Source organism: Rhodamnia argentea, chromosome 3 (assembly GCF_020921035.1).
Source record: "Rhodamnia argentea isolate NSW1041297 chromosome 3, ASM2092103v1, whole genome shotgun sequence".
NCBI lineage: Eukaryota > Viridiplantae > Streptophyta > Magnoliopsida > Myrtales > Myrtaceae > Rhodamnia > Rhodamnia argentea.
In genome coordinates, this window is record NC_063152.1 from 9,223,155 (window position 1) to 9,367,159 (window position 144,005).

The 144,005-nt window shown below is 39.4% G+C and overlaps 5 protein-coding genes and 3 long non-coding RNA genes across 9 annotated transcripts; 4 read left to right on the forward strand and 4 right to left on the reverse strand.

Moving 5' to 3' along the window:
* Window positions 1-23,430: 23,430 nt before the first annotated feature.
* LOC125314080 (putative adenylate cyclase regulatory protein) lies at window positions 23,431-24,966 on the forward strand. Its single transcript, XM_048275531.1, has one exon. It carries the CDS (start codon window positions 23,431-23,433, stop codon window positions 24,964-24,966), a length of 1,536 nt encoding a protein of 511 aa, XP_048131488.1.
* A 5,120-nt stretch (window positions 24,967-30,086) lies between these two features.
* On the forward strand, window positions 30,087-53,460 carry LOC115729912 (anaphase-promoting complex subunit 4-like). Its single transcript, XM_048276532.1, has 19 exons — window positions 30,087-30,459; window positions 30,555-30,666; window positions 32,445-32,536; window positions 34,227-34,310; window positions 34,654-34,893; window positions 36,384-36,464; window positions 37,744-37,895; window positions 39,545-39,705; window positions 39,784-39,884; window positions 40,575-40,649; window positions 47,036-47,215; window positions 47,903-47,985; window positions 48,058-48,156; window positions 49,239-49,343; window positions 50,155-50,290; window positions 50,392-50,616; window positions 50,688-50,840; window positions 52,279-52,360; window positions 53,127-53,460. Exons 1-19 carry the CDS (start codon window positions 30,388-30,390, stop codon window positions 53,219-53,221), a joined length of 2,328 nt encoding a protein of 775 aa, XP_048132489.1. The 5' UTR covers window positions 30,087-30,387; the 3' UTR covers window positions 53,222-53,460.
* Window positions 53,461-54,734: 1,274 nt separating this feature from the next.
* Window positions 54,735-112,024, reverse strand: LOC115726559 (calmodulin-binding protein 60 D-like). The gene is made up of 11 exons (XM_048276465.1): window positions 111,926-112,024; window positions 111,399-111,471; window positions 102,927-102,979; window positions 102,431-102,491; window positions 101,027-101,073; window positions 100,173-100,666; window positions 99,722-99,882; window positions 99,437-99,640; window positions 98,366-98,501; window positions 56,588-56,689; window positions 54,735-55,555 (listed from the first exon to the last, which is right to left on the reverse strand). The coding sequence occupies exons 1-11, from the start codon at window positions 112,000-112,002 to the stop codon at window positions 54,939-54,941; spliced, it is 2,025 nt and encodes a 674-aa protein (XP_048132422.1). The 5' UTR covers window positions 112,003-112,024; the 3' UTR covers window positions 54,735-54,938.
* LOC125314393 lies at window positions 71,695-88,077 on the forward strand. Its single transcript, XR_007197889.1, has 3 exons — window positions 71,695-71,855; window positions 74,953-74,957; window positions 88,066-88,077. It is a non-coding gene; the product is annotated as an uncharacterized LOC125314393 (long non-coding RNA).
* On the forward strand, window positions 103,210-107,090 carry LOC125314404. Its single transcript, XR_007197903.1, has 2 exons — window positions 103,210-103,848; window positions 106,679-107,090. It is a non-coding gene; the product is annotated as an uncharacterized LOC125314404 (long non-coding RNA).
* LOC125314388 lies at window positions 107,317-108,098 on the reverse strand. The gene is made up of 2 exons (XR_007197882.1): window positions 107,840-108,098; window positions 107,317-107,702 (listed from the first exon to the last, which is right to left on the reverse strand). It is a non-coding gene; the product is annotated as an uncharacterized LOC125314388 (long non-coding RNA).
* LOC115726562 lies at window positions 109,061-110,108 on the reverse strand. Of its 2 annotated transcripts, none has more exons than XM_048276501.1 (2): window positions 109,274-110,108; window positions 109,061-109,193 (listed from the first exon to the last, which is right to left on the reverse strand). In XM_048276501.1, the coding sequence occupies exons 1-2, from the start codon at window positions 110,064-110,066 to the stop codon at window positions 109,099-109,101; spliced, it is 888 nt and encodes a 295-aa protein (XP_048132458.1). In that variant the 5' UTR covers window positions 110,067-110,108; the 3' UTR covers window positions 109,061-109,098. The 2 variants fall into 2 exon arrangements, with proteins under 2 accessions (XP_048132458.1, XP_048132459.1); XM_048276502.1 differs by having other exon boundaries at window positions 109,080-109,196; window positions 109,352-110,108.
* An 18,503-nt stretch (window positions 112,025-130,527) lies between the features above and the next one.
* LOC125314369 (calmodulin-binding protein 60 D-like) lies at window positions 130,528-132,101 on the reverse strand. Its single transcript, XM_048276499.1, has 3 exons — window positions 131,307-132,101; window positions 130,830-130,990; window positions 130,528-130,749 (listed from the first exon to the last, which is right to left on the reverse strand). The coding sequence occupies exons 1-3, from the start codon at window positions 132,013-132,015 to the stop codon at window positions 130,537-130,539; spliced, it is 1,083 nt and encodes a 360-aa protein (XP_048132456.1). The 5' UTR covers window positions 132,016-132,101; the 3' UTR covers window positions 130,528-130,536.
* Between the last annotated feature and the right edge of the window lie 11,904 nt (window positions 132,102-144,005).

Here is a 144,005-nt window from a genome sequence, read left to right on the forward strand (position 1 = left end):
ACCGAGCTGAAATTGGATCAGGTGACCCTCTATACGTCTCGTTGCCTGCGTAGTTGTCTCTCTGTCCGTGGCCGATGTGATGTTCTCATGTCGATATCCAACAATTCTTGGCCGTTGTGATGATATTGCTGAAAGTTGTCCGCACGACTGTCGGTGGAATTTGCGAGGCGTTCATCCGGACGCACCGCGAGGCGCGAGCCTTGTGAAAGGAATTAGATTGATGGGATGAATGATGTCAAGTCACTCGCTGTTCGGTTGGGGCGAATGGATCAAAATGAAAGTCCGGAACAGCGTAAACATAGAGATGCGCATCTTGTTGCTCGGGGATTGTCAAAGCTTCAGATGGTTTCAGAGCCGATACATAGTCTTGGGAGATTGGTTTCTCTGTAGAAAAAGTGAACTTCATTCATCGGGATGCTGAACACACACACATATACGTACAAAATCCCAGTTCATGGGTTTGAGACAAGTCGGGCATAACTCGCCTCTACTAATGTCATAACCGACCGTTGGCAGCCATTGTAGCAAAGTTCTCGCATGTTCGTTAGCTCTCTTGCATCATCTTGTTATCTTTGAAATTGATTGGATTGTTACCTTTTGTTTATAACATCACTTGTTATTTATTTTATCTTATAGACGTGAAAGCTGTTACGTGAGATATCTTTCGATGATAGTGCATTTCACGTCGGATGATGAGTTTAGAGTTTGATTTAGATTGTAGTCATGTATGCACTCGGACTACTAGATTCTAAGATCCCGGTGTCGTCAATATGCAATTAGTCTCATGTCAATTTGCTGTTGGTTTAAATCTTAAACCGTAGACGTTGGGCGTTATATGGTCGACACTTTATTGAGTGGTTAATCTCAACGTTGGAAGGCTTTCTGGCTGTAAAGTTCCTCCGGGGTCAAAAGGATTGGCAGTCGTATCCTTATGTATAGTTAAAATATTAAGCTTAGTGAATTGATTGATGTTGCGAATTTTAGTCAGGACTGGTTGTGGTTCATGTATGCATGTTTGCAAAAGCAGGAAATATTGATTGCTGTGACTAGATCAAATTCACATTCAAGCAACCCTCGCTCATCGTAATATCATGTATCTCATCTCATAATAACACATATCCTGTGTTGTCTTCACAAGGCCCCATTTGATACTGTATGAGTTGTGACTTCTCTGGTCAATAGACAAAGCTGTTTATTTTTGGTTTCTCAATAACATCGGAGTAGTATGAAGTTGCTGGAGACAGGAGTTAATGAATGATTCTGATGATGGTTCTTTCCGTTTTCAGATTCACAAAGCGGAGCAAGAGATATCCATATGACACAAAAATGTCATTGATCAAGCGCATAACTCCATTTTTTGCTGCTCGGATTCGAGAGAACCATAGGCTTTTGAGCTCTTCTACTTCTGCACTTCATGAAGCTTCTTCCTCTCCATTGACATCTCCTGATGACATACACCTGACCGACAGTTGCATTCAGGTATTTTTATCTCAATATTGTACCGATGGGCTCCAAAAGAGGGATTATGTAAAGCTTAGATGTGGTTGATCCCTATGCTTTCTGAATTCTGTAGTTCCAACTGGGTGCGGAGGTAAATGGATTTCTCAGTAACACTTCAAAGAATTCACCAACTACGTGTTGTAGCAATAGGATAGTCCTCATATCAAATCGGCACCAGAAGCTCCTCATAGTATTCATATCGGGAAAAGCGATGGTATCCCAGAATTATAGTATTCCTTTTACTCCCTCCATGTTAGATCTCATATCATCTCTCTCATGGGATTTGCTTGAAGAGAGTTGGTGAAGTTTAGTAGTTGTTTTTCTTTTTAAGATTTTCGGACATCGGAAAGTGAAGCAAGGCACAAGTTAACTTTAAAAGTTAATTTTTAAAAGTGGGGCCACTTGATTATGTTTTATAACGGGTGGAGCGATTTGATGAACTTGCCATTTCGTAAAGAAAAATTTACGAAAGCTTCATAGAATGAAAGACTTAAGGAAAACTCTATACATAATTGCGGCATATGGCTTATATGGTGTAATTTGGTTTCCTGATCCAATGACTGAAGACCGGCCTACACTTTTTAGAATCTAATTGTAGATGTCATGCTAGTAATACTCGCTATCTTTGTTCTCTTAGCTTTTGTTTGGTAAGCTGCTGTATGTTATCGAGAAAAGATCTTTAATACTTTCTTAGGCATAATTTATGTGAAAAAAAGGTTGAAATTTACCCTAAAAGCAGTCCAATCTTGGAAGAACTGAAAATCATTTCTGTCTACACAGTTTGGTCCAGATATTCAGATGAGCCGACTTATTTTTGTAGTGTTGATGACTGTTTACTGCAGATGAGCTTGCTCAATTTCAGGTTGGAGTCACCATGGAAATCTCCCGATTAGATGCCTGGCATTCGTTTAAAGATGGTTCTTTGGAAGCCCCGGCAGCATACATTGTCCAGGGCCTGTGTCGTAGGTGTTGTCTACCAGAAGTCATTCTGCGATGCATGCAGGTGGTGTTTTCTCCCAAAGAAGAAATCCCCCTCTCTTTTCTTTTTGACATTTTCAGCGTACACGCCAAAACGGATGTACGTAGCATCTCATCTGTCTTTCAATTTATTGAACCGTTCTCTATGCGACACAGGTCTTGGTATCTGTAGTGGAGTCCAGTGGCCCTCCTGAAAGCGCATGATGATCTGATTGAATAGATCACTTCGCCTGAAACAAGCCTACTTCATCTGTTTAGTCAGCAACACTTGCAGGTAATTTAAGTACTTGATACATGGGTCTTCATGTATCATGGGATACCAGGGATAGTCATTGCTAGAGTACTACTCTCCTGCAAGTCCTGACTGTATTGCACGTGAATTTTGTTGGCATAACAATGATTCATTATAGTCCTCTGGGTCCTCTTTGGTTTAAATTGTCTTTGATACTTTTAATTCTGCACCCTGTGAACAAAGGACATCTCGATCGTACACCTTTATCGTGTCTAAAATGGATCGTGTTTTACTCTTTCATACTCTTCTTACAAAGAGTAGTGTCCGACTTTTATGCATTTCACCAACTCTTGTGGGATTATGCTAGTTACTTAAAGTTGCTGATGGTGTCTTGGTTTTTTCCAGGAATTTGTGTTCTTACAGAGGGAATGCTCCATATGCTGCATGGAGCAACAAGAAGTTGATAACTGGCTTCATAACAAGTCACCTGATTTTCTTTTCCCTCTCCCGCCCCCCACGCCGCCCCCCCCGCCCCCTCTCCCGGGGGTGCCCGCCCTTTTTTTAACTTCGCAAAGCACGAGATGAGAAGCCACCCCCCCGCCCCCTCTCCCGGGGTGCCCGCCCTTTTTTTAACTTCGCAAAGCACGAGATGAGAAGCCACAAAAAAAGAGAATCAAAATCGTTTTGGAAGTTAGGACACATATGGTAATACTTCTGAAATAGAAATTTTTGTAATAGAAATTCATTTGGTAAAGCAATTTTTGAAGCAAAAATTTGTTTAGTTCGCAATTATATATTTCTATTTTTGAAATAACTTTTTACTTCAAAAATTATTTTTGGGGAAGTTTTGAGAAGTTAAAAAAAAAAAACAGTTACTTCTCGATGAGAAATCATTCATTAGGCCTTCCTTTTCCTCTGTTACGCGCGGCTGTCCTCTGTCTCTCTCTTCGCTCGTGGGTTCGCTCGTCTGTCTTCTGTGCGAAGGTCGACTGCAAAGGGTTCGCTCGTCTGTCTTCTTCGCTCAGAGGGTTCGCTTCTCACTCTTCGCTCGTAGGGTTCACTTCTCTCTCTTCGCTCGTTCGCTCGTCTGTGAAGGTCGCCTCTTCGCTCGTCATCAAAAAGTTTCGAGAGCACCTCTCTCTCTTTGCTCGCTCTCTGTGCAAGTGACCCACCGCGAAGCTGAATCTCCCAACCGCAAAGCTCGACTTCAATCTTCGGGGAGAGATTCCCAACTCAGATCTGCTGGAGGTTAGGGTTTTCTCCAATGTTATTTTTTACCCTGCCTTGGGATATAAATCTGTCATTATCCCAATTTTTGCCATTGCCATGAGCATTTTTGTGAGTTTCGGTTTTGCTGCCATGTATGGAATTGCTGTGGCTGCCCTTGGTATGCCTAGTACCATTGCCACTAGATTGGCCATAGATCCATGCGACAATGCTGGAGGTATTGCTGAGATGGCTGGCATGAGTCACAGAATTCGTGAGAGAACTGATGCCCTTGACGCTGCTGGCAATACAACTGCTGCCATTGGAAATGTACAGGCAATCCTCGTATATGAATATAGTAACAGACACTGTCCTGTTGTCCTTTTAGTAGCTTGTCTTGAAAAAATCCGTAACATAGCAGAGGAAACGTCAGTCTCTGTGTAGAAATTTTTTTGTGAGACCACGTTCATTTCATCCAGAGTGTGCGCACATTGGCCAATAATTTTTTTTACTAACATTCATGACTAAATATATAGGTGAATTATGCAAGTCCTTTTGGATTCTTGCTGGTGTGGCATGACGTTTGTCTAAAATCACATTTTTTTTCCTTGATGTGCTGCCTTTAATCTATCATTATTAATATTAGCCCTGTTGTCAAATTCTACTTACCTGTTATTTGAATCTTATATTTGATAAGCTTTTCACTTTCTCCTGGTAGTAGGGATTCGCCATTGGATCAGCTGCCCTGGTGTCTCTCGCTTTGTTTGGTGCATTTGTGAGTCATGCAGCAATTTCTACCGTTGATGTCCTGACACCAAAGGTCTTCATCGGTTTGCTTGTGGGTGCCATGCTTCCTTACCAGTTCTCTGCTATGACCATGGAAAGTGTGGGAAGGGCAGCATTGAAGATGGTTGAGGAGGTCCGCAGGCAGTTTAACAGCATTCCAAGGCTCATGGAGGGTCATGCAAAGGCTAACTATGCTAGATGCATCAAAATTTCAACTGATGCATCTCTCAAGGAGATGATTCCACCTGGTGCTCTTGTTTCTGGTGTTCAGTTAATTCTTATGGAAATAAGATGCGTGTCTGTTTTGATAGTTTACGTTGCTCAAGTTATAGCTCTTCATAGACTGCTTGTTCAGAAGATGTAGTTTCTTCGTCGTTGAACAAAATCTGTAGGTAAACTAGGTTTGCTGATTAATGCTCTTATCATGATCTCTATGACAATGTTGGAGCTTCACATCGGTTTGTATCGTTTGATTGTGGTTTTTTCCTTGATGAAAATTATTCATTGGCCTTGGTTCTAAACAGATTGCAATTTCGACATCCCACACTGGGGGAGCATGGTGCTCCATTTTATTTTCCCATTGAGGCCGAACCAGGAGCCTTGCCATACTCTCTCTTTATTCTAGGGTCAGCTTGAAGATACGCTAAACAAGCCCTAAGCAGCGGTCGGTCCTTGAGATACTTCAAAATGCTGATCGGACAATGCAAAGAATTACATTGAGATATGCAATTGCTCCAACTGTTTGAAAGTTAGCATATATTTGTCTGTGGTTATTCAGTGACCTGCTAAGCAAAGTTGTGTGACTGCATAGATCTTTTTCCTTAATATCTTGAAATTTGCTTTCAGGCTGGTGCTTCGGAGCATGCGAGGACCCTTGGCCCTAAAGGATCGGAGCCTCACAAGACTACTCTTATTGGAGATACCATTGGCGATCCTCTGAAGGACACTTCAGGCCCATCGCTCAACATCCTCATCAAGCTAATGGCAGTGGAGTCGTTCGTGTTTGCTCCCTTCTTTGCTACTCACGGTGGTCTGCTCTTCAAGATTTTCTGAGGGAAGGAAATGGATGACTTCCCTTTTGTACCAGCAGCATCGTCATCAACTCAATTTGGCCTTGGCATATATTTCCTTGTTGGTTTTCTATAGCTTTAGTGATTCTGATATCTAAGGATGATGATGACGATTATGAAGGTTACAAGTTTATGTTATTATGGGAATGCCTACTTGAGTTTTAAGGCTGAACCTGGCAATTTTTGAATTATGGACTGGCGGATTCTTCACTTTTAGTGTATTCATCATGTTTTCCTCATAGGAAAGAATAATTATCGACCATGAAATGTGGAGTTTCATTTTTCAGCTGATGTTCGTGTTGGTATTCTTTAAATTTTGCTATTGATATTCTTGGAATGTTTTGAGTCTATGTTCATACATCATCCTGTACTGAGATCACCCCACACCAGAGGAAAGATTAAGTGGAATTCTCTGTCCAAATGTCTTCACTGGGGGACACGCTTCTCTTGAGTATTTCATGAGCATGCAAAATCCTTATTTTTCTGGATGTTACTAAAAATTTGCATCGTCAAAAGGGAGCAACCACAACCACCCTTTGTCTTTTTCTCTGAGAAACACAAGACTGATCCTCAGACATGATGAATGTCGATGCTACTGCTTTGATGGAGCTTCTGCATCTTTCCTTTGATCTGTGTCGACAGAGAGCTGAAAGTTTTACCCAATCAGGCATGCTCCAAGAACAATGCAGGTACTAGGAAATTGAGGTAGCCCCCACATACCGACTCCTTCTGCTTCAACGAAGTAAAAGAAGCATGAGCAAGACCCATAATTTGGTCCGCATTGACATAAATAATTAAATGATGAATTATACTTAAATTAGTCAATATTTGAATTTATTTTTTCTTGAATAACATGCATTTTGGGTTAGAATCAATCATTTTTCATAGAATATTTTATGTTAATAATATTCCGGAAGTAGAAATTTTCAACCGTTATCAATCGAATTTCTATTTGATAAGCAGAAATTTTATCCTATTATCAAAGGTGTTTCTCTGATCAAAAATCAATTTCTAAAGCAGAAGTTGATTTTTTAACTTTCGCTTCTTAAGCGTAAATAGAAAAAACGCTCGAATCCTTAATCTTCCCCAATGTCTCCCGCCACAGTATTGTTTCATGACATGACAGGCTTCCTTGAAGCTCCACTACGAACCGCCATTAACAATGCCTCGCGTCGACAAGCTGTCCCTCATTGCCATTGTACCTCGCGATCGTGTCTTCAAGCGGTTGCTCGCCGTCCATTGTTGTTTATCGAGTCCTTGTTGAACCTCGTGTCTCCATCCTCTAGAGCTGTGCTGATGTGGCCACTGCTACTACCAACAGCATCATGGGTCGCTTGCACCAAATCTGGGTCGCCCAAGGCAAGCAACACCAGATATGGGCTTGCCGACTTTGGAATTGACGTCTAGAACTCGTCCAAAAAGATTGATACAGAGAGAGTTGGGGGTTAGGGCTCTGGTCAATGACTCAAGGTGATGTTTGGGGTTCCGAGATTGGTCGATGGCAAGCGGCAAAGACACTACATTTTAAATTATACTTGTACCAATTCAGTACTAAACATAAAGGGTGACGTTTTTCGGTTCCGTCTAACCCTATACATGAAATGTGAATCCGGAATCCAGGCGATCTAATGGAACCTATAGAGTTCAAAGGAGAATGACCAGAAGGCAATGCCTCCAAACTATCACGGACGACAGCGTTTTAAACTCCAACGCAGTAAAAAAAAATGATCCAGCACCAAATAGAGCCCTACTTTTAGTTCTTCCTCGATCGGAAGAACCATGAGGAGATTTTGGGAATCGCTCATCGTTCATCGATTTTTTCACCTTTCGGTGAAGAAGCACTAGAGAGAGACACAATGAGGGATAGAATGTGCGTGGCAGAGAGACAAAAATGGTCGGCGGGTGGAGTGTGCGATGTAGTTTATATGGGTTTGGGGGCTTATGCCGGCAAGGTGCAGGGAAAAAATCCTAGGAGAAATAGTAAGGCAATGAGGTGAGGACATGACGGCGAGGTACAACGAACCCGACAGATGAGAATGGACCACATGTGATTGCTTGAGGACATTGAGGGGGTCACAGCACTCAACCCGCCCTCGGTATGGCTCGCAAGGGCCTAGATAAGGGTCGCGGCCCCGAGCAGAGCAAGGGCCCCGATCCTCGCCTAGGGGCCATCGGCTTTGCTAGCGTTGTGAAGAAAAATAAAATAATAAATAATAAAAAGTTCTAAAAATATATAAAAATAAAAAATATTATTTAAGTCGGTGTTAATCATGTCATGTAGGACAGTCAGCCTTAATTGGGTTGTCACGTTAGGATTTTCGGCCAAAATTAACCAAAAGGACTAAATTGGCGATTCATTAAAAGGTTTAGGATTAAATTGACACAATTGAAATGTTTAGGACTAAATTGGTAAATTGTTAAAAGGTTTAGGACTAAATTTACCAAATTGAAAGGATTATGGCTGAAATTTGTACCAGTGCAATAAATTTTGGACTTCTTAAATAATTTTCACGCGCATGGTGAAGCTCAGAGTAGTTCCTTTGATTGAGTTCGTGAGAGAGCAAAATGGGGAAAATAAGGAAAAGGAGAAGTGGATAGCCAAATTAAGTACGTTAATGACAAGTGGACTCCATTGTGCAAACTAAAATCCAACAGGACAGAGTGCATAAGTTAAAATGATCAAAACTATAATTGTTCCCGCAAAAACAAAGATGAGGTGTACCAACAAAATAGCGATTGGATGAAAGACTTGACCATCCAAATGAAACGTACTTCAGGCAACATTAGGTTCAATACCCGAATGGTGGGAAAGCTTGTCACGTTATGCTATATTATCTCCTCTTTTATTCTACTACCGCTATTCTAATTCTCCATCCCGAATTTGAATTTCTATGCATTATTTCACTAGGGAGATTAGAATAGTTCTTTATACGGATATCCAGTAGTAATTGGAAACTAATAGCTATCCTAATTCACAACGTTTAGTCTCTACACAATGCTAAATTCTACCGAAACGGCATGTCAATAATAGTTAGATTTTATACTTATGATCAACACAAAAGGCAAGGCGCTGTCAATGAACAGATGAAACTAAAAAGGGCACCGAAGTATCCAAATTCACAGCAGAAAAATGTGTCATTGTTGAATTATTAGAATGCAGAAATCTATTGAACTTACTCATATCAACAAGAACTCGGGGGAGAGATTATTGAGAAAAATGAACGTAAATTTGGGTTAGACATGAATTACTTCCTCATAACTGAACAAATTGGGTATATTCTTAGATGAAATACTTAACCATTTGAATTTCCTTCTTCGCTTGAAGCCACATTTCTCATAGATTGATTTATTCTCATTGCTGCAGTCAAGAATCACCTTATAGCAACCCACAAACCTGGCATGATCAGCGAGGAAAGAAAGAACCTTCTTATTGGACATTAGGCGAGTAGAAATTCTAACTTGTCGATTGTCGGATTGTCTACCTCTCTTTGCATATTACTTTTGATGGTTTGATTGACATCATTGAGAGTGGGATTCATGGACTTAATGGTCGGATCGTTGAACTTGGACGTTGATTAGTGGTGGCCGAGAGAGCTGAGCTTCGGCTTAGGCATGCCTCTTTCGAATTGGTTTTGCACGTCGTATCTAACTGCTTGATTGGGGCTCTTGAGGGTTGAATTCGTGATAATGGTGGGTTGCTAGTCAAGGTGGACGGTGATTGGTGGTTGGTCGTGCGAAGTTCTTGTCATCAACGATTTGGACGGGTGAAGGACTCCCGAATTGATTCGCATGTGGTTATTTTGAGTTGTACAAGGTATTATAGGTGCTGGATTAGAGGAATTCAAGGCCGGTTGGGCAAGACGACCGATGTATTCATGTGAGAAAGTCGGCGATGGCGTTACATGGGTGAGCAGATGATCTTGATGCTTTTGCTTATCGTGGTTGTTACCAGATTGATCTTGCCCTATTGTTGCGGTTGACGTCTTATTTGCTGGGTGATTGACATTTCTAATGGTTGGCTAGCTAGAGCTATACTCGCTGAGCTTTTAGCTTACTCTCATTGTTGAACTCTTTTTCATATACCTTGGTTCCTGTGTCTTCAGGTGATAGTGGCGATGCTGGAGCATGCCGATGGTGACTGTGGATAGTATTCTGGAGTAGATTTTTCTTTTGGTCCTCCCAATGTAACCTTTTGATTTAAAAGGATGATATACATAAAGGTTTTATAATCGGATGACTTTGTTACGTGTCGTTGAATGTTTGTTTATAATAGGTGTCGATAGTGAAACCCCGTGAGGCCATACACTTTAGGCACTTGTATGTTGGCCTCACTTGTTTAGATAGTCTTCCGCATGCGCCATATACTTTATATGTAATAACAGATTAAAGCAGAGTGCGTACTTGTAAGTGGCGGGCCTAGGACGTCACACTTGGTTAGGCCCTTCTCTTAAATAATAAGGACACTTCAAGTTTTTATTTGAAACAAGATTCACTTCAGGCACTTATTTGAGAAAATGAAGGCACTTTAGGTAATTATTTGAGAAAATAAGGACACTTCATGATCTTATTTAGAAAATATAGTTATAGTCACTAAAAACCCTCAAATTTAAGTAATTTTACCCTGAATTTTTTTTTAATTCAAAAAAATCATCAAACTTTAGACCTAGTGTTAAATCTACCCGCAATTCCTTGTCTAAAAAAGTTTCACATTTTATGTCCTGTCTCAAATTTGCCCAGAATAACGGCAAGAACCTTGAGGACAAGGCCAAGACTCCAGAGAGTGCAGTTTCCATGTTGACAAGGGAGCAATCTCAGCATTCGGACCGAAACTCACGGTCAAGTGGGGCGGCAGACTTTTCAACATATGATCATTGCAACGAGAGCTCGAAAAAAGAAAAGGGGGGAGCTTTTCTTCGTCGCCAAGAACGAGAAATAAAGGGAGAGCGTAATGGTCGGCAAAAGAGATAAAATTTTAATAAAAAATAAAAATAAAAAAATTGAGAAGTGGTCGTCAAAAGAAAGAAAGAAAGAAAAAAAGAACAGAGGAGAGAGATTATCGTGGAAGAGGTAAAAAGGAAAAATTGAAAAGACACAAAGACAGAAATTGTTGGGGCACACGTGAGAAAGCCACATAGAGCAAACGATCGGGTATCAAATCAAAGAAAAGAGAGTTGATTATTGTGACATGGTTTGAGAATTACCAAGGGGATTGTAAAAAGGTTATTCGTATTGATTTGTGTATCTGATTAACAGAAGTTATTATATTGTAAAAGGATATATGTTTAGTATAGTGAAAACGATCTATGAAATGTCTAACCCTTCTTATTGAAGAGATAACACTATTCAGCTAAGAATGCCTCAACAACATAGTTATTCGAGCAGACCACCTCGTAAGCATGTTAATTAAAAGAGAATCAAAATCAAAATCAAGTAGTATACTACCGCGATTCCGAATTGGCTAAAACGAAGCTTAATCGCTAATAAAAGGATCGCCAGGCAATAACAAATTGCTCGCACAAAGCGATTATTCAAAACTATACGCAACGTGGAGCTCACACGCAAAGTTCGAAAATTTTGCTCCAACTAAAACAATACTTCAAATCAACTCTCAATGAAATCTCATAACTTCACAACGTCATAATTCATGATTTTCATGTAATTCCATGACTTCATAATTCTAATTGGATTTCACAGTTCAAATTTCACATAATTTTGAATTTGTGTCATAATTTCAAAAATTACTTCTATTTGACGAGCACATGGCTTAATCCTCACCGGATATTGCGGATCGAAAATGCTCCTTTTTCCTTTCCCCTCCTTTCCTCTTCTTTCTCTCTTAGTGTGAGCTCTCCCTTTTGGCTTTATATCTCTTCTTTCGCTTTTTTTCTTTTTCTAAAGCCCACTTTTTGACCGAATCATGTGGAAAATATGGAATGCGGGCTCCCGCTGGACACATGTCGGTCAATTAATATAGTGTTATTTTGTTGACTTAGAATATTTCATGTAACCCAATATTTCCTCGTGACTCTAAGCATGTGGTTGCTATTTCCAGGGAATGAATTACTAATTTATTATGTAGCTTGACAAGTTTGACTTTTTAGTGCAATTCTCATTGCCAACCGGTTCCATTGTATAAAGGATAAATACCAAGAAAAATTCTAAATTGATACACATGTAGCATGTAGAGGGTTACGTGTACACACGACAATTTTCATATGTCATCAAACTCAACATTTGACAGTAAAATTTAACGAAAACTAACGGATGGTAAATTTTTTACAGCTGTACTAGTTTGGGTAGGTATATCGGTTTGGGGTTTTTTGTAGTAAAAAAATAATCTGGGCTAAATTTATCATAGGTGTACCAATGTAGGATTTTTGGTGATATTGACCCTTGTATAAATTGGATCACAAGAGAATGGTCAACAATCGGTCATTTTCTATCTCCTAAGAGGCATTCCGATTCTTTTCTCCGTGAGACTTGAACTCAAAAATCAAGGGTAGGGTCAGAGCAAAGACGAAATGCACGGTCTCAATTTTGGATATTCTTTTGCCGAGCTCGTCGCATTGATCCTTCTCCCGGGGCTTGCATTCTATTTTCCCCAGTAAAGTTTTTGCCAAGTGATGCGCTCATGTTGGAAAAGTTGGTCCTCAAAGCTTAAAAGACATGAAAGGCACATATCGAAAGAGAAGCTAGTTGATTCGGGCAAATTGTGACTGAAGGCATTTAAACTCTATTCTAGAGTTTGCTGAATGGAGTCTAGAAGGCGTTCAGCTTTGAGTTTGAGTGGAAATGGAGCAGTTTATTCGTCATCATCAAATTTTTTTTTTTTTGGACATAATATATCGTAAGGGACCATGCCCATGGCAAACGTGACGCGTGGGCCTTCTTCTATTGCTTCCTTCCCCGCTCACTTCCTCATAGAGTGGAAAGACCCGACTAAACAAGTTGTCTATTTTGGGGCACTTAACCTGTTCCGGTATGTGCTTCAAGTTCCTTATCATAAGAGAGAAAAGTTGACTAGAATATGTGCTGCTTGTTGTCAAAATGAGATCATCAAGCGAACTTTTTTAGAGAGACAAGAGGTAGTGATATGTGCAATCTATTTTCTTCTCTTATCGGGAGAAGGTCCAGTCTAACTGTAAATTTGACTGATTACTACTACATTGAAGCTTTCCGGAAAAAAAAAGGTAATTCTACATCCTCACCGGTCCCCTTGATTGCATTTGGGATTGACCTTGTATGTTTGACCGACTCTACTTGTGTTCAACCAAAGTGAGGCAAAAACAAGGAGGATATCCATATCGTGGATTTCGGGAAAAAAATACAACATATCAATTTAGAGTTTCAATGCGAGAGGGGTAAATTCCCAAGTGGGATCAAGAGCTTTAAATATATTAACAAAATGCAGTCGACTCATAGCTATATACCAAGCAACTAGATCAAACACGATGTTCCACTCGTTAGTTCATTGAAGGGCAAGTTGTCTCTTTATTTTGCCTCCGAAGATACTTTCTTTTTGTTCCTTCCCGAGTTTTAATGGCCATGGATGGTTATTAGGTGCTAATTAGCTTAATTGATTATATTTAGATCTGCAATTGTGTTTGAGAAATCTTCACCGGAATTTTGTCGGTGGCCACATGAGAAAGTGCGTGGACACATGACGTGTTGATCCACAATCAATGACCATAAATAATTGTTTCTGTTAAGATATATGTCTCCAAAAAGGAAACTTCACTAATCAAACATGGAGCTTGCTTGTTAATCTTTCAGAAATCAAAATCATCTCCGTTAAATCCGTCGATTTTCCACTTTTCCTTCTTTCGTTATGTTTCAACTCAGCCAAACCTAATTTTGATACCAATTATTGCATAAACAAGCAATCGAACAAAAAAATAAAATAGACAGAATAAGAAAATAAGTCGGATAATAGGTTTACATGCTTCGGTCGGGTGAGATTCATCGTTGCTCTCTCTCTTGATTGAATCAGATAAATTAGGTATCTCGTATATTTTATTATTCTATCCATTTTCTTGTTTGGTCGGTTGCTTGCGCAACTGTTTTAGTAATTGCTCATTGAACACACATAAGGCCATAAGTGTAAAATCTCAAATGTCCAGAGCACTAGGATCAATTTGATGATTCAACATCAATTGATTAGGAATTTAGGGTGGACCAAAAGAAAGGAAATTCTATGTGAGATGTCTTGGGTATCGAACTCATGCCACGAGCCTCGTCTGCGCACACTTCCGTGACTTAATCGATGATCCAATATATTTAGTTGCTTGTACCAAGCAAAAGCGGGCCCCTCTCGTCCTATCCCCCTCGTCTCGTCCCTCTCATACTCGCATTCATTCAATTCGTTTACTCAATTTGACTCCGGTTCAATACGCCGATTCGGAAATGTCCGAAACAAAAGTTCACCATTTTAGAAAAACATCCATATAAGTGATACCGACTAAATTCCGCAACGAATCTAGCAAAGAGGCACGTAAATTAAAAAGACAGTCATGTCGCGAGGCTCGAGCTCGGCTACGCGCACCCGAAAGAGATTATTTATTTGGTTCGATTAATTACAAGTTCTAATTATCAATTTCTTTTTTGGTTTTTTTTTTTGTTAGGAAATCTAATTGATTATTGGAAGCAGTGAAGAGAGAGAGAGAGAGGGGGGGGGGGAGAGACCGGAGAAGACTCTTTTGCAATTACTAAGCTACGGCTCACGAGCTACTACGGCTACTAATACTACACATGAAGGCAACGACTAGGGGTGGCCGGTTCGATGGAACCGCCGGTTCGACGGAACCGCGGTTCGGTTCGTCAGAACCGGCCCTTGAAGATCCGGTTCCGAACCACCGGTTCCAAAGCCCAATTGCTCTTTTCACCCAACTTACTCCCTCTTTTTTTTTTTTTATAAAACCGGGTTGGAATTGGCCCGGAACCGGCGGTTCCGGGCCGGTTCCGGTTCCGGGTTGGAACCGTGGGCCCGGTCAACGGGCCGGTTCCGGGTCTACGGGTCCATTTGGCCACCTCTAGCAACGACTACGAACACGTGGTTGACTTATAGGTACAAGATTCTCTTTGCCAACTGGTTCCCATTATACAAATCAACCCACAGGGAGTGAGAATTGGCATCAACGTGTTCCTTGTTCGGATGCGTTGCAAGTGGTCGTTCATTTCCTATTATATATTTAGATTTGTCAATTGTATTTGTTTACGGGCAAAAAAAAGCCAATGTATATAAAAATTTATGTATTATCGAAAGTTATTTCAGTATATTCCATTATAGACTATACTAATTTAATAGACAAAAAGGCGCACCGAAAGTGTTAAAAGTATAATATAAACCGTAGGAATCGAGATATCAAGCCACTAGGGTTTAATATACGCTGTCCATTTCCTATTATTTATTTTTCAGCAAAAGGATTTTTTTTTAAAATTTTTAAAATTTTTTATTTTTATTTTTATTTTATTTTTGTTGGTTTTTCAACCTTGTCCGATGAGGGACATCGGCAACCCTCGCCGGCCACGATCGGTTGGCCCAAGGGCGAAGGCCGCCTCGCCCTAGGCCGGCGGGGCCGCGACGGCCCCGGGAGATGGCTGTCGCGACCTAAGCAATGGCGGGCGAGGGTGCGAAGGCCCTTGCTAGATGTGGGTGAGGACCTTCGTAGGCCATGGGTGAGAGCCGTCGCACCCTTAGCCGTGGTCGGGGACAGCTCTCTCTATGGCCGGCGGGGCTATGAGGGCCCTCACCCATATCTGATGAGGGACTTTGCGCCCTCGCCCCCCACCATTGAGGCCGTGACACCCCGGGTGTGGGTCATTGCAGGCCCCGGTCCAAGGCGAGGCGGCCCTCACCCCTAGGAGTCACCAATAGTGGGCGACGAGGGTTGCCGGTGACCCTCACCAACTAAGGAAGCAAAATATTAAAATAAAAAAATTACAAAATAAATAAAAAAAATTAAGGAAAAAATTTATGTGTACATTAAAATATTCAATAGAGTCATTTTGAAAGTACCACGTTAGCTTTTCTCGCGTCCACATCATCGATAGCACTTAAATAGTCGATTTTTCAAAATTATGACACTCAAGTGAGCGCCGTCCAAAAATTATGGCACTGATAGTATACTTATCCCGGAATATGCTCTCCATTGTTTAGATATCTTTTGGGAAGTCTCCATAGATAAAAAAGGATGAGGGTGCATCTCATCTTCTAATTAGTACTTAAGCAAGATGTGGTTTATCTACTTTTAATTTGATGACTTCAACTATTCACTCTATTACTAACCATCACACGATGAGTGAATAAGACGCTTTAGGAAATATTTTTTACATCAATATTGTGTGCTATAATTACTTTAATTTATTATGTGTCAATGTGTTGAACATTGTCCAAGAAGATGCTCATAAAATCTATACGAGAGACCAGTCCACCTTATGAACCCAAAAAAAGGGAACACTAATATATGCTTGATCCGGTTTAATATGCCGTTCGAAAATGTCTGAAACGAAAGTCCACCATTTTAGAAAAATATCCATATAAGTGATACCTACTAAATTCCGCAACGAATCTAGCAAAAAGGCACGTAAATTAAAAAGACGGTCACGTCGTGAGGCTCAGGCTCGGCTACGCGCACCTGAAAGAGATTTTTTATTGGTTCAGTTAATTACAAGTTCTAATTATTAATTTGTTTTTTGGTTTTTTTTTTTAGGAAATCTAATTGATTATTGGAATCAGTGGAGAGAGAGAGGGGGAGGGGGACCGGAGAAGACTCTCTTGCAATTACTGAGCTACAGCTACAGAGCTACTACAGCTACTAGTACTGCACATGAAGGCAACGACCCTAAACGCGTGGTTGACTTGTGGGTACAAGATTCTCTTTGCCAACTGGTTCCCATTATACAAATCAACCCACAGGAGAGAGAACTGGCAACAAGAAGGCCATTTCCTGTTTCCTCTGAGAGAAGCATTCTGAGCTTTTTCTCGGTCAGATTTGAAAGCGAAAATCACGGGCAGAGTCCGAGCAAAGCCGAAATGCTTCATCTCAGTTTTGGGCATTCTTTCGCCGAGCTCGTGGCACTGATCCTTCTCCCCGGGCTTGCGTTGTATTTTCTCAATAAGAAGAAAGCTAGTGCGCGTAAAAACGAAGCAGATGCTGCTGATACTGGCGCACCTGGTTCGTTGACTGCACCGGCAGAAGCTAATTCTGATGGATCTAGTTCGTTGCCGGCAGAAACTAATAACGGTGCATCTGGTCCGTCTCCAACAGAAACTAATTCTGGTGCATATACTTCGTCTCCAACAGAAACTAATAATTCCCCTCCGACGGCAACTAATTCCGGTGGATTTAGTCCGTCTCCTGTGGAAACTAAATCTGGTGGATCTAGTTCATCTCCGGCAGAAATAAACAAAGGCGCATCTAGTTCGTCTCAGACAGAAACTAACGGTGGTACATCAAATTCGTTAAACGCGTCTCCTGGAAACTGCTATGAGGTGTTCTTGAGCTTCAGAGGCCCGGATACTCGGCATGGCTTCGCCGATCACCTCTACCATGGGCTCCGTCGTGTCGATATTTGTGCTTTCAGAGATGACGACGAGCTCTGTCAAGGCGAGGACATCAGACCAAAGCTTACAGCAGCCATCACGAACAGTAAGATCTTGATCCCCATTTTCTCCGAGAGTTATGGTACAAGCAGCTGGTGCCTGAATGAACTGGATCAAATAATGAAGTGCAAGAATGATAATGGGCAAATGGTGTTGCCTGTATTCTACAAAGTGAAACCAGCTGAGGTGAGATATCAGAGCGGAAGTTTTGGAAAAGCATTTCATGAGTATGAGGAGCGTTTGCTTAAGAGGCCTTCTTTCGACCCAACGAGCTTGGAGAAATGGAAGAAAGCACTCGGTGAAGTCAGTACCTTGTACGGATACGATGCCGATGGGTAAAATTTTTCACCAAAGCATTCTCTACTTTCTTATAATATGTGTGAGTGTTTACTGGTTGTTCTCATTCTCACCTGCTTCATTTTCGTTTTTTTTTATTTGTATATAAAAGAACTGTAAGATCCTGCAATGCATGAGTTCTATAATTTTTTTTTTGTTTTTTAGGTTTTTTGCTTTAAGGATGACCGACTTAATTATAGATTTTGTTATTATAATCCCATTTGCTTGAACAATAAGATTTTCTGAATGAATTTTTACTCTTATATCCAAAGATTTTTAAACATTGCGCCATTTTCATATCATGTCTATAGCGTACGCGACATTAATCTTCATCTCAAACTTTTCTAATTGCATATTTATTTGAGATTAATAGTACAACTTATTGGTGTTTTTTTATTTAAAGCTCGCAACATCATATACCGTGCATGGTGATTGTCAAAGCTATATTTCTTTTCCGACCAAACAAAAAAAAGCTGTATTTCTTTATCTTCCCAAGTTACATTCATTGAGTCATTATTATCGTTGATTAGTTGCTATTAAGATTATTTTTCACAAAAGAAATGTTTCTTTGGTTGCATATGATGATGCAAAATATAAAGAAGGGAAAAAGGGATTATTTTTTTGTTATATGTTTGTTCAAATAATTTCCAATTCATTTTCCTTACCAAAAAAAAAAAAAAATTTCCAATTCATTTCCTATCTTCAACAAGTAATTTTTATCTCATGCACCTGCATGTATTGAAGCAGTGTTCTTATTTTGGGTAAAAATTATTCTTCTACTTTCGTGTATAATCAATAATAGACCAGTTAAAATCATAGAACATAGATACTCAAAAGGAAAATAAAGTACAATCTGTTATCATCCTTGGAGGCAATGACAAATGATAAGAACACAAATCTGGAATGATACTAAATTCACAGCACGAGTAGAAACTCGCAAGCGTGTGGAAGTGAGCAAACAAGGAGAAATCCTCTCAACCGCAATTCGGGTAGTTCACAATATCACACTTTGAGCAACTTTTCCGATTGGTATCGCAAAACCCGAAATCATCTTGTATCAAAAGTTATAACTTGTCTTTGCTTATTCAAATGCTCTACAAATTTTCAAAGTCACGTCCACGTCATCCCTCATATCTTTAACAAACAACAGTTTAAAATTTGACTCCAATCCATAATAGATAAGAGTATTTAATATTCATAACTCATACCCTCAAATTTTTTCTGGCTTAATAAATTATTTAGGAGTAACAGTGGAATTGGGCACGCCATGTGAAGCAACCACCAATATCTTGAGGTGTGACAAAAATGAGTTTTAAAGTTTTTCAATCAATCCGCAGATTTATTTATTATTGTGTTCTCATTTGATAAACAACATAAAATTATTGTTGCCACATAACTGAACTATTCTCACATTTGACGGGTATGAAGCGGACTTGGTAGAATCGATTGTCCGGAAAGTGTTGAGGGAGTTGAAGAAAAATTTTGAGCTGGTTCTCTCCGAGAATTTGGTCGGAATTGATCGTCATGTGAAGGAGGTCATGGAAGTTATGGATACTAAAAAATCTGATGCCACCCTATTTCTTGGCATCCATGGAATGGGAGGCATTGGTAAGACTACTCTTGCTAAAGCCATCTACAACAAGATTTCCAATCAATTCGAGCACCGTAGCTACATTGCCGATATAAGGGAATCATGGAAGCGTAATGGCGCACATAACTTACGTAATCGGTTAATCTATGATATATCGAAGTGCGAAAATGAAGTCCGTAATGAGGATGAAGGGGCTAATTACATCTCCAAGTTTCAAGGTAAAAAGGTCCTCCTTCTTCTTGACGACGTGGATGATGACGTTCAATTGAAGCATTTGGTTGGTAAGCGTGATTGGTTTTCTTCGGGAAGTATGATCATTATTACCACAGTAAACGAGCATATTCTTCAAAATTTTGGGGTGGACCATACCTATGACCACAAGGAATTGGATTACAATCAATCTGTGATTTTGTTTTGTAAACATGCATTTAGAAAGGACTCTCCTCCAAGTGAATTTGAGGGCCTCACTCATGAAGTAGTATCCACCACGGGAGGGCTTCCTTTGTCCCTTGAGGTTGTAGGCTCATTATTGTGCGGACAAAAGCTAGCATTCTGGAGAGATAAAATAGACAAGTTAAAAAAAGTGCCTCCTCGTAAAGTGCAAGAAAAGTTGCGGATTAGTTATGAAGTATTAGAAGATGGACAAAAGCAAATTTTCTTGGATATTGCTTGTTTTTTCATTGGCACTAACGGAAGAATCGCATCCTACATGTGGAATGCGTGTGGCTTTTTCCCCGAGGAGGGAATTGAAGTATTGAGATTCATGTCGTTGATAAAAATTGGGGATTATCATGAGCTCCGAATGCATGACCAACCGAGAGATCTCGGTAGGGAAATAGTCCGCGAAGAAAACCGGCGGGAGCCTCGTAACCGTAGCAGGTTATGGGACTTTGAGGAAGTCAAAAAAGTGCTAAAAAAAAATAAGGTAACCGTTTCGTTTCTTTTTCATACTTAGTCCATGTTCTACTGTTAGAGTAATGTTGGTCCACCGCTTAGTGCTTGCTCTACTATTATTGCAACTTGAATGTTTCATTGACGAGATTAGAAAGTAGGGAGGTTGCTCTCTTTGAGTAAGTATTGTAGTGTTAAGATCATGAATTCTACATTTGCTTCACTTACGTCTTTGACAAATTCAGTAAATAACTTGACTAACGATAAATCATAGAATCATAAACTCAAGCGGAAAAAGAAAAAAAAAAGTTTAGGTCCGAATTAGCACAATTGAAATAGATTTAAGACTATTTTGGTAATTTTAGAATACTTTAATTGGATATAGTATTAATGGACATTGAATCTTTGGATATAGGGAACAGGAAAAATTGAGGCCATTGATTTGAGTGAAGGCGGCTCAAAAGGCTTCGGCAAAATAGTTGAGCGAGATGACAACATTTACACAGGAGAACAATTCCAGAATTTGACAAGTCTAAGATTCCTTCGCATGGAGGAAGGGGCACATCTCACCGGTGACTTTAAGGACTCGGTTGAGGAGTTAAAATGGCTTCGATGGGAAAGCTGCCCCATGAATTTTGAAGTGAACAATTTTCACGCAACGGAATTAGTTGTGCTGGAATTGCGACGTGGCATGATAAATGATGGATGGGAAGGATGGAGTTCTTTCAAGGTGAGAACGTGTCTTTTATTTTTTTTATTTTTTTATTTTTCTTTCTTGTGTATCATAATCACTCTAGACTAACCCCTTAAAAGCATAAAATTATTTGTTTCACCGGATGGCAGACAAGCTCAAAGTTCTCAACCTTACGGGTTGTCAATACTTGGAAAATACGGACTTCCTCTCGGCTTTTAAGAATTTAGAGGTTTTGATCCTCGGTCGTTGTTCGAGACTGCAGCAAGTTGACTCTTCGATTGGAGACATGAAGGACCTCGTTCGCTTGGAGTTGTGGGACCGCCGGAGCCTCACGAAGCTTCCGGAAGAAATAGGTAAATTAAAAAAAGTGCAGCAACTCCTCCTACCAAGAACTCCAAAACTTTCTGCATTACCGTAAAGCATAGGACATTTGGAGAATCTAGAAATTCTAAATATTGCATACAGTGGTATAGAAGAATTGCCCAGAGGTATTGGGAGGCCGAGAAATCTTCGAGAATTACATGCTGGTGGATGCAAAAAATTGGGAGGAAAACTTCCGTAAAGCATAGGGTCTTTGCAGAATCTAAAAATTCTAAATATTGCGAAAAGTGGTATAGAAGAATTACCCGACGGTATTGGAAGGCCGAGAAATCTCCAAGAATTATGTGTTGGTGGATGCAAAAACTTAGGAGGAAAACTTCCAGAAAGCATAGGGTCTTTGCGGAATCTAAAAATTCTAAATATTGCGAAAAGTGGTATAGAAGAATTACCCGACGGTATTGGAAGGCTGAGAAATCTCCAAGAATTATGTGTTGTTGGATGCGAAAACTTGCGAGGAAAACTTCCGGAAAGCATAGGGTCTTTGCGGAATCTAAAAATTCTAAATATTTCTTGGAGTGGTATAGAAGAATTACTTGATGGTATTGGGAAGGCGACAAAGCTCCGAGAATTACGTGCTTATGGTTGCAAAAAATTGGGAGGAAAACTACCGTAAAGCATGGGGTCTTTGCCGAATCTAGAAATTCTAAATATTGGGGAAAGTGGTGTAGAAGGATTACCCCATGGTATTGGGTGGCTGAGAAATCTTCGAGTATTACATGCTAATGGATGCAAAAAATTGGGAGGAAAACTTCCGTAAAGCATGGGGTCTTTGCAGAATCTAGAAGAGGTACATTTTTTCATATAGTTACTTGAGTATTTTTGCATGAATCCATTTCACTCTTCATCCATAGTATCATAAAAAAAAGAAGCACAGCCTTTTGCATATGGGCCGAAAATAACATTACCTTTCAAACACATGTTTTCGTTCATGGGATAAAAGTGACATCCGCCGTCAGTTTTTCCTATTCTCGATTTAAATTGCTTGGCATCATCCTTGCCGTTGCTAGGGGAGCTTGGCCTCGCCGCCGACCCTCGCGTCTCACCGGTTGCCGTTCTCGTGCCCAGCAAGAGGAAGAAGAAGAAGGGAAAAAGAGAGAGAGAAAAGAAAAATAATAAAAAAAAAACAAAAAGAAAATTGATATAATAGCAATCATTACTATAAATTGCCACATTAGAGCCGGCCGGTCAAAGTTGGCGAGATTGATTGAATTGGCATAAACGTAAAAAAGTTTAGGACTCGACTAACAAAGAAAAAAATTTAGATTTGAACCGGCACAATTGCAATAGGCTCAAGACTTTTTTGGTAATTTTAGATTACTTTAGTTGGATATAATATTAATGGAAATTGAATCGTTGCATATATGGAACGGGGAAAGATCGAGGCCGTTGATCCGAGTGAAGGCCGCTCAGAAGGCTTTGGCAAAATAGCCGAGCCGGATGACAACTTCTACACGAAAAAACAATTAAAAATTTGACTAGTCTAAAATTTCTTCGGATGGAGCGGCCTCATCTCACCGGCGATTTTGTGGACTCAATGCGGGAGTTAAGACGGCTTACACGGGAAGAATGTCCCGTGAGTTTTCACCCAACTGAATTAGTTAAACTGGATTTGTCAAGTAGCATGATAAATGAGAGATGGCAAGGGTGGAGTTCTTTCGTGGTGTTCTTCTCCCTTTTATGTTTTTTTTTTATTTTTAATTTTAATCATAATCACCCTTGACAACCATTTCTTTTTACCGGATGGCAAAGAAGCTCAAATATCTCGACCTTTCCTATTGTGAATCCTTGGAGACTACGGAATTCCTCTCGGCTTTTAAGAATTTGGAGGTTTTGAAGCTCAATGGTTGTTCGGGACTGCAGCAAATCGACTCTTCAATTGGAGGCATGAAGGCCCTCCTTTGCTTGGAGTTGTGCAGCTGTCGGAGCCTCACGAGGCTTGCTGAAGAAATAGGTGAATTGAAGGCGCTGCAGCGACTCCTTCTAGAAGACACTCCAAAACTTTCTGCATTACCGGAAAGCATAGGATCTTTGCAGAATCTAAAAATTCTAAATATTGCGGGCGGTGGTATAGAAGAATTACCCGATGGTATTGGGAGGCCGAGAAAGCTCCAAGAGTTGCGTGCTTCGAGATGCGAGAATCTGAAAGGGGAAAGGAGAGAAAGCATGTGCAATCTTTCATCCCTAGAACGCCTTGATTTTCATAGTTGCAAGAAGCTCCAACGTCTGCCGGACCTTCCTTCCCGCTTAACATACTTGGGAGTCACCTGTCGAAGTCGCAAATTGCCTTCACTCTCCCACCTAACCCGTCTCAAGGAGCTAAAAGTCATTTGCTGTGAATTCATCGAGTGCATCCAGGAGCTTCCATCAACACCACTAAAGAATTCAGAATGCTCCCAACCGAGAGGTGTTGAAGAATCAGAATTACCACAATCCCTAAACACTCCCTTCAAGTTGGAAATCTTGATGGTCGGTGGATGTAAATCTATTGAAATACTGGACGTTTCACGGTTTATCCGTCTAAGGATATTACATGTCTTTAATTGCGAGAATTTACTTGAAGTTCGAGGTCTTGATAAATTGAAATATTTGGGATTCTTGATTGTTGGGTCCTGCGATTCGGTTGAACGGTTGGAGCTTCCAAAGTTGGAGGATCTGAAGGTAGTGACGATTCAAGATTGCGAAAACCTCGTCGAAATTCAAGGTCTCGATTGCTTGAAAAACCCGAATATCGATCGGTGCGCTTCAATTGAAAGGCTGGACCTTCCAAAATCCGGGAGTATGAAGATATTACGTGCTGCAGAATGCGCAAAATTAGCCGAAATTCAAGGCGTCGATAGCTTGGAGTCCTTGAGTATCTCTAACTGCGCTACAATTGAAAGGCTGGACCTTCCAAAATACGGGAGTATGAAGGAGTTACATGCTAAGGGCTGCGTAAACTTAGCCGAAATTCAAGGCCTCGATAGGTTAGAGTTCTTGGAAGAGTTGAATATCTCTAAGTGTGCTTCAATTGAAACGTTGAACCTTTCAAAATCCAATAGTCCGAAGAAATTAAATGCTGGATATTGCGAAAGCTTAGTCGAAATTCAAGGCCTTGGTAGGTTGGAGTTCTTGGAAAAGCTGGATCTCTCTGGGTGCACTTCGTTTGAAAGGCTACCAAACTTATGTTGCTTTGACTACTTGGAAAGTTTGACTATCAACGGCTGTGACAAGCTTCAAGACATACAGAGCCTAGAGAGATTCCCATCCCGCAAAACTTTATGGATTGAAGGTTGCAAGTCCTTAGCAAAATTACCGAACTTGTCAAGCTTTCATGATTTACGAGAATTGTTCCTGTCAAACTGTCATGAACTTCGAGAGATCCCGGGGCTTGAGGAGTCAATATCTCTAACATGTATTGCTATCTCGGGATGTTCCTCGATCGAGCTCTTACCGGATTTGTCGTCATGTACCCGCTTGAAAAGTCCGATTGTGCAAGATTGCGAGAAATTGACCGAGCTTCGAGGCCTCGAGAAACCGGAGCAACTAGCGGAATTGGATATTTCTGGATGCAAGTCACTCAAAACAATTCCAGAATTGTCTGGAACGCTAGTTTATCAAAATTACGTGAAAAAGCTATTTGCATGTGGCAGAAGCATAGAATTTGCATCCGGCAAAAGCATAGAATTTGCATCAGACTTTTTGGACTACTTAGATGAGTAAAGATAAGGGAGATGATCCACATTTTCTAACAAAGGTACATAAAGTAGGTAAGTTACCTTTGCTCTTTTGAGATGTACTACCCAATTGTCATTTGCAATTTCTTTCAAGATTTATAATCTTCTCATTATCATTTCCTGGTTGATAGTGTCATCATTATTTTTGTTACATGAATTCAAGGAATCTGGGGGGGATGTACATGGAAGTTAATGTGTGCTTTGGCCGAATGATTCTTCTTATCATGCCGAGAACGGAAATAGATGAAAAGGCTTTCTAAGCACATCATATGTTTTGGGTAAGATCCTTCATCCTATGCAAAAAAACAATTATTCGTGGCGTTTGATTGTTTCTGGATTTCTGGAAAAATCTTAGAAAAACTGATGTATACATGCATTTGATACCATGCCAAATGTCATTGTATAGGTTGAGAAATCCTAAATGGAGGACCCTACACAGCGATTCTTGTTTGAATCCATGTTCATTTGTTTCGGATCCAGGATATACCTAAAAGTCCAAGGCGACTACGCAAAGAATGCATCTTGATGTCTGTAGAGTTGGTATAGCCATCTGTGAGATGCCCGAACATTTGAGCCAAGCAAGACATTAACTAGAATGTGGTTTGACATTATTGACTCTACTGTGAAATAATCCCTTATATTGTGCATAAGCACTTGTTATTTCATTTACTTGCTGAAAAGAAAAACACGGGAAGCATTTCCATAAGTTTCCCGAGGAAACTTTATCCTATATGCCGTTTGAAAACTGTCTTGCATTATTTCTAATGCATGAATGGCAAATGATGACAAGGAAAGAATCAAACTATATACCACAAGAGCAAGCAATTTGAGTTGAATTCACTGTACTAACTTGCTCAAAGCTTCTGTGGTTGATTATGTTAGATACCCCATTAGTCGGATCCTTAGAGTTCAAAAACAATATTAAGTTTTACAAACAGGGATCCCTAAACTTCGAGAGTGTTATTAGGAGTGCGTTGATGTTAGTTGCTGGATTGATTTCATCTGGCTCACTGGCGGGATTCGGTTATCATTCCACCGGTTGATGTAGATGCTGAAATATGCAAGGGAGCTTTGGCAAGGCCTTTCTAAAGGGAAACAAAATCATCAAAGAATGAGGAGCTCGATGTTTCTTGAACTTCTCCAAAGTCCGACAATGCAGCCTTGGAATAGAAAAGGATGTTTGCATGTTGTCATCTCACATTGCCCCGCTTATATTTAGCAGAAGCTTTGCAGAGCTGGAGATGTCCGCCTCTTCTGCCGTAATCAAGTCTCTCTCTTCCTTACTTTCTCTCCCACCTGTTCCTCTTTCGTAGTTTTATTCATGCTACTCTCGGACTCGAGGGAAGTCTAGCCTCAAGCTTTCCTCGGGGTTTTCCAGCACCGAGGAAGGACCGTAGCACGTGCTTCCATTCCGGCTTCGGTTCGATGAACTGCTGGCTTCTCGGGTTCGGCTCCCATTCGGCGTTCTTTTGTGACCTAATGGGCGGTTGTCTCATTTATTCTGACTCCGTTTTGTGAAGTTTGCTCGATTTCTAGTTGGCAGGTGAAGATCGCGGGGTGGAATCTGGAGAAGGATTTCTTGGTGATGGTCATGCGGGACCCAAAGGTGGTGCTTCATGGCTTCAATTGGCAGAGGCCGTAGACAATCTCTCCTGGTAATTTCTTCGAAACGAGAAAGTCTCGCCCGGTGCTTGCTTCGACTAGAGGAAGTTCTCTTTTTAATTCGGCGTGTTCGTTCCTTCAACAATGGCTTGGTGTGCCCTTTGAGTCATTGGCCTTATCTCGTTTTACTACTTTCGCTCTTCCTAAGCGTGCTACGCTTCCTTCTCTCGGGAGACACCGCCGTAATTGTCAATCTAGCTCGATTTGCGTCCGATGGAGAATTGGACAAATATAAAGGTGAAGTGCTTGAAATTCTAAATGAGAACATGGTGTCGAACTAAGGAGTTCCCTAACTTAATTGATAGTCACCTAGACCAACGGGAAGTGTACCATGCTGCTGTATTGCCATCTTGTTTCCTTCTGTGTACACCAGTTAAAGTGTCCATGAAAATAAAAAACTTGAATTGGAGGGGATGTCATGTATTCTAGATAGCCTAGCTATGTCGGTTGCAGAAATGCTTGATGCCCACTTGGAGTTGGTAGGTTTAGGCCCCCGAGAATAACATCTCGACGCTTTCGGGCATCGATATAGTTTTCTTGGATTTCTAATGCCGACTCTCGGAATGTAATGCTACTTGTGGCTCCTCTTCTTCCTCTTTTTACCGATTGAGAGTTCCCAACAAGGAGATATTTAATAAATACCAGATTGCAGAGTATAGTCTGGAAAGTTTCTCGCATTTTGAACTACTTGAAGTTAATTTATCTTCTTCTGATTACAGAGGGGAATTGCGTCGCATCATTTTGATTAATCAAATATACTGGTGGGAGTTTTAACTTACTTGTTAATAGGATATCTCAAGCCATGATGCATACTTGTATGAAAATCGGGTCAAGAGGGAAGGAGTGAGGGATTGGAGAAAGCGCGGAAACTAGGAGTGTAGAGGGAGCTGCATCCAAGTATGTCAAGTACTTATATGATTGTATCTCTTGGTAATTCAAAGTCGCAAGGACTTAGGATTAGATGCCTAGCTTTGTGAGTTCTTGATATCTATTCTCACTGGATAAATTTAGAGGGGGGGCATCTTTTCTCCGGAAACATCCGAATGCTTCATGCACCATGTGGTCTTCTGGATTTGGAGAACATGTTGAGTGCACTATAATTCTTGAGCCAACCTTTGAATGGTTTCTGTTGAGATCCTAAGTTGTTGGTACTAGTACACTTGTGAACCTTGCCTGAATCTACTCCACCTTGAGGTTCCAAAGCGGAACAAGAAGATTCATTTTGGGGATTGTGATAATGGATTGGAGGCTGCCATAAAGATGTAGATTCCCGCCACTTTACGCGACCTTCTAGCCAAATAAATCCCATATCAAGTGACCGATATCCCTCTCAATTGTCTTGTCTTATCAAATTTTGATTGACATTTTCTTGTTGCGGTGCCTTCTCTATCTTCCCCCGATAGTAATTTTGTGGTGAAGAAATCATTCATTCTCTCTCTGTTGTTTTCTTTGCACATTCATTGTGTCGTCAATACTGGTTTCTCATAATTATTCTAATCTACTCCGGGTAAATGTACGAGATCATTATGCTTGCTCATCCTGGTGGCAAGATATGTTGTCTTGGGATTTGAAGATGGTACGGTTTCACTGGATGATGTAGAAGTAAGTTTTTCGTGCTATTGCAGCAATGTCACCCTCATTACTTCTCAACAAGAAATTCACCCCGCAAGATGTTTCTGAGATTCTTGAAATGTAGCCAACTCGTCCGATATAATGACCGGCTAATCGGACAGTTGTATCTTAAGTTGGTATCGTAGTTGACGCTTGTATCGAGGGTCCATTGGAGTCTTTTTTTATTCAAAGAGAGTTGTTTGTGATTCGGGTTTGAATCTTCATGTTAAAGTGGAAGCAATTCGGTCGGAGGTAGAGATCATATTGGTGTTGATTTTGCCGTTAGAATGATGGAGGTCTGTTGGCTGGTTCCGCCTCTTTGTGGGGTTCAGCTAACATAACACAAAAGAAAACGAAAAAACAGGTCAAAAAGTCAAAAGCAAAAGAAAGAGAGAGGCTGATCATGGAGTGAAAGAATGGAGAGAGAAAGCGTTCCCGTAGAAGAACGCACGAGAAGAAGAAAAAGGGGCGGCGGCTTTCCGGCCCAGATCCGAAGGCCGAACATTGTCGTGACTCAAATTTCAGCTTGTTGTTACCGAGATTTACAAGTTGATCGGTTTTGTTCGTTGAAAATGTTGTCCAAATTATTTCTCGTTTTCTCCGATCGGATTTAGAGTTTCTTGCTCCATTTATATTAATCCACTTTCGTGATGATGAAATGTTATTGTATTATTGACGCTGAACCTCCGGTGTGCAACCAGAGAAGAACTTTTGCGTATCTACTGTTCTTGATGATTATTGAAAGTTTTTGAACAGGCCGTGATTTTTTTTTTGCATTGTGTTTTCCACATAAAAATCTTGGCATGGTTGCCTCCTTGTATCTTAACATTTCAGCATTATATTGCACTTATTTTGAGGTTGTATTTGCTGGAATATAATGCTGGTTGTTGCTGAGATTAAGTCGATTTTGGTCGGTTTAGTTTTGGAGAAGAAATTGGCTCTGAATTGGATGAGTTTCAAGGAGAAGTGGAAAAATGATACAAATGGTTCAAGAATTTTAGCTCAAACAATGTCGTTCTATCGGTAGATGTTCAATATAGTCCTTTGGTTATATGAAAATGTTAAGTATCATCATTTCTTTAATTCAAAATTTAATGAAATTTGTTGACGTGGCTTCCAATCCGTTAAATTTGAGCGGTGGATAAAAAATAGATTGCACGTGGATTATTCACTTGAGTTTTCATCTTTGTATATGATAATCGGCCTCATAATATGACAATCTCCATTATAGAACATACGTCATCAAATAGTGTCTAAATATTTCAAAATGATTGTTGTCTCCAAATAAACTCTATCTTATTGTTTTTACACGTTCGGCTTGACATTTAATAATCGACATCATTAAATGATGTCTAATTAGTCGTTTGAGCATATGGAAGAATTAAAATTGAACATTCAACAATAGCGACTATTTACATCATTTTCTCATGATGAAAATGCGTTATTAGAATCCAACTGCCAACTTCATTTTCGAAAACAAATGCCTGATAATTTATCTCGTTTCTTGTCATTAACTAGAGCAGTCCTCGTGAAAATCGATGGTCGCATTCGATAATCAATTGAATTTTAGAAAGATTCATATACTCTTTTAACGCCATTTCTTGCCATATTATTTCTCCCACCATGCGCAAGGGATTGCCTAACTGGAAAATCCATTTTGATCAATTTGACAACCGATGCACGCGAATGTGACTACTGCAAGTAAAACACACCACTTCGGTAACCCGACCCGTTCCGAAACGAAATCACATGTGTTTCTTGATGATGAAAGCGAGCCCGGACGACAAGTTCGGTCCGGCATGTAGCCCGATCCGGCCCTGTTCGGCTCGCCCATTAGTCTCTCCCTCTTCCTCATTTTCCCTCCCGCCTGTTCCGCTTCTGCAATTCTCTCTACAAATTCTGTTGACTCCAGTGGAATTCGTCACTCTCTAGCTCTTCCATCCTTCGTCTAGCTCTTCCATCGTGCCTCAGTTCCCTCGGTAGCAATTTGCATTGAGCTTTCTTCTAGGGTTTTCGAGCTCTACCCTTCACTCAGTTCGCATTGGCCACCGGCGCTTGTGTGCGGTCCTCGCGGTTTGCTCCAGCAGCTGGTGCTGCGTTTTTCGGCTGCCTATCGAAGCATTTTTTCTTAGCTATGGAGACCGACGAAGGGTCGCGGCGTGTTCTTCCGTTTCAGCTTCAGTTCGACAAACCGCTGGCTTCTCAGGTTCGGGTCCTGGCCTTCTTTTGCGACCTAATGGGCAGGTTGATTCGATTGTTCCGACTCGGTTTTGTAAGGTTTGCTCGATTTTCGATTGGCAGGTGAAGATGGCGGAGTGGAACCCGGAGAAGGATTTGCTGGCCATGGTCACAGAGGACTCGAAGGTGGTGCTTCATCGCTTCAATTGGCAGAGGCTGTGGACAATCTCTCCTGGTAATTGCTTTGAATCGAGAAAGTTCTCTCTCTCCCTTTTCTTTTTCTTCTTTTTTATCAGTGTGTTCGTTTCTTCAACGATGGCTCGCTGTGCCCTTGGAGTCATTGGCCTTATATCGTTTAGAAATTTTGCTTTTCCTAAACGTGCTACGCTTCCTTTTTTCCCATAGGAACACCGTGACTGCTAATGTAGTTCAAATTGCATTCGATGGAGAATTGGACGAATATAGGAGTGCTTGAAAGTCTACATGAGAAACCACGTTGAACTAGATGAGGGGACGGAGCTGAACCAAGGAAATGGTGTTTTCCAGAAAAATGAAGAGTCAATGATGGTGATACAAGTGGAAATCTAGAGATGACTTAGTTTCCAGTAAAGAATTCCAAGCTGATATCGGTTAAATGGAGGGACTTTTAATTTTAGCAGCCATACATTCCTATCAACTTCTAGACAAGGTTGGTGCCTTAGGGGAGTTTATCCATAACTTAACCGCCAGTCATGTAGACCAACCGGAAGTGTACCATACTCTTGCTTTTCTGTCTTGTTGCCCTTTTTGGTATACCAGTTAAAGTGTCCATGAAAATAAAGAAGGTATGTCATTAATGCTGGATAGACTAGCTATGTCAGATGCAGAAATGCTTGATGCCTTCATGGAGTTGGCAGATTTAGCCCCTGCAGAATTCCATCTCAATGTCGTCAGGCATCTATATAGTTTTCCTTCGATATGTGATGGTGACTCTCACAATGTAGTATTAATTATGGCTTCTCTTCTTCCTCTTCTTGTGCTGATTGAGCATTCCCTACTAGGAGAGATCTAGTATAGGCTGGAAAGTTCCTCAGATTTTTTATTGCTAAAATGTAGAGTGTAGTCTGAAAAGTTCCTCACATTTTGTATTTACTTCAAGTTACTTTGTCTTCTTCTGATTACAGAGGGGCATTTCGTCACATCATTTTGATTATGCAAATCCGCTGTTGGAAATTTAACTTACTTGCGAATAGGATATATCTCAAGCTATGCTGCATACTGGTATCACAATCTGGTCAGGGATGGAGGGGTGAATTGTAGAAAACAAAGAGACTAGGAGGGTAGGGGGACCTGCATCCAAGTATCTAAAGTTCTCATACGACTTGGTAATTCAAATTCATAAGAGCTTAGGATTAGATGCCTAGCCTTGGTAGTTTTGCTATCTATTCTCACTGGAAAATTTTGACGAGGAGGTATTTTTTCTCTAGAACCATCTGAATGCTTCGCATGTCATATTGTTTTCTGGATATGGAAAACATGTTGTCGAGTGCACTGTACTACTTTAACCGATCCTTGAATAGTTTCTGTTGAGATCCTAAGTTGTAGATGCTAGTACACTTGTGATCCTTGCCTGAAGTATACTTTCGTGGATCCACTCCCCCTCGAGCTTCTAAAGATGAACAACAAGATTCGTTTTTGGATTGAGATAATGGATTGGAGGCTGCCAAAAACGTATAGATGGCCTGGCTTTAGATGACCTACTAGCACCAAGAAATCCCATATCAAGCGACCAATAGCACTCTCACTTACATTGTAATGTTGCAACGCTTTGCTCACTTCAAAAATTGTGATTATCATTTTCTTGGTGTATGTGTGTTCTCTATATTTCCTCTTCGTCTATTAATTTTATTGTGAACAAATTATTCATTCTTTCTTTCTGGTTTTTTTTTCCCTCTGTATGAACTGACTTTTCTTTGCACATTTCATTGTGTGTTGTCAATACTGGCTTCTCTTAACTATTCTAATTTACTCCAGGTAAGTGTATAACATCATTATGCTGGCGTCCCGATGGCAAGGTTGTTGTCTTGGGACTTGAAGATGGTACAGTTTCACTGCATGATGTTGAAGTAAGTTTTCTATGTAATTACTTTACCATTACCCTCACTACTTGTCAACTAGAAATTCCTCCTGCAACAATCTTTTATCATCAGAATATATTCTTCTCTAATCTCTCTTGGGTAAGATTCTGAATTGCTTAAAAGTTGCATGATGCAATGCAAACAGCAAGCTTGCTCAACGAACATTTAGCAGCTAATTGAGATGGCAATCCATGTTTATGGATCTTGTCTGCCGTTGTCAAGTTAACATTGGACTGCTATATGGGTCAATCCGAGCAGGATAAGCCTAACAAAAGCTTATTAGAACACTATTGTGCATAACCCAGCTTAACAAATCTTATTAGAACACTCTATTCTACATGACCCATTTGTAAATAGGTCAACCAAATGACGAGAGATGAATAACCCATTTGACTAATTAGATTGAATGGTTCATTCCAATGCATTTGACTAATTAGATTGAATGGTTCATTCCAATCCAAACATGACCGATTGCTTAGTTAGATAGATTACGTGAGTTAATTAGTATTACGTGGTTTGAACTTTGAACCCAAATGGTATTAGTTTATTAGTTGTGTCAACTGTTTAGCAGGTAGCCACAACTTTGATATGACGTGATTACCACTTAGGGTCACCCATAGCTGTCACATGAAAATATATTTAATGAATCGACATGGTAAATCTATGGATTGTGGATCGTGAATTAAATCCAAAAGAATCAAAGTTTGATATAGTGTTGACGATTGGTGGTCCATTGCAGATGTTAATTAATTATAAAATATGATGTTTCCTTAATGTTAAGTAGTTCCATAGCTAATTGAAAAGATATATTAAATTTAACTAAGTTTTGGATGTGATGCCTAAAGATCTATTCTTAATTGTTGGACTCGTCATCCTACATCAAAGCCATGAAAAGTTTTTGACCGCAACATCATATTAAATGACGAATCTTGTTGATTAACTTATATCTAATTTGTGAAATCAGTGGTGAATTGTTTGATAGAGTCCTAGTAGAGTCATACTATAGATTTATACACTTAAGACTTGAATCTGGATGTGCTCAATCGCATTCTCATGTAAGACAAAAAATTGTCACCTTGTTGTAGATGTTGTCATCGATGACTGAAAATTTTCCAAATTTAAAGGATGGATTACAGCAGTGTTTACTGGTATTGAGCTCATTGTGAGGATCTACGGTCTAAGTGGATGGTGTCATATAGAAGCAGTCATCTGTGACACGCTCGTTTTCATCAAATTTACAGTTATTTTCTATCTTTCTATTATTTAAACCGACATATGTCCAGTTCAGTCAAATTAGTAAGGTAATAGTTCAAGTGACTCTTAAATGATAGGACTTGCATGTGCCTCAACTATGCTTGTGGGTAGAAAAGTTCGTAGATAACCGGTTATGTCATTAAGCTATTGCTGTTTGGTCAAGGGTACAATTGCTCAGGACTTGGTTGATGCTACTGAATTTCTTTTTCTTTGAGGTTTTTACGAATTTATTAATCATTGTCCTCTTCATGGATTACGTTTCTCTCTCAAGAGTTTACTTTTACATGTGAATGTTATCTTATCAATCTAGCTGTCTTTATGGATCTATGGATATGCGGTGTACTACTTTTTATATATGATAGTGCTTGCAGCAGTTATACATACTGAGGTATATTTTTTCTTGCACGGTATATATTTTAAGCAGAATGGAAAACTGTTAAGAAGCTTGAAGTCCCATGCGGCAGCTGTGGTGTGTCTCAATTGGGAGGAGGATGCCCAAGTGAATAGAGTATGCATCTTTCAACTTACAAAAATTCATACGACTTCTTGATCTTGATTCTTGACTGACAATATTTCATACCTTTCATATTGTTTCTAATGTTTTGTTTGCAGTTAAGTAGTTATTGTAGTCTGGTTTACTTAAATTTTTTTTTTTCAAACTTAGAATCTAATTTCACAGTCCAACAGCTTCAATGTGGGTTTATGGAAGGTTTTGTTTTGAAAAACTTGTGTTTGGAGTCATATATTAGTTTTTGATTTGCTGACTGTTGACTCCTTAGCTTTAATCTCTTGCTACGTTGTTTCTTATTTATTTTTGCAATTGGAAAGGTAATTATCCATTTTTTTCATAGGACACTTCTGGTAACCCTTTGGCATTTGAAGATCGCACCACTCGTTTCTTCCCTCCAGCTCCAAGAGTTCCTCGCATGCCTAGACTAGTACCTGGAGAAACTGGTTTAACTGAAGATGGTCAAGATTCATTCGAAGAGCTCTCAAATTCTTCAAAGCAATGTTTCAATATTCTCTGCAGTGGAGATAAAGATGGGTTTTTGTGCTTCAGTGTATTTGGTGTCTTTCCAATTGGAAATGTTGTAAGCTTCCTCTCCGTTCAAATCAAATGTTTAGCAGTACAGTCTATCCAATTCTGTCAATGAGTACTTCTTTCCTTTCTTGCCTCTCACACAGCAGTCTTTCTTAATAAATGGATTTGATGGCTGTAAATCAGTATTGCCTGGAAAGTGAAAGTAATGAGCTGGTTAAGTAAGCAACTATACTTGGTGAAGTTATGCTTGTAAAATTTCTAGATGTTTATGCCATATTTTCAGGCTAGATTTCACTTCTGTTGGTCACTTCAGAGATGACACGTCCGACTTGGATACAGAACAATTATCCGAAGATTTTGTTGGTTTCCCCGAGTGCTCCTTCTACCTATACTGCAGTTGAAGTACCTAAAGGAGAATTTGGTGTCTTTCTGGCTTAGCCTATGCAACCATTGGTTGGGAAAAGTGTTATGTGAGCATGTTCACCTGTGTAGATGGTTCTCTCTGTGGGTGTGCAACCATTAGAAGATTTAGAATTTTAGGTACTCTGAACGATGCATGGCCAGGTTTGGTACTGTTTCAACATGAAAATAAAACAAGCATTATGAACTTCTCCACAAACATTTGATTAGTCTAGAATATGCATGCAGGAGAATTGTTTTAATCAGTACCATTTAGGTTCTGTCAGTAGTCTCTTTAGTTACATGGAGTCAAGTCCTTATGGTTATAATTCCTTGTTGGAACTCTCCCAAATGGACTTCATAGGGCCCATTGCTCTATCACTACATCTATAAGTGTGGACTATTGTTTCCTAATGGGGGTTTTTTTAGATCTATGTACTAGTTCGTGAATTGTCGCTGACTATTTCATCAAAATATCTTGACTCGGTGAACTGCCTTAAGTCAATTCCAGATTCTATGTCCTTTACCTGGAACAGGTAATTTGCACTTTTTGGTGAGCTATTTTAGATGGAAACTCAAAACATGATTGATGAGAAATTGCTTGTTATGTTGATGTAGCTCATTTAGCTCAATATTGAGCCTCTGGGTTGGTTCTTCTTTTCCTTTTAAAAACATGCCACTGACAGGAATACTAAGTTTCTGTGGAACCACAATGTATAACCGCTAAATTAAGGCCTTCCGAGTTCCAATGAAGTAAATATTCTGTAGTCTGGCATTGAGTTAAGTCATTTAAAGGCCTTAAGAATAGTTAAACCAGTGCCTATACTGCACTTGTGCTGTTGCCCATGAAGTTCACATTTTTCGTTTAAATTGTTGCTTCTCTCTGTTTCTGTCATTGACCTGACCTAAAAAGGAATGTTACTTAAATATTGTGCTTGGTTGATCTCCAAGTTTACCTTGTAGAGTAGCACTGTTTCGCGCTCCACTAGTTATTTCAGTTTAGAAGCTTATTTAGCTCTCTGTTTCCATTTTGTTTGTATGGTTGCTTTGTTATATTGAGCTTGCTATTTTCAGTTTGATAATGAGTCACTTGTTGCTTCTTGCTGTGTGATTTCTATAACACATGGCAATATGCCCCAGAATATACATGAATGTGATATTCCTACGACAACGAAGGACAGAAATATCGTTGGCCGACTTCTGAATGCTTCCATCAGGAAGGTACACTCGCTACGACAGTTACCTCTCGATAGCCTCCATGTTCCTTCAACTAATGGGATAATAACAGTTCCTCTTTTTGCTTGTGTGATCGATTTAATTTCCTTCCTAGTTAGTCTTCTAATGTATGTGAACTTTAGGATATGATAAATTGTCTTTTCCTTAGTTCTTCCCACGCATTAGAAGAAGATAAAATACAAATAAACATTAACAAACACTTTTGGAAGTATTGGTGATCCAAGTTAAAGTAACACAAAAGAACCCAGACTAAATGAAGCAAAAAATCAGTGGGCCCACCTTGATAATTTTGGCCCATGTCATATTTAGATTCTCATGGTTTAGCTATTTTAGATTGCATGCTCTTATGGACTTAAAGCATCGGTGTGACATTTCATTTTTACGGGATTGGAAAAAAAGTGTGTTGGAGAAAAAATGTGATTGTTACTCAAGGATGAGAAAACAGAGACTTCTTAAGGAAGTTGGAGCATAAGAATGTTTTCTACATTACAAATAAGTAGAAGGAATTCCTAAGACTCTGTTGGAATGCTTTTAAAGGGGATGATTGAATGGATATTAGGGCTAGTTATCGGTATGGCCTTATGGGCAGAAAGATGAGGGTTTTTATCAATCACTTATGAAATTGTTTTATTTAGAAACGAGTATATGTATTTACTAAAAATGTTTTTGAAAGTAACTGTGTAACTTCTCCTTAAAACTAGAGCACATTTAGTGTACACTTGCAAGACTCACATAGATGACAGTTCCACTACTCATGTGTCGCATGGATCTTAGACAGTAATCTGATGAAAATTGTCTTTCCTAGAGAACTGAGCTGTGGATAGATGTTTGTTTATTTGTATATGCGGGGCATGCTTATCATCATTTTCTTATATATATCATGTGTTTTAAATGAGTCTGTGATTGTTCAAAGATAATTCCTCAAAATGCTTCAGTGGCCAACAAAGAATTTCATTCACTTTGTGACATAAGTTGTAGTCATCAGATTCATTGTCTTTTCATGGACACATTATTGTAATTTGATAGAGCAACTATTGAATAAAAGCTTAGTGGTCACTAAACATGTTTCTACAAAAATGTCATACAGCCAGATATAGTAAATGTCAAACAGCATGTATATTGGTTTGATCGACATAAAATGCTGTCTGTTTGCTAAACTTCAGTATACCTGCTGTAAAATTAATTCCTGTCATTGGATTGTTCCAGATATCATGTTAGATGTTTCACCAGAGCAAGCTAACTGGCATGTAATTGTTGTCATTAGGTGGTCTTATCCAAGGATCTTTGTCATTTGATGGTTGCATGCTCAGGAGAACTTGTTGAAGACATTGTTGAATCAAGAGGGGGTCAAATGGTTGGAGATAGCATGCATGGCTTCCATTGCTTAGTGCTTGATACCTCAATATTCCAAAAGAGGTAAACTTGCACATGCATTTAGTGTTGTTCAAATTTTAGGTGAAACTTATGTTCTCATTTTTTTTTTTTTGGGGTCTAGACTTCTGTTGGATGAAATGGCGCGGTGCTTCGGGGTTATTGTATGATCGCAAAATCCCTCTTAGGTTAAAAGGAAAATTTTATGGAATAATAGTAAGACCTGCAGTGCTATATGGAGCTGAATGTTGGCCAGCACATGGGCAACACGAGCATAAAATGGGAGTAGCGGAAATGAGGATATTAAGGTGGATGTGTGGTCATACAAGGATGGATAGGATAAGATAAGAAATGAAGATATTCGAAGAAAAGTTGGAGTAATACCGGTGGTAGATAAGATGAGAGAACATAGATTGAGATGGTTTGGGCATTTTCTTCAAAGACCCCTGGATGCTCCGGTAAGAATAGAAATCTGTTACCGAGAGCATGACATGAAGAAAGGAAGAGGTCGGTCGAAACTTACCTGGGGGAAAGTAGTAAAACTAGATTTAACGGAGTGGGAAATACATTGGCGTACGGTTTGCCTTAGGACGGAGTGGAGGAAAGCAATTAGAATTGTGGAGGGGCAGAATTCCTATGTTCCGCACTGTCCTTTCTAATCTTTTTTCCCTATATGTTTTTATTTTTATATATTTATTTTTAGATAACTATTTCTTTCCCTCAATTGATCTTGCTTTTATTTTATTTATTTTTGGGTTCATCGACCGCCGACCTCAACTAGTTGGGGATAAAGGTGTTGTTGATGTTGCCTAGACTTCTGTTCCCGTTTACGTACTAGTGATTGTACTCGTTATCATGATTACATGACGATTGTTTGTGTGCACTGATATTTGTTTCAAAGGTATCATCTTTGTTTGGTTTTACAGAAAGTGTAACTCATATTAACTCTGGATATTATCATCCTCCTTAAAACAAAACCAATAGTTGACATAGAGCAATTTTGAAGCATTTTTCTTAGAAATAAATCTAAATTTGCATGATAGAAGAACTATCCTTCCGATAATTTTAAATGGCCAAGTTGACTTTCAAGAGTCACCTTAAGCTGAACAACATGATGCCTCATACTTCGAAGCCTGAATAATTATGTTCATGCTTAAGGTTTCACTCGACCCTTTAAGTATCATACCATCTTTCAATAGATACCTCTAGTAATTGATGACGTTTAGATGTTGACAGTGATGGGACAAAAATGCGGTAGTTACCGTTGCGAAATTTTAAACATTGTCGCGTGATTCACACGTCATTTTTGTTCTCGAAAATTAGAGGCCTGCTTAGTTTTATGTAACATTTTTAGTATTCATCTTCATAGAAACTGTGTTCAATGTTTTTTTGACAGACAACTTGTTGAGTACAAATGATATATGCTGTAAGGGATGAAAATTGTGAGAACATGCTCGTGTTCCATCACAATAAAATAATGCTCAGTCTCCATGTTTGCATGTGAAACGAGAAAACAGTCATCTTCAGTTTTAAATCTTGATTCTACGATTAGTTTTCCTTTCATCAACTGCTTTTGACGTGTTACCAAACACACTTTCTGGTCTGTTTTATTCCCAAATAGAATGAGAACAGATTTCTGAGAATCTTTATCAGCTGAATGCCTCCTTAGATTCTCAATCTCTTCCTGTCTGCAGTGAAAATGAACTTCATCAAGTTGCTCAACAGGCTTCCAACATCGAAGATTTACTTCATGTCATCCGGACATCATTATCAGTCATGAATAAGCAGTGGGCTGATGCCATGAATATATTTCATGAGAAGTTTGATTTGTTATCAAACCTTATTAATGACCATGGTAAGTGGTACTGTTAGTACAGAGCAGTAGATGGCTTTTCGTTTTTCTTCATTTAACTGTTTCTGTTTGCTTATGTAGGTCTTGACTCTTCTCCTCAGGAGGAATTTTTGAGTCTTCTAGGTGGTGCTAGGACGAGTCAGGCAGTCCATCAGTTTCTTCTTAGTTCTCTGGGTGAAGTGGTACGGCTGGTTTCTTAAGCTCTGGACTTGCTATAGGACTTTGGTTTTTTTTTTTTTAATCTTAGTCTGCTAGTTTGTTCATTGATAGGGTATGAAGCGTGTATCAAAAGTTGTTTGTGGTGGTGCTAGGGGGTGCCAAATGGACCCGTGGGCCCGGAACCGGCCCGGAACCGGCCCGTTGACCGGCCCGGAACCGGCCCGTTGACCGGGCCCACGGTTCCAACCCGGAACCGGAACCGGCCCTCAAGGGCCGGTTCCGGTTCGTAAATTGTTGGAACCGGCCCGGAACCGCCGGTTCCGGGCCGGTTCCAACCCGGTTTAAAAAAAAAAAAAAAAAAGAGGAGTAGGTTTGATAAAAAGAGTAAATGGGCTTTGGAACCGGCGGTTCCGAACCGGAACCGGAACCGGCCCGGAACCGGCGGTTCCAAACCCGGAACCGGAACCGGCTCTTCAAGGGCCGGTTCCGGTTCCACCTTTTTTTGGAACCGGAACCACCGGTTCCTGAACCGGAACCGGCGGTTCCGTTGAACCGGCCCCCTCTAGGTGGTGCTAGGACGAGTCAGGCAGTCCATCAGTTTCTTCTTAGTTCTCTGGGTGAAGTGGTACGGCTGGTTTCTTAAGCTCTGGACTTGCTATAGGACTTTGGTTTTTTTTTTTTTAATCTTAGTCTGCTAGTTTGTTCATTGATAGGGTATGAAGCGTGTATCAAAAGTTGTTTGTGGTGCTGGAAAAGAACTTCAGCTGGTTGTCCTCAATCATCTGCAGGTGCACATTATTACCTTTACATCTAGCCTTCCTCTCTGATAAATTATTGTGTTTTAAGCATCTCAGAGACAGTCTTGGAGGGTGATTAGATAGATATAGAAATTTGTTACAGTAAGTTATGCTCACATGTCTTGAGATATGGCATATCTTTCAGAACATCCTGATGTTGAATTCTTATATGAACGTATCATATTCAGTGATATGGATTACTAACATTAAGTGGATGGAAAGTGTGAAGTAAAATCGGACTTGATTCTGATTTAATAGTTGGCAATCTGTAGTATAAGTGTATAATAGAATTTATAGGTCGTTAATCATTGGTTTGAATTTGAACTTGATCTAAGTTTGAGCTTTCAGAGAACTGGACATGGAGGTGTGGATAGACAATGTTTATGCATTTACATTGTAATTAGTAGGTGTAGAGATATGTTCTCAGTTTTAAAAGGAAAAAGTTTATTGCTCGCTTTGATTTTGGCATGTTCCCTCATAATTGCATGCGTCAGTCTTTGTATCAATCAATCATATTCTAACTCTTGACCTGCCAATAGCATTATTAGAGCCTAAGAGAAGTTTGGGACTTATTTAGACCACCAAATTCCACTCCTTGGATTCAATGTGGAAAGCAAAACTCTACTTTCCTATGGTACTTTTACTGCTGACAAGCTAAGGATGAGGATGAAAACTCAGTTATCAGAAAAAAATGCACAGATAAACCGACTAGCGGGAGATCAGATGATAGTGAATTGAGCCTACGTTGATATCATCTTTGATGCTTAACCGTGGTTATGAGAGCCTCTGTTCACAACGATTGGTTTACATACTCGGATGTGGGAATTCATTATTATATTTTTTTTACCCAACTATTATTGCATTTGGATCACCATTTTTGGTAGCTAACCGCCTTTTTTTTTTTTTTGTAGAGTAATGCTAAACATTTGTGTTTGGTGTTTGAGATCTACTCACTTAAATACTTAAATTTAACCACTTCAAACTAGTTTTGTATCCGAAAGATTTTATGGGACCACGACTAACCGCTCTAAAAGTTTTAAGTTGTTAGAAGAAGGTGCGGTTTAATATTTATTTATTCCAACACTCTCCCTCACGCTTAGTTTGGTTTTTTGCATAGTACTAAGCGTGGACATATTCATTGGGGAGGCAAATAGGGGCCTGGAAAGGTTTGAACTTAGGACCTCCGGCTCTGATACCATAAAAGATTTTATGGGACCACAACCAATCTCAAAGATAGAGACATTACGGGCACCAACACCTCCATCACGGCCTCCACGACCTCCACTCGGAGTAAAACCACGACCACAACCCTAGAAACCACGATTGCGTGCTCTACATGCATTAGTGCCGTGAGAAATCACAGCACTTGTCTCCACAGTCGGGGTGATCTTTTCAGCAAGGGTGGAAAGAAGAGCTCAGGAGAAAGTGTCATCTACAGTAGGAAAGGAGCTCTGAGAGGTAATCTGCTGGCGAAATGAGGAATATTCAGGCCCTAGGGTCTTGAGATATAGTATAACTCGAAGATCCTCTTGTCGTTTGACGAGAACAACCGAATCGTTCGAAGCTGGAAGATAAGTGTCTAATTGCCTGCAAAGTGTCGTGAAACGAGCATAATGCTTAGATAAGAATTGATTTCCATGTTGAAGATCAAACAGGGCTTCCCACGTGTCACACACTCGTGTCATGTCATTCTTGCCAGAATAAAGTAAAGCACATTTTTCCCAGACTTCCTTAGCAAATTTGCACTGAATGAAGTAAGGACTAATGTTAGGATCCATACTATTCCATGACAGAGTACGGATCATTGCATCTCCAGCAAACCAATCAGGCACTTTACTCTCATCTGAAGGGACCATAGATTTAAGATAACCACTTTGTTTAGTGGCAGTGAGGTAAACTTCAACAGCTGTAGACCATGATGCATAATTAGTTCCATCTAACTTGACAGAGGTCATTTGCAATTGTGGCAAACCAGTAGACGACCCCGAAGCAGCCATCAGCAAGCAAGGAATGTCAAGCTAATCAAATGTTTAACTCCAGTATCAGAATCAGCCACAAATAATTACCACAAGCCACTCAATTTCATTTCTCCCCTCCAAAACGAAGAAAAAAAATCAATCCTAAAAAAAAAAAAAATCAGCAGCCCTTCAGAATAACCATATTCAGTAACACGTCAGAATAATCACAAACAGCAACATCAATCAAACCAACTAATTGTTTGCAAAGCGTTGAGAAAGAAACAAGGACCTGACTGATTAGAAGCTTCTGTGAACTCCATTCCATGAAACAGAACCTGAATGACTCAGTGAAAAATGAGGAGCAAGTGCCTGAACTCTAAATTCATGATCGTAGGAAACTCCAATGCTGCAACTCGACTGAAAAAGAAATCTGTGAGTAGAGGAGGGGCGTGAATGGGTTGCCGAGAGGTGGGGAAGTCGCAAATAGATCTGCGATGAAGGAGAGGGGATTATGATGGGATCTGCAGTGTTGTGGGGGGTCGCGTGGCTCTCTGTTGTGATGCGGGAGGGTCGTGGGGGTGGGTGTCGGGCTGTGGGGGTTCACAAGTGTATTAGGTAAAGGAAAAAAAAATGGCGTGAGAGAGTACCGATGAATGAATCTGTGGTGGAGGAGGATGGCAATGGCAGTGGGTGTCGTGATTACGCCAATGGCAGGAGCGACGGTGGTTTCTCTGGCTCTGATACCATGTTTAAGGAGAAGATGATTTTGATCATTAACCAAAAAGAGATTACAAGGTTATAAGCAAACCCTATAGACATAAGAAGACTATTCTGCCCTCACTTGAATATTTCCTAACAGTATCTTAATCTCAGTATCCGTAGTATTGTTCTTTTAGGGGAGTGTGTTGCTAGCTCTTGAAATCCGAAGTTTCTCTTGAACTGTATAGATCTTAACTCTAGGTTGTGGAGGCACCTTTTTGTCGTGATGAACTTACTCATAAAAGGAGTGGCGACTGTGAGTTATTGGGGTGTTTTTGCGCTTGATAAAAACATGCTGTGTGGATGATGGTTATACTGATTAGCGCCAAATCATGCATGAGATGTTAATATTTGCACTTGGAACTACATGATTAGATAACGAATGTTGGGATCCCGACTACCATCCATATCCTACCTGCTATCGACGGTCCTTCCACCTGTTACTCACTCTCCAGCAGTACACATCGACCTATGAGTCCCCAAGGAGTCTATAGAGACTTCCTCAATGCAATCAACCCAATCCAGGGATCTACTCGAATAGTTCGCCTTACCCTAGATTCTTCAAGCTTGGAAGCTATGTAGTGTAGTGTCGGTAGCACATTCAACATAGCGTTCGGACTCATGTGCCTTCCAATTCATCCGGCAAGTAAAATGAAAGGAGGCTATTTCTTTTCGAATGATAAAAAGCAAAATAGGGTAAACAAGTGAGCATCTGCGCAAACGACTTACTTCTTACGACTTGACTTTCCTGTCGAACAAGGATATCTCCTCTGCGCGTCGTGTCAAAAACATGCCTGGGTTATTGGAATATCTTAAAAATCGTCAGAAAAGTGTAATTTTCTTTTTGTATAAATAGTTCAACTCTAGGGCACCAAGGGGGTGCAAACCCATATAAAAAAAGAGCCCAAAACGTAAAGCTGTATACAAAACAACTCACACGACGAAAAGTAAGTTTAAAAACAAGATAGGCGAGCTCAAATACAAGATATGTCATCGACTATGTTCACCAAAGCAGTAGCCTCCGTATGCAATTTCCAATATACCAAAAGTGTGACTTTAGCCAAACTTCAATAGACAAAAGATTTCTCTCCATCGAAAGCTCTCTTGTTCAGCTCCTTCCAAATCAGCCAAAACACAGAGAGGAATTGAGTTAATCCTTCTTTTCTTGTGCCACTGTAAATGAATGCCCTGCTGAGCCCAGGTCTCTAACTCCATAGAAGCACCAATAACCCAAGAAAATTCGGTGCAAGCATAGGAAACTGTCCAAACTATTCTTGTTCATGGACAATGAAGGAGGAGATGATGCACGGATTCTGCCTCCTTTTTGCAGAGGAGATACCTGCTAACAAGTATTTTGCCTCGTTGTTTTAGGTTATCTTAAAGTGAGGATATGTCCCGAGTTGCTTCCCAATCAAAAGAGAAGCTCTAATTGAAACCCTCACTTTCCAAATTGCTTTCCGCCATTCTACCACCAACATCGTCCCTATGGAGCTGCTTGTAGTAAGACTTTACTGGAAAGATTCCATCTCTTTCATTGTTCCACACTAAGCATCCTCAGAAGCAACCTAATTCTTGGAATTATGTAAGACATAAAAAAGAAGCAAAAACTCCCAATCTTGGGCTTGTCTCATGAACTCAATATCCCAAATGATCATTCCCTTGTTCAACTGGGAACAATCCGCTGCCAAAGCTGCCTTGTTCCTTGCAATGTCAAAGAGATTTAGGAGGTGATCGACGTTTCACCCAAATGCTTACACTTACGATGCCAATCTGTGAGAATCAAATTCCGTTTTCTGAGATTCTCAATTGTAAGAACCTTATACCAATTTGGTGCACATTTACTAGGAAACTTACAGCCTCAGGAGACAGATTTGACTCTCACAGATTGGTGTTGTATGCATAAGCATTAGGGTGAAAATGTTAATCATCTCTTTCTTCAGTTCGCTCCCAAGCTTTCGCATAAAATTTCAGCTTGTCTAAGTTGGTTTGGTTCGGTTCTTGCCAAGACATGCCATCCAACCTTTTAGTTGGTGGAATGCTTATTTCGGAGGATCAATTCCTAAGAAGTCTTGTGGCGCTGCATCTTTGTCTCATGTAGTGCCTTTTGAAAGAAAGCAACATAATAGTAGGGTTTGGAATATTTGTTGATACTGTGTTGTACCTTTTAACTGGCTTTTGGCTTCATATTGTGATTCCATATAGCCTTCTGATGTTTTCTTATTGTTTGTTTTTCTTTTGTTATGTCCTTGTATATACTGATGTAGTAGAATTATTTTCTTTTTAACAAAATTCTTTATTATCTATATAAAAGATATTGCCAGTAACTCTCCACCAGATCTCTCTCCATGTATGTGGACATTTTGTGTGTGTTGTGAACATGTACATTACATGTTCACTTGCATGCGATCATGTGCTTGCTCAGGTGTTTGTACATGTGCATGCACACTAGAGGGCTGTCGTTAATTAGATGAGATCCTTCCTTCTCCTGGGTTCCAGGACTCTCACTTACATGCTACACATTCTTGTTGATTGCTAATATATTGAGAAATGATGTTTCTAATTAGATTCTTTAAGGTTATGTACTCTTTTTGTGTTTTTTGATAAGTAAGTCTATTAAAGAGCATCAAGGGGATGCCTCTTATTTACAAATTACCACCTCTGAGCTCATATTTGTTTGAGAAATTCAGAAAAGACTTACTGTCTAAAGAACTGCCATCAAAATGCCAAAAAGAACATGGTGGAAAGCCAAATACGCTATACAGCACCTATATAACTTTCCTAATTATCTGGAGCTTGCCTTTTCCTTCTTAGCAAAGTTTATGAACTCTCTTTAACTCCATGGTACTGTCAATCAATGCTTTGGGCCTCCTTTCTCCTATTGTTATTCAAAATGTGCATTCACGTTGGTGTAAAATTTTGTGGAATAACTGCCAAGTGATCTAAAAGATTAACCTATCAGATAAAGATGTGGTTTACTAATTAAATGTCCTAACACTCGCCCTCTCATGTAGACTAAGACTTGGCCTTAGATTGAAGTATAAAAGTTTGATAATTAGGGGTTTAAATAGGTGGCAATGTGAGTTTTGAATCTAGTTACTCCTACACTAATTACACGTTAATTTTTATGGGACTAGAGCTAACTAATCAAAGAGCATAAGCTATTGGATAGAGATGTAGTTTGATATTCGAATGTCTTAAAGAAGTTACCCTTGCCCAAGCTAACAGCACAAGGGCTAGCGCCCCCCTGCCCCTTCCTTTGCCCGGGACGCGCGCGCGCCCAGCCACTTTGGGATAGGACTTGATTGTTTCACACAAACATTCCAACTTCCAGCCAGCTTGCATGAATTGGATGGCAGTCTAAGCTCCATTTTGTGAATGATTTTTCCTGGATAACTTTGATTTGTCACAGACTCTAGCACATGTTATGTAGTTCAAACACAGTATGCACTTGAAAGATAAAGATGGCTTGTAATGGCCATTTGAGGTGTGAAACATTTTCTTTTGTAGAATTTTAACATCGATAAATCTTCTTGCTGTTGCTTGTTACTTATATGTTCAATGCTACCTTTATCCCACCTGAGTGTCTGTCAGTTTCCTTAATTAGACATGATATTTGATTTGTGGGGCTAACTAATTGGAGTGTTGTTATCTACTTAGTAGCCTGCTGTAGAAATTATTGGCTTTAGAATGGGTGAGCTCAGGGGTCTTTCGAGATGGCGTTCTCGTTATCTGGGTATTGGTTTGTATGAGACACTGGTGGACAATGCAGTAGAAAGGGCTGGAATGCTGCTTGTACAGGTTGAGCGATTCATAAGGGTGCTCTCATCTGTTTTGCAGCAGGTATGCCTGTTACAATCTTTACTATGATTTCTTAACCTTTCTCGATATCTTCTGTTTGCAACTATTTTCTAAAATCTTGCGTGTCTCTCATCATGCTTGTCTTTAGTGACACTAAATTCCTGAATTTTTGACATGGAATTGAACTATTTGTGGATATAAGACACAATATATTGTGTGTTCAGAATGATATAGAATTGTAAGTGAAATAGCATTTTGTGTTTTGCAAAATGAGCTTGTTTTTGGGATTTTAAAGAAGATAATGTTATTGGCGGGCCTTTGCACATGACTTGAACCTGTTTAAAAAAGGTCCTTTTTGTGCCTGTTAAGATCATGATGAAGTACTGACCATACAAAATTGTTGTTTTGTTGATATTGTCATGCTTTTGAAGGAGCAAAGAGAAATTGCATGACTTCTTTATCTTTGCTTCTATGCCTCGCACAACATGGGGTTTGTTGATACCTTTTCAATTCTCGCATGCTACACTCAAGAAATGCATTTTTTCTTGTTTCAAATGAAAATATGCTAGTGTGAACGCTGAAATCTAGAGCAAGCTCTGAATATTGATAGGATCCTATGAAATTCTCAAGCCTTCGGTGTGCTTGTGAAATTTATCTAGGGTCGAAAGCATTTTGTATTGGTTAATAATGTGCATGTTGCTGAAGCTTTTCCTTTCGTCTCTCTTTCAGTTTGCAAATTTCTTCAGCTGGCTTCTGAAATGTATAAAGCAACTGATGTCAGAGCCAAGTGATCAACTTTTAACATACAATAGGTTTGTCTAACTTTTGTCCATCAGGGTCTTTCCTCGTGGTGAATCCCCATTTAATCTTGTCAATTTCAACAGTGAACTTGTTGTCGTGTTCTTGAAGTTTCTGTATGATCAAGATCCTGTTATGCAGCTTCTGGATCTCCCTAAGGCTGATGAAGAAATTGACATTGATTCGTAAGTGATTTCATCTAACTCGTCCAGTTCCTAATTTTACGTCCTTTACAATATGGCACCTGGAACCTTCGGATGTTTAGTTAATGATTGTTCATAACTGATGAAGGCACCAAGTGGAATGGTTGGCATCACCATTTTTGGAAAGCTTCCAGTAGAAATTGCTTGTATTCTCCTTGAAAGTAATTTTTTTCCTGTAATTTCAGTCAACATTGACTTTTAGTTGGGCTTAGATGTGACATGTCATTCTTGTCGATAGTATGGCTCTCAAATGAATTGACAAATTTCTTCTGTTGTTGAATTATCTGTAAGTTTTGCTCGTCCTTGGTGTTCATAATGAGTTCCATTCATCTAAAAAGAAAGTGTTATTGCCTGGCCCTAGTTACGGAATCATATGTAACATTCAGACATGATGTGAGACTGGATTCATAATTTGACATACAATGACCTATAATTCCAAGGGTGTGTCATCTCTTCATTCTTTGTACCTGAAATTTGGTGAGGCAATAGCTTGGATGCTGCAAAGTGCGGTCAGCTTAGTATTGCCCTCATGTACTCTAGTGCCGAATTTTGGTAGCCATTCGCTAGGTTATGCTATACATTTGTGTGCCAGAGGATTAGATTATCATGGTGTAATGGGACTTGTTCATGCTTTGAATGTCACAATGATATGCTGTCAACCTAGCATTGTTTTCATGCACTCTAGTGGCTCACTCATGCTTTAATGCAATGTGACACAAATTAGTTACTAAACTGAGGATATGAAATTGTAAATGGCTCCTGGTTTGTGGATTAGTTCTTCTTTTCAGGTCATCTTTGCACCGTCTTCATAAATACTTAAGAGCACAACTAGATGAGGTTGACTAAGTTAGGGTAGTTTGCTGGGCTTCAAATGTGGTTATTGTTGGTCCAGCACTATTTAATTTGCCACAGGGAAACAAGGATTGAAATTGACGGATTGATTGTCATTTCACATTGGATTGGAAAGTCTCACTTTTCGAAGTTCAAATGTAATTTCTTGTGCTTTTCTGCCCTGATGTATCTTGTCAGGTGAGTGAGATGTCTTACATGCATTATTGTCTCAGAGAAACAATGCAGAGAGTCAGAGAGTTAGTGCAATTTGGAGGATTTGGAGACAGCGAATATTTGCAGAGGACACTTGCGGAGGAGTTTCAACAGATGGAACATAGGTATTAGCAAAAGAAATGGAAATGTGAAATGTAATAGAATCTTGTTCGTGCATAGAAGGTCTTACTTGAATGTCTTGCTTATTGCTATTTTATTGTAGATTCTTCGTATGAATGCTTTATCTAGATTTTCCATTCATAAGTGTTCGTACATGCTTCCTCACTGGGAGAATTATGAACTTGGGGATAAATAGTTGCTATTTTCTGTTGTTTGAAGTGATTGCTTTTTTCCCTCCTTCAAGTCTGGTTCTCATTGCTGACAAGTGTACCAAATGTGAAATTCTTGATCCCTTTGTATGCATGACAGGAGTTTGAGTATGATGGGCCAGATTCAAAATTAGGTTTTGTAAACATTGCAATCCTTCACTTAAAACCTTGTGCCTTTGGTTTCACTCAACTCATCATTTAAGTGAGCTGAAATATTCATTTCTCATTTGGTTGATCCAGGAATCTTGTTAACGTGGTTTGCCTGTAGATCTTTCTATCCATATTCCTATTACCATGATAATGTACCTATGTTTTTCATTTCCTTGCTTGAGTTGCCAGATTCCTGAGACTATAATTAGAGAAGGAGAAAAAGAAAAGGAAACCTTCAGTGGTGGGGGTTGTCTTCTGGAGGTTGTACTCAGCAATGGGTTTTCCCTCTGCCTAATAATCTAGTGTTTCATATTCAATCTCAGGTTGACAACTTGATAATGTATATGGAAACTTAAGTTGGGTGCTTATTGGATTGGGCTTTCTGTTTTTATAATCATTAGGTATGGAAATACTGAATCTCAGGTTTCCTGATTAGAAATTAATTTAATCACCGCAGTTTCAGGGAAGCTGCCCAGATGCCTTTTTCTACTATTTCAAAAAAGATACTTTGTAAGAATTTATTGCCGCTATTCCCTCTTACGTCTGTTTCAGCGTCCACCAGATACATTCCCATCTCACTGTCCTTCTATGAGGTATGTAACTTTAATTTGAATCTACAATTTTATCAGGAGATCTGCATGTGCAGAGTACAACTTCCTTTACATGCTAATTATTTCTCTGTATGGCTCTGCAGGATGCCTCTGAATTTACTTCATCTAACCAGACTCATGAAGTTGGGTTTACAGATTATATTTCCTTCCAAATACCCGACGAGTCCTTTTTGGATGTTACAAACTGTATAGCTGTAGTGAGGGGATTTATGAATTATTTAAGCAATGTGAAGCAGGGAAGATCTTTGGAAGGGATCTTGTTGTGCATTCCTCCTGGTTACTATTGTGTGGATTTGGCTCTATATAAGGTAAGACCTTGGTCCATAATATTTTAATGACCGAATTTGTAGAGGTGGCTAATTTATTCTGTTTTGAACAGGAACATCAAATTGTTATGTTGCTAAATAAGATGAATGATACTCGAGAAAACTTGGGAGATGCCTGGTTGATGATCTTGCAGGCCAGTGACCTTCCATTTGTGCATATTTCAGGAATCACTTGGGAAAATAACTGGGAGTTGTACCAATTGAAGGTAACTTGTTGATCTAGCGCTTGCATTTTGGTTTCGTACTCATGATACATATGGGATGCTCCTGAGTTCTCTTTGTTCCGACACACGTCAATTCACTATTTAAGACATTAATGCCGAAAAGAAAAAACTGGGGATATTGTGCTTTCCCTTCGACTCCCGTTCTTTTCAGTGTTTAAGAATCGGCTCCAATTTGACCGGGAACCAGACCTGTCCAGTCTGGTTTCACTGCAGAATCAGTAGTGGTCAAGAACTGGTGGTATTGTTTGACCCTATTCAATTGGTAATCAGGCGTAACTGTAAACTTGTAACCTGGCAATCCTGTCAACTCGCCTGGACCAGGGCATTCAAAAAATTTAGAGATAAGTGAAGTGAAAGTCCTAAAACTGGCCACGAAAGCGCAATTGTGTTTTAAAACTTTCAAAAACTGCTATCTAGTCTTAAAATTTGTCGTGAAAGTGCAATTGAGTCTTAAAACTTTCAAAAAGTGCAATCAAAGTCTTAAAACTTGTCAATTTGGTGCAATCAAGTCCTTCCATTAACTCCGTGGAACTTGACAAATGAAAAATGCTAACAAGTTTAAGCGTTTGAGTGCACCAACTTAACAAGTTTTAGGATTTGATTACACTTTTTGAAAATTTTAGGACTTAATTGCACTTTATGACAAGTTTTAGGACTTGATTGCACTTTTTGAAAGTTGTAGGACTAAATTGTATTTTCGTGACAAGCTTTTAGGACTTCCAATAAACTTACCTCAAAAATTTAAAGGAAGAGTGTTGGAGTTGGGTTGGGGTTTGGAACTCTAACCTCTTGTAACTAATGCGTGCCAACCAATTGTTCCAATGTCTTCTCTCTTCAATTCGTGGTGGATTGTTTATTTATTGGCTTAATTTATAGGAAAATTGAACGATTCTCCTGAGAACTCGAATCCTGTTTTTGTGCTCAAGCGGCTCTTCTGACTCAGCCGGGCATCTATTGTTCTGAACAAGTGTAGTCTAATAGATGCAGAGTATTCTATCAGATGATATCACGTGCAATCGGTTCAACCAGTTAAAATGGTAGAGCACAGTTCTACCAGTTTGACCGGTTGAACCACTGGTCCAGTTTATAAATCTGTTTTTCTTTTATTCTTCATATCTATAATTTATATGCTCTCCTCATCAGCACGAGGAGCTGCAGCTTAGTTTTTCCTCCTATTTGCATACACGTGCTATTTCACGCTTGGAATTTTAAAGGATGTTTTACTCTCTGCCTTACTGGAACTGCAAAAGTTCCAACATATCTTGACAGTGGGAGCCTCGTATGTATGTTAAGAAATGGGCATGTGATGGCCCTAATGAGTAAGTAGTGCCGTTTTCTCTTCTATTTTGTGAGATCATTTTTTGCTTTATTATCTTATTCTCACTCCTGAAACACTAACCCAGTGAAACTATGCATCTAGGACTCTATCTTACACCTAGAGATGGAGAATGAGAAGATTCGCAGCATTCCCCATGCTGTAGTTCCTCCCTTGTCAGTTAGTGGTATGAATTTTTTATGCTGTCACACTATCAAGTTAAGGATTAATTCATTGTCATGCCATCAATTGTATAGTTCTGAAGCTTTTTTCCTTGAGCTTCTTACCTTGTCCATTTGCATCTTTGGATGTTTGGAAACTTATTGTTCCCCATGCTCTTCCCTTTGTGTATCAATGTTTGATAAACTTGCTAGTGTCGGTAACAGATTTATGTTGTTGACTGGGTAGTGGAACTGAATTAATCCCGTCCACCTGCTCTTATTTAAATATGACTGACCTAGGTACATTGTGTCTCTTTATTGGACCACTTCATGTTTGTTCCCACAGTTTGAAGAAGTGCAAACATGCTCCAAAAAAGTAGTGTCTTTTTTTTTTTTCAGTCGAAGAAGTAAACTAAAGTATCAGGTTTTCCCCTATATTTTGAGTCAATTGAGAGGTCAAAGTGCGAAAAAGATGGATCTCTAATGGCCAGACAAATAGGGAGAATAATTATCTTGTTATGCTAGGTACATTGCAGTCTGAGTTACTGACTGAGAACCTGTACATAGATCCTATCATAGTATTTAGTATAGCAAGATACTGTAGAGCATTCATAGTTTACATGCATGCCATAGCCTCTTTAGGCCCACAAGGTTTGCTTTCCGCCTGTGTTTCAGTATAATGCAAGTGTTGTACTTTTACTTTTACCCAACAATGGCATCTAAACATCAGGTTAGTTATGGCCATATATTCAAGGAACGACGGACTGAAATCGAGATTTTTTTTGGCAACAGCAAGTAGAGGTGTGGCTTGTGTTTTGGCTGCAAGAAAGCGGGCCCTGGTCTACATACTGGACGAGGATGAAGATGAAATCTCTGATTCAGAATGACTGTCTGTTCAAAAATTTGTGGTGGTTATGCCGATGTCACTCCTGCAGGTGGATCTCTAATACTTAAAGCTGCAGACTTCGGTGTGAGAACAAATGCATGTGGGCTTTCTGACTGAAGCTTTTCAGCTCCACATTTCTTGGAGTCTTAATCTATACCTGCCATGTGCCTTTTCTGCTAGGCAGGCATTTGTCGAGGAGAAAAGTGGAGTAAGGTAACTATGTATCTATTGAGTCAGAATCAACCCTGAGATGCTGACCAATGGCTTCTATCTGGTGGTAACTGTCTTCATGGTATTGCTGTAAGCCCTGATAGGACCTTGATAGCGCCAAGCTTTTGCTTCTTCTGTATATGTTTATTATTTTCTTATGTTTGGATTGTTTATACTTTGGGTTGAATGGTTCACGCAGTGTACTCGACCGACGAACTTTGCATTTGAATGTGGAAATCTCTCACTGGAGACCTACTCCCTTCTGCACATGTCATTGTCAAGTGATGCATTGATCCGATCCGATGCACAATATACATTCTTGTGTGGAGTAGCCAGATATATGGTTTCCAGGGGGCATTAAAGTGCATGGGCAATATTCTAATCTCATTGATTTGGAATCCTCAAATAAATGTTAGGTAAGATCATGAGATTATGTCTACCATATCTTTTATGGACTAAGTACCCTTGATGGAGTATCGTGTAGCCTTTTAACCTAATGATGTATAGACATTCAGGAATCTAACAATTGTTTAATAATATTTTTCCCTCGCTTGGAATTATTGCCAATCTCGAGGAGAAAGAATATATAAATGTTGAATGTAACATGTGCATATGTTGTACGTTTCTTATGTTTATTGTTCATCGTGGTAGTAGTTTTTTGTGAACTTTAGCTGATTTTTCTCTCAAATTAAATCCCCCTATATTCGTTGCCCTTCCAAATCTTCACGTCTTCAATGTATTCGTCCCTGGTGCAAGTGCAGAAATAGTGACATCGAACATTAATTATAAGACGGGTGGTTGTTATTAGGTCCACTGCCAGCGCAAACCCCATACTAAATTCAATGTTCCACGAGCTGTTATACGCAAGCCCGTTTTGGAGAAATTACAGTTAAATGTTTTGAGGACCGAAAAAACAAGAACTAAACGCTAAGTCGTCATAGAAAACGATGTGTCTTTCATACTAAACGCCTCTGGCTAAGCCCTCTATTTCTAGTTGTTGTATAGTCTCGCTAAATTTACTTCTGCTACTTTTCCAGTGATAATACAACTAATTATCATTTGAAATGTATTATTAAACTGTCAGTCTGAATGAATGGGGAATATCGAGGGAACTTAGCATCATAATCTAACAGACCATAAACAGCTTTTTTGCCAGTGGACAGCAGCCAATGGGCAATGACTTAATACATAGGACTCGATGGATGGGGTCGCACTTCCAGATGCATTATAGGCGCTGAATCGAAGTACACTCTTTGAATCATATGCCTTGCATTCCTTGCATTTGAAATATCATATATCTTATAAAGAAAGATGTTAAAAGAACTGAAGTAGAGAGACACTTCCTGATGAAAAAACTTATTCGCTTAAGAAGGCGTTCAAACAAAGCTGTTCTATACACAAATGAATAAACAGAATACAGATGAGCAACTAATATGCCCTCATCTAAGAAAAGAATGCCATGGATTCTATCAGACAATAAATGGAGAATCATCTCGCGTAATGCGACATCAAGATCTAATCAATCGAGCCTGGACTTCATTCGGCGATTCGTCTAAGGGCACAATTCTGACACCTCTCCTGTAGAAGAAACCCCACTGCAGCACTGCCTTTATCTTGAGCCAGCCATTAACACCTTTGCTGGTACCTCTAACTGAACCACCATCACGTAATGAGGTCTCAAGGAACATTTCATCATGTGGTGGGTCATCAGCCAACAAGTTCCTCAAAATATCATCTAAATCAATTGATTGGAAATCTTCCATCATGTGATTGCCTTCAGTATGAGAAAGTGTGCTACCAGATTGGAAGCTTGATATTGAAGCACAGGGTGGTTCATAGGGGAGGACATTCTCAGTTGCTGTATAGTCCATGTGGCTTAAAGAACCCATCATTTGGCTTTGCCTGGCATATTGTGAAATGATATCATGGGACGGCGATCCAACAGGAGTAATACCATTATCTCCTGAAGACATTATAACATTCCAGCGGTCTCCAGGTATGTGCTGATGTGCAACAAGATGAACACTTTTATCAACTGAAACCTCCATGGCATTTCCAAAATTGGGATCCTGTGACCGTACTGGTAATGCCGAAGCAATTACACCATTATGTACTGGAGAAAGAACTAGAGCATTAATGTAGTTAGCGAACATAGGCCAACATTTTGCAACAAAAAAAAAAAAGAAGGCCAACGTTAGCACAGGTCTACGATCTTATAAAAGAATTCTGGAATGAAAGGTTTTGAGCTTTTAGTGTTTGGTATCATACAAAGTTTTACCGATTTTTTTCCCTTATCCTGCACCTCTCTTTAATTTTTCTCTCGCTGGTCTTTCTATTCTTTAAGTGCTTCGATTTCTCACATATAAGTTTAACCAACCAACCTTCTTCTCTAATATGATCTTCCAGTCACCAGTGTATAAAAATGCACATATAAACATGTTGCCGTGTGCTTTTCACTACCTAGTGATTAGCATCACCTAAGTTAAGGTGCTCATGAGTAGTAGCTATTCAAAGTGTGGAAACAGTTGACATACTTTCAAGCCAAATGAGAAACTATTGGAGGTTTGACACACGACCTTAGTGCAGGGACTAGCCATTGAAAGAGGAAAACACATGCATATATATGGCCAGATGGATAGAGTGTATTAAATGAGGCTCATTTTGCAACAGTCACAGCTTACAAATATATATTTTCGTGTAGAATTAGTGTTAAATATTGATTATTTTAGGTCACTTTGATCCTTCAACTCATAAATCTTTCTTGTCCAAATTGAAGTTGCATCTCCTAAATTGAACCTTGATAAGATGAAGTACTCGACTATTGCCCTTTTGCCTTTGTAATGATAATCTATTAGATTACTGCTTTTCGTAGTGACCAGCAATAACCTACTGTTGTTTGTTCGCCATCAGTAAATACTATATCTAAGCACTTCAGTTGCATCTAAGACACTTAAAGCCTAACATGCAAATGGGAATCCTCTACATACACGTCTTCATATTATGTGGATCCCTAATCGTAATGATCTGGAACGCATTGGTTTTATATAATAAAGCTTAACAATCAAGTGGAAAGTCCTATTTTTTCATCGTTATTTCACTGGCCACATCTTTGTATGTAATTAAAGGGACAGAGAGCTTTGTGTTTTGGATCAGATACCTTCAACATTGGATATCCCACTTGCTAAAGGAGGTTTTGGACCAACTGGAGTGACACAGAATGGTGGAGCCAAATCACGTTGAACAGGGCTGAGATTTCCAATTTTCTGCGTTGAACCTGTAAAGGTCTCACCATTTAACTCCTTAACATCATCCCAGCTAGCCAAGACCTTTTTCACGATTGTATCTCCGTAATTCTGTAAGCAAAACACTCAGTAGATCCCTCAAGCTGGACAAATGGAAGTATTTATCTCCACTATTGAAGGTATCAGCAAAGTTGCATTCCAATGGATAAACATGTATTCAGAGTAAGTACGCAAATGCACACAGAGAATGAAGAACAAAAAACACATTGAAAGAACCTCAATTCACTTAAAGCCTATGGCCGCCCATTTCTCCACCACATAAAGGTCAGTTACTTGAAAGATGTAATGGAGAGTACAATCAATGCAAGGGACCTCATGGTAAAGGTGCAAAGTCGAGAAAGGACCAGTGAAAAAATAAAACACGTGTCAACTTGTGTTTTGCAAGTATTAAGACCTTAATAGTTTTACACTTGGAGAGTAATAGTTGCAATATGGATGTGTTAACCGTTCAAACTACAATATAATGATGAGTGCCTCAGATTTTCATTGATGACACTGAATCAACTGCTGAAAGTGCTCTCTAAATTACTCAGGTTTTTTTGTATAATTTTAAATACAAAGTACAGAAGGCCACTTAGATTTACAAGGTCACTATACTTAACTTTGCATGACAAAGAGTGAAAGCTCAAATCACTCTATTTATAAAGAGTCTCTACTATGGATCTAAACAAATCATTTAGGTCATCTTTTTAAGTCTCACAGATCCAAGTAAACAACAAATTACCAATTTCATAGATTTTGCAGGACAAATTATCTGACTTCAGCATGATGGTATGTTGTGCATGAACTGGCTTGACAAAACTCAGTAGGATCTTAGTTACTTACCTTCTCTTGGGCAGAAAGTCGATGAGTAGCAAAATATACTCTGTCTTTGATTAGGCCGATCAATTGACTATCACGGTTGAACACAGCACCATGATTTCTCGTGCCATCAAGATAGTACAAATAGTGTTTCCAATTTGTTTTGCAAGTCATTGCATGATGTACAAGGATATCCCAGCTCGTTGGTGCTATACTCAGAATCTATGATGAGTGAACACACAAGACTTACATTCTTGGTGGTCAATCAAACACTAATTGAGAATCATTAAGTGCTTACCTCTTTTAGTTTCTCGGAGTCTGTAAACAATTGCAGTAGAAAGTCCTCCACTTTATGTATTCCAGCTTCACTCAGTTTTTGGAGAGACTTCCCATCTTTGGCAATCTTCTCCAACCTCCAGACCTCATCGTCAGGTGCTGGTGGATAATGTTTCCTGTATACTGTAAAATGAAGAGAACTTATACTGTAAGATTCAAGTCACTATTAGATTGATGAGTTGAAGCAAACTTCTGATAGGCGAACAAACTCTCTCCTATCCAAAGTTCAATATCTGCTAATAAACAAGAAGCCCACGTTTCTTATTTATCAGAGCTTTGTTATTGATGTAAAGGTCAGTATGAAATGAAGCACTCAAATGAAAAATTGAAGACTGTGGATGTCCGAAACCATGTTTATGGACAAGGTTTATGTACTGTAAAAAGACTATGGAGGACCTACATTCTCCTCTATGTTCCTTGACTCGGAAGGCATCTGTTACTGCTTCTTGGATTCGTGTATTGCCACAATAACCTGATGCCACCTTAAGCCCTATCCTGAATCTTTTACTCCTATTCCAGCTGGAATTGTCAGTAAATGTCAGATCACCCAGCTCCCCAACACCTCCCTTGAGCGTCACAACGACATCTCCTGTCAAAAGTGGCCCCTTTCCTGCGCGTTCTTTAGTCATGTACTTCTCAAACTCTTCTTGAGCCCAGTTATCCTGATCGTCCTTGTTGAAGTCACCTTCAAGCACGACGACATCCAACTTAATGGAGGATTCCGGGCCTGATGTAACAACATCTCCTGTATTCACATCGATCAAGGCAACGCAAACGCGAGCACCCTTCTCTCCTACTATTTTCTTTCCAGTAAATAGAGGAAGTGACAGTTTGGTGTGAAGATGAAGCTGTAAATTTCTCGCTCCATTGTTTGCCGTAGATTTAGCATTAGCCCCGCATTCTCTACGGAAAACAATCATTAGAAATAGGAAAAGGTATGGAAGTGGAAAATTGGAAATTAACAATAAAGAGAGACAGACTACCAAACATTTCACTTGGACAAGTCTTATTGCTGGGGCAACTACAAGGATAAAGAGATCCAGTGTCTCAGAGAGTTTCATAATGCAATTCTTCCAAAAAAATAAAATGAAATGCTCCACTGCTGTCAAGCTAAAAAATTATATTCTAATTGGAGCATTGACGCTTTGGCACACGACCGAGTGATTATGGCGTAACACTCACTAAGTTCTGACTGCCTGCTGTGGGGTGGTAGTGTAGCTCGGATCATTATTCCCCAGAAACATTAACAATGCATAACTCTTCAATACTACACAAAAGCCTTTATCAACAGCATCACCGGGGAAATACATTCATACCTTCTGAGGTGGGTAGAGTGGCTGTTTCCAAGCTCCACTAATTTTGTCTGTTCAATACCACCAAAAGCAGAATTGCCAAAGTTCAAGACATCAAAAAAATTAAGCAGCTTTCAAATCACAATGTTTACCCAACAACAGTTGTATATATAGCTGATATGAACAACCCTAAGCATTTTCATTTCCCCTTTCATTCGTTATCTGTGCAAAAATTCACATGTGCTTTAGAATGGCTATGATTCAGCTTTATGTGATAAAGCCACAGTTGCAGATGCTATTGAGGAAAATGGATGGAGATGGCCTCCAGCAAGGTCTGATGCTCTACTTGAAACTCAGAGGGCCTTGTGTGGGTTGATTGCTCCAAACTCTGGCTCTGTAAACTATGCAGTGCTTACTAATTCATCTAGGAGCTCTTTCTCTGTAAAGGAGATGTGGAAGCTGTGAGGAAATGTGGTAACAAAGTGACTTTCCTTAGGCTTGTATGGTTAAGCCTAATGAGACAAAAATATGGCTTTCTAACTGGCTGGTGATTAAGACCAAAAAAAAGAAAAAAAAAACTTGCTGGTGATTCATATTAGGTGGCACAAATTGGACAGGATGAAAACTTGATGTGACATTGCTAGCACTTCTCTGCTATCCAGACAACATGAAGAATATCGAATGCAGTTGGCGTATGGTGTCCTTGGACTCAAAGTGAAGTTGAGATTTAATTTCAAGATACAAGGCTTTCCTATCACAAAAGGTTGTTCAGAAGGATCTCCCCTTCTTCCTATAGAGCAGGGAGGAAAGTCGGCCTTAGCGATCCGACGGTGCCGAGTGGAAGGGATGACTCTCAGCGGATAAAAGTTACTCTAGGGACAGGCGAATCTTCCCAAAGAGTGCACATTGACAGGAAGGTTTGGCACCTCGATGTCGGCCGTATATGTGGGACATTATGCTGTAGGGGACTTGTATGGGAGTAGTCCTCCCATGTCATTTTTCCCACAGGTTGTGCAATAAAATGAATATTTATTTATAAGCAAAAGAAGTTCTGCAAAGTACGTGCTCAATGAATGCTGTTATAACAATCAGCATAAATCAACTAGTTAGCAATGGACTTGTTGGTCAGTAAGTTCATTCGATCACCTCATGACATGCAGATAAAACAACTCATATCAGTGTTGATTGCAACATGTCCAAGAAAAGTGGAAATTCGATAACCTCTGTTTATCTTACCTGTTTCTGAAAATCATTCTCCTTCGAGGGCATCTGTTGCCTTATATCTTTGAGAGCATTCCCGATGCTACACCATGAAAAGTGACTCTGTGAACAACTGCTATCTTGTGGACTTATTCGTAACAACTAGACAAATATCCATTTTAAAGCTGTATAAGAAGATAGATACCAGACTCATCATATGCATTTCCTCAATCTAAAGCCCATGTAAAGCTGGATTACAAATTTATCGTGTACAACGATAACAGAAGCAAGTTAACTAACAGCTATTTCCAGATGCGCTGTCCTTTCTGTGAAACATAAAAAATATACGTGCAGGTATTACACTTTGCCAAACAGAAACATTGATTGATGGAACATGATACTCGACGATATTTTTCGTTGGCGAGAAAATACCCATGGAAATTCTACTAGAGAAATCAGTTGATGCGGATTAGGTACTGCTACCGAATCCTACTGATAGGTCCACTAGAGATCAAAATAAACATGTTTACCTTTGAAAATATTCAGCCCAGCGAGACATAGCATGCTCCAGCTCTTGTCTGACCTGTATAGCAAAGAGCAATAGCGAAGGATTACATTGCAAGAATCATCTGTCGTTGATTCATCACATTCAAGTTTCACATCAGAGATATCTTCATTGTCCTCCTTTTACAGGCAAATGGTCATTGACCACATATTCCAGGATTCAAGGAAATAATTATATCCATGGCACTTCATTGAACATTTGTAACTTTTTGTGATCCATACTGTCCTAAACAACATGAAAAACCTAAATCATGTTCGAAATGAAATTGGTTCACAGTGAAAGCCTCGAACTATCAGCGGGTCATTTGTACCACTCAAATGATAATTCACTATACATCTTGCAGCAAATTTCTCAAGCGAATTTCTATCTGGAAACTAACTGGGAGGTCAGAAATCCATCCAGCCACTTCTAATCCAAAGAACCAGCAATTGAAATACAATGAAGACTTTATTTTGTATGTCCAAGTTGGCAACTTTACTCATCTTACCACTCTCTGGACATCCTCCACTGTCAAATAGCTACCCGGCACGTGATTCCTCTCAGACCCGGTCCATTCTTGACTGTGTGAAGAAGATCAGCACAAAAGTACAAGCAACATGGGACAATTTAGCAAACAGGATAGCAAAGTAACCTGGTAATGATAACAACTCGCTTCGCCAGGTACAAAATTAAAACAGAGCTCGATACGAGTAAGGATTGGCCTAACGCGAAATTGCGTGACGGATTCGAGGTCTTTGATACTTCATATCAAAGCCACAGCACAAACCCACAAACAAAAAACCCGAAAGAAAGCGGTTTACAACAATCGATGCCGCGGGCTTCGCCATATTTTCCATTTCAAGAATCTCCAACTCAAGGACTCTTCAAATGGATTTGCCTCAAGTAAAGCTAAAGCTAAGACGATCATCAAGCAATCAACCAAGCATTGAAACAGCAAGATGGAAGAGCGAGCTTACTCGGTTGGAGCGCAGCAAGGCCTCTTGTGTTGACTTGGTTGACTTGAAGAAGGAGAAGCCAAAGGCCTTTTTTGCGTCGACATGGTTGAGCTCAACAAGAAGAAAATGTCTGGTTAACTGAAAAGATGCAGCAGGGAAAGAATCAGACAAGTAGACAGTTTTCCAACGAACTCAAAACCCTGTTGTAATCATTGGCAATGAGGTTCTCTTTTGTAATGTCTCCAGCCCATAATTTCCGCGAAAAGTGACTTCATGTACATTTCCGCGAAAAGTGACATCTGTTTTCTTTCTTTCTCTTTTGAAAATTTTCCGGTTTTAGCAATTTGCCCCCGTGCCCTGATGAAATTGCTCGTACCTCGTTTTTAGATTTCATTGCATCACTTTGAAAAATATCGAACTTAAACTTTTTGAAAGTCTTAAAATCTAATTGCACTTCGTGATAAATTTTAAAATTTACGATACCCGTACCCCTATTTGTTATGATCTATGTGTAGCTTCAAACAACCAATAAAAAATTCCATCAATCACTTCTAATTAAACATGATTGTAACTTATGACTGTTTTTAGTACAACTGTTATGAAATCATGAGAACACCATTTTCCAACTTATTGTTACAGTGACGTCGAACCTTTTTTGATATACTTTTAAGCGGAATGACACTATAGATATGTCCGCATGTTGTGTCCCTTTCATTTGGTATATTACCAAAGAGGATTTTACTTGATTGATCGCTAGCATTAAAGGATATGGATGCGTGAGCTTTATCTTGCAGGATGAGTAGGAAAAAAAATAGTGTATTTCATGAAACTAAACATTTCTCAAAATTAGAAATTTGGTTTTAACCGATGGAATTACATGGATAAAATTCTTCGATAATAACGTGAAGTATTTACTCTTTTTATAAAGAGAACTAACTTCAATGGAAATGACAAAAAGAAAAAAAAAAAACAAAGAATGCCTGTGGATTAGTATAATGTAGTTGTGTGATTAAACTAAAGATTTGTAAACCTAAGCGAGTGAAGTGGGGTTTTGTCAACGCCACTCTTGGGGTTCCAAAGCTTATCCTCCGACGCGTCCCCGTGATACGGTGTGACGAGCGATGGGTGACGCGAAGATATTTCAACAAAGTCCCCCAATTTGTTGCAAATTGAAATTGCACCCCCCAGCCGATGGAAAATCGGCTTGCAAGGACTATATTACTTGGTAATTTATACATCCTGTCTCTTTCCTAAAAGAGAAAATTATGAATTTTTTATTTTCCAATAATTATAGTTTTGTCAAAACACTCTCGACCCACGTAAACAAACAAGGGCAATTTCAAGCGGCTAAACTAAACAAGGGAGGCAATGACCCCCCCCAAAAAAAAAACGATAGAAGGGATAAGTGAACCAGCGATAGTTGAGTCTTAAAATTTTTAAAAATTATAATTAAGTTTTAAAACTTGTTATGAAAGTGCAATCGACTCCTAAAAATTTCAAAAAAGTACAATCAACGGAAAGATTTAGTTGGACCAATTTAACAAGTTTTAGGTTTTGATTACATATTTTGAAAGTTTTAAGATTTAATTGTACTTTTTGAAAGTTTTAATACTCGATCACATTTTCATGACAAGTTTTAAGATTTCTAATGCACTTGTCTAAATTAAAAAAAAAAAGGCAAGGCAAAACAAAACAAGGGAGACCACAATGTTTTTTTTTTTTTTTGGTGGGTTTTTTGGGGGGTTGGGTGGGGGTGGTTGTGCGTGTTCAAGAGGGAGGCCAAAGTCGAAGCTGGATAAAAGCTAGAGTTTTAATCTACTAAGGAAGTTATTTCTCTAATATTTTATAAGACATCTTTCTTGTTTGGTCGACTTTTCAAGGTTCACCGTTTTTCCCTTTCGTAGAAAAGCGCGCGCGCGTACGACAAATCCAAACCTAAAATTTAAGGAATGGCCGGCCATTCCTTAGAAAATAAAGGACGAATGAATATAATGACAAAGTTCAGAGTGCCGTGAATTAATCAAAATGAGCAGTTTCGTAAGATATCGATTTCATAGCCATTACTCAAGTAATCTAAATTAGAATCCCACGACCATTCCAGATTGCTCTCTACGTGACTCGGCTAAGTTTCCTTATTCGCAACCCGAAATGGAATTGAAAGGGTTGACCAAAACCGTGACCGGAGAAGTGACAATCACCGCGTCTATGGAGTCTAGTAGTGAATGATGCGAATTTTTGTATCACTTTATGCAGCGTGCCACAATAGCAAAAGTATCACTTTGTAAATCGCGTAATGTAATCAGACCGGTTGCTCATGTTGGAACAGTGCGGCCACACTTCATCAGGGGCGCCGCCACCCGGAACCACATCCGTGGTAGCTAAGCTCTAGAAATAATAACGGCGGTGGCTAAGCCCCAAAAGAGAACCGATAAGCAAACATATATCATCTCTCAATACATAAGGTCGACCATTATGTCCGACTTAATAATACATGATTTGAGATAATTTACCCATATAATCATCTTCGTAAGCAACATCACATATTATATTTCCTCGTGGGTTGACTTTCTTCAGCCGAAGAAGCATCCATCGCTCTCTTTTGTGTCGTATCCAACTTTGTCTCTCGCTGACTCGAGTCTCATCGCAAGTTTGGACTGGTTGTCGTTGCAAAGAGAGAAGAAGAAGAAGAAGAAGAAGAGAACGGCACATACGTTATGGCGCGACCGACAAAGGCGACTTTCCGAGAAAATCAGGTTCCCGTGAATTTTCTTGGAAAATGCTTTGTACGATTTCACGCCTCGTCAGACGTGCGACGAGCCAAAAAAACAGCATGTTGAGGATATTTTAGACATTATTTTGCCCAGTGACTAGACAACTTGACCTAGTCTACTACTACCGCAAAAATGCTTTGGGTCGAACCGGGAAATGGCAAAGTTTTGTGACTTTTGTTGGCCTTTTGGATCGGACCGGGTCGAACTACCAATTCTTAGACAACCATGAACCAGCGAATGACTGGATTGGACTCAAGCTCAATGCCCAAGAAATCATCATCTTTAGCATCCATCTCAATTATATTTAAAACTTTTTTATCTCATAAAAAATTCTCAACTTTTATTTTTATCCAAATTCTACTAACTCAATACCCAAAAAAAACTTCAACTTTAGCATCTGTCCCAATTATATCCAAAATCTTTTTTGTCTCATAAAAAAATCTCAACTTTTACTTTTATTCTAATTCTGTCTCTATCAGCCTTCCATCCATAATCAACGTTAGTTAATCCGCATAGCATTTTCACGTCGTTAATAAATTACAGCTCAGCAAAGTTGACGTGAAAAAGTATCCAAACTTCTATTCTGATGTCCGCTTTCCCTATACATTGTCGGAAGATACAGAGCTACTCAACACGGCGCGTTTTGAATTCTTACCGACACTCAATAGCTTAAATAATGACTAGACGTGGAGATCTAATTATTTGGATGAATGATCTTGAATCTCGTCGCCCTCGAAACCCGTTGTTTTCGAATTTCGAAGATTCATTGGTAAGTTCGGCCAAAAAACTCAAGCTACGTACGATTCATTAACGATAAGTATGGATAGAAAGCTGATGGTGGTAGAATTAGAAAAAAAGTAAAAGTTTAGGGCTTTTTATGAGGCAAAAAAATTAGATATAATTGGGATATATGCTAAAGTTGGGATTTTTTGGGTGTTCGGATTATAGAATTGGGACAAAAGTAAAAGTTGAGACTTTTTACGAGACAAATTCTTTTTTTGATATAATTGGGACAAATGCCAAAGTTTGGATTTTTTTTTCTTAATATTAGGCCATTGGACTCGTAGGGAATTTTAGGGGTAAAAGGATTGCAGTTGTTTGATAAACGAATAAAGTCATGCAAAATTAAAAAGTCAATGTTTTAATGAGATTGAACTTGTTTTCTAATTTTAAATAATTTTTTTGTCGGAATTTTAAATAAAATTGACTTAATCAAATATCTTTAGTAAGGAAAGGAGGAGTTGTGCAATTCGTTCAAATAAGAAATAATTATTGGTGATCATAATCTTGCTAAATATAGTGACAAAGCCTACTAATAACGGTCATTCTATTTTTGGAAGAAAAGAACCAAAAAAGTCCTAAACATGTTGTACGACAACCAATTTAATCCTAAATCTTTCAATTTGCCCAATTCAATTACAAACTTTTTGAAGATTCACCAATGTAGTACTTTTCAATCAACTTGGCTGAAATTGATGACATGGACATCGATCATCCTACGTGAACAAAAGAGTTTAAAAAGTTTAAAAATTTTATTTACATCGGCGCTAACCATGTCACGCCAATGTGGAATGCCTTACTTGATTCATTCAACAGAGTAACTAGAATCTCGCCACATATTTTATACTACAATAAATATCATTGCTATATATTTTGGTGAGAATTCGATTATATTCAACTATCACATATATTTTATTAAATTCTAAGTATTGAAGCAGGAATTATCGTATATTTCATTAAGCTTAAAGGGGTAGTTATATACCCAAAGAGTATATTCTAGAAGATTTACTAGTAAGAAAAGAAATACATAAAATAGAAAACTTTTCTACTTCTAAAGATATGATTCCAAATCATCCAAAACCGATAGGCAATATTCGGTTGATAATATCCAAAGATACAATTCCAACTATTCCAAAATCGATAGCGCAATATTTGGTTGATACACTCTCTCAACCGGAAGAGTTGAGACGATAAATCTTCAACTTGTCCCGTAAAAATTCAAAACGCATTGTAGGAAGAGCTTTAGTGAGAGCATCGCCTAATTGGCCAGTTGTAGAGATAAACCGCACATTGAGCCGTTGTTTGGCGACACGATCAGCATCAAAAATCAAATTTGCAGACAAATAAGTAGCATCACTATTATCGTACCAAAGGATGGGGGGACCTTGAAGATGAAACCCAAGCTCTCGAAATAGTGACTCAAGCTAGATGAGTTCAGCTACAGCATCGGCAAGGGCTTTATACTCGGACTACGTGGAAGAGCGCACTACAGTTCATTGTTTCCTAGAGTTCCAAGAGATTAAGTTAGGACCTAGAAAAATAGCATACCTTCCAGTTGACTTCCTCCCGTCAAAGCTACAGCCCCAATGTGCATCGGAAAGCCTTGCAAGCAAGCATCATTGCATCGGGGAAAGAAGTAAACCAGACCACCTTTTATGCTTGAGATAGCGCAAGATGTGTTTTACAATTTGCCAATGGTCTTCAGTTGATGCATGCATGAATTGGCAAACTTTATTAACAGCAAAGGAGATATCTAGTCTTGTCAATGTCACGTATTGGAAAACTCCAGCTATTGACCAATATAGAATAGCATCGGATAGCAGAGTAGCCCCCGGCGCAGATGGATTTGTGGTTGTAGCCATAGGAGTTCGGATAGACTTGCACTCGGACATCCAAGACCGATGAAGAAGATCATCAATATAACGTCCTTGAAAGAAAAGCAACCCTTCAGAGTGAGTGATAGCCTCTATTCCAAGGAAGAAGTGCAGTACGCCGAGATCATTAATGGAGAACTCTGGATACAATTTCTTTAATAGTGAGATGATAGTAGAAGGTGCATTACATGTAACCAGAACGTCATTGACATAGATAAAAGAAAAAATGACATCAGTGCCTCTTCGATAGATGAACAATGATGAATTTATTTGTGATGCCGAGAATCCCAAATGAAGCAAAAATTGAGAAAATCATTGGAACCAGGCTCTCGCAGTTTACTTGAGGCCATATAGCGAATGATGCAACTTGCAAATATAGTCACGACGAGGTGGGCCCATAAGCTCGGGGGCCTGCTCATTGTACACCTCTTTAAAAAGAACCCCATATAAGAAGGCATTTTGCACATCCAATTGTCGTACTTGCCACCCTTAAGAGATAGCAAGAGACAAAATACAGCGAACAATGGTAATTTTCACAACTGGACTGAAGGTTTCTATATAATCCGAGCCTTTTTGTTGATGAAAACCCTTAACAACCAGGCGAGCTTTATAACGCTCAAGACTACCATCCACTTTGCCCTTAACTCTATAACCCACTTACACCCAATGAGATTAATGGAAGAAGTGCGAGGAACCAAAGACCATGTTCCATTTTTCAACAACACATTAAATTCAATATTCATAGCTGCACGTCATTCAAGGATTTTGTTGGCTTGGGTGAATGAGGTTGGTTTTGTGATGGGGATGGTGACGGTATTAATTTGAGGTGGACGAGAGCGAAGTTGCATAGTGTGGTGCGTGTTGGCTTAGGTGAGGGCGATGGTGGTGGTAGAGAGGTCGGTATGGAGGTGAAATGATTAAGATCATGGAGGGGTCTGATTCTTAGGGTAGGAGAGATCGATGAATCAACATTAGACGAGACTGTGGGAACTAGTGTCAGAGTTTATATTCTCACTACAGTGGTAGGAAGAACGCAAATAGGAGCCGAAGCTCACGGTACTAGAGTAGGCGTAGGAATGGAAGACATAGGTGCTGGACCAAAAAAGGAGTCATAAGGGGAAACATGTTTCATCAAAACGAAATGCAAATGATTAGTGACGGGGTCAAGGCATCGGTATCCTGTATAAGAGGGATTGTATCCTAAGAAAATACGGTGAATAGAGCGGAAATCCATCTTATGGGCGTTATAATGACGTAGATACGGAAAATAGCGACACCCAAAGATTTTTAAAAAAGAATTATCCGAAGGGTGATTATAAACCATTTGAAAAGGGAAGACGCAATTAGTGGCCTTGGACGGTATCCAATTGATGAGGTAGACCGCTGTTTTCGAAGGTGTACTGCTAGTATTGATGAGGGACAGAACCATGAGTAATAATGTTAAACTGGTTTCAACTATATGCCTATGACGCTCAACCGTCCCTTGTTGTTCATGGGTAAGAGGGGTAGAGAGACAATGAGAAATACCAGCTTTTGAGAAAAAAAGATGGGAAGGTACGGAATTTGCTGCCCCAATATGTTTGAATGGCTTTTATTTTTTGTGAAAAATGACGTTCGACAAGAGCTTGAAAAGTATAAAAAAAAAAAAAACGAGTAAACTTATGACTTTGCTTTAGGAGGATAAAACCAAATAAATTTTGTGCAATCATCAACAAAAACAACAAGATATCAATGGCCATCAATTGAAATAAAATGTGAAGGACCTCAAACATTACTATAAATTAATCCGACGGAAACAAACTACAATTTGAAGACAATACTAAGAACTCACGACTAGCCTTGCCCAATTGGCAGGTTGTCCATAATTGACTCAACCGTAAGGACTAACACAACAAATAGAGATGCTCATGAGGATGGCTAAAACGTTGATGCGAGCCATCCATGGAAGTCCATTAAGCAATATTGGTAGTAGGCATTGAAGGTTAATGCGATATGGTGTAAAGACCACCACTACTTGCGCCCGAAAGAAGAACTGCTTTGGTCACCAAATCCTTAACAACAAAGTGGGTGGAATATAATTCAAAGAAAGACATTGTTGTCAATTGCAAATTTTTGAACTGAAAGTAAATGCTTAGAAATATCGGGGACGTGAAGGACTTAATTTAAACGTAAAGAAAGATTTGAAGTAGAGGAGGGAATAAAAGAAGTATCAATATTAGTGATTTTTTAACCCTTATCATTTTTCACGTGTAATTGATCCGATCCATTATAAGCTTCGTAGGAAGAGAGTAATTGTAAATCAAGCGTGACATGATAGGAGACACCGATGTAAGGATACCAAGGTAGAGTGTTGGAAGGTGAAAGTAAAAGAGAGGGAGAGTCATGACTCAAATTTGCATTGTGAGAGTGAGAGGGTTAAAAAGATGATGCATACGAAGGGGTATGTGTAGGGGGCAGGTAATACGGCATACCGGGAGGACGATAGTAGCATGTGGCAGCAGTGTGATTTGTACGTTGATAGATGGAACACCATAGTCCACCTTGTTGAGCACCGTGACCTTGACCAAAACGATCACCGCAACCCCCACGACCTCTAGACTAACCACAGCCAAAGAAAGAGGAACCATGATGGATGGAGATAGAACTAAAGGAATCTCATTAAGTAGAGTTGGCTATAGCAGAGTTAGCCCGAGAGGTAAGCTCGGAGATTTGCAATTTTTGGAAGATCTTAATACTCTCGTGACTAAGGAGAAGGCCTTAAAAATCCATAAATGAAATTAGTTCAAAATGATCAAGTAATGTGGGAATGGTGTCTTGGAAATCAAATCGGAGACCACGAAAGATGTGGATATTGAAATCCTCCGGTTCTAGAGGCTTGCCCGCAGCACCCATCTCATCGGCAATGGTTTTAGCACGCTGAAGGAAATCAACGACCGATTCGTCTTGTTTTTGCTGCAGACGTTGAAGACCGAAATGAAGAGAGAGCCTATGCATTGTGGAAGCTAAGCCAAAGGAAGCATTAGAGCATGCCGGATGGCTTTGCTAGTTGGTTTACTTAGAATGAGAGGTAAAATCGATTTTGATAGGGATGCAGTTAGAAGACTCATGATGGAAGCATTATGTTGTTGCCAGAGAGCTGCTTGGGCTTTATAAGAGGGACACAATTTAGTCCCATCGACATAACCATAAAAATTTGACCTCTTGAGAAATGAGACAACCTGTGCTATTCATAACAAGTAATTGGACTATGCAACGAGCATAGAAAGAAAGTAGTGAGCAGATTCGAATAGAAGAAGCACGGAAGAAGGGTTTGTGGTAGGGGTGGCAGCGCCGGAGCCATGCCGATTACCGTTGTAGAAAAAAAGGGTAGAAGAAGAAAGAAGAAAGAAGAAAGAAGAAAGCAAGGGTTGAAAAGAGGCTTGAGCCTTAGATGGCTCGATACCATATTGAAGCAGGAATCTTTGTATATTTTATTAAGCTTAAAAGGGTACTTATATATCTAAGAGTACATTCTAGTAGATTTATTTCAAGAAAAGAAATACATAAAATAGAAAATTTTCTTACTTTTATAAATACGATTCCAAATCTTCTAAAACCGATAGCGCAATATTCAGTTAATAATATCCAAAGATAAGATTCTAAATCTTCCAAAACCGATAGCGCAATATTTGATTGATACTAAGTTCAAGTTTTTTTTTTTTTCATTTTTCAACACATAGATAGTCTCATTAGTTTATCACATTTCGGTTGAATGTTCCAGTTTCATGAATATCTTGGCTTTTTCTTTTTTTTTTTTTTGTGGGTCTTATCCATTAAATAGTTAAGTTGTTATTACTTGATTGATAACATCGTTACCAAAATTTGGGGACTAAAAATGAAAATCAAATGAGATAGAAATCTCGCTCTCCATAAGCCAGATTTCTGGTGCCTTCACCGACCGTACAGTTGGACAAGTTAAATTTGATTACGGGAAGCGTCGTAACATCATAGATGTTGTTGTGTGCAGCGTTTTTATATTCGATTCCGACCCGTACTGTATAATAGGTGTATCGTAGAACTGTAAACATGTCAAATATACACAAGAAGTCCAAGAAGATTCTGAATTGCTATAATAGTAATGATTTTGCCTATTTTCCAAAAAAAAAAAATTCTTGAAGGCGGCCTCCGCAAACATATCTAAAATATGAGTCCAAGATGATTAGGCCCAATGAACATGAAAGTTGACTGAGGTGGTTGACAGCCGTCACCGGTCATTTTCTTTGCTTTCCTTCCACCTAAAACCACCTCTGGGCGGTGGCGCTACCCGGCGAATCTGATAGTGTTGACCTTTTGACTAAATTCCAGAAATATTTCCTTGGAATTGTAAATCATTAGTTGTTTTGCCGAGGGTCGTAGCTTTTTTCTCGGAGTATAGCATGGGTTACTTCAGCGTCGTAATGTCCGATACTCGAACATTGGCTCGGGACATTTTTTCTACCCCTTCTTACCCCGACAAAGCAGGAACACCTTGCGTCCTTGAACCGATAACCATCTTTCGGCTAACCTAACCTCCTCCGTCCTTCGGGACCCGTTGTCCATCGACTACACCTTTCGGCATGATCTTAGGTCCTAGTAAATATATAGTGCTCTATTCTATTACACGGATCGGGAGCAATTAAATGAATTGAAAAATATTCTCTCAAATATAGTTTTTTTTATATTGCTTATAAAAATGAGTGAACGAAAATATTTTTATTGTCCATCGTTATCGATAAGATTACGATATTATATCAAGTGATACAAGTAGTCATATTCAAAAAGATGTTTCGAAATCATTCATTTTTTACGAAACAAACGAAGTCAAGATATTACTTGTTTTTCGATGTTTAGAAGAAATATATGTGATTGAACTTTCTAATAAGTTATAAGCATTTACAAAGCTCACTAACACGCTGAATCTACTAACTCTAATATCACATTACCAATCTTAATTTGAGGGATTTATCAAACTATCTTCAGTTGATCTACCCATTGGTTTCATATTGCCGGATCTTATTTGATCTATCACCAAGGTTTATCTGGTCGCTTTCGAAATTACAAACTCCTATAACAATTTACGATCATTCGTTTTTCTTAGCTTACCTAATTACTAAGTTTACTGACTTTTGTTTGTACAAGATTATCAACCATAATTCGCTAAACTCTTTCCTATTGAGTTACTACTAACTAATTGCAGCTTACCCACTCTTGTGTAGTAACTCATTTAGCTCTCTACAGGCTCGCAAATCTAATCAACTAATCGAGTGTCTAATGTTTTTTTAAATAGATTTGATATTTAGGAAAATGGATACATATATCCTTCTAATTACACGATATATTATTTATTTCTCGAACCAAGAGATCCGTGAATAGGGATTCTAACGCATATAGAAAAAAAATGGTCCAATGAGGGCGAGAATTTTCAGAAACATTTGGAACATTTCGCTTCTAAGCAGAAGAGCCGTTTTCAAATAACCTTCGATCGATTAAAAAAAAATTGTCTAAATCACTTCGTTTTGTTTTGCTCAGGTTACTTTTCTCTTTGTCCAAATTTCTTCTTTCTTTTCTTTTATTTTTTCGCCTAATTTGCTTCCTTTTTTCTTGTTGAGTTCCGGGAATAACCCCCTTCATAGGTCGGGGCTAATGGAGTTGCGAAAACTTTTGTATATGTACCATACATCTCTAACCTTACTGCTCAACCTAAAAGCAAACAGTTAATGTGTTCCACTCGAGATCTAGATTTTCGGGAGTACCCCAATTCATAAATTGGCTGTAATCGAGTCGATTGGAGTTGAACTCGAGATCTCGACTTTCCATTGGAGATCAAGCTTGGCATCGAATCGGCCCAACTCGACTGGACTACACAATCAGGTCGACGAAGCTGAAACTCTTCGCGGGCTAAGTACGCTTGCAAGCCTCCTAATTTGCTTGAATCTTGCAAGTGGGCTTCCTCGTAATATTTTTGTGCTTTCGAGTCCCTAATTTGTTTGATTTGCGTAATAATGAATATTTCCGTACTCAGTTTATTTAATTACGTTGCATTGCCACGTCACAAATTTTTTTTTTTTTTGTACTGGGAAATTGTACGAAGCGCTGATGCAGTGGACGGGGTTGTTGAGAAAATATTAGGTACAGACGGGGTAAAGCTTACGTGGTCCAGCTCACCATTCATCTTGCGACACGTGGATTTTGTGACCCTACTTGTCAGAAATTTTTGAATCGCGCGGGCATTTCTCTCTCCACTTGACTGTCACGAGAAAAGCCGAGCGAACTCTCTCTCTCTCTCCCCTTCTCCAAAAAGACGAAGATGATGCCGTTCTTCCGTGCTCTCTACCTCCCACCCAAATCGACGCCCGACGATCAAAACCCAGCATAGATAGCGACGGCGGTTCTCTCCCTCCCACCCAAATCGACGCCCGACGCCTTAGGTTTTGACCGCGTCGGTGGTTCTCTACCTCCCACCCAAATCTAAGCCCCCGCGCCTGGATTTCGACGGCGACGGCGGTTCTGTCTCCCACCCAAATGGATGCCTGGCGCTTTGTGCTTGATCGCGACGGTGGTTCTCTGACGCCCTGGGTTTTGACCGCGACGGTGGTTCTCTCCCTCCCACCCACGCCCAAAACCCAGGAGAGACGACGCCCTGCTCTGCGCTCTCTCCCCCAAATCGACTGGTCCGACAAATGCGGCCTTGGCCTTGGCCTTGGCCTTTGCCTTCATCGCCAAATCGACTGGTATCGAATTAAAAAACCTGTTCTTTTTTCCTTTTGATTCTTTGTTCATGTGTCTGGCTGAATCGACTTCTTTTTAGCACATTTGTTATTCTTTGTATAGGTCATCAAACTCTTTTCAGCGTCTTGAGCATCCTACAAGCAATAGGTATGATGTTGATGCTGGAAACTTGTTCAGCTCCTGTTTATTTCTATATCAATCTTCTTGTAGTGTTTTATTGGCGATCCCGATAGTTGTTTCAACTTCCTATTGTGAAGTTCAAAAAACATTTTAAAGATTCTAACTCTTCTGAGTGGATTGCGTGATTAACATTGCTACATACGGCTGCTACAGTGGTTTCATTATAGTAATGCACTATAGTCTCAAAGTTAGGTATTACTCCTGGTTTTAAATTGCAATTTTTCTGTTGATTGTCTTCTCTAGGTGTAATCCTGATATCTTTGTGTTGTAATTTTGTTTAATTCTTCTGCTGTACAAATTATAAGCCTGGCTTCATGGGAGTTGGTTGTATTCGAACAGACCATCTTGCTTTAAGAAATGTTTGTATAGCCATAACTTAGGTCGCATTTTGTTTATCAATGAAAGATGGTAAAATGCAGCTTGTTGTATACTGGTTGTACTTGTTTCCCATGTATACTGTGTGACTTTTACTCTTTTACATAATCCTGTTGTGATAATGTAAGTATAACTCTTGGAGAGATGTTATGAAAATACCAATTATTTTAGAAATTGTTGTGTGTCTTTCTTCCTTGATTTTTTTAGTCGAGTCTGATAATTGTTAGTCCTTATTATCTCTTGGTGACGCATAAATGATTTGATGAGCTGAATGGCAATTCATAAGGCCTTTTTCGAGGGGTTAGCATGTTTTCTGGTACACAAGGTAAATATGCATCTTATGGCAAAACTGCCTATCCACTAGACAAGGTACATTATGCTTGTCTCAAAGAATCTTGATATGGGTTATTGATTATGAGGCTACCAGTTTGATAGTAATGCTTTCTTTTAGAGTAATTTCGCACAGAATCCTAGTTTTCTGGTTGTTGGTAATTGCATGCATTGTTGCATTGGTTTTATCTATCTTGTTCTTGAATGGACAGACCTCTTCCTTTGTCTGAATGTTTTTAACCTGTACAGGCTCTCGATTTCTTTTGCTTTATGCAGTATCAGAAAAAATGTAGCAGTACTTTCCTTACAGTATTGCATTTTGATATATTTGTATGGGAAAATATTGGCTAGTCGAGCATTCAACAAGTAAAGGCGTGATGTGTATGTTCAGTAATCTTTGAATGTGGAAACTGTGGTGGCACGAGTTCTCTATGATAATCTCTGTTTGACAAGGCAATACAGAAAGCATGGTTGTTACTCTATATACAATTGTGTCTCCCCTGGAATTCCCATTTTCTGTTTTCCCTTCTTCTAGAGCACTGAAGCTGCCATGATAATTGCTTACAAGGGGAAACTCCTATTAAAGTTGTTGGACAGCCCAAGCAGAAACTGTTCATTCACAAAAAGTCAAAATTTTGCTTGGCATGTGCTTTCTTGCAATCAATTTCACATGCATGTGTAATTGCTTCTTGTAGAATGATTGTAGGTGGTTTGAAGTTGAATTATAACAGCTTTTTAGATGGTTTCTTTATGCCTCTGCTTTGATACCTTTTTTTTTTTTTTTTTTTGTATGGCTCGACTTATATTCCCTAAAGAAACACCGTGGCTAACTCTATCTTTATGAACACGAAATTGCAGGTAACTATGGCGAGCCAGACCTATCACAACTCATGTTTCAAGTGCAAACATGGAGGTTGCCCCAAAACCCCATCAAACTATGGAGCTCTAGAAGGCATCTTGTACTGCAAACACCACTTTCCCAGTTTTTTAAGGAGAAAGGAAGCTATAACCATCCCAGCAAGTCTACATCAATGTAAAGGGCTGCAGCGTCAACTCCAGAAGCTTAAAATGAACTTTATTATGATGTTTCTTAGTTATTTGATCGGTCTTTATATGTGCCTTTTATTTGTCTAGCTTGATCATCTTGTGGGGGAGCTAGTGAACTTGGTTCCTCCGTTTCTACTTTCCACATACTGTTACAAGCCCTTTCTTACGTTGCGATGGATAATATGCAATTTAGAGTGCGAGGTTGTGAATTTTGACATTTGTATTCTACTGCAGATACGAATTTTGGACAATCTTATTTCAGTTTGCTTTTCGTTTGCAAACTTGTGCTACTGATATTTCATGTCTTATTCCCCTTCTTTTTCCTAACAAACTGTACTTTCCCAGATGAGCAACAAAGGCAGTGAGCAGCCTTTTCAATGGCTACTTAACAATAGAGGACTCACTAAAATATCAATAACGGGTTGGTTGTGTCGCAAGCAAATAACTGTGCTCCGAACTCAAAATAACTGTGTTGCAAAATTTCCACTAGACCACAATCTCTGTCCGAAAGAAATGAGAAATTCAAAACATAAATGACCAACTGAATTAAAATCATGACCTCCTTTAATTAATTAATCACTGTAAGAAACGTCAATAACAGATTGGTTGTGTTGCCACCCAATTCTACAGCCTCTATAATAGAATATAAAATAAAATGATGTATCTCTACGACCCCAAAAACCGAAAATACAAGAGACAAATCATTCACTTATTGAATTTCCTACGTTGGACTAATTTTTTCTAATCGTCGGTAACACAGTTGAAACCATCTCCAGGCTTCCAGGGGAGGGGGCAGTAGGATGATAGGCGAAACCTTCACCAGCCGCTAGCACAAACCCAACTTGCCTCCACTAAATTGCCCATGCTGGAAAACAAAGATAAGGCAATTAATTCTTCCTTTATATTTATGATTTGCTCCTCTTTTTGGCTTCAATATAGAGTACGACTCGTAGGACAGTTAAATAGTAGCCAAACATTCCTGTGACGGACACAGGATTCCTGAAAATCAAGATTGACTCCACCATTGCTACAGCGCCTTTTGCATTTCCCAGCACCTGAAAGAACGACCAATTCTTAGAAACTCTTCCGTTCAATCCTTTTGGTTATTCCAAGTCCAATCAACATCACTTAAAGAATAAATAAACGTCACTAACCCAAACCTGATCAACATCGTTAAAGGATGTTCAGTGTATAGAGAAACAACATGTTCAAAGCAAAAAATACCAATAAGTTAACACAACTCCCCTGCCATTCCTTCCTCCGCTAATGAAAAATAGAAGAGAAAAGGAACATATCACAAAATTACAGAATATGAATGGAGAAGGAAAAAACCCCTCCACCGAATAGATCAAAACAACATATTGCCTCATCCATTTGACACGATTGAATATATTCTTCATATGAACAGACATCTATATACTCTTGAAGGAAAAAACTAGAAACACCATTTATAGGTTTTCCAAATGAAGATTGCACGAGCAGCAAAGGCCATAAGTATTTCAAGGTTAGTTTTCGTGGGAACAATGTGTTCCCACGAAAAAGGTAAAGCCAATCTGAGAATGTCATCACCAAATGGAACACAAATCTTTCACATTAGCAAAAAGCTCCTCATAAGCATATGCCATTGCTTGTGGAAAAGAGGCCTTCGTCAATAGCATCAGACAACATCACACGACTTTATGCGAGTGGGGACCATACTTTGTCGCTATCGCTGTTCATTCAAACTCATGAAAATTTTAGTGGTTGTGACGCATAAAAAGAGATAAATATTGAGCGCATTCTGCATCCACCAAATCTCCCTCTCAAACAGCAACTTAGCACTCCAAAGGTAGCCTAAACTTAGCCCATGTTTCCTCACATGACAATTTGCATTTTGGTATATAGGCAAAGACAAATGTATAAACATGAATCACCAACAAATTCATTGATCTCTTCCCTTCTCTTCTATTTGCCAAGTAAACCGAAAGAAGGAACAATAGAGAGACATCTCTATAAATAGGTGAACGTCTTCACATCTAGGACTGTAAGTTAATCTATCGGTTACATGGATATGTGGATGAGAGAGCAGATTCCTGACAATAACATTTATGCAAATGTATATGTGGACGACTTATAAGATATGTCAAATCAAAGTTTAGCTATGAGAACACACTTAACAATCCTGAAATCCCAAGTGAAACACCTATGAAGCAAATTACCCAATTAGCAGCACAAATCACTAAAAAGATCCCACACAAATCAGAAAATACACGTAATATGGAAATGAGAGTTGATGATCCTAATACAAGGTTACGCGCTTTGAAGAAGTTGCTAAGTTCTTTTACACATTTTGTAGGCACTGAAAATAAGGGAAAAGATCTCAATGCTGAATTATCCAAGGATACTGCCGTTTTTCAGCCTTAAGGTTTGGGAAGTTATAGGAATGGTGTGAGGTTGTTCATCATAATCATTCTCTCAGTATTATAGCTGTGTTTAATGTCGGAGAAAAAATCCAGAAGAAGGCAAGACAAACTGTCCTTCAGCCAGAGTCCGACTATTTCTAAGGAAATCAAAGAAGTCAGGGTAGAGCAAGTGACAACCAGTGACAAAGAATTGGTTTAAGTGCTTATGCATGTCGGCATGGAGAAACTGTGCAAAGGAGATAATACCAGCCAGTCCGGGCCATTTCAGCATGCAGTCATCAAAGTCTCTCTGTTTCAAGTTTATTCAACTTATATAGAAAAATCTTCCTACTAGCCAAAGAAGTCGATTCAGCCAGACTCATGAACAAAGAATCAAAAAGAAAAAAAGAACAGGCTTTTTAATTCGATACCAGTCGATTTGGCGATGAAGGCAAAGGCCAAGGCGAAGGCGGAGGCCACATTTGTCGGACCAGTCGATTTGGGTGAGAGAGCGCAGAGCAGGGCGTCGTCTCTGCTGGGTTTTGGGCGTGGGTGGGAGGGAGAGAACCACCGTCGCGGTCAAAACCCAGGGCGTCAGAGAACCACCGTCGCGATCAAGCACAAAGCGCCAGGCATCCATTTGGGTGGGAGAAAGAACCGCCGTCGCCGTCGAAATCCAGGCGCGGGGGCTTAGATTTGGGTGGGAGGTAGAGAACCACCGACGCGGTCAAAACCTAAGGCGTCGGGCGTCGATTTGGGTGGGAGGGAGAGAACCGCCGTCGCTATCTATGCTGGGTTTTGATCGTCGGGCGTCGATTTGGGTGGGAGGTAGAGAGCACGGAAGAACGGCATCATCTTCGTCTTTTTGGAGAAGGGGAGAGAGAGAGAGAGTTCGCTCGGCTTTTCTCGTGACAGTCAAGTGGAGAGAAACGCCCGCGCGATTCAAAAATTTCTGACAAGTAGGGTCACAAAATCCACGTGTCGCAAGATGAATGGTGAGCTGGACCACGTAAGCTTTACCCCGTCTGTACCTAATATTTTCTCGGGTTGAGAAAATGTGCCACCGTTAGGCCTTTCAGCATATTTATTCTCATGTTGATTGATTTTAGCTGACGTGGACATTACAGTTACTGACATTGACGTCGAAGTGTAGCGTAGGAGAAAATATTAGGTGCTCCTAGAGAGCCACGTCATCTCTAAGACACCTCATTCAATGAACGACACGTGTTCAGCGGGGCTCACATTTCCGATTTTTTTAAAATCTGTTTTTCTCTCACATTTTTCTTTCCGTAAACACCCCCACGGTCCACACACTCTCTCTCTCTCTCCAAGTATCTGCAAAAAGAAGAAGATGATGAAGATTACGAGGAAAATGAATGCGCAGCATAAGCAAAACCAGAAGCATTTCCAACGATGGCGACGGCCCACTCTCTCCCTCTTCAAGTGACAGGATCCCTCACCTTCATCCTTTTTTTTTTTTATTTTCGTGCCCGAATCTGTGGCCAGCGGCAAGGGAGCCGGCAGCGAGGGAGTGGGCGGCGAGGGAGCCGGTGGCAAGGGAGCCGCGGGCTGAGCCACTGACATGGCGGGAGGCAAGGCCGAGTACTTGAACAGAGATTAGAAGAGAGAGATCAGGGGCGGCGAGAAGAGATTTTGCAAAAACTTGGAGAGAGAAAGTGGGCCGTGAGCTGCAAACGGGCGCGAGGACCCCCACCTCGGCCTCTCCGCCCCGCGTCCTCGCCGCCCGCGATCTCGGCCGCTCAGCTCGCGGCTCTCTCGTTGCCCGCCGCAGACGGGTGCAAGGTCGCTTCAGCCGCGATGAGCGGCGATCTCGAACGCGAAGCTCGCCCTCAACCACATCTTGACCCCCGCCGCCGTCTCCACCTCGGCCTCGCCGCCGCCGTGTCCTCGCCGCCCGCGATTTCGGCGGCTCAGCCCGCGGCTCCCTTGCGGCCGGCTGTTGGTTGAAGATGTGAAGATGAAGGTGAGGGGACTGATTAGTGTGAAGGAGGCTTTGCTCCCGGAGGGTGTCCTGGGTGGCCCGCCGTAGGCGGTGGTTGCCCCCCTCTCCGGTCGACGGCGGCACCTATGATTTCACCGCCCAGAAATGCCGTCCTACGTTTTGCAGAAACTTGGAGAGAGAAGGGGGTGGCCGTGGGGGTGTTTACGGAAAGAAAAATGTGAGAGAAAAACAAATTTTAAAAAATCTGAAATGTGGGCTTCGCTGGACACGTGTCGATCATTAAATGGGGTGTCTTAGAGATGACGTGGCACTCCAGGAGCACCCAATATTTTCTCGTAGTGTTGTGTTGTGATTCAGTCAAAATTATCAAGTGGTGCCACGTCATTCTACACATATATTGAAAAAAAAATCCAAATTATTATTCCAAAATTTCTACACGTATTTTAAGAAAAAAAAATTAAATAAAAACTTAAAGTGCCGTCATTTTTTCAAATAAAAGCTCGAAGTGTATATTATTTCAAATAAGAATATAGAGTGCCTTCATTATTTAAAAAAATGACCTAATTGAATGGCATTTTCGTTTTTTTATTTGTAATTTTTTCCCTTTTTTTCTTTTTTCCCTGATCTGTTTCTTCTATCTTTTTTCCCTCTTCCCTCATGGGACATCCCCGGACTCAAACGAGGGCCGGCGTCGGCCGAGGGAAGTCCCGGCAAAAAATCTGATCTCTGGTTGATCAACTGAAACTTTAGGGACCCTTTCCCCGTGCTGATATACGCAGGGCTTGATTAATTCGCAATTGATACCGCGAGGGAGCACAAACCACAGTTGAAGCTACCAATCACAGAAGACGATCTGAGAGTGATTTTCCGAGGAGGGCGACACTACCCTTGATAAGTGCTGAGCATAGAACAGGTTCCAAATGAGAGAGACATGGTTCATATCATTCCGATCGAGAAAACGAAACCTACAGAGGGGAGTCGCGACTCGAAACGGGGTACTCACTCTTTGGATACGGCGACAGCTACACAAAGCTGACAAGTTCTTGGGCAATCGATCGGGGATGAAGACTGGATGATCTCTCGAGACATCAAGTAGACGGAGCAGACAGATTCGATTCTGGGGTTCCGACTCGCCCAACACCTGCCCGGGCAAGGGACGCCGGCCCAGGGGAGGGCGACCCTCGCCCGAAGCCGCCAAGGGCCAGGGAAGGGAGGGGAAAAAGAAATAGAAAAATAAAAAGAAAACAATTACAAAAAAAGTAAAGAATGAAAATATCCTTCGATTTCAGGTCCTTATTTGAAAAAATAAAATCACTTCAAGCCCTTATTTAAAAAATTTCCCGTACTTTAATCTCGAGAAGCAATATGAACAAGGAAGACCATGGTTCAACGACCACAAAAAATGATCAGGACCTCATCTAATATTCGGCAAGGACTGCCGGTATTCTAATGCCGTTTCTTATTCGCACCGTCGTTACGGCGATCCACATCAACAAATTTGACGAAGGTTTTCAGTGCCAAATGATGAAAAGACTTGATTGTGCAAATCAGATACGCCAAGCTGCACTAGATTGCACAAACCAAACAGGTTGAAGACTGCATTGAAGGGAAACAGAAGCTCTAGACTTCAAGGCGATGCGGCTGAAGCTAAACCACGGGCTACGATCCGAGTCATAACCAACTGCTGGCAAAGCGGGATGTCTTCGGAGATCCTTCGGATTCGCATCTTTTTTTCTGACAAATCCCGTCCCATCTATCATAAGATGTGACATCCGATTCATCCTTACAAGCACAAGCAGCGGCAAGCTCTAAGAATGCACATACACGTATTCAATGTCCAGTGATACAATATGCTGACAATCATGAAGCTCCAGACAATTCGCATGACGTACGTCATACGTAATTATAGTACATTTTTACGAGGCTTGCCTTAAATCTGATGCAAAATCTCTAGCCGCAGAGAGCGGGAGAGCTAAAGAGAACCTTAGAACAATACCGATGCAAATCCCGAACAATGTTCTGATGAGTCCTGCTTCATTTTGTGAGAAAGTGACTAAAACAGGCTAAAGTGACCTCTGCAGCTTATTACACTGATCAACTTAAGAAGTCTAACGACAGTCACTGCGGAGGTAGTCCTTAATCTACCGACAATAACCAAATCTTTTGGTTCTCAATCTTACTGCACCTACACGAGCAGATTGACATCCTACTGCCACTAGAACTGACATCCATATGATAAGAACTTGCGCAAACTTATCTAGCTTCTAGAAAGGCTCCTCCCAGTAGTCACCTTCAGCTTCAGCTTCTATTAATCAAACGTCCCCAGCTGAAATGGCTCCAACTTGGTCCATCTTCGCAAATGAGGCGCGAATGTCATGCAGAGACTAGTGCAACAATAGCTGCTTATGGAAATCAAGCTTTGTGCAGGAACAGAATCATACAGATGTTGACCATTTGTAGGGACTAGATCCAGTGCAAGCGCTGAATGTGTACGATCTTTCAGATATAAATCCGATGTTATGCTCGTAGTCCCTGCACCAGCCCAAACTTATGGTTGACTGGAATTAGGCAAGGCTAGGAGAGCAAGATATTAATATCAAAGCCAGATCAGCTTTATCTTCATTCCTTGTCTACATTTCATCTAACTCTACGAGCTGCGCCCGTCTCTCTGCAGCCTTCTTCCTGACAAAAATGCCCCATCTCAATGCTGCCTTAAGCTTTAGCCACCCAATAAAAGCTTTGCCAGATGAGCGGCTCCTATCCTCATTGCAGGCGAAATTCGGCGATAGGTTGGCCATGTGTGCTGATGAAAATGGGCACCCATACTCATCAACGATGAATGAGAACTCGTTCTGACCTCCCATGTTGAAGCTACGGAGGAGATGCTGCACATCCTCGTTCTCAAGCGTCTCGTGGCTTCTCATACGAATTTCCTCCTCCAAGGAAAGGTCCTCAGCTCCCCTGTAAAGAGGAAGACTCGATGGGCCCGCAGCATGAAAGCCAGATGCTGATGCCGGTGAGTGACTACAGCTCAGAAGCTGGGTTTGGTGTGAGGAACTGATTAATGGATTCTGAAGAGGGACTGAAGAGCAATCAAACTGAAGAGTATTGACATCTACGTTTTGATATCTGGTAGAAATACCGTCATTGTACCCTGTGAAGGTTTTGGAGAATGAGCAAGCAAAAACCAGTGAGTATTGGAAGAGAGTAGTTTGCTTTCTGAAGTAGCCCGAAAGAAATATCAAAACGAACATCATAAGAGAGTGAAAGACCCTTCCTAAATGTTGGACCAAAACTTCAAAGAACAAAACAAAAACAAAAACAAAATTGTATACAGAAGCAAACAAATCACTGCTCGTGGCTCTTATTCTTCCGTGATTCAAACTGTGTAGTAGGGATTTCAGGAATACTACAATCTTGCCCCCTAATTTCAGGGTTATATCAGTCAACCCCCTTATGCTCTTGCTATTGGGTGGTAGCTTTTAAGACAGACGTAATAGCGATGGAAGGCTATTAAGACAGATGTAATAGAAGAGGTAGGAGGGCAGTTGGCTAAATCTAGCATGGATCATACACATGGATCATACACGGAAAATAGTACAAACCTTCCATCAGCCCCCTATAGTTTGATTTTGTCTTAGTTTAGCCCAAATGATTGGTTCTAATGTTTGGAACAACAGAGTCTAAAGAACGTGGTGTCCCATGGGCAAGTTCAAGCCATTGTACGGCTAATAGTTAGCAAGCTCTCTTCCATTATGGCATTCGGAAGTCGCGTGTTATTTTCCAATCACTCCAAGTGAGACAAAGGGAAGAGACATTTAAAATTACTTTGCAACTTTTATTGAACCAATAGGAACTCATACCGACTATTTTACAACTACTGAATCGTCGGATTTCATGATCCTGATGTCAAGTGCTTTAGTATCAGACTTGTCAGAAGCCTAATTTCAAATTTAGGACTGAGTTAAATTAAGGGATTAATTATGGAAGTTAAATGAGACAAAATAGATCATGAGGGTTGACTAAGACAGCCGGGAAAGTATATGAGTAAAATGTCTTTGGCCCCGGGGTTTTAAAAAAGGAAAAGAAATTACTTCTTTTACCCCATAAAGCCTACAACTTTCATGTAGGATAAACAAAATTTCTACCAAGAGGGGCGCACTGTTAGATCAAACAGATTTGACAAGATTCCAGACATTTTACTGTTGAAAAGAACAGCAATCGACATAAAAATTATCCAAAACTGTCTGTTTCCTGAATCAACTGTTCGGAAAATGATGAGCACAATGACACTATACAGGAAGAGTTTAGTACTACCTGAATCCGCAGGAGCCTGGTGATCGTATATGTTTGAATACTCTTGTTGACCCATGGGAAATTCAAACTCAATAACATGCATCCAATGGTCGTATGCCTTCTTTACCAAGGTGTCCACATGGACCTTGTGGAATAGAACCATTTCAATTTTTGCAATGAAAAAGAAGGGTATGCAAAAGAACAAGATATTCTACATCTTGTCTACCAAACATCATTCACGAAAACAGAATGTGGTAGATCTCGAATACAGGAATAAGATAAGGCAGTTCATCGAGCAAAGGAAACTAGTATCTTTTGACCTGAAGGCGCCAAAAGATGTCAAAGCAATGATCACATCACACCAATGCTGTTCCTTACAAGATGACACATTTTGCAGCATGTAGGATCAGTTTATAATGAGGCAACAGAAAAGTAGAATCACCTTCTGATCGTCTGAAAGAGAATCTGCAGAGATATACTGTCCATCTGCAATTAAGCCACTGAATTGATGAATGTTATTGAAAACAACTCCTACATTCCTAGCATCATCCGGACGATACACGTAAAGCTTCCCACTTAAGACACATGTCTTAGCAAGCTCTGCAAGAGCATCCCACATTTTGTTTGGCATGCCGCTGCCAAGAATCTAGGAAAAAGCAAAAAGAAGTAATTAACAAAGTAAGAAAAAAAGTATCTCAAGTTTAACCACATTGTTACTTAATTCTTACATTCCTCAGCCTCTGTGAGTCTCTGCCCACAAGACTAGGAAAGTCTTCAACAGGCCAAATCTTTGCCAGAGTAGCTTCAGGAGCAACTGGAGTGTCACAGATTTGTGGAGCCAGATTATGTTGAACAGGGGTGATATTTTCAACTGGTCCTTCGACGCCTTGAGATGGAAAAGAGCTTGAGCTTTCTTTTTGCACTGAACCAGAAAAGGTCTCCCCATTGAACTCCCTAACATCATCCAAGTTATCAAGGGCCTTTTTGACGATTGTATCTCCATGTTCCTGGAAGAAAATCACTTGCTATCTTGCTCAGGTTGGACTAATGGAAGTTTTTATCTCCACTATTGAAGGTACACGCTCTGATTTCAAGTTCTTTTTTAGGCAAGTAATTGCATTCCCATGGCTGAACATTATTCAGAGTAAGTATGCAAGTGCAGCCCAGCGAAAGAATAAAAAAACCTTTGAAAGAACCTCAATTTATTTTACACCTATCGCCACCGATTTCTCCACCACGTAAAGGTCAGGTGCTCGAAAGATATGGAGAGTACAATTGAGGCAAGGCTCCTTAGGGTAAAAGATGCAAAGATCGAGAGAGGACTGGTGAAGAAATAATAAACACATCAACTTGTGTTGTGCAAGTAATTAAGATCATCATGATTTAAACTTGGAGAGTAATAGTTGCAACATGAATGTGTTAATCATTCAAACTACAATCTGATGATGAGTGCCTAGGATTTTCATGGATGACACCAAATCAACTGCTGAAAGTGCTTTCCAACTTACTCATGTTTAAATTTCACTACGGGGTATAGAGGAACACTTAGATTTAGAAGATCACTATCCTCAACTTTGCATAGCAAAGAGCGAAAGCTCAAATTCACTCCAATAAGAAGTCTCTATTATGGATCTAAAAAAAGCATCTGTAGTTTCCTTTTAGTCCTCCTCAAGGACTTCATATTACTTTTACTGATTAATAAAACAACAAAGCATCTAGATGTCCAACCAATTCCTCCTTTCAAGTTCCATATCACTGGTTGATTCTAACACCTAATAAGCCACACAGCTATGGGTAGACATCAAATTACTGATTACATAGATAATAGTGGACAAATTACATGAATTTGGCATGATGGTTTGTAGCGCACAAACTTGATTGACAAAACTCAGTGGGAACTAGTTACTTACCTTCTCTTGGGCAGAAAGTCGATGAGTAGCAACATAAACCCTGTCTTTGATTAGGCCGATCAATTGACCTTGAGCGTCGAATAGAGCACCAAGCTTCCTCATGCTATCGAGATAGTATAAATAAAGTTTCCAACTTATTTTGCAAGTCCTTGCATGACGAATGAGGCAATCCCAGTTCTTCGGTGTTATGCTCTTTCCAAGAATCTATGATGAGTGAACAAACAAAACTTATGTTCTTCGTAGTCAATTAAACAATAATAGAGAATCACTAACTGACTGCTTACCTCTCTCAATTTGTTGGAGTCTGTAAACAGTTGCATTAGAAAGTCCTCCACTTTATATATTCCGAATTCACACAGTTTTTTGTGAGATTTCCCATCTTTGGCAATTTTCTCCAGCCTCCAGACCTCATCATCAGATTTAGGTGGATAATTTTTCTTGTATGCTGTAAAAGGAAGAAAACATATACAGTAAGGTCCCAGTCACCATAAACTCAATAAGTAGAAGCAAACTTCTGATAGGCGTGCAAACTCTCTCCTGAAACTGATCCAAACATTTGCAAATAACAAAGAAACCGACCATCTCTTATGTATCTGAATTTTCATTCAAAATGCAAAGGTCTGTATGAATGAAGCTCTCAATGAGAAAATTGAAGATTGTGGATGTCAAAAACCATGTTTATGGTTCGTCATAAAGGAAAAGGTTTATATGCCGTAAAAAGACTATGAAGGACCTACATTCTCCTCTATGTTCCTTCACAGCGAAGGCATCTGTTTTTGCTTGTCGGATTCGTGTATGCCCATGATAACCTGATGCCACCTTAAGCCCTATCCTAAACATTTTACTCCTATTCCAGCTGGAATTGTCAGTAAATATCAAATCTCCCAGCTCCCCAACACCTCGCTTGAGTGTCACTAGGAGATTTCCAGCCAATAGCGGCCTCTTTCCTTCACGTTCTTTAACCACATAGTTCTCAAACTCTTTTTGAGACCAGTTATCCTCATCGTCTTTGTTGAAGTCACCTTCAAGCACAACGACGTCCAGCTTAATGGAGGATTCTGGACCTGATGTAACCACACCTCCTGTATTAGCGTCAATCAAGGCAACAGAAATGCGCACACCCCCCTTTCCTTCTAGTTTCTTTCCGGTAAATATAGGAAGTGACAGTTTGGTTTGAAGTTGAAGCTGTAAGTGTCTCGCATCACTCCTTGCCATAGATTTAGCATTATCCCTGCATTTTCTCCATGAGAAAAGAAACCATTAGAAATAGGAAAAGATATGGAGGCAGAAAATTGGAAAAGTAACTACAAAGAGAGTCTAACTACCAAACATCTCACTTGGGCAAGTCTTACTACTGGGGAAACTACAAGGACAATAGTTATGTTCTAAATTGGAGCACTGACACTTTGGCGCACAACCGAGTCATTGTGGCCTGACCTCACTGAGCTCTGACTACTTGCTGTGGGGCGGTAGTTGCATGTCTGAGAATTATTCCTCCAAAACATCAATAATGCATAACTGTTCAACACTACACAAAATGCCGTTCTCAGTGGTATTACAGGGGAAGTAGTTTCTTACCTTCTGAGGTGGGGAGAGTGACTGTTTGCAGGCTCCACTGCTTCCCCCTGTTTAATACCACCAACAGCAGAATTTCCAAAGTTGGAGACATCAGAAAAAAGAAGCAGAAGGGAGATAAAACCAATCCATTCCATCAAAAGGAGTTGAAAAACCCACTCGGTCGTTCCTTCTTAAAAACCACTTATTGAGCTAGTTAAGTTGTCTGACCAAAAAAATAAACTGGCTAACTTCTTCAGCCACATTCGAAATCACAATGTTTAGGTAACAGCAGTTGTCTATACAGCTCAAATGAACAATCCTAGGCATTTTCATTTTCCCCTTTGATTCCGTGTCCACACAAAAATTTACATGTGTTTTAGACTGGTTCTGATTCAGCTTTAGGCGATAAAGCCACGGTTGCAGATGTTATTGAGGCAAATGAATGGAGATGGCCTCCGGCAAGATCTGATAATTTGCTTGAAACTCAGATGGCTTTGTGTGGATTGATTGCTCCAAACTCTCGCAATGTAGACAAAGTCAGATCATCTAGGGGCTCTTTCTCTGTAAAGGAGGCTTGGAAGCTACAGAGGACATGTGGGAACAAATTGACTTGGCTTAGGCTTGTACGGTTTACGCCTAATGTGCCAACATATGGCCTTATATATTGGTTAGCAATTCATAATAGGTTGCACACGTTGGAGAGGATGATAACTTAGTGTGACATTTATAGCACTTCAGTGCTACGGTGACAACATGATAAATCTTGAATGCACTTGTTCCTTAAGCATGTATTCTCAAAGCAGATTTTGGGGACAAATTTTACAGCTGCTCTCATGTCCTAGATCTGCAATTAACTGGAAGGTTGAATTCTCTTGGGCCTTGCAGAGCATGAAGGGCAATAGTTTGAAGTTATTAGAGAGGATATCACCCTGGAATACAACAATTTATTTATTATCTCTGGAGCGAGAGGAACTTAGCAAAGCATAAAAATGTATATCCTCAAAGCTTGCTGTGTCCTAGCAGTTGTTTTTCTCCATAAAAATCTCTGTTAGAAGCTAAAATTTGGGAAGATGTTGCGATTTTAAGTGTGGGTGTAGAAATTGGCAAGTTCATGTTGAATAACATTGCTTTAATCTGGTGGCATGGTAGTGTAGAAGCGGAAGACTGTAATGTCATGCTGTCATTTGGTCTGTGGAGTCATTAGATTGAAAGTCAACTTGATGGATTAATTTCAAGATACAACACTTCCATATTATAAGAAGTTGTTCAAAAGGATTTCCCTTTCTTCCCGTCGTGCACTGACAAAAGTCCTCCTTAGTGATCCGCTGGTGCTGAGTGGAGGGCCGTCGCTCAATGGATAAAATGTAATCTAGGGATAACAAGATCTACCCCAAGAGTTCACATCATTGGGATGTTTGGCACCTTGATGTCAGCTCCATATATGGGAGATTATGGTGTACTGGACTTGTATGGGATGTAGTCCAATAAAATGAATTATTTACTTATAAAACAAAGAAATTGTGCAAAGTTCATGCTCAATAAATGCTGTTCAAACAGTCTGTATAAATCAATTAGCTAGCAACCGCTTTTGTAGGTCAATAAGTACATTCAATCCCTTCATGAAACGCGGATAAACAACTCATATTTGAAGTATTGATAGAGATATGTCTAAGACAAAGTGGAAATTTCATAAACTCAGTTTAACTTACCGGTTTCTGAACAGCATTCTCCAATGAGCGCACTCTATCTTCGAGAGCATGCCTGGTGCAACCACACCATGAAAAATGGACACCGTGAGCAACTGCTGTCTTGTGGACATTTTCATAACAAATAGACAAATATCCATATCAAGAATTTCAGTTACTACTACAAATGAATATCGGGCCGAATTACAGTATAAAAAGATAGAAACAAGACTCATCAAATGCATTACCTTAACCAAAGGCAACGCAAAAAGTCAACATAAAGCTGGAATACATATTTATCCAGTACATTGATGGAAGAAGCAAGTAAGGTAATTAGCAGCCATCGCAAAATGCACCTATGTGCAGGTATTAAACTTTGCTGAATAGAATCATGGATTGATGGCTTATGATGATCAATGATATTTTCAGATGGCGAGACAATACACGTGGAAGTTCTACTAGAGGAATCAAATTGATGCAGATAAGCTACAGCCACAAACCAAATGAAATATATTCACCTTTGACAATCTTCGGTCAAGTGAGATTTGGCACGCTCCAGCTCTTCTCTGACCTGTCCAGCAAAGAGCAATAATGAAGAATCACACTGCAATCTGTCGAGTATTTATCTCATTCAAGTTTCACATTACAAGTATCTTCATTGTCCTCCTTATACATGCAAATTCTCATTGACCACATTTTCCTTGATTCAAGAGACAATTCTGTCCAAGCCACTTCATTCACAATTTGGATCTTAAAACAACATGAAAAGCCTAAAATATATTCTTAGTGGAATTGCTTCACAGTAGAACCTAGAACAGTCAGCGGGTCATTTTTACCACTCAAACCATCATTCTATATACATCTCACAGTAATTTCTCATGCGCATTTCTATCCGTAAGGTCAGACATGCGTTTATCTGCTTCTAATTGAAGAGACCAGCAATTGAAGTACAATAAAGACTGCATTTTGTATGTCCAACTTGGCTACTTTATTCATCTTACCACTTTCCGAACATCCTCCTCCGTCAACCTGCTCCTCGGCACGTGATTCCTCTCTGACCGTTGGCACACTTGACTGTGTAAAGATCACCACAAAAGTACAATCAAGATGGGAAAATTTAGCAAACAGGACAGCAAAGTAACCCAGAAACAATAACAGCATACTGGCTAGTAAAAGTTCCCAACAGAGTTTAATTCGACTGAAAAGGAAATACTGCGATTGGCCAACGCCGAATTCGCATAACAGATTCGAGACGGCAACATCTGAGGTCTTTAATACTTCGCATTAAAGCCACAGCACAGACCCACGAACATAAAACAGAGCACAAGCGATTTAGAACTGTCATGGGGCCAAAGCTAATCGATGTTAAGCTTCAACGCAGGCTTCTCCATGTATCTCATTCCAAGAATCTTCAACTCAAGAACCCTTCATTGGCTCGAAACGTGGAGAGGGAAGAGCCAACTTACTTCGTTCGAGCGGTGCGTGGCCTCTTGAGCAGACTTGCTTGACCTGAAGAAGTGGAAGGCGAAGCTCTCTTTTGCAACGACATGATTCTCTCTTCTTTCGCGGAGCTTTTCAAGAACTGGGGAAGTTTCTGAAAGTTGGAAGGATTTGGCTGCAGAACAGATGTGGCAGAGTAACGAAGGAGACGATGAACAGTTCATGCAAGAACTCAAGATCAAACTCAGAGTACGGGTTTGTAACCACCACTTCTCCCTGGGGAGTGGAGGCGTTTTATTCTGTACTGTCATCTTCCGAGAAAAGTGAAGAACATTTCCAGGAAAGGTTGCCGGTTTTGAAAATTTGTTTTTTTCTTACCTTTCTAAGATTTTTAGCAAATGCAATTTCCTTCCCTATTAAATAATTGAGTTTTTTTTGCCTTCGACGCGAGTTTATGGTAAATCTTTTCGACCCGATCTCTACGTTCGATTTGTTGTTGCGTCATTTATTAAGTTCGTTCATCTTATTAACGACAAATCCTGATAAAGTTGTCTTGCGGTTCTACTGTAATAACGCCTAACTGTTCCAACTTAGTTTTAAGCAAAATGACAATATATTGTCTCATGTCTTGTGTATTACTGAAAAAAAAAAAAAAGAAGATGATGATTTTACTTAATTTTGTTACGGGTACTGAAAGACATGGATGCGTGTGGTTTTATCCTAAACAGTACCGACGGGACACATGATACGTAACACGACACGACACGCCGACTCGTGATTCTAAAAAAATAAAGAATTTTGATAGGTTGGGCCACGTTGTATATTAAATATATATATTTTATATATACATGATCAATTATCATGTAAATATAAAAATATCAACGATGAATTTTTTTCCTTCTTCTTCTAGAGATTTACGATTATGTTTTTTTTTTTTTGGACTAGCTTAGTATATTAATTTTAGGGTGGCTAAGTATATGACTTAAGTATATATTCATTTTGACTCTTAATTTATTGAAAATGTTTAAAATTAATCACGTGTGTGTTAAAATGCTACACTCGGGCGTCGGCGTGTCTAGAACGCTAATCACGTGTCGGAGAGTGTGGGAATGTCGAAGAGTGTAGGACACGATATGCCGACCCTCGAAGAGTGTTGATGTACATAGGTTTTATCTTGGATGATGAATATTGACAAAAATCATGTGTTTTATCAAATTGAAAATTTTGTAGGATAATAAGTTTAATTGGGGACAAGTGTCAAAAAAAGCCTTAAACCTATTGTATTTGTACTAATTTATTCATAAACCTTTTTTGATGCCAATTTAGTTCTAAACCCTTTATATTTGTGCCAATTTAGTCTCAAATTTTTTGTATTTGTGCTAATTCAATTGGCTAATTTAGGATTGAATTGACATCAAAATAAAATATTGGAATTGAATTGGTACAAAAAAAAGTTTAGGGCTAAATTAACATCAATATAAAAGATTTAAGACTGAATTAGTATTAATATAATAGGTTTATAACTTTTCTGATACTTTTTCCAATTAAATTGCGATAATGGAATTGCACGGATAAGGTTAATGGGTACTAACGTGGAAAAGTATTTCCTCAGTTAATTAACAGAGCGCGTGGATTTGAGAGAGAGAGAGAGAGAATCAATGCGCGCGGATTTGCCCTTGCAATTGCAACCCAAGCGCGCAAAGTGGGGTCCACTCATTCGCTTTAGCCAACGCCAGCGCCGCAGGCAGCTTTGCTTTCCGTCGCTCGTTGCCAAAACCTTGGAGCTCACGTCTAATCCTCTGACGCGCTTTCCTAGTCCGGTGATGACGTGTGGATGGGTGACGCAAAAATATCTCGATAAAGCCCCCAAAATTTATTCAAAATTGAAATTGCGCCCACCATCCCGTAGGAGATGTGCTTGCGCGGGCAATAGCTAGTAAATTCCATAGGTAAATTATGAAATATATAATTGCCATCTGAATTAATTCTCATTTTCGTTCCGAGAGAAAGAACATTTCATGGCGCACTAATATTTTATTTAATCTCTCTCTTTTCTTAACGGGAAAATTACGATATTTTCTCTTCTCATAATTATAATTTTATTAATATAGTAACGACCCACGTAAGCAAACAAAAGGGCAATTTCAAGCGACAAACAAAGGGAAGCCAAAAAGCCAAAGCTAGATAAAATCTAAAGTTTAGGCTACTATGGATGTTCTCTCTAATATCTAGTAAGTTCATCTAATATTCTCCGTCGCATTCCAAAATCCATACCCAAAAGTTCAAGGATTAGTTGACCATTGTTTGTAAAACAAAAGAAAATTTCCAATTAAAGGCCTGAAGCGACATCATTTTTTCAAATAAAGACTTAAAGTAGAGCTTGCTTCAAATAAAAAGCTAAAGTGCCATCATTGTTTTAAAAAATGGGTATGAACAAAGGTATTTTCGTCATTTGCATTTTTTGAATTTTTTTCCTTTTTTCCTCTAATTTTTTCCCTTCCTTTTCGTTGGTGGCCAACCACTGGCGAGGGCTTGGCAACCTTGTCGGGGCAAGGCGACCCTCGCCCTGCCTAGGCGAGGATGAACCTTGCTCGAGACCGGCCACCGGCGAATAGTAGGGCAAAAACAAAGAAAAAAAAAGAAAAATTTTAAAAAAATTTAAATGATGAAATTACCCCTGGTCATGCCCTTATTTGAAATAATGTATGTACTTTAAGACTCTTATTTGAAACAAATCCACTTCATACTTTTATTTAAGAGAATGAAGGCATTTCAAATCCTTATTTGAAATTTTTTCTAAAATAACGGACGGCATCTTCAACCGAAAATAGTGATTTTATAAGCAATATCAATATAATAAAACCTTTCACCGCAAGCAAAAGTTTGGAGCGTCGTAAATTAATCCACATGAGAGTTCCATAAAATCCCATATCATAGCATTTACTTAAGTAATCTCCTGTTGACTTTCTGCAGCCGAAGAAGCATCGGTCAACTCTCTTTGTCTCGGCATGGTAAGCAGGGGATGAGTTGCTTAATTCGTCCACACGTCAAAAATAAGTTCCGGTAATCAGAATATCAGCCAAATATATTGATAAAACCCAACAATTGTCAATTTTTCTCTGTTTGTTAAGGATTCATAATATACGACTATCGGTTTTTCTATTCTACGGTGGCATTAATTACTCAAATATCGTGCCTTTGGTCAATGTCGATCCACAAATTACATCTCGTTTTTTGGTGATTGGCGACAAGTGGTACTTGATTCCAAAGAATTTTGAACCGGATTTTGCAAATTCAAAATTCAAGGATCGCGTAAAAAATGTAAATTAGGCTCAACCGTCATGATCCAGAATCTTACCACTCCACTAAGCTGAAGCTAACATGACTGGTACTCGAGGGAGCATCGATGCTGTTTTAGTATGTCAAACACTTATAGGAAGTTTGCTCAAATTAGCCATTGAAAAATTTGTTGAGTCGTCCATACTTAACTCTTAGGATTAAAAGTTAAACTCAAATGTGCTAGAGATCTCCCATCACGTAAGCCAGATTTCCGGCTCCTTCATTGACCGTACAATTGGATAATTTTAAATTTCTCTACGGGCAAAGTGTTGTAACATAATAGATCTATGTGCATGACGTAATTATGCTCGATTCCGTGTTTTTTTGTTGCTTTTAGAATGGGATTAAAATGTTATTTTTTCGTGAATAATTGTAAGGACGTGATATCGACACCACATTCGTTGAAATTTTAATTTTTGTAGTGATTGAAACATGTTCTATATAGGAAAACTTCACAAATAAGCTCTTCTTTTAAGTTTCTTTGAACTAACTCCCTAACCATTTTAGTAAGAACAATTCGAAAATTTTTAAAACTTGCATAAAAAAAAAAAAAAACCTTGATACTCAACTTGAAGAGATCTCTTTGACTTGTGTATTGGCAAAATCAAATTTCCAAATTCAGCTCAGTAAATCTTGTAAAAGAAGCCACACATCTATATCTCATTGATAAACTTAATTCGATTTCTTGGAATAGAGATCATCGTTTCATTCGGGTACCTCACAAGCTTCTGATACACTAAACATGACTTAACTCGCCTTATCGAGATATATAGGAAAAGTCTCCGTGGCCAATGCCCTGAATGTCAAACCCAAAAAGGTTGCCCGCGAGCAAGCAGCGCTTGACTGGTAGCCGCAAGATTCAAGCCCTCACTCACCTCATGGTAGCCAATCGATCCCGTAGTCTTCAGTATCTAACGAACAATACAAATAACATCAGAATTAGACCACCCTTCATATGCTACGTTTGCTTATTTCAGTGGAACCATACATGAACATTCGTCGAATCTCTCGCCACTAATGAGGCCATCACTATGTCCACTACAGGTTTTCCGAGAAGTTCGTATGCATTTGCCATGATAATTACACTTCGATCAGTCCTTATCAGTAATTCGTATCAATGAGCTAATGCAGACAGAGGGATGATCAGAAGATATGTATCAGAAAGCACCAATATAACTTTCTTTGTATGCAGTTACAACAGTTTGTAAGTTGGCTAGACCTAATCAAACCCCAAATGAGAGGATAGCAGTGTGGCAAAATGGAGTTGAGTATCGTGCTTGAGACGCCAAATGAGTTTGCATTTTGAGCCAGCTTCACATTTACTTGTTAAGCTCCCAAATGGGACTGATCACAGGAGATATCATAAAAATGTCTGTTAAAAAGTCCAACCCAAAAGCTTAAATAGCATGTGGAAATTGACTAATGGGGGTGGGCCTACATACTCAGACAACACTGGCTCTGGTACCATGTTAGAAAGTCCAATTCAAAAGCTTAAGCTAATAGGTGAAGAGAGACCACATGAATATAGAGAGCATATAAGACTCGTTGTAAGGCAATGTGGGACAACAACTTTAACAATATCCATCTTTTAAACTCATCTAATGGCTTCCAATTGCTAATTTGAGCATTCCAGAGTTGTGGGGTGTTGGGTTTTCATTGGCACACTCTCTATGCTTGCTCTTTGTCCATCTCTTGGAAAAAAACAGAAAGAAAAATAACAAACTGCTTTCCTTAATGAGAAGAAATGAGCTGATGAAACTCCTACTCTTCTACACATACATGACTCTGTCCGATGAAAAGGATTATGACCCAAAACCAAAGCTGTAGATGTGATAACATTCTACTTTCGGTCCAGCAAGTTGCATCCACACCACATTCTCATCACAGCTAATAGTAATTCTGCATATTCTCAGTATAGAAGTTGTAAACTTTCTTCTCAATTTTTCAACAAGACAGGCTAGGAGCAATAGCATAACGCGAAGCAATCGTCATTATAGGGAGAAATTCAACGTACTGAAGGCTAGGAAGCTTGATGGTGATCCGTCATGCTCTCTGAATGGCTGTACATTTTCATCTGCTGAAGGCACCACTTGGTTCCCACTGTCATTTTGGTTCCACACGGTATTTTGGCAATTGAGACTTTGTGAGGGTGTTGGCACTCCAGCAGCAGTAATGCCATTATATCCTAGAGAGAGAGAGAGAGAGAGAGAGAGAGAGAGAACATTTAATCGATCAGCATTTGATTCCACACCTACTCTTCTACACACACAAATCTGTTCAAAGAAAAGGATTACGACCCAAAACCGAAGCCGTAGAGTTGATAACATTCTACTTTTGATCCAGCAAGTTTCACCCACATCACATTCATCATCATAGCTAATATTAATTCGGCATAGAAGTCCTTAACTTTCTTCTCAATTGTTCAACAAGACAGGATAACACAATACCACAACGCAAAGCAAACGACATTACAGGGAGAAATTCAACGTACTCAAGGCTAGGAGGCTTGATGGTGATCCGTACATCTGTCCAAATGGCTGTACGTTTTCATCTGCTGAAGGCACCACTAGGTCCAAACTTTCGTTTTTGTTCCACATGGCATTTTGGGAATAGAGACTTTGTGATTGTGTTGGCAATCCAGCAGCAGTAATGCCACTATATCCTGGAGAGAGAGAGAGAGAGAGAACATTTGAATGATCAGCATTTGATCCCACACCTAAGAGACTTGCTTTTCCTTGCTTGCCCACATTCGTGGTCTGCATCGGTGGTCAAATCATACCACATTGTGCTTCTGGAGTGCCTCAAGGTTGTCACATCTACACACCCTTGTGTATGAGGTATATGTGGAGAAGGCACTGTCTCCTTTTTAACATAATTTATCTTTTGAAAACCATTAGACTTGTAAAACAACAGGTGCGCTTGGTCACAAATGGAGCAAGTTCACTTGGATATCCGTAGAATATTACTTTCTGTATGTTCCACCTTTTATGTCGAGTAGTACATCAAGCACATATTTGTGACTCACAAGATGCTCAATGTAGCTTTACTTCTCTTTGCATATAGCTTATATAGTTGTTCGAAAAAAGCACATTATAACGTTTTTGAGGTTGGTTTCATGTCGCATGTACCAGAAAATCGATCTAATGTACATAAATTCATACATGTACAGCCAAATGGATAAAGTGTACTCAATTAGGTTCATCTTGCAACAATGGAAGCTTATGGAATTTAGTTTTGTGCTTAAAAGGGAGAGAGAGTTTTTTTAGAGCACGTACATTCAGCAGCAGAGCCCACATTTGCCAGAGGAGCTTCCGAACCAACAGAGCAACACAGATTCGTGGAATCAATTTACATCGAACAGGGGTGAAATTTTCAATTTGTAAGAATTGAGAGGAAAAAGCTTGCGCTTTTCTTCTGCATTGAACAAGAAAAGGTCTCTCCATTGGACTCCATAACATCATTCCAGTTATCAAAAGCCTTTTTCATGATTGTATCTCCATGTTCATGGAAGAAAAACCCTCGGTATATCACTCAAGCAGGACTAATGGGATCACTTATCTCCCCTATTGAAGGTACACGCTCTGCCTTCAAGGAGCAATATCTTTTTTGGGCAAGTGATGTTGCATTCCAATTGATGAACAAGTACTTAGAGTAAGAAGGTAAGTGCAGCATAGAGAAAGAAGAATAAAAGAAATATTGAAAGAACCTAAATTCACTTTAGGCCTATTGCCTTCCATTTCTCCACCACATAAAGGTCTGGTGCAATTTTAACTACGGAATACAAAAGCTTGAGATGGAAAATTACGCTGAATCGGGGTGAGATTTCCAGTTTGTCCTTCAAAGACTTGAGATGGGGAAGAGCTTGAGCGTTTCTTCTGCATTGAACCAGAAAAGGCCTCATCATTGAACTCCCTAACATCACTCCATTCATCAAAGGCCTTCTTCACGATTGTCTCTCCATGTTCCTGGAAGAAGAACACTCGGTATATCGCTCAAGCTGGACTAATGGAAGTATTTATCTCCACTGTTGAAGGTACACGCTCTGTCTTCAAGCAAGAATTTCATTTTTTGGCAAGTAATGTGCATTTTAATGCATGTACTTGCTTTCAGAGGAAGTATGTAAGTGCAGGACCAAGAAAGAAGAACTAAAAAACATTTAAAGAACCTCAATTCACTTTACGCCTATCGCCGCCCTTTCTTCCACCACATAGAGTTCAGGTGCTCGAAAGATGTAATGGAGAGTACATTCCAGGCAAGGGCCCTCAGGCTAAAGATGCAAAGTTGAAGGAGAAAGGACCAACAAAGGAATCAAATACGTGTCAACTTGTATTGTGCAAGTAATTGAAATTTTCGTGCTTTTAAACTTGGAAAGTGATATCTGCAATTGATTGTGTTAATCGCTCAAACTACAATATGATGATGATTGCCTCAGATTTCCATGGATGACACCGAGTCAGCTGCTAAAAGTGCTTTCTAGCTTACAAATGTCTTTTATAGTACAATTTTAACAACGGGGTACAGAAGGCCACTTAAATTTAAAAGGTGACTATCCTCAACTTTGATTGCAAAGAGCCGAAGCTCTGAATCACTCTATTAATAAAAAGTCTCTATTATGGATCTAAACAAAGCATATTTATTCTCTCCACAGCACTTCATATTACTTTTACAGATAAAGAAAGGGGGAAAAAAAAAAAGAGCATCTAGATGTCCAACCAATGCCTCGTTTCAAGTTTCCATATCTCTGATCAATTCTAACACCTATTAAGCCACACAGCTAAGAGTAAACATCAAATTACTGACCAAATAGATAATATGGGACAAATCACATGAATTCAGCATGATGGTGTGTAGCGCATGAACGGGCTTGATAAAACTCAGTAGGAATTCCCTAGGTACTTACCTTCTCTTGGGCAGAAAGTCGATGAGAAGCCAAAAATGCCCGGTCTTTGATTAGGCCGATCAGTTGACCATTAGTGTTGAATACAGCACCATGCTCCCCCATGTCCTCAGGATAATCCAAATAAAGTTTCCACTTTGTTTTGCAAGTCTTTGCATGGCGTATGAGGCTCTCCCACTTCTTCTCTGTTATGCTCTTTCCAAGAATCTATGATGAGTGAAGACACAAGACTTACATTTCTGGTAGTCAATCAAACTCTTAATTGGGAATCATTAACCAAGTACTTACCTCTCTCAGTTTCTTGGGGTTCGTGAACAGTTGCAGTAGAAAGTCCTCCACTTTGTATATTCCTGCTTCACTTAGTTTTTCGTGACATATCCCATCCTTGGAAATCTTCTCCAATCTCCAAACCTCATCATCAGATGCAGGTGGATGATGTTTCCTGTATGCTGTAAAATGAAGAGAACATATACAATAAAGTCCCAGTTGCTAATAGATTAATTTGTGGAAGCAAACGTCTAATAGGCATGCAAGCTCTCTCCTGAAACTGGTATAAAATGTCAGCATTTGCTAATAACAAAAAAGCCTATTGGTTCTTATTTATCAAAGTTTTCGTTCAAGTTGTAAAGGTCCATACAACATGAAGCTCTTAACTATAAAATCTGGATCCAAAACCGTGTTTATGGTCAGTCATATAGGATTCGGTTTATATACTGTAAAAAGATTATGAAGGACCTACCTTCCCCTCTATGTTCCTTGACGGGGAAGGCATCTGTTTTTGCTTCTCGGATTCGGGTGTTCCCACAAAAACCCGATGCCACCTTAACCCCCATTCTGAATTTTTTGCTCCTATTCCAGCTGGAATTGTCAGTAAATATCAGTTCTCCCAGCTCCCCAATACCTCCCTTGAGCTTCACTATGCGATCTCCTGCCAAAAGCGGCCCCTTTCCTTCTCGTTCTTTAACCACATAATTCTCAAACTCTTCTGGAGCCCAGTTCTCCTCATTGTCTTTGGTGAAGTCACCTTCAAGCACGACGACATCCAACTTAATGGAGGATTCTGGGCCTGATGTAACGACATCCCCTGTGTTCATATCAATCAAGGCAACGTAAATGCAGGCACCCTCGTCTCCTTCTATTTTCTTTCCAGTAAATAGAGGAAGTAGCAGTTTGGTCTGAAGTTGAAGATGTAAGTTTCTCCCTCCATTGTTTGCCATGGATTTAGCATTCCCCCTGCATTCTCACCAGAAGACAACCATTAGAAATAGGAAAAGATACAGGAGGAAAACTGGATAAGTACAGATAAAGAGAGATAAACTTCTCACATCTAATAATTCAAATTTTTTACAGAGAAAAAAATAAAATAAAATGCTCCACTGCTCATAAGATACAAAAGTAATATCCTAAATGGGAGCATCGACACTGTGGCGCATTATGAGTCCTTGTGGTCATACACTCACTGAGCTCTGACTGCCTGTGTGGGGTTGCAGTGGTGTGTCGGACAATTATTCCCAAAACATCAACAATGTATAACCGGTCAAAACCACACGTAAAGCCTTTTTCAACGGCATCACTGGGGAAGTGCATTCATACCTTCCGAGGTGGGGAGAGTGACTGTTTGCAGGCTCCACTGCTTCCTTCTGCTCAACACCACCAACAGCAGAATTGTCAAAGTTGGAGAAAATGAAGCAGAAGGGATACAAAACCAATCCATTCCATCAAAAGGAGTTGAAAAACCTATTCTGTCATTCCTTCTTAAAAAGAACTTATCTAACTACCTTATTGAGCTAAGCTCTTCACGCTCAATTGAAATCAGTCTTTTACCAAACAGCAGTTGTCTATAAAACTTGTATGAATAATCCCAAATATTTTCATTTTCCCCTCCATTCTATGTCCGTGAATTTTTTTTTTTTTTTTTTTGTGTGCTTCAGAATGGTTATGATTCATCTTTAGGTTATGAAGCCACAGTTGAAAATGTTATCGAGGAAAATGAATGGAGATGGCCTCCACCAAGGTCAGGTGATCTGCTTGAAAGTCAGATGGCTTTGTGTGGGTTGATTGCTCCAAACTCTGGATCTGTAGAAAAAAGTGGTATAAACTGGATCATCTAGGGGCTCTTTCTCTGTATAGGAGGCTTGGAAACTAGTCAGGAAATGAGGGAACAAAGCGACTTGGCTTAAGCTTGTATTGTTTAAGCCTAATATGACCAAAAATGGCTTTAGAACTGGGCTGGCGAATCGTAATAGGTTGCACAAAAGCATATCCTATTTCAAGATATGAGGCTTTCCTATTAAACCAGGTCGTTCAAAAGAATCTCCTCTTCTTTCAGTTGAGCAGGGACTTGTCAGCCTTAGTGAGCCAACAGTACCGAGTGGAAGGGCCGTCGCTCAACACGGGTAGTGTTTTTGCTGGTGGTACTCATAGTGCAGATGCGGGAGACTATGGTGTCATGTTGTCATTTGGTGTCAATAGGTTCAAAGTCAACTTGATGTATTAATTTCAAGATACAAGGCTTTCTTATTATAACAAGCTATTCAAAAGGATTCCCTTTCTCCCTGTCGACCAGGCACGAAGGTTGGCCTTAGTGATCCGACAGTGCCGGGTGAAAGGGCCATTGCTCAACATATAAAAGTTACTCTAGGGATAATAGGCTGATCTTTCCCAATAGTTCATATCGACGGAAAGGTTTGGATCGTCGATGTCCGCTGTATGTGCAGGACAATATGCTTTACAGGACTTGTACGGGATGTAGTCCTCCCCTGTTTTTATCTTACACAGGCCGTCCAATAAAATGAATATTTACTTGTAATAGAAGCAAATTGTGCAAAGTCTGTGCTCAATAAACGCTGCTCAAAGAGTCAGTATAAATCAATTAGCTAGCAACAGACCTGTTGATCAATAAGTTCATTCAATCACTTCATGACATGCAGATAAGCAACTCATTGATGGAGATAGGTCAGAGACAAAGCGAAATTTTATAAATTCTGTTTATCTTACCAGTTTCTGAACAACATTCTCCAATGAGTGTATGATATCGTCGAGAGCATTCCCTGTGCAACTACATCATGAAAATTGACACCATGAACAACTGCTGTCTTGTGGACATTTTCGTAACAGAAAGACAAATATCCATACGTAACATTCTAGCTATTAGTACAAATGTCAGACCTAATTACAGTATAAGAAGATGGATACTAGACTCATCAAATGCATTTCCTTAATCTAAGGCGACACAGAAAAGTCAATGTAAAGGTGGAATACATATTTACCCAATTAAATTGATAACAGAAGTAAGTAACTTTAATTAGCAGCTATCTCCAAATGCACCATTAGCAGAAAAAAGTATGTGCAGGTATTACACTTTGCCATACAGAATGATGGCATATGACACTTGATGATATTTTTAATTGGTGGGACAAAACACATGAAAATTTTACAGAGGAATAGTTGATGCAGATAAGCTACTGCCTACAAACCAAATGAATAAATTCACCTCTGAAAATATTCGGTCGAGTGAGATTTAGCATGCTCCAGCTCTTCTCTAATCTGTCCAGCAAAGAGCAAAGGCGAAAAATTACATTGCAAGAATCTTCTGTCACGTGTTCATCACATTCAAGTTTCCACCTGTATCTTCGACATGAAAATTGCCATTGACCACTGTGACAATGCTGATTAAAGAATCTGTAGAATATAGCCGAGAGAGAAGAAGCAAGAGGAAGAAGAAGAAGAGAAGAAGAGAGGAGGAAAAACAGATCGTGAATTTCAATAATGAGTTCTCTGTTTTTCTGTGTTACAGAAAACCCTACTCCTATCGTTATATTGACAAGAAATTGTACTTGACCATAATACCCTTATTTATGTTAAAAGAAATAAAACACAGAAATAAACCCTATATCTTAAGTAACGTAACACTCCCCCTCAAGCTGGAGCATATAGGTCACCCATGCCCAGCTTGGAACAACCAACAACAAAGGCGGGACGAAACAACGCTTTAGTGAAGATATCAGCAAATTGATCTCTAGAGGCAACGTAAGGAGTAGCAATCAACTCCTGCTTCACAGCATCACGAACAAAGTGGCAGTCAACTTCTATATGCTTAGTTCGCTCATGAAAAACCGGATTTCCAGCAATATAAATAGCTGCCTGATTATCACACATCATATCAATGGGTTGATTAATAGAAAATCCAAGCTCTTGAAGAAGGGATTTCAACCACAACAATTCGGCCACAGTATGTGCCATAGCACGATATTCAGCCTCCGCACTAGATCCGGCAATGGTAGTCTGTTTCTTGCTTCTCCAAGTAACCAAATTGCCACCAAGAAAGGTGCAATAACCAGTCGTAGACCGCCGATCACATGCTAACCCGGCCCAATCAAGCATCGAATAGCCAATTAGAGTGGAAGAACCGTTCGGTTTTGTTAACACCTAAATTTTGATTTTTCTTAAATCATCCATTTCAAGCATAAAAATAAGAACTAGTCATAGTTCTCACCAAAAATAACTTTTCATGCATCGCATATTTATTTTCTGTCGGTCATTGCATTTAAGGTCAGAGGTGAATCAACCGAGCTTAATTTTGACAGCGAGATGAACCAAGATCAGTGTGAAGTGTTAGATCTAGGGGTGTGCCGAATTTGTTTAAATCAAGAGGACCTAGTTTTGAGCCTAATTCAGTCCATTTAAGCTCTATTATTTAATTAAGGTTTTCAACTTAATGTCCATTATTTAAAAAAAAAAGCCTTAATTTGGGCATAAAAAAAAGAAAGACAAGTTCATGGGCTTATGATGGGGGATGTGCCGAATTTGATCAACCCATGTGAGGTTTTACTTAATTATTCATTTAATTAATTTAAGACCAGAATTGCATTTTTAAGCCCATTAGGAAAGGCCATTTACGGCCATCAATTCACCAAACTCCTCATGGCCGAACTTCTCATTGTCCTAGTGGAATTAGAACTCTTCAAAATTGCATATTTGATTAAAGAGTTTTAATAACGTAGGATTCCTATCTAGATAGAGTTTCATCAAATGTGGAAACTCGAAATCTAATGGCTGCAAATTAATCCTATTCGGTTTTAGATTGTCGATCCAATGGTCACTAGGAAGTCCTACTCCTACTAGGACTTCAAGGACCAAGCTCTATATAATAAGCTCTTCACGTTAACGCAGGGGGGCTGGAAAAACCCTGAAAAATTTCGACACGTATAGAGCAAGGGCTGAATCTTGGTGCATCCGCTCATCAAATTCATGCATTAAGGCTGCCGTTTGAAGCTCGCACGATCACCCCCATTCAACCTTTGTGCCGTGCCCAGTTCGTGAGTTTGTTCAAACTCATCCGAAGCCACCTGAGTCCTCCACCGTCCATCCAAGCTGCTTCCTGTTCCAGCTTTCTGTTTGGATGCAAATCAGCCCTCTTTAGTGGTAAAAGAGCTTCCTTTTATTTTGATTCTCGAGACCTCACAAAGTACCTCATATTGTGTTAGAATTTTGACGATTTCGGAGCCCGATTTGAATCAAAAGGGGACTGTTTCAGGCAGATATACAGCTTGTGCGTGTGCAGAATTTTAGCTTGGGAAAAGGTAATTTTTCTTAACCTTTGATTGCAATTTGTGCTTGTTTATTTGGAAACTTGCATATATGTTCTCACACTTTGATGAACATACTTGAATTGCAATTAAAAACGAAAGTTGAACCCTTTTCAATCTAGTTTTGCTCAAAACCGAAAATTACCAATGGTAGGATGAAAATCTGATTTGTTTGAGAAGAGAATTCGTTCATAAGATAGGCTGGATTTTCGTGATGTTCTTGAAAATTGCTTGACATCAATTAGGGAATATCTTTTCTCGAATAAAATTGTTCGTCCTTGTTGTGATCTAAATTGGATTGGGAAAAGATTAGATTTTTTTTTTTTGTTGAATTAAAAAAAAATCAATTTTTGGTAATAAATTCTATCATGGCCGAATGTCACACGTTGGAAGTCCTTGCTTGAAATTCCCATGTTGGTTGGTCGACTGGAACTTATCTATTGGGTGTTCGATCATGGCTTTGTGTTATTGATAGGAATTGTGATTGTTCGATATTATCTCCTGGTGTGAATAAAGATTCGACTAAATTGAAATTTTATCCGATTTGGCTAAGTTAGATAATTTTTTACTCATGGATACATTTTTTTAGCTAGTCGTTATCTTTAACACATGCGAAGTGATTTGGATGTTATATGTCGTTATCTTATCTTATCTCTGGGGATTTTCTGAACACATTTGATTAGAGATAAGGTTTGTATGGATTGAATGTCTATCTTTTTTTTTTTATGAGGATTATCTAAAATTAGATTTTCAAATCTCAAAGATAATTTCTCAAATTAAAAATGGATTGAGTTTTTGGATGAGGAAAGGTGGATCTCCAATGCCATATTTTCGGCCACCCCTCTTTGAATTTTCAAAATTTCAAGCTCAATTGATTTTCATTTTTTATTTTATTTTTATCGTGCTTGTTTGTTTTTTATTTGTTTTAAAATTTGCACATCTTTAAACAAACATGCCCATAATATATGCTCCCCTATGTGCCTAGACCCGTCGGAAAAAATAAATCACACGCCTTAGCCACGATCTCGTGGAATGGGATGGTGATTTAGTATAGAAATTCGTGTTACGCCCTTTGGCAAAAGGGATGTTGTTTTTCTATACGCGTATCCGCATACCGGCTCGAATCCTCGAGGATGTAGCGGATAAAATCTCGCTCTAGCCCGGATCTTTGGGAATGAGAGGATTTTCGAAAAAAATCGGAAATTAAAGGTATATTATGGGCATTTTTGTTTATTTTTGTTCATATTTTTGAATGCTTTTGAATGTTTTCTTTTATTGCCGAAAATACCAAAAAATCATCCTCCGGGCGCTTAATATATGGTCTTCATGTCACATTTTTCCAATTAATCAAATTCACATCGATCAATCGGAAAGGCTTTTTTCATGAAATTGGTACCGAAAGGGCGTTAATTTTTTCAATTAGCGTAACCAAGTCCCCGGACTCATTCTCTCTAGTTCGTAGAGATAAAATAGTTCTCCCGCTATTTTATATAGGTTTCTAATCAACCTACCGTAAATGATTAGTGGCGGCTCCGATTAAATATTTTCTCATGAATAAACCTAAGTTGCGATTCAGTAGGACTTGGGAGGGTCCGAATTAGGTTAGTTGATTTAATTAACCCGATAATCCGTTAACCTGATTTTTAGGTCGCGACAGGTTTATAAATTAGTCCTTTACCGGGAGAGTTTTTAAGGTATCGAACAATTCAACAAACAACATCCCAATGAGCCTTCTTGGGTGACTCCATAATTTGACTCACTACACCAACAGCAAAGGAAATATCGGGACGTGTAACAGTAAGATAAATTAGGTTCCCAACTAGACGTCGATATTGACGCTTATGTTCAATATCATCTCCATCATCAACTCCAAACTTCTGATTTGGATCCATAGGAGTATCAAGCGGCTTGGAAGCTAGTGTACCGGTCTCACACAAAAGGTCAAGAACATACTTTCGCTGAGATAAATTAATACCTTTCTTACTTCGTAAGACTTCAATACCCAGAAAATACCTAAGAGCTCCCAAGTCTTTAATTTGAAACTCTTTCTGAAGAAAAGACTTGACCTCGTAAATGCCGGTCACATCACTACCAGAGACAATTATATCATCCACATACACAACAAGAATAACCACCCCTAACTCCTTCTTGCGAACAAAAACAGAATGATCAGAATAACATCGGTGGAACCCACACTTGGAAATCACTGAACTGAATTTTTCAAACCATGCCCTTGGAGATTGTTTCAACCCATAAATAGCCTTATGCAGCCGACATACTTTACTATGATTCTCCCCCTGAGCAACATATCCTGGAGGTTGCTCCATATATACTTCCTCGGACAAATCACCGTAAAGAAAATCATTCTTCACATCCAATTGATATAATGGCCAATCAAAATTCACAGCAAGGGAAATAATAACACGAACAGAATTAAGACGTGCCACGGGGGAAAATGTCTCAAAATAATCCACCCCATAGATTTGAGTAAAACCTTTAGCAACAAGTCGGGCTTTAAGACGCTCAACCGAGCCATCCGGGTTGTACTTGATAGTGTATACCCATCGACACTTCACGACATCTTTCCCGGGTGGAAGATCAATCAAAGACCACGTTTGGCGAGACATAAGAGCTTCCATTTCCACATCCATAGCTCTCTTCCACTCAAGGCGCGATAAGGCCTCAGTGGTAGAACTAGGAATTGTGTGAGTATGTAATGATAGAGCAAAATTTTGTAATGGAGAAGGAAGATGTGAGAGAGAAACATAACGCTCGATAGGGTAAGCAAAAGAGGATTTGTGTGTACAAGAACGAGTACCTTTGCGAAGGGCAATTGGAAGATCGTCTGGACCGGGAGACAAGGAGGGAGATTGGATGGAGGGCATGGAAGAGCTGGAGATTGGTGGTGCCGTAGACTGTTTTCGCCGTTGATACACCCGCAAGGGGGGAGACACAGGGGAAGGACTAACCGAGTCTAAGGGAATAAGCTGTGGAATAGGAGGATCGGCTATAATGTTAGTTGAAAACTCTTTACCCTCAACAAAATAGTATGGTGTGCCCTCGAAGAAAGTGACATCAGCACTGATATATTGGATACAAGCAATAGGATCATAACATCGATATCCCTTTTGAGTACGTGAATACCCGAGAAAAACACATTTAGTGGCACGAGGAGATAATTTATCAGCACCGGAACGTAAATTATGGACAAAACAGACACACCCAAAGACACGTGGAGTAAGAGGGAACAACGGCTTGTCGGGGAACACAACACCGATCGGTGACCGATTATTAAGGACAGTAGAAGGCATACGATTTATGAGGTAACATGCAGTAAGGATAGCATCACTCCAAAACGATTTTGGGACATTCATACAAATCAAGAGTGAACGAGCAACTTCTAGAAGATGACGGTACTTTCTCTCGGCCACACCATTCTGTTGAGGGGTATAAGTACAACTTGTTTGATGTATAATGCCAAAATTAGAACAAAACAAAGAAATTGATTTCTGTGAATATTCTAGAGCATTATCGGTTCGCAAAATTTTAAGGGATGTATTAAACCGATTAGTAACTTCACTATGAAATAACTGAAAAACAGATAAAAATTCAGAACGGTCATGAAGCATATAGAGCCATGTTAGGCGAGAATAATCATCCACAAAAGTAACAAAGTACTTAAAACCATTTCTACTAGCAATACGTGAAGGTCCCCAAATGTCCGAATGAACAAGTTCAAGTAAAGTAGATGCACGAGAATCACTACGTCTAGGAAAAGAACTGCGATGATGTTTCCCAAGTTCACAAGCCTCACACTCAAGAGTAGAAACTGATTTACACTCGGGAATTATTTGTTGTAACTTAAATAAAGATAAATGTCCTAAACGGGAATGCCATAACATAGGGGTAGTAGAACTAGCCGCTAGACCATTGGCGTCAGCAGTAGAGACACCATCCGGATAGTAGAGTCCATCACGTTCATGCCCTCCACCAATCGTCTTCTTTGTCCGAAGATCCTGAAAAGTGCAAGAAGAGGGGTAAAATGTAACAGAACAACCAAGGGCTTTAGTTAATTGACTAACGGATAACAAATTCAGAGGAAGTTGGGGAACATGTAAGACAGAGGACAAGGATAAGGAAGGTGTAAGAGAAATAGCCCCTGATCCAACCACCCGAGTAGAGGAACCATTAGCTAAAATTACTACAGATATGGAACTAGAGTTGTGGTGGGAAGAGAATAATTCTTGCTTACCCGTCATATGACTAGAAGCTCCCGAATCAATGACCCAGGTGCTAGGGGACAGAGTAGAGAGAAAGGCCATGTTACCCGTACGTGCAAGAGTGGTAGTGGATGAGGAACTGGAAGCCTCTAGTTGCTGAACTCGCTTGATAAGTTGTGTAACCGGATCATCTCGAGCCGAAGACTCGGATAAACTACACCCGGTCTGGATAGATGGATTCGTGTCGCCGGAAGACACATTTCCAACACTCCCTTCGGACGCAACAACATTTGCAATAGCTAATCGCTGAGCCCACTCGGGCTTGCCGTGCTTGGCCCAACAAGTGTCAACCGTATGACCAGATTTTCTACGGTATGTACACCGACGGCTGTCTCGATCATAACTCCGTCCACTACGTCCACCAACACGGCCACGACCTCCCAATAAACCACGGCCTCTATTAGAAAATCTACCACGACCATGACCACCACTAGTAGCCAAAAGTGCTGAGCTATCTCTAGATGATGTAGAAGATGGAGAGACAATGCGCTGAATCCGACAAAATGCTTCATTCATAGAAGGAACTTGCTCTCCAGCAAGAAGCTGGCTCTTCACGAGCTGCAAGTCCGTATTTAGCCCGGATAGAAACTTAGCAACTTGAAATTCAGCTCTTTGTGTCTTTAGTCTCTCAAGATCAGTAGTGATGGGCTGATAAAGATTGAGTTCTTCCCACATGCCTTTCAAAGCACTGTAATACTCTCCAAGAGATTTGTCTCCTTGTTTAAAATTGAATATTTTCTCATACAATTCATAGACTCTAGACATATTTTTGTCTTGTGAGTAGCTCTCTCTAAGATCATCCCACACTCCCTTGCCAGGTTTGTGAAACATGACATTAGCAGCAATGGCTGGTTCCATGCGATTCCATAACCATACTAAAAGTGTATCGTTCTCTCTCATCCAGTTACCATAGTCATTACCATCTGCATTAGGAGGGACTGTTGTAAGATACGTGAGTTTCCCTTTGGCATTAATATAGACCTTGACGGCTTGAGCCCATAACAAGTAATTGGAGGCCCCATTTAATTTAATGGTGGTAATCCGAACATTGACACTATCTGCAGAAGACTTCGCATCACTCATGGTGATAATCTCGATATAAATATATATCACAAACCAAGAAGATTGAAACTTCGGTGCAAGGAACAAACCAGCCCTTGGTTCAACATAATTAATGCTGACGTATGATCAAACGCAATTGGCTCCATCGATTTCACAAACAAGGAAAAGAAAAGGGTGCTGAAATTGATATACCGGATGCTAAAATCTCAGGCTGCATAATCAATGAACCGATCCTTGATTCCGCCGATCAGTAAGTATTGTAATCCATAGCCACAACCAGATTCTGGTAGATCCGATGTCTCCCGGTCTTATACGTATCGAGATTAGGAGAGAGAACAAGTAGAACTTACAGCTTTAGGTGGCTGCACACCAGAGAAGGAAAAGGCTTATTTGGGGGACTCTCAAACCAGCGATAGCATGAAGGAATCACGTGATCGGATCCGCTCCGATACCATGTGACAATGCTGATTAAAGAATCCGTAGAATATAGCCGAGAGAGAAGAAGCAAGAGGAAGAAGAAGAAGAGAAGAAGAGAGGAGGAAAAACAGATCGTGAATTTCAATAATGAGTTCTCTATTTTTCTGTGTTACGTAAAACCCTACTCCTATCGTTATATTGACAAGAAATTGTACTTGACCATAATACCCTTATTTATGTTAAAAGAAATAAAACACAGAAATAAACCCTATATCTTAAGTAACGTAACAACCACATTTTCCAAGATTCAAGGAGACAATTACATCCAAGGCATTTCATTGAATATTCATATCTTTTTGTGATTCGTACTGTCCAAAACAACATGAAACCATGTCCTTTGCTTCACAAGGAATGCCTAGAACAGTGAGCAGGTCGTTTTTACCACTCGAACAATATTTCTCTGTACATCTTGTAGCAATTTCTTATGGGGTTTCTGTCCGGAAACTGATTCATTGGTCAGAAATTGCATCCAACTGCTCCTAATCGAAGAGATCAGCAATTTTAATAAAATAGAGGCTGTATTTTGTATGTCCAAGTTGGCTACTTTACTCATCTTACCACTCTCCGGACATCCTCCTCCGTCAAAAAGCTCCTCGGCACAAGATTCCTCTCCCCCAGGTGCCATACTTGACTGTGTGAAGATCAGCACAATAGCGCAATCAAGATAGGAAAATTTAGCGAACAGGACAGCAAAGTAAATCGATAACAGCTTACTTGCTAGGTAAAAAATTCAAACAGAAGTCAATTCGAATAAGAAGGAAGTACTGTGATGCATAACAGATTCGAGACGACTAGCATTTGAGGTCTTTTAATTCTTTGCGGTAAAGCCACAGCACAAACCCACAAACCAAAAAACTGAACGAGAGCGATTTAGAACTCTCATGAGGCAGAAGCTAATCAATGTCATACTTCAAAGCAGGCTTCGCCATGCTTCTCATTTCAAGAATCATCAACTCAAGAACTCTTCATTGAGTCTCCCTCAAGCGAAGCTAAAACTAACACGATCATCATTGCATGACCCTACTTGCTTGGGCGAACTTACTTCATTGGAGCATGAAAACATTAAGAGGGGAGAGTGAACTTACTTCACTGGAGCCAAGCACGGCTTCTTGGGTTGACTTTGTTGACCCGAAGAAGTGGAAGGCAAAGCTCTCTTTTGCATCGCTTAACAAGATGCAAGCGAGTGTCTGAACTTTGGGAGCGTTTGGCTGCTGAAGGAATGTTGCGGATAGAAGAATGACAGAGTGGACGGTTTATCCGCGAACTCAAAGTAGGGAGTTTGTAATCACCTGAGTGTGTTTCTTTTTGTATTGTCTGGAGGAGTTGGCCCCATTACTTTCCGAGAAAAAGTGACTTCACCCTCATGTATCCGGGAAAGTTGCTGGTTTTAGATTTTCTTTTTCTTTCCTTGGCTAGTTTTCCCTTTCGACCTTGTGAATATGCATGTACTTTTTCTCTGGGTTGCTTTTTTCTGCCTATTGCTTATTATTTTTGCATTCAACGCAGAGTTATTTGGAAAAAGTTTAGGACTAAATTAATTTAATTAATAGATTTATAACTGAATTGATATCAATATATTAAATATTGAATTGCACTATGGTTCAGATTACCACCTAGCCTCGAAAATGCTAAAGAGATTGACTTGAAATCACTTACTGTAAACAACATTAATGATATAGATTAGGGAAAGAAAACAACTAATTTGTCATTAAATTTCCAAGAAAATGAAGATGAAAATGCAGTTGTCTAGGAATTTGATACGAATTCACCGATTTAAAAGGAAAAAATCACCAATATATCAATTAAATTTTACATCAATATACTACTAACGAAAAAATATTAAATGTAGTGTATTATCTATTTAAAGAAAAATTTCAAATAAGGATCTGAAGTGCTCTCATTTTATCAAATAAAGGCCCTAAGTGAGCCTTATTTCAAATAAGGATTTGAAATGGCATAGCATGTTTCAAATAAGGGCATGAAGTGGCCACAAGAGTTTCAAAAAAAAAAAGTGTGGCCTAAAAGGCATTTTCGTCATTTTTCATTTTGATTTTTTGTTTATTTCTTTCTCTATTTTTTCCTTTTTCTGTTATTTAAAAATTAAAAATTAAAAATAAATAAATAAAAACAGCCACATGGTTGAGAGGGGGCTATCAACCCACCATTGGTGGGGGTCGGCAGGGTCACCGGATCCGAATCCCCTACCATAAAGGTAGGAGTGACATTGATGAATGCGGGCCGTTCATTTCAAAATGAGCGGCCCGGATTCATCCACATCATCTTTTAAAAGGGGGGAAAATTTTTGGCGAGAAATTTTAAAATTTTAAAAAAAGTGATGTGGATCAATCCGCACCATCCATTTTTTATTTGAACGGCCCGGATCAATCAAGTCACCCCTAACATTGCTTGGCAATGTTAGGGAATCCGGTTCCTAGGGTCACCGGCCTTTGATGTCGCCTCCCGCCTATATATATATATTTTGAAGGAAACAGAAAAATGAAAAGTCTAATAAAAAAGAAAAAAATCAAATAAAAGAAAAGGATGAAAATGTCCTTGAAATCATGCCTCTTTTTTTAGACTTTATGGCCACTTCACGCTCTTATTTGAAATAAGACCCTTGTTTGAGAAAATGATAGCACTTCAGGTCTTTATTTGAAATAAGATTTTTTTTTGTCCGAAACAAGGTTCACTTGGATATCTTATTTGTGAAAATGAAAGCACTTCGGACTCTTATTTGGAATTTTTCCTCTATATTATTTGCATTGAATTGGTTGTTCATGGCCAATTACGATTAATATCTTGTGACTAATTAAAGCAAATACCATGACTTTGCAAAATGACGTTGATCTGACCAACATTATATAATCTGTCCTGATTAAACTTATGAAACTCACCAATCAGTCAATAACGTATCTTTCAAATGCTCCAAGCGGTCATTGGAAAATGACTTCACCTGACCTTTTACCCACCATGCGCAATGGCTGCCACGAGGCTTGCCATTGGAGTGAATGTTGGAGTCAACACCTCATATCAAAATAAGAAAAAGCGAAGAGGCAGTGGCATTTGGCCGTTGCCAAAGAAAGTAGCCAAAAGAAAAATTTTCCTCTGCACTCTTCGTAATTCTAGATAAAGCGTGTAGGAAAGATGGGCTCACACTGTTTTAAGGAATTCTCTCCTTTGTCAAGCGAAAATTGGTGACCAAAAGAAAAGTCAAAAGAAGAAACGAAGTATGGTTCAACTTGTTTAATCGGTACGAGATAGATCTTCCACAAAAATAAGGCATTTTTTTTTTAATAAGCCAATTCATTTGAAACCCCGGAGATCCACTCTTTTTCCTATTCAAAGATGAGCCATTTTGTCTCTGTGCTTTCAAAAATCCCCACCATTAGGTTCGCCAAATTATTTCTTGCGCTCGACGATTTTATCGGTTGTTAGCTATCATGTTGTACGGATATTGATTACGCGATATATGTTAAGCAATTGCGTTTTCTCGTTTATAACAATAGGAAATGAACAATTGAAATTGAAAATGGATGCTCTAGCCAACTATGGAAGACAAGCCAAATGGGGCATCATGCTTCTAATATTTACTGGGCATTCTTATGTTCACATAAGCAAAGGTAGGTTAAGCTTTATCTTTGTAATCCACTGTCTTACCATTCAACGAAGCTCAAGCTCAATGTGGGCTTTTTTTGCATGCTACATGCCGGTGTTGGGCCTCGTGACCTTCTGTAATGTTGGGCCTTTCATGTTTCTGGTTGACCTTTAACATTTTTTTTTTTCAGAAATCCATTATCAAATCCTAGGTTAAAGTTTTTCGCACATACACGATCTTAATATGTTATTACAATCTTTTTCGTGAATGTATTGATTTTACACTATTGATTAATCAACTAAACTACTATTGCTTAACATATCGGTTCCAAAACTTGGGATTAAATTTAAACTCAAATGGGCTAGATATCTTGCCCCCTATAAGTATAAGCCAAATTGGCACTTGGTAAAATTATTTGCGTCTACAATCTGTGTCATACAAGAACATAACATTTGTATTAGAGAGGTTGATTTCTTTGTTAGCAAGAGGAAAATGCCAAATTCAGCTCAATAAATCCTTCTAAAGAAGCCACACCTCTATATCTCATCGATTTGGGATGGACAATATTAAAGTCTAATGGGCGTTAAAAATTTAGAATACAAAAAAGCATAGTGTTCTACTTCAAATTAGGAACTCACAACAAACATGACTCTGACTCACATTATTGAGATAACTAGAAAGTCTCCATGGCCAATGCCTTGAGCGTCCAATCCGAAAAAGGTCGTCTGGAAGCAAGTAGTGCTTGATCAGCAGCCGCAAGATTCAAGCTCTTCGACAAACAGTTCCCAATCGATCCCGTCATCTTCAGCATCTGAAGAGCAATACAGATAATATCAGGATATGACCAAACTTCAAACACCACGATCACTAATTTCTCAGGAACCATAGATGAATATTCGTCGAATGTCATGCTTCTAATGAGGCCATCACCTACGTCCACTGCCGGTTTTCTCAGAAGTTAGCATGCATAATTTGCTGCAATAATTACACTTCGACCCATCCTTATCAGCAGATAAGTCGTATTAATGAGATAATCCAACTTCTGCAGAGAGATAATCAGAAGTAAGATCTTACAAAGCACCTATAAAACTCTCTTTTTATGTAGTTACAACAGTTGGTAAGTTGACTAGACCCAATCGAACCCCTAATAAGAGCTTACCAGTGTGACAAAATGGGACTGATCATAGCAGATATCACAAAAATATCCACCTCTTTAGATCATCTAATGGGCTCCTAATGCTAATCTGACCATTCCATTGTCTGGTGTTGAGTTTTTATTGGCACTCCTCTCATGGTTGCTGGTTGTCCATTTCTTGGCAGAAAAAAGAAAGAAACTAAACAAAACTGCTTTCCTCAACGAGAAGAAATGAGCTGATGCAATTCCTACTCTTCATTTCGCAAGCACGAATCTATCCAATGAAAAAGGATCATAAACCTAAGCCAAAGCCCTAGAGGTGACAACAACCTTATTTTTGTTCCAGCAAGTTCTATTAATACTACATCACAGCGAATATTAATGCTGCATGTTTTTAGTATAGAAGTCCCAAACATTATTCTCAATTTTTTCACAAGACAGGATAACCAATACCATACCGCAAAGCAATCGACATCACAGGGAGAAAATTCAACGTACTGAAAGCCGGGAAGCATGATGGTGACCTGTGCAGTAGTCCGAATGGCATCTACTGAAGGCTCCATTTGGTTGAAGCCGTCAATAGTTTGGTTAAACGTGGCATTTCGGGAATTGGAACTTTGGGGTTGTATTGGCAATCCAGCAGCAGTAATACCACTATTTCCTAGAGAGAGAGAGAGACGGGAAAGATCAATGGGTATCCATTGATGAGGCCCATAATAGACATATGGCAAGCCAAGAAAAGCAAGTCCCCTAGGTGTGGGATCAACAGGGAACCCATAAATTCCCATGTTGTCATTTATATGGACGGTCGACTATATAAATCACTTGCATCATGAAAAACGAGAATTTAAGACACCAATGCTCCTCCCCGGTGAAATATTTCAGCATTTTCTCATCTGACTCTATGCTACTTATGGAACAGTTGATTTTAATCACCTCCAAAGCCATATCATTGGAAGCCTGCATATTTCCCTCCCGAAGGCATATAGTACTGTGAAACTTTTTAGTTGCACCATGTCACTTTGATATCTAAAACCACATAAAAAGTGGCTACATCTCAGCTAGTGTTTAATTACTGGCAATTTTTTCTTTTCCTAGTAGCCAGTTAGAGCACACTCCTTCAACCGTGGATGCTGAAATTCTAGGAGGTACTTTCAAACCAACATGACTGGCCAATCTCGGCGGAGGCATATTGTTGTGAACTGGATGGAAGCATTGTTGATCTCCTAGAACTTCAGATGGAAAAGAACATGAGATCTTCTCTGACATGGAACTTGAAGAAGCCTCAGCATCGAACCATCTAACATCATTCCAATTCTCATAGGCCTTTTTCACCAACCTATCTGCATAGACCTGGAAGGCATGAAAATTACTACTTCCTCAACCGGTCGCTTTATCAGGCTTATCTTACACTCTAGGTTACTCAAAGAATTCAGGCTGGACTTGTATGGATATCAAAGGCACTAAGAAGATGTTTCTATTATGTTCCTTTTCCTTTTTATTCTCATATAATTTAGTGGTCAAACTACCAATAAGGAAATCATGGACATCAAGTTCACAGAATTTGATGGAAACAACAATAAGTATCTCCATTTGGAAGTACCATAACTTGGTGAATGAATCTTAGAAGTTTGCATGAGCATAGAGTGCTCTTGATGTTGCAGATGGTGCTTGTGGTCCCATGGAAGGTGCTTCTGGTGATGTCTTCTCAAAGGGTGAGAGCAAAAGAAGTGAGGAGCTTTTGGAGGAGCTTGAATTATATGTGGATGGAGAGTCATTGGTCTTGGTGTTGATGGGGGTTGATGAGGCAAGATCATCTTTTTATCAGTTTGATTGTTGAATCGTTTTGAGGTAAATACTGAGGAGGATGTCTCCTTTTGGGTACTTAACAATATCAAGGCTGTTGGCCAGGCCCTTGGAGTATCTTTCCAAGGGTTTGAAGATACAGCTATGAATTTTTTCGATGAGCTTGAGAAGCAAGGGCTAAATGAAATGATGGCCCTGAGAATTTTAAGTCCTTGAGAAAAATCAAGGAATTGAAATGCCTTCATTGTTCTACCAATAATGATAAAACTCCCGACAGAACAAGGAGGTTGTGAGTGGTAGCAGTAGAAAGGGTTCTTTGTTTATGTAACGGGTAAAGTTATTTCTTGGATGTCAGGGGGTTGAATGATGGAGACAAGAGATTGGTGGTAAAAATTTTATCAAAAAATGGAGACGGGACATAGTATCTTTAGGAGGTTAAAATGGAAGATCGTCAGTTGGATGTTGCCAATAAAACTCTGTTCTGAGACTTGCGACACTCATCCTCATTTGGAGGTTGTCTTTTAATTGCATTACTGAGGACATGGAAGCACTTTTGAACTACCTTTTGAAGAAGAAGCAGATCAAGAAGGATATGTTGAATTACAATGGGGAAAAAGCACCAATCCAGATGAGTTTACTTTGGCATTCTAAAATGAAAACTGGGAGGTAGTGAAAGATGATTGGTTGAAGGTTTTCCATGATTCACTCGAATAGTGATTTTATTTGAAGTTTTAATGCTACATTTATCTCCTTAGTCCCTAAGAAAAGATGTGCGCAGAACATCAAAGAGTACCGTCAACTCAGTTTACTGGGTGGTGTGCACAAAATTTAGGCTAAGGTTCTTGCGGCTAGATTAAAACGGACTACTGGCACGATGGTGAGACCTTATCAAAATGTTCTTTCAAGGAAGACAGAATTTAGCTGCAACTCTGATTGCAAATGAAATGATGAACTCCCACTTAAAAGCGAAAGGGAAGTATATTATTAGCAATATCAATATGAGGAAAGCTTATGAATCATGTTCCGTGGGACTGTCTTTTATTCGTGATCAAAAAATGGGTCATCGTGTACAGTGGTGTAACTCAATAAAGAGATGCACCACAACTCCACGTTATTCTGGTATGTTTAATGGCTAACAGGTTTTTTCCAGCTGTCTTGAGGGCTTAGGCAGGGTAATCCACTCTCCTCCCTTCTGTTCACTCTGGTAATGGAGGTCCTTAGTAAAATCTTAAGCAACGCATCTGAGTCGAGTAAAATCTTAAGCAACGCATCTGAGTTGAGTTGGATTTCTGTCTTGTGTGGCTAGTCTTGGCGAGGAGTTTACCATTTCTCATCTTCTCTTTGCAATAATGTTCAACAGTTGCTTTTCCCAAGAAGCATCATTCTATGTTTTGAGGTTGTATCCAGGCTCAAGATGAACTTAAGCAAAACTGAGCTTATCCCGCTGGGTGATGGAGCGAATGTAGGCTTGCTTTCTTCTGTTTTGGGATGTCGAATAGGTTCTTTACCCTTACCCTTTTTACCCCAAACAATGTATTCTGAATAGCCTCCAGCATTTTGGCAACCAAACAGGGGATAGGAAAGAGAGCCATGAAATAGACAGGAAGAGTGGAGAGAGCGCTTTTCATCTGGTTAATTGGAAAGCAAAGCAACACTTCTGTAACGGTGGCATCGGCATCGGCATCAGGTCTCTTTCATTGCTTAACAAGGCTCGCCTAGGCAAGTGGTTATGGTGGTTCAACGTTGATAATAACCATCTTTGGAGGAAAGTGGCCGTTGCCAAATTTGGCCTTAAAAGAACTGGTTGCATTTCCATAAGCAGAAGAATGACTCACAGGGGGGACTTTGAAGACAGAATGCAGCTGAGTGGAGGGAGTTTGTTACTCATACAGAGTCCTAGAGTGGGAAATGATTAAGTTTATACCCTTTTGGTTTGACACTTAGTATGGGAATGTCTTTAAAAGATTGTTTTCCCCACCTCATTGACATCACTAGGACAAGGAGGTTCTTGTGTCGGATCGGTATCATTTCTTCTAAGAGAAAATCACTTGGGAGATCAACTTTAAGAGACAAGCCCAAGATTGGGAACTTGAATCTTCTGTTAGCTTTTGTTATTTGCTGAATAACTGTTGACTTCCCTCAGTAGTGTAGATACTTTCTTTCTTTCACCTATAGAAGTATAAGATTATCATCAGAGAAAGAATGTTTGTTTTTGCATATTCCCTTAGCATTCACAAAGCATATTAAGACAGCTTAGCATCAGAGACATCTCGTTAAGAACTCAAAATTGCAATCATCAACAGAAAATAATCACTATTGCAACATAATTGAATGCACCTAAGTTTTAGAAACCGCTCCCTGTTCAACTGTCGTACCTAAGCTATATTGACAATGTACATAAATTTTTAACTGATAATCTGAGGTCAGGGGTTGTCCCTTGCAGATTGCAAGGCAATATAAAAGCAAAGGTAGAATTTCCCAGTTACCTTCTGCTGGAGAGAAAATCTGTCAGCAGCACAATACACCCCATTCGCAGTAACGCCGCTGAGTCGACCAACATTGTTGAGTATAACACCATGATCACTTCCATTATCGAGGTAGTACACGTAAAGTTTCCCATTCAGAATGCAAGTATTTGCAAGATCTTGAAGGATTTTCCACTTCTTCTCTGTCACTCCCTTTCCAAGAATTGGCAATGAACAAACACAACATTATTCTTATTGGTTTCAAAAGTTCAATCCAAATTTGACAATCATTTGCTAAAAGCTCACATTTCTCAGTTTCTTGCAGTCCATGGAGAGTTGTCATAAAACTCTTCCACCTTGTGTGTTCCTGCTTCATTTAGCCTCTTGTGAGATGGTCCATCCTCTGCAATGTTATCCAATCTCCATATCTCATCATCAGATGCAGGTGGATAGTGTTTCTCGTATGCTGTACAGTGAAAAGAGCATACTAAAGGAAGAAAACTGCAGTAACTGTAAGATCAACAGGCCAAACAAAACTTCTTGTGCAACTGAACTCTCTTTACTACTATATGAAGTACTAAGACAGATTAGCTATAGAATCCCTTATTATGGCTTCAGTCATTTTGGTGAGATTTCCCATCTGTGGCAATCTTCTTCAACCGCCAGACTTCACCTTCTGATACAGGTGGATGATGTTTTTTGTATGCTGCAAACTGAAGAGAACAAATACAGTAAAGTCTCAGTCACTATTAGATTAGGGAAGCAAAAATCTGATAGGCGTGCGAACCTCTCCTGGAAATGATCCAAAGTGTCAACATTTGTTAATAGCAGAGAAGCCTGACTTAAAAATCATTCAAAGATAACAAGAGATATTCCAGATTCAGCCAACAAGTTTAAGGAACATAGGAGAAATCTCGTGCTATGTTTAAACGAACTTTAAGGCCCATGGTGGCGCCATTGCGGAAGTGGTGGCTGCTGTGGCACCATTTGCGGAAGCAGTGGCAGCGACACGACTGATCTTACCAGTCTCCAGTTGTAAACTTCGGCAGCAAGCTTTTGGATTTTTTTTTGCATTTAAACCTAAAATATTGAAGACTGGATGTCCAGTGTTTATGCGATACTGTGAAAAGATTACGAAGGACCACCTACCTTCTCCTCTATGTTCCTTGACTGGGAAGGCATCTGTTTTTGCTTCTCGGATTCGTATATTCCCACAACAACTCGATGCCACTTTGAGCCCTATCCTGAAACTTTTACTCTTTCCAACTGGAACTATCCATAAATATCAAATCTCCCTGCTCCCCAATACCTCCCTAGAGCGTTACTTTGGAGATTTCCTGTCAAAAGCGGCCTCTTTCCTACCACACCATGAGAATATGTCCGAGACAAAGTGCAAATCTGATAAACGTAATTTCTCATCAGCTTCTGAACAGCATTCTCCGTTGAGCGCACGAGTTGTGCTATATCTTCGAGAGCATCCCCAATGCAACTACACCATGAGAATGTTTGTGTAGGTATTGCACTTTGCCGGACAGAATCATGTATTGACAGCATATTATAGTCGATGATATTTTAAGTTGGCCAGACAATACACATTGAAATTCTACCAGACAAATCAGTTGATGCAGATAAGCTACTGCCTACAAAACCAAATGAAACCTATTCACCTTTGACGATATTCGGCCAAGTGAGATTTAGCATGCTCCAGCTCTTCACTGACCTGTTCAGCAAAGAGCAATAGCGAAGAATGACATTGCAATCCGCAACGTATTCATGTCATTCAAGTTCCACATCACAGCCTCACAGATATTTCATTGTCCTCCTTCAGCATGTAAATTGTCAGCGACCACATTTTCCAATATTCAAGGAGACAATTATGCCCAAGCCACTTCATTGAAAAGTTGAAAAGCCTAAATCATGTTCTCAGTGGAATGGCCTCACAGGAAAAGCCTTGAACAGTCAGCAGGTCATTTTTACCACTCAAACGATAATTCTCTATACATCTCGCAGCAATTTCTCATGCCAGTTTCTATCTGGAAACTGACTGGAAGGCCAGAAATGCATCCAACCGCTCCTGATTGAAGCGAACAGCAATTGAAGCACAATAAAGACTACACTTTGTAAGTCCAAGTCTTTGCTCATCTTACCACTCTCCAGACACCCTCCTCCGTCAACCAGCTCCTCGGCACGAGATTCCTCCCGTACCGCCACCATGTTTCACTGTGTGAAGATCATCAGATCAGCGCAAAAGTAAAATTTCAGATAGGAAACTTTGGCAAACAGGACAGCAGAGTAACCCAGCAACAGTAACAGAACAAAAGCGATTTAGAACTGTCACTAGGCAAAAGCTGATCAATGTTATGCTTCAACGCAGGCTTTGCCATGTTTCTCATTCCAAGAATCTTCAACTCAAGAACCCTTCATCGAATTTCCCTCGAGTAAAGCTAAAAACTAACAAGATCATCGAATTATCGATCAAGCATGAACTTACTTCATTCGAGCAGTGCGTGGCCTCTTGAGTAGACTTGGTTGACCCGAAGAAGTGGAAGCCAAAGCTCTCTTTTGCATCGACATGATTCTCTTTTCTTTTGTGGACCTTAACAAGAGCTTCAGACAGTGTCAGACCTCAGGAAGGCTGAACAAATGCCGAACAAATGCCGAACAAATGCAGCAGAGAAATGAAGGAGCTGATGAACGGTTCATGCACGACGAAGTCTCGAATTCAAAGTAATGAGTTTGTTGCATTGCAGCGTGTTTTATAATGTCGTGGCACGTCATTTTCCAAGAAAAGTGAAGTACATTTCCGGGAAACGTTGCCGGTGTTTATAATCTCCCAGATTTTTGCACTATGCCCCCTCAACCTTGTGAAGCTGCCCGTGCAATTTCGTTGCCTACTTTTTCTTTTCTTTTTTGTGGAAATTTCGTTGCCTATTAAAAACCAAGAAAATTGACACAAATGATCATTAAATTTTAGTACAATATGTCATGTAATTCCTAAACTTTTAATTTGTTTAATGTGATCCATGAACCTTAGCTTAATGTGCGATGTCGTTCTTGGACTTTTAAATTATTCAACATGGTTCTCGGGCTTTTGGTGAGAAAATTGCCCAAATAGTCCTAAACCTATTACGGTTTTTCTAATTAAATCATAAATATTTTTATGTTCTGTCAATTGAGTCTATCTGAGTAATTTTAGATAAAAATCGCTCACGTGGACACCGATTGTCGTATATGGCAGCCGGCGTTGACTTGGACATAATTTAATAAGATTTTCATTCTTTTTTTTTTTTCATTTACTTCTTTTTCTTTTTCCTTTTTTCTTCCTTCCACTAGCATTATGTGAGGGCCACCCTCGCCGGCCTTGGGAGAGGGACACCCGGGTCTAAGCTGGGGAGGGCAATAGTCGCCTGCCCAAGCGAGGGCTTGAGGCCGATGACCTCCGCTGGCTATTGTCGGGATTGTTAATGGCCAACGAAGGGAATAAGGGAAGAAAAAATGAAAGGAAAAGAAGAAGAAGAAGAAGAAGTAAAGACCACATGAGAATAGAAAAAAAAATTATTTAATTTAGTTAATTTAGTCAATGAATTATATGAAAATATTTAATATTTCTCTAGAATTTGAATTATGGATATGCCAAAGCTAAAACCGGATAAAATCTAAAGATAAGGCTATTATGGATGTTATCTCTTTAATATCTCGTAAGTCCATCTTTTTCTTTGGTTGGCTTTCAAGGTTCGATATTTGCTCAATTCGCAGAAAAGCGTGTGCACAGCACATATGACACTTGCCGTCACATCCAAATCCATACCCAAAAAAAAAAAAATTCAGGAAATAATCAACCATCCTTCGTTAAATAATCAACCATACAAATCACCACTTCAACGGGATTTCCCTAGAAAATGCTTGATGCTTTGGATTTTTGGAGTTCGGTTCATAGGGCCAGTTCATAGTTCAATTAAGTGATAAAAATTAAAAATTCAACTCTTGCTTGAGATTAAGCTTGTTCGATAACTCTAAATCGAGCTGGCTTAGATGATTACATTGAGTCAAAAGATCCACTTTATATTGTAGATGAGGAAGGAGTTCCTCAATTCGTTCAACAAATAATTGATTATCACTAGAATCTCTCCAAGTATATTGACAAAACCTTCCGAAAATTGGACATTTTACTATGCTTGGGAAGAGATTCACGATTTTCATCTAACCTTTCGCAATTCAGATCATCCATCATAACTACCTTCCATAAAGCATTTCCCTTATCATTTCAGAGTTCATTTCACAAATCCGAATCGCAAAACAGTATAGCTTTCCTAGGACAACTCTCAAACCATTTATAAAAACTCGATCCAAAGATATATGCGACAAAAATGTCATCTCAAAACTGATACTATATTTAATCCACATTGCTTTTGAAATATGAATTTTTTTTTTAAATATGAGTTTACAAACTCGAAAAAGAGACAGAATAACTCACTTGAGAAGATTACTCGAACAATTGAGCTTGCAATCCTATGAAATAAACGAGAAACAACACCACAACTACAGATCACCTAAACTTAGCTTAAGCGCTAATGAGACGACTCGTACATGCCAAAAAATCACTCACCCAAAGCAAACATTCAAAGCTATCCGCAACGTAGAGCTTGAGCATGAAACTTCGAAAATTTCACCGCGACTAAATCATAACTCCAAATCGACTCTTGTCAAATCCCATGGCCCTACTAGGGGTGAGCAAGTAGGACCGACCGAACCGGGAACCGCTCGGATCAGACTAGAGAGCTGGTCCAATTCCTGGTTTCGGAGGGCGACGGTTCGATTCCTAGTTCCTAGGGGTACAGGACCAGACCATACCGAACCAAAGAAGAACCTTGTCCTTCCCTTTTTTTTAACAAGAAGTGAGTTATTTATCATCCAAGCATTCTTATCATGGATAGATCCAATCTCTTGGCCCCTACGGAAAGGAAAAAGAATTTCACGTTCTTCCTATCGAGAAATGAGTCTTCTTGGACAGAACCGAAAGATTTTAAATTTTTTTTAATTTCTTAAACTGTTCTCGTGGATTATGCCCTTCGATGGGTTATGTAAGCTAAAACAATTCAAAATGCATTGAGAAAAGCAGAGGAAGTTAGTACTGCCTATGGATGACAAAATGGTACCCACTGCGTCACAAGGAAACGATTTTTCGTTTCCCGGAAGAATGGGCACCCACATACTTGTAGAGTGGACATGATCATTCGCCAGTAATTTCGTTGTATTAAAGTTAAGGAACTGGATGAAATAATAATCATCAAGGGGACGCTCTGATTTGAGGCACCAGCTCCATTGCACTGCCCTGGAATCGGATCGGGTCAATTGGTCCGGTACAGTTTGGTTCCCGGGACCGTCAATCTGGTCTCCGGTTTTGAAAATTGGAATCGAGACCACTAGCCCAATTCCCGGTTCTTGAGGGGAATCGGATCGAACCGGGAACCGATCACCCCTAGGCTCCACAACACTCTGATATATCATTTCCATGAAATTCCTTGTCTTAATAACTCAAAAATCAGGCGTCGCAGTTTAAATTTCACATAACTTCGAATTTGTGCCCTAACTCAGAAAGTTACTCCAATTGGATGAATAAAAGGCATTAATGTTTAACAGACATTGTGAAATGAAGTTAATCCAGCTTAGTGAGGCCTCCCATGGCATGTACCACAATTCTCTATTTCTATGGGAAGAAACAAAATTTTCTATTTCTATTCCTTAGACGAGTTTCTGAGAAGTGAAACGTGCTTGATATAATAAAAAATTTATGTTCCCAAAGCAGAAATTTGTATGATAATAGAGTGAAATTTTTGCGGTTGCCGGCTGACGACCGGTCAACGGCGGCTAGTGAGATGGTGGCCGAGGATGTGAGAGAGAGAGAGAGAGAGAGCTATTAGTAGAATTCTTATTCCTATTTCTGTTTCAGAAATAGAAAAGTAAAAAAATTCTCTAGTTCCAATTTCTGTTCCAAATACTTTTCTAGACTAAAAATTTGTTCCGACAATAGAAAAATGAAATTGTTTTACCAAATATATTTTTGTCCCAAACTTGTTCCCGAAAATAGAAAAATAGAAAAATAAAATGGTTATCATTCGCGCCCTAACTATCCTTTATAAAATATAAAAGAAAAACCTATTCGAACGAAAGTCCCAAATTTATGGAAAGAAAACTTAATCTCATAAGACCTTTCAGACTACTGTATCAATTATTTAGTAGATAGCACCAGAAAAAGCATCGCATTTCAACCTCACAATGCGGCATCACACACTATATTTCGAGTGCGTTTGCTTGGTGAAAAATGAACGATTTGAAAAATATTTTTTAAAAAATGATCATTCATATCGGTTACAAAAATGAACGAACAAAAATTATTTTATTATCTAAAAAGTGTTTAGACATAAATTGTTATAGGTAATAACAATAACTCGCCAACTCGTGCCTCCTCGCAAGTTTAGACTGGTTAATGTTGTTGACGCGTGTACGCGCATGTACGGATCACATAGAGAGAGAGAGAGAGAGAGAGAGAGAGAGAGAGAGAGAGGTGGCGTGATCGACACGGGTAATTTTTTGAGAAAATCAGGTCCCGTTAATTTTCCCGGATCGAATTACGAATTCCTAGACGAGCACGAACCGGCAGATGATTGGACTCGTAGGGAATTTCAAAGGTTAAAAAATGGCAGAAGAATATCTTGAGTGTCAATATTTATGTACGACACTCATTTTAATGCCAATATTTTTTTTGGATCACTTAAGTTCCAGTTTTTTTTAAAAACGATTATTTCAATGACAAGTTCAACGTGGCTTGCCGGAAATCATACATGCTGCATACGTGGCACGCCGAGAATCCCAATCAGCAATAAAAAAAAAGTCAAAACTTAATAATAAAAAATTCCACCTAATAAGCTAACAACTGAAAAAAAAAATGAAAATAATTAAAAAAAATACCTAAAAAATCAGAACTTCAGCATTCGTAATTACAAAATTGACTAAATAACAAAAAAAAAATAAAAAAAAAATCAAGATGAGCTGCAGCGGCGAGGGCTATGCCTCGTCGTCGCTCGCCATTGCCGGTGACAGGTGGGGGCTGGTCGGGGTCGGCGACCACCAGCCACCGGTCGACGGGGTTGGGTCAATGGTGAGCGGCGGTGGCGAGGGCTGAAGCCCTCACCCAATTGTTTTTTTAGGTTATAAAGATTTTTTAATTTTAATTTTTTAAAATATTTTAGCTTATTTTGTAAAATGATATTACACGGGGCGTCCACGTGGACTGCTTTTTAAAAATTTGCCATGTGGACGCCATGTGGACTGACTTTTTCTTTAAAAAAATTCCACTTAATATTAAAAAATTAATTAAAAAATTCACATGTACTGTTTGGTCGAAATTGGCACCGAAGTAATCGTTTTTTGCCAGAATTGGCACTTAAGCGATCGAAAAAAAAAATATTTGCACTAAAGTGAGCGTCGTACACAAATATTGGCACTCTAGGTATTTTTTTGCTGTTAAAAAATAGCGGGCTTATTTGATGACCAAATTAAGTGCTAAATTTCGACCCAAAAAAAATTAAGTGCTAAATAATTGAAAATCCAACACTTTAACGAGATTTAAACGTTTTTAAATTTTGACAAAAAAACGTATTTAAATAAAATTGACTTAAAGGATTGCATTTAGTCAACAATCCACTTTATCTATTAAAGACGGGAGGAGTTAATTAATTCGTTCAAATAAAAAAAAAATTACTGGTAATCGAATCTTGCCAAATATATTGACAAAGCGTACCAATAATGGTCTCTTTTTTTTTTTATTGATTGGTAATAGATTCATAATATTCAACGGTCAATTTTCCATCAAACATTTTTTTCCTATTTTTGACAAAAATACTGTACTTAAATTTTGAGCATTTAATTTTCAATTTTATCGCACATGCCTGTAGTTTCCATCCATCGCTTTTTCATGTGGCCTTTGAACTTATAATTTGGACAATCAAATCATTAGACTAGTAAAAGATGACCGCCGAAGTCTCTTAAGGCCTTTCGACGACCCAATTAAGAGCTAAAAATTGGATGCTCGACGATTGATAAGACCAAGCTTGTTCGATAAGCTTAACGTGGACTGACTTAAAAGAACCAATTAAATCGGAATTCCACCTAATGCAGATTGGCTCAAAAGGATCATTCAACAGAAAAATAATTTACTGTAATACATCTTCTTGTTATATATTCCGGCGGGAATCCGGTTATACTCAGATTATCACTTTTGTAATTGTCATCAAACAACTTTATATTGTATCTATTTTCTATTCACTTGAGGTAAAACCTAACGGCAAATTTCTGACGCCTCTCTTCCGGGATGAAAAAAAAAACCCCACTGCATCATTGCCTTCATCCTGAGCCAGCCATTGAACACCTTTTGCTGCTGCCTAACATAACCATCAGCACGAGCTGTGGATTGCCGACCAGAAATTCTCCCAATCATCTGCGACGTTCAACTGCGAATCTTCCGCTCCGGGATCGCCTTCGGGACGAGGAACTGCGCTACTACATTGGAAGCTTGGCATTGGGTCATGGGGGGGTGGTACAGAGAGGAGATCAAGGTCATCTACTGTGAAGTCCATTGGGTTCGAAGGACCGAGCATTGGGCTATACATGGGCATAGCAAACTGTGAAATCACATCAAAAGGCTGCACTGGCGATCCGACAGCAGTAATAGCATTATCTCCGGGAGAATATAAAACATTCAAGGGGTCTGCATATATGGGATGATGTGCAGCAATAGGAACACTTCCATCAGCTGAAAACGTCATGGCAGCAACCCCACAATCGGTATTCTGTGACTCTGCTGGCAATGGCAAAGCAGTTGCACCATTATGTCCTGGAGAAAGAGCTAGAACATTAACGTCATTACTAGACATATGCCGACGTGAGCACAGGTCTATTATCTATGAGTTTTTACTATCAAGGAAAGTGCTGCACATATCTCTAACTCTAATTCTTGCCACTGTTCTTTGTAATCCTTTTAGTGCTTCAATTGACAAGGCACTTTCCATTCACAAATTGAACATTTTAGACCTCAGTTTCTGGCATATGAGATTAACCGACAAACCTTGTTTTCTCATATGATCTTCCAATCACCGTTTGATAAAAATGCACATCACGTCGCCGTGTGCTGGTTACATCTATCCATGTCTACCTAGCGATAGCAAATTCGTGTCAATATCCACTTAGCATCACCTAAGCAAAGGTGTTCCTGAGTATCTACCCTCGCCCTCCCCCAACAAACATACATGCATGCATGCATGCAGTGCAATGCATCAATGGCCAAATGGAATGAGGCTTAGTTTGCAACAAATTACAGCTTAAATAGTAAATGTTTTCATTTACTATTAGCATTGGATATGGAGTGTTCTCCACATTGTATGTCCCTATAGGTGATTTTGATATTTCGACTCTTAAATCCTCCATGTCCAAGTTGAAGTTGCATCTCTTAAATTGGACCCTGATAAAATGAAGTGCTTGATTATTGCTCTTTCGCCTTTGTACTGATAATCTATTAGATTACTGCTTTTGGTAGTGACCTGCAACAACTCCTCTTGCCTGTGCGCTATCATTGAAAACTACTTCTGAACACTTTTTGTTGCATCTACAGACACATTAAAGCCTAACTAACAAATGGGAATCCTATGCATATAACTTATGAGTCACTGCCAAAGAGGCCACATATTTGTATCTGCTTAAAGGGAGAGATGGTTTTGTTCATTTACCTTCAACAGTGGAGCCTGCATTTGCCAGTGGCGCCAAATTACATTGAACAGGGATGAGATTTTCAGTTTGTCCTTCAAAGACTTGAGATGGAAAAGTGCTTGAGCTTTTCTTCTGCATTGTACCAGAAAAGGTCTCACCATTGAACTCCCTAACATCATTCCAGTTATCAACGGCCTTTGTATCTCCCGGTTCCTGGAAGAAAAACGCTCGGTATATCACACTAGCTGGACTAATGGAAGGTACACACTCCGACTTCAAGCAACAATATCTTTTCTCCAGTAATGTTGCATTCCAATGGATGAACTTGTACTCAAGAGTGAGCACGTAAGTGCAGCACAGAGAAAGAAGAATAAAGAATTAACAGTGAAAGAACCTCAATTCACTCTAGGCCTATCGTCATCCATTTCTCCACCACAGAAGAATCAGTTGCTAGAAAGATGTAATGGAGAGTAGAATCAAGGCAAGGGTCCTCAGGGTAAAGATGCAAAGTTGATCGAGGAAGGGCCAGTGAAGAAATAAAATGCGCATCAACTTGTATTGCGCAGGTAATTAAGATCTGCGTAGTTTTAGACTTGAAATGTCATAGTTGTATCGTGAATGATTGTCATGGATGACACCAAATCAACGGCTGAAAGTGCTCTCTACAGAAGGCCACTTAGATTTACAAGGTCACCATCCTCAGGACCTCAACTGTGCATTGCAAGAGCGAAAGCTCAAAATCACTAGCGTCTAGTTTTTCTTTTTGTTCTCTCCACGGGCCCTTCATATTAATTTTACTGACAAATAAAAATAACGAAAGCATCTAGATGTCCAATCAACTCCTCTTTTCAAGTTTCAATAACTCTGATCAATTCTAACACCTATTAAGCGGCACAGCCACGAGTAAACATAACAAAACTCAGTAGGAACTCCTTAATTACTTATCTTCTCTTGGGCAGAAAGTCGATGAATAGCAAAATATACCGTGTCTTCGGTTAGGCCGGTCTTTTGACCATCAGTGTTCAATACAGCAGCATGCTTCCGCATGCCATTAGGATAGTCCAAATAAGTTCTCCAATTTTTGCAAGTCTCTGCATGTTTTACGAGGCATTCCCAGTTCTTCTGTGTCATGCTCTTTCCAAGAACCTGTGATGAGTGAACACACAAGACTTACGTTCTTGGTAGTCGATCAAACCATAATTGAGAATCATTAACTAAGTGCTTACCTCTCTCAGATTCTTGGAGTCCGCAGCCAGTCGCCGTAGAAAGTCCTCCACTTTATGTATTCCGGCTTCGCTCAGTTTTCGGTGAGATATCCCATCTTTGGCAATCTTCTCCAACCTCCAGACCTCATCATCAGATGCAGGTGGATAATGTTTCTTGTTAGCTGTAAAATGAAGAGTACACACAAAATAAGATCTTATTCCCTATTAGATTAATGAGAAGCTTCTGATAGGCATGCAGACTCTCACCTAAAACTGATCCAAAGTGTCAAAGTTTGTTAATAAACAAAGAAGCCAATCATATCTTATTTATCAGAATTTTTGTTGGAGATGTAGAGGTTCGTATGAAGTGAAGCTCTCAGCAAAAAAAAAAAAAAAAAACACTAAAATATTGGAGATATGATGTCCGCAACTATGTTGATTGTCTGGCATAAACGAAGGACAAGGTTTATGTAACCTAAAAGACTATGAAAGACTTACATTCTCCTCTATGTTCCTTGACACGAAAAGCATCAGTTTTTGCTTCCCGGATTCGTGTATTTCCACAATGACTTGATGCCACCTTAAGGCCTATCCTGAATCTTTTACTCCTATTCCAGCTGGAATTGTCTGTAAATATCAGCTCTCCCAGCTCCCCAACACCTTCCTTGAGAGTCACCTGGAGATCTCCTGTCAAAAGAGGCCCCTTTCGTTCACGTTCTTTAACCACGTAGTTCTCAAACTCTTCTAGAGCCCAGTTATCCTCATCATCTTTGTTGAAGTCCCCTTCAAGCACAACGACGTCCAACTTAATGGAGGATTCAGGACCTGATCTAACAACATCCCTTGTATTTGCATCGATCACGGCAACAGAAATGCAAGCACCCCCCTCTCCTTCTAGTTTCTTTCTAGTAAATAGAGGATCGGACAGTTTGGTTCGAATCCAAAGCCGTAAGTTTCTGACGTCATTCTTTCCCGTCGATTTAGCATTAGCCCTGCATTCTCCAGGGAAAACAACCATTAGAAACAGGTCAATACTACAGAAAGCCAGCATTACAGTGGAAGACCATTCATACCATCCAAGGTGGGGAGAGTGATTATTTGCGAGCTCCGATGTTTCCATCTGTTCAAAACCAGCATGAGAAGAGTTGCGAAAGTTGGAGACATCAAATAAATGAAGCAGAAGGGATACTAAACCAATCCATTCCATCAAAAGGAGTTGAAAACTTCCTTTGTAAGAACGACTTATCGAACACCTGTTTGAGCTAAGTTCTTCAGGCACATTTCAAATCCCAGTGTTTATAAACTCTGGCTTTATAGACAAAGTGGTATTTACTGGATCATCTAGGGGATCTTTCTCTGTAAAGAAGGCTTGGAAGCTCGTGAGGAAATGTATGAACAAAGTTACTTGGCTTAAGCTTGTATGGTTTAAGCCTAATGTGCCCAGATATGGCTAGTGTAGATGGGGAAGACTGTTACATCATGTTGTCATTTGGAGTGTGGTGTCATCAGATTGAAAGTCAAATGAATTAATCTCAAGTTGCTATCATCATAGGTTGCTCAAAAGGATCTACCATCCTTTATGTCGAGCAGGGACGAAAGTTCCCCTTAATGATCTGCCAGTGCCAAGTAGAAAAGCCATCACTCGACGGATAAATGTTACTTTAAGGATAGCAGACTGATCTTTCCCAAGGGTTCACATCTACAGGAAGGTTTGGCACCTCGACTCTGATGTTATATGTGGGACATTATGCTGCAATGGACATGAATGGGATGTGACGCCCCTTTTTTTTTTTTTTTCCCACAGGTTGTCCAATAAAATGAAAATTTACCTTAAAAAAAAAAAAAAGACATTGCGCGAAGTTCGCGCTCAATGGATGCTCTTCCACCAGTCAACATGTCAAAATTCTACAAACTCTGTTCATCTTACCAGTTTCTGAAAAGCATTGTGGATTGAGCTTATCTGTTGCCTCATCTCTTCAAGCTCACTCCTCATGAAACTACACCATGAAAATTGACACCGTGAACGATTGCTGTCCTGTGGACTTATTCATAACAAATAGACAAATATCCATTTGTAACACTTCAGTTACTGGCGTCAGACCCAATTACCAGACTCATCAGATGCATTCCCTTAATCTACGGCGACAGAGAAAAGTCGACATAAAGCTGGAATACGTATTTATCCAGTACATAGATAACAGAAGCAAGTAAAGTTAATTAGCAGCTATCTCCAAATGCACTGTCCTTTCAGCGATTTGATAAAAATTATGTGCAGGTATTACACTTTGCTGAACAGAATCATGGATCGATGGCTTAGGATACTCGGTTATATCTCTAGTTGGCGACGCAATGCACATGGAGATTCTCCTAGAGGAACCAGTTGATGCAGGTGAGCTTCAGCCAACAAACTAAATAAGAAATATTCACCTTCGACAGAATTCGGCCAAGTCAGAATCAGCACACTCCCTCTCTTCCCGGACCTGTCCAGCAAAGAGCAATAGAGAAGGATTACATTGCAATCTGTCACGGATTCATCTCATTCAAGTTCCACATCACAGGTATCATCACCGTCCTCCTTCAACATGGAAATGGTTATTACCACATTTTCCAAGATTCAAGGAGACAATAATGTCTAGGCCACTTCATTGAAACTCTGGATCTTTTTTTGATCCATACTGTCGAAACAACATGAAAAGCCTAAATCATATTCTTAGTGGAATTACTTCACAGGAAAAGCCTAGGACTGTCAGCGGGTCATTTTTACCACTCAGACTATACCTCTCTATACATCTCGCGGCAATTCCTCATGCCAGTTTCTATCCGGAAGCTGACCGGAAGGTCGGAAATGAATCCAACTGCTTCTAATCGAAGAGATCAGCAATTGAAGTACAATAAAGACTGTTTTTTGTATGTCCAAGTTGGTTACTTTGCTCATCTTACCACTCTCCGGACAACCTGCTCCATCCTCCAGCTCCATGGCATGTGATTCCTCTCGGACAAGTGCCATGGTTGACTGCTAGAAGATCACCACGAAAGCACAAACAAGATGTGAAAATTTAGCAAACAAGACAGCAAAGTAACACAGTAACAATAACAGGTCACTGGCCATTGGCCCACCCCTAAATCGCAGAATAGATTCGAGACGGCAACGTTGGAGTTCTTGAATGCTTCTTATTAAAGCCACGGCATAAACCCACGAACGAAAAACATAAGGAAAGCGAATTTAGAACTATCACAGGGAGGCAAAAGCAAATTATCGTTATGCTCCCATGCAGGCTTTGTCATGTCTCTCATTCCAAGGATCTTCATCTCAACAACTCAAGCTTAAACTTAAAGCAACGAGAACTGAGGAAGCGTCTGAAGTTTGGAAAGGATTTCGCTGCTGAACAAACGAGGCGGAGATGAAGGAGAGGATGAACAGCTCATGCGCGAACTCAAGCTTAAACTTAAAGCAAATAACGAGTACGTAAATCGTAATCAGTAGAGTGCGTCTTATTTTGTCCCGTCTGTAGATTTTCGGGGAAAGGTCATGTACATTTCCGGGGAACGTGACCGGCCCTAGAAATTTTCTTTTCTTTTAAGTTCGTTTATTTCGTAGTTGAAGATCCTCACTAAAAAATATTATGCTTAAAATATAACCAAACAAGTAAATATTTTTATCATTCATGAAAATATTTACATAAATTGTTGCGCGGAACAAGCGATCGAACAATAAAAGACAGAATAAGAAAATAAATCGGACACTAGATATACGTAGTTCGATCGTAAAGAGTAGAAACGAATTTCACAATAAAATAAGTGATTCGACGTAAATTACAAATCATACTCCTATTACTCAAACACTATTAGTATTTCTCAACTCAAATTACATCTACTAACTCACACAGTATTTAGCCCCTATAATTTCTTACGAAATAATCTCTCGTTCCAATTGAGCGGTTGATGGATAGAATTTACTAGGGATTTGCTGTTGAAACCCAAGAGAGTGACCAGTCAATTTTGGTTTTCCGGGAACGCCGAAAGGCGGGCCTGTCGCGATGTACACGTAGCTAAATTTGGAGTTCAAGCTTCGTCTGCTGCCCGTTTTGTCGGTATGGTGACGTTTTGATGGTGACGAGCATCGTAGACGTCATCGAATGAAAGGCGTTACCTTCAATTTTCATCTTCCTGTGTACCGACATCGCTTGTCGCCACCGGCTAGTCCATGTCTGATACCAAAAATCAAATCTCGCATTGTCGATCCTCTGGGGTTGCGCGACCTCACGGTGGAATCGGTAGAGGTCGCACAGCCTTGGGAAGGAGGGCCATCGGAGCCGCACGACCTCGACATGGGGTGGCTAGGGTCTCACAATCTCAGGCGTGGACCGCCTTTGGTCGCATGACCTCGGTCGGACAGTCGGCGGCACCTGACAACTTGGGCTTGATCAAGTTGCCGACAGAACTCCACTTTTTGGGAGTTCCCATTTCATGCTAAAAGCCAAGGTAAAGCTATAAGTTTATGCTTCTTAGTCATGGTAGCTCGAGTTTCATAAAGTAATGGTAAGACTATGGATCACGACTAAAAAGCACAACTTACCTTTCTCGTGTGATCCTCGAATTTTTAATTGATAATATTATATCCTTGAATTTATAAAAAAAAAAGAGATTTATAATTAAATTTCCTCGTCGCCATTTCCAAATAATTGAATGTAATGCGTCGGTTGAGGACGACCAAAAAGCTCAATGTCGAAGCAATTAATGCCATTGTACAATAAAAAGGAATGCTCAAAATCTTCTTAATTGTGTCTTCGATGGTTGATTTCACAACTTGGTCCACTCAATCTATTCATAATGTTTAGATATAAATTGTGTCGTTAATGAAATATTTTTCATTAACTAATTATTTTAAGAGATTAATTTTAAGAAAATATTTTTTCAAACTATTCATTCTCTCCAAAACAAACGGAGGCTCAAATTCTAGCAATTTTCCCTAGCAATTTACCCTCGCAACTTATGAATCTAGCTGTATGTTTTTCATTTAATTAATCGCTTTTAATTAATCGCTTTTACACGTCATTGAGAAAAGTTCAATAAATCGCTCCTAACCACGCGTGACTGCTACTTATAAATAATAGCAATTGAAAATGTGTGTTATACTTATCGGTTGAGAAAATATATGTACATTCGAGAAATATTGGAGGCAAATTAATATGGCCCTTTATTAAATTGATGATGTTAAAAAAAAAAAAAGATACATTGTTGCTTGATTTGTTATGTAAGTTTTCTTTTTTCCTTTTTTTTTTTGGCTTATGGTACACTTGATGACAAATCATAATAACCATTTTTCGATTACGTTATAATGCTTTGAAGCAAAATACGGTATAAAACGGTTCATATACCATATATCTTTTATCGCATATATTACTTAGAGAGGATTCTACTTAATCGCTTGCTAGTATGTTTTTTTTTTTGGTTGGTCATATCGCTCGCTAGTATTAAAGGGCATGGATGTGTGTACTTTCTCTTGGATGACGAATAATAACAAAAAAATCACGCTTTTCGCAAGGGCAAAATTCCTCGGAATTATAAATTTCATTGTGACCAAATAGAATTGCACGGATAAATTCCATTGACAATAACTTGAAAACTATTTTATTAGTCAATTAAGAGAACTAAATTCAATAGAGATAGGAATTGCAAAAAAAAAAGAATGCGTGTAGATTCCAATCAGGTGGTAGATGGATAAAATTTTAGTAGGGGTTTGCTTTTGCAACCCAAGCTTTGGAAGAAAATATGGTGCACGTCGTCCAATAGAAGACGCGTTTGGCAAAGACTATCGCCGCCTCTGGAAAAATGCCGAGGTTTGTTGGCGGTGGAAAAGCTTTACGACCTATTATTGTCATTTGGTATTTTCGAAATGCTGTTTTCAGGATTGCTGAATTATTTTTCATTCGATTTTGGCCCTCCCTAAATCGTCCAACTTCGATTGTCACCCTCAATTTTCATGTTCCTGTGCATATATGACCGACATCGCTGGTCCCCGCTGTCCGCCGGCGAGTCCAAATCTGGTGCCAACAAGCCAAATCTCGCATTAGCAACCCTCTCTCCTCTGGGACCACTGAATATTTCTTCCTCGCTGGGGTCATGTAACCCCCTCAGGGAGGGATCACCAGAGGTCGCACAGCTTCGACGAGGAGGAAGGCTGCCGGAGCCACGTAACCTCAAAACGTGTGGCTAGGGTTTCACGATCTCAGGCGAGGACCGCCTTTGCTTGCATGACCTCGGCAATCGCATGACCTCATTGGCCAAGTCCGGGGTTGCGGCGGCTCAGCATCTGAACTGTATTACCTGACCTGATCCATGGCTCTTGAGTGAGCATCTGGCCACTCTTCTTTTTAAAAAAAGAAGAAAAAGAAAAATTGTGTTGAAAATTACTTTTTCGAGTAAATTTCAAAGTCTGTAAAAAGGTATTCACCAAGCATTATTTGCTTCTCGTGAAATCCCTTTTCATGCAAAAAGCATGAAAAAAAATGTAACGTGAAGATCACTTTTCATGGCCAGTGGACCCGGTGGCAGACCAAATCTAATGTGCCGACAGAACTCAACTTTTTGGGAGTTCCCATTTTCATGCAAAAAGCCAAGGTTAAGCTTGATGCGGCTGCTTGATCATGATGGCCCGAGCTTCGTGAAGTAACGATAAGACTGTGGATCACGGCGGCTAAGCTCAAACTACCTGTCCTTACGGCGGTTCTCGAATTTTGAATTTGTAACGTCAAGTCATTGAAATTATTAAAAAAAAAGATTTACTTCTCGCCATTTTCATATAATGGAATGTAATGTATTGATCAAGGACGACCCAAAAAGCTCAATGTTGAAGTAATTAATGCCACTTTACAATGAAGAGAAGAGGAATTACCGGAATTGTCTTAATCATAATCTCTTCGATTGTTGTTTCCACAACTTGGTTCACTCAAATTGATTATCCATTGTTGTCGATTTTTTTTTTAAATCATATTTTATTGATGGACATGAGACCTTTAATTTGGTGGATTTAGGGATTATCGCTCGTTTAATAAATTAAACTCTCCCCTATTCTCCCTCTTTGTCCTCTGAGCTAATATTTTTTTTCAAAAAAAAAAGCCTCATTTTTAAAAAATAATTTAAATAAAAATTATATTTAAAATTACATTCTAACCAAAACGATATCGTTTTGGCCACATCATCGCCACCTAGGAAAGAGAAAATATTTTTAAAAAATCATGTTAGCATTTTTCGTTAGCCAAGTTGGATGGATTTAATTAATTGACTCGATTGCACTAATTTGACAAGTTTTATGACTCGATTGTACTTTTTGCAAGTTTTAGGACTCAATTACACTTTTGTGACAGATTTTAGGATTTCTAGTGAACATATCTATTTTTCCAAAAAATTCAAAGTTTTAGTTTCTCTTTTCTCTTCTTTCTTTTATTTTTTTATTTTCTTTTTCTTTTTTTTTCCCTTCTTCTTCTTCAACTGGTTGTCGGGCACGGCAATCGGCCGCTGGTGAGCAAGGCCAAGCCTCGCCGCACGAGGCTCAGCCTTGGCCAAAATGATCAGTGTATATGCACCTGTTTGGTTCTTGATGGGGGAGAGAAGTGGGAAGCGGGAGGCATGTCTGACGGTGCAGCACATAAGTTTTCCGGGAAACTTCATGTACATTCGTGGGAAACGTCGCCGGTTTCTAGAATTTGTTTCTTTTCTTTCTCTGATTTTCTTTTGCCTTCAGCGCAAGTTTAGGATCCATTTATTTCACAAAAAATAAATAATTTAAAAATATTTTTCTGAAAATAATCTCTTATATCGCTTATGAAAATTAATGAATAAAAAATATTTTCAACATCCACAGCAATATTTAGAAATAAATTATTATTGATAACGAAAACATTGTGTGTTGGCTAAATATTTCAAGTGGTATAACCATTCGTTTTTTCGAAAATATTTTTCAAATCATTTATTTTTCATGAAACAAATAGAGCCTTCGGGTAAACACTTTGAGCTCGACCTCCAATCGATGGGTGACGCGCTTGAATATCACTTATCAGTTAATCCAAAATAGACATAGACAAAGTGTGTCTCAAGTCGTTTGGTTAAATTTGTTAAATTTGTTAGGAAACTTTAATTGAACCCTAAAACTTAAAAAAAAAAATGCAATTAAGTCCTAGAACTTGTCAAAGCGATGTAATCAAGTCTTTTGGTTAACTCCATCTAATTTGGCTAATAGAAAATACTAACGGAACTTTTTTTATTATGAAAGTTGGTACTTCCATATACAACTTAATAAAAATTAATACCACGAGAGTTCTATGGGACTTCCAAGTCTGCCCAACTTCGCTTTCTCATGTGGTTTGCCTCTCAAGTCAAACGGATGTAATCAAGTCTTTTGGTTAAAAGGAGAAACATTTTACTTTCCAGGAACCTTACTCGTTTTTGCCCTGATCGCATGCCGTTCATTCCGGAACCAATTCCAGACCTACACGAAGCATAAAAGAGCAACAATGGTAAAACCACACTATAATGCAATGACTTGAAAGTGCAATTCTTGCTTCATCTGCACAGCTAACCCTTTCCGTTCGGGCCCATTACTGCATATGCATATCGCGTGTGATCAATGCAGTTGATAAATATTTTTACTTATTTATACTATTTGTAACATCACGTTTAACTTGAAATAAATTACCCATTTATCAACTATTCACACAGTTCTTATCCATACTTTTGTTACCAAGGTCGCAGTAAAGATGCCAGAGAGTACACGGGTATGGTTATCATCTCCAAATCACACTTTTCATCTTCCTCTATGATGAAGCGAGTCTTACTCGTTTAATTTATGCTATTGGAACTATGCTTAACAAATTCCACCATGCGACAAGTTGCTGGGTAATATGTGCACATGACTAGTCTGATTAGGATCGCTCCCTGAACTAGTAGATCAATTTCATGGTTAACTACCATAATTATATTAGAGTGAACCAAAAGATTTGATTACATCAATTTAACAAATTTTAAGACTTAATTCCCAATCCATCGAGCCCGCTCAGAAGTTTCGTTCGGGCAAGCCACTTAACCCAACAGTAATAGAGGCCGAAGTGTCTGGACAATGGAGGACCACAAAGGAGGGAACCTGTGACCAGCACAGGGTCATGCACACCCCCCCACGCGCTTAGCCCGTGCCTGCCCAAGTCTAGCCAACTTCTCTTCCTCCCTATGAAAACCACCACGATTGGCCTCTCAAGTCAAACTGGTTCGAATCCACAAAATCAAGGAAAAGTTTCTTAAGGGTTCTTTTTTTTTTTTCCCAGCAGCCGCCGCCTCCTTCGCCTTTTCCCTCAAGCTTTGTTCATGGGGGAGAGAGAGGGTCCTGTCTCCCTCTGTCCCTCCGTCGCTCCCTCCCTTTCTTCTTTGTATGTTTTCATCCTCTAATTCGTTTTCTTCTTTTTCTCCCGTTTGGGGGCCTTTTCTTTTCCGATTTAATCTAGATTTGGAAGCTTCTATCTTCTATTTCGAAGAGATTTTTATCCCAATCTAGTTTAGATTTGAAATTTTTATGTTTATGTTTTCGGAGCTTCGCTTTCCTCGAGTTTCGACGGTGAACAAATTCAGTTTTGAAAGAGATAAGAGGAACTTCGTGAACGTTTCGCTCTCACAAGTACTAAATCTATGCTCGTTCAAATTTTTTACTCTGTTCGGTGATGGTGTTAGAGATGTCAAACATAGGCGCGCACCGCCAAAAGGCAAAGCCATAGCATCCGATGGATTTCTCAATGTGTGCACTTTACAAAATATGGATTCGGTAATCAGCCACCGATTTTGATATAAAGAAGTCATAGACGTGTTCTCAGTGTATGCACCTTGTTCTGATGATTTCTCTTACTACCTTGAGCTTGTTTTGTTTTGAAACTTTATATAGTTTGAAGTTACACTTCTTAAACTGATACGTTTCTCTCTTGTATTTCAATTGAGGAAGTGAATGAAATGTTTTTTCGATAAAAAAAAAATTAAAGTCTCTTACACGATGCCATTGCAATTCACACGCTTATTTATTGTAGGAGTAATTTCAGTAATTCTACTCTCTCTCTCTCTCTCTCTCTCTAATGGCATACCGTCCAGAGAACCCAATCAATTTGCTCGAGGTGTTGCTCAACCACCGGGGCCACGGCTCCTCAACCGAGGTCCTCACCGTCCTCCTCATTGTTGCCACCCTTGTTGCCGCTATCGCCTTCCTGGCCGAGGACACGCCACCGAAGCTATCCTCTCCTTCAATCGAACTTCCTCTCCAAAATGCCTCGAAAGTCATCCCAGGTAGCCCACCAACCCGATCGGCGAGAATGGGCATGATGAGATTATATGATTCGTACCGTGTCTAACTCTTAAGTCATTCACATGCACGATCTTAGTTTTGCATTATTCTTTCTTATTTAAAATTATATTTTCATGAACATCTTCATTTTTTGCCATTATCGATTGATTAATTCAGTTGTTATTACTTAAGTTTGACTACGGGCAAAGCGTCGTAGATCTACGTGTATAATGTTTTTATACTTAGTTATGGCTCACGTCGTAGGATTGTTCCGTACAATAGGTGTACTGTATAAACGTGGTAGAGAGAGAGAGAGAGTAGCGGGGCATTACCGACTATTTGATTCTGAATGTCATAACAGTATTCAATTTTGCCTAGTTTACAAAATTTTCCTAGAGGCGACAATATTGAATTTTTCTGTTGTGGGTATGAATCAAAGTCCATGGGCCGAACGAAACATTGTGGAAGACTGTAAAAGAGGTTTTGGAGAGGCCGATTAGGGTGCGCATGACAATACTATGTCTACTTTTGAGCAAAAGTTGATTTTTTTAACTTCTGCTTCGGAAATTAATTTCTAATTAGAGAAAGGCATTTAATAACAAGACAAATTTCTGCTTATGGAATGGAAATTCGTTTGGCAATTGCTGAAAATTTCTACCTATGAGACATTATCAACACAAAATCTTCTACGAAAAATTATTGATCCTAGCCAAAATTGCGTGTTATTCAAGAAAAGTGAAATGCAAATACTAATGGGTTCACGTATACTTTTTCATTTAATTATTTTATGCAAATGGGAGCCAATTTTGTGGGAAAAATTCTATAAAGGAATACAATGGTCCAGCTGATATATCAATGCTAAAAGCACGAGTATTTCCGATGCTTCATTGCATGTGCCTCTAGCATGACTTATGTCGCAATGGGCATAGTATATAAACCTTATTTGTGCCTAAATTGTCTCTAGTTCGGAGATGTATCATGACACATTCAGTAAATCACGAGTTGGTTTACGACAAGTAACAATTTTATCGTCACAACTTGAAACAGTCACAATCTGTCTAGAACATTGTGCTTCACCTTTAAGAACCACCTACACATATATAGCATATAAATTCCCCTGTTAAATCCAGTAATCCGAGAAATTGACAAAACAAAGGCAGCTTTAAATTCTAATTCAAATGCAGAAAATATTACTATATGACCTTGGAAATACTGGGATCTTTTCAGGGTCCCTTGTCAAACCTTAAGCAACCCTCCTACCAAGCACAAGTGCAACTACCACCGAGAAATTCTGGTAGTTCACCGAAAAAATTCGCAAAGTTAAGAACACTCCAAGGTCTGGATGAATAATAAGTAATAATAGTTGGCATTCTATCAAAAATTGAATGGACGCACCTATCCAAGAAAAAGAAAAAGAAGAAAATTGAAAGAAGCAAGAGAGTTTCAATTACCCAGCATCAATTATTTCCAACAATTTGGCCTGATACTTAATGAGAAATTCTAAGTGAGTGCATATGAAAATTATATTCCCAAACTTTGCACATCGCTTTGAAGGGTGTAAAGAATATCGACCAATAGAAACATACATGTATCTTGCCTTCATAACATCAAATTTCCTTACTTTCAAGAATCTGATAAATAAGAAAGATAACTTGAAAAGTTCAAAAACGGCAACAACAATAGCATAATTGTGTCTTTGTGCGATGGCTTGGTTGACTTTATTTGTGAGAAGTCATTTAAGCAAGTTTGGTCAATTGCTCGATCCACTTTACCATGATTGTATTTTTGTAGGATGCCGATTAACCAAATCACAGAACATTTATTTCTTTAATTCATTAAAAAATGATGTTACTAAAACGCTTCCATGCAATACAAATTTAGTAAAAACTTATTACAATTTTTATTTTCAAAAAAAATATTTTTTTTATTTAACTCTCGGAGGAGACCGGCAGCAGCGAATTATCTCTTTATGACTTTAATTTCTGGAGAGAAGTAACTTTTTTTTTTAACTTCTAAATGTTGCTCAAAAATAATTTCTGAAGCAAAAATTACTTCAAAAGTAGAAAAATGAAGTTGTGTGACGAAACGGATTTCTACTTTGGAAGTTTACGTTACCAAATGGATTTCTACTCTAGAAGTATTACCATATGCGCCTTTAACTAGCGGATTGGATTGTCAAAGCTCGTCATATATTTAGCACATCGAATTGGTTTGTGTAGACCTTCCCAGCCCCTTTGGGATGTCCTAAGTTGACTAGACCAAATCATAGCCCCTGATAAGATCCTATCAATGTGACAAAATTGAGCCGAGCATCATACTTGAGATGCCAAACGATTTAGGGTTTCATTTGAGCAAAACCTTCACACTTGCTTGTTTAGCTCTCAAATGGGACTGATCATAGCAGATATCACAAAAATATCCATCTCTTTAAACTCATTTAATATGTTTATAATGCTAATGTCACTCCCTCTGTCGTTTCTCTTTGTCCATTTCTTGGCCAAAAAAAAAAAAAAACAAAGACTGAAAAAAGAACGAAACTTCTTTCCTTAAATTAGAAGAAATGAGCTGGTGCAATTCCTTTTCTTCCGTGAACAAACTTGAATGTACAATGAAAATGGATCAAGACCCAAAACATTAAAGCCGTAAAGGTGATAACCGTAGTAATATAACGCGGAAACTAACCCGGATCTTGCAAATAAATCAATGCGAAAAGCCACGAGAAATAACGAGGAACGATAAATGACACCAGGAATTACGTGGTTCGGTTCGAATATCGGTACCTACATCCACGGGAGAGCCAGCAAGAACAATCAACTATAATCGGAGAATCGGAATTACAATCGCTCAATACGCTCGTGTTTCCCGCACCTAGATTATACCCA

What these genes read in the sequence shown, in the direction of transcription:
- LOC125314369 (XM_048276499.1), bottom strand. Translation starts at nt 132,015, where the DNA reads ATGGAATGGATTGGTTTAGTATCCCTTCTGCTTCATTTATTTGATGTC. An exon ending in CAAGGAACATAGAGGAGAAT is followed by an intron (nt 130,991 to 131,306) that starts GTAAGTCTTTCA and finishes TTCATTTTACAG; the next exon opens with CTAACAAGAAACATTATCCA. An exon ending in ACTCCAAGAATCTGAGAGAG is followed by an intron (nt 130,750 to 130,829) that starts GTAAGCACTTAG and finishes CACTCATCACAG; the next exon opens with GTTCTTGGAAAGAGCATGAC.
- LOC115726562 (XM_048276501.1), bottom strand. Translation starts at nt 110,066, where the DNA reads ATGTCTAGAGTCTATGAATTGTATGAGAAAATATTCAATTTTAAACAA. An exon ending in AGCTTCTAGTCATATGACGG is followed by an intron (nt 109,194 to 109,273) that starts GTAAGCAAGAAT and finishes TCCTCTACTCGG; the next exon opens with GTGGTTGGATCAGGGGCTAT.
- LOC115729912 (XM_048276532.1), top strand. Translation starts at nt 30,388, where the DNA reads ATGGAGACCGACGAAGGGTCGCGGCGTGTTCTTCCGTTTCAGCTTCAG. An exon ending in GGGAGTTGTACCAATTGAAG is followed by an intron (nt 50,841 to 52,278) that starts GTAACTTGTTGA and finishes CTATGCATCTAG; the next exon opens with GACTCTATCTTACACCTAGA. An exon ending in TCCTCCCTTGTCAGTTAGTG is followed by an intron (nt 52,361 to 53,126) that starts GTATGAATTTTT and finishes TTTTGGCAACAG; the next exon opens with CAAGTAGAGGTGTGGCTTGT.
- LOC115726559 (XM_048276465.1), bottom strand. Translation starts at nt 112,002, where the DNA reads ATGCAAAAGAGAGCTTTGCCTTCCACTTCTTCGGGTCAACAAAGTCAA. An exon ending in AGAATGTTGTTCAGAAACTG is followed by an intron (nt 101,074 to 102,430) that starts GTAAGATAAACA and finishes GGTGTTGAGCAG; the next exon opens with AAGGAAGCAGTGGAGCCTGC. An exon ending in TGGGATATCCAATGTTGAAG is followed by an intron (nt 55,556 to 56,587) that starts GTATCTGATCCA and finishes TTAATGCTCTAG; the next exon opens with TTCTTTCTCCAGTACATAAT.
- LOC125314080 (XM_048275531.1), top strand. Translation starts at nt 23,431, where the DNA reads ATGTGCAATCTTTCATCCCTAGAACGCCTTGATTTTCATAGTTGCAAG.